The 124,070-nt window shown below is 39.4% G+C and overlaps 1 protein-coding gene across 3 annotated transcripts; it reads right to left on the bottom strand.

Annotated features, from left to right (window-relative positions):
• Window positions 1–2,554: 2,554 nt before the first annotated feature.
• Window positions 2,555–109,757, bottom strand: SFMBT1 (Scm like with four mbt domains 1). 3 transcript variants are annotated; one of them, XM_067463599.1, is made up of 21 exons: window positions 109,415–109,757; window positions 50,772–50,956; window positions 44,384–44,478; window positions 39,009–39,249; window positions 37,808–37,896; window positions 33,966–34,212; window positions 31,863–31,960; window positions 29,328–29,429; window positions 25,315–25,465; window positions 24,556–24,638; window positions 23,317–23,443; window positions 22,890–23,003; window positions 21,558–21,600; window positions 18,900–18,964; window positions 16,086–16,225; window positions 13,919–14,028; window positions 11,302–11,477; window positions 9,126–9,304; window positions 8,132–8,365; window positions 7,660–7,788; window positions 2,555–7,411 (listed from the first exon to the last, which is right to left on the bottom strand). In XM_067463599.1, exons 2-21 carry the CDS (start codon window positions 50,830–50,832, stop codon window positions 7,271–7,273), a joined length of 2,625 nt encoding a protein of 874 aa, XP_067319700.1. In that variant the 5' UTR covers window positions 50,833–50,956; window positions 109,415–109,757; the 3' UTR covers window positions 2,555–7,270. The 3 variants fall into 3 exon arrangements, with proteins under 3 accessions (XP_067319700.1, XP_067319699.1, XP_060621871.2); XM_067463598.1 differs by lacking the exon at window positions 109,415–109,757 and adding an exon at window positions 108,978–109,094; XM_060765888.2 differs by lacking the exon at window positions 109,415–109,757 and adding an exon at window positions 108,978–109,094 and having other exon boundaries at window positions 50,805–50,956.
• Window positions 109,758–124,070: the final 14,313 nt, after the last annotated feature.

Below are 124,070 nucleotides of genomic sequence, written 5' to 3'. Positions count from 1 at the left end.
ATGATGAAGCGCCTACTGTGTTGAGGCATAAAGTGAAGGCATATCAATACATGAGAACCAATATTTATCATGTTATGTAGTGGATGATAAAATTCTGCCAGGTCATTTCTGAATTAGTAAACTGGAAATCAACTTTCTGTCTGAATTATAAATGGCGGGTCTCTCTGTGCAAACATACCAACCAAGGAAATAAAGAGCCATGACATATTTCAAAGTTTTATGGAAATAATTTAAATATATAGCCACTACAGTTAGTGTTATTTGTTTGAGGAGTGGAACCTGGACCTTGAAACTGCTTATATTACACTGAGATACTATTTACATCTGAAAAATGCTTTCATGGTTGCAGTAATAATATACATAGATGTATTATTTTTGTTACTGCCTACTGTTTATCACCGAAACATTGCAAAAATATTAAAATATGCAGAAAGTAGGTTCTAGTTCATTTGAGTGTCAAATAGCAAATTTAGATAGTAATCGTAAGTATTGGCCACATAGGAAACAACTGAGGTTTCTGTATAGAGCAGTGGTTCTCAATCTTTGGTTTTTTTTGAACTTCAGCTCCCAGATGAACTATTGACCACACTGACAGGTTTCTGGGAGCTGAAGTCCAAACACCTACTGGACCAAAGGATGATTTTTTTTAAATCTGAGTATGTAACAGCAATCCCTGAGTTACAAACATCTGATTTACAAGTAGCTCATACTAAAGAATGGGAGTGAGGCAACAGCAAGTGAGAGAAATCTATGCCTCGGAAGGGAAATTCACTCCTGTTGAGAATTATCATGAACAAAAGGTGTCTCCACTGAAGAGAACCACTGTGAGAACTGTACCCTTCATTGGAATAAAGTAGGAATACTGATTAACAGATTAGTTAGATACTGCAAAAACATTTACTCGTTTTTACTGGTGTATAAGACAACCCTCAACTTTTCCAGTTAAAATATAGCGTTTGGAATATACTCACCATATAAGACTACCCTTCTTCCAACGCACATCAAATAAACATTTAAAAAACATCAGATTTGATTTCAATATGGTAATTTTCCTATTGCCATACCTCCTACTCTGCCTCTCATATCTTGCACATGCATACCTGCACCACGTCACTGCAGTCCCCAGGAGCAGAGATCTGAGAGGCAGAGGAGGAGGTACGTTAACAGGATACAAGGGCGGGCCAGACGAGTGAATGAGGTGTGTTTTTCTGGGCACAGCGTCGCTCTATCTCTTTTTTCCATACACCAGGCATCCCGGATGCCTGCAGCTTGCTCCACCCTTCACTTACACCTTTCCGGTGAGGTGCCCACTCACCTCATTATTGGGACCATGCCAAGTCACTTCTTTCCATGAATCCTGGTGAGTGGATTTTCTTCTAACGTACTTGTACAGCACCACCCTTGCTGCTTTCATACAATTGCCACATACAATGGGGATGTGGCTGCAGCCGTTTTTGAGGTCCCCCTACCATATGTGGCGACCACAGATTTTCCAAGTTTCAGCACCCATCCTATAAGACGGCACCCAGTGTATAAAACGACCCCGAATTCTGAGAAGATTTTCCTGGGTTAAAAAGTAGTCTTATACACCAGAAAAATACAGTACATAATTTTTCATTTTTTTGCAGTACATACATGTTTGGTTGAGATGCAGGGCAATCGTTTGACTCTGTTGGGAGGGAGCCTTAGAAAGTAAAGCAGAAATAAAACAGTGTAATCATTAACAAAACAAGAGTTGTTATCCTAAATTGTATTATCCAGGCAGTTTTCAGCATGCACTGCTAGAGTGAGATATGGTCATTAGCTCTAGTTATTTCTAAGTGTTTAAACATTAATGAAATAAAATCATTTTCTGTTTACCTGTAACATTAGTTACAAAGCCATTAGGTTTAGCAAGATTCAGAATATCTTGAAACACAAGCCTGAGTATTTGCACAGAATTAAGCCCTTTTATGTTCAATTGAGCTAACTCCCACAAATAGGTGTGCATAAGATTGCAGGCTTTGTTTGAGTAGCAGTGCAGAATGGACTCACTGTATGGTAGCTGCCCCACTTCATTTTGACTCAGATATTATTCTACCTTTACAACTTCATTCAGTTGATGTTTCATTTGTGTATGTTTTCCCCAATTACCAAAACCACCATTATTTGCATTTCTAAGCTAAGCTTTAATTATTTACATAGTCCAAACAGAATTCTGAGCTCACTAAAAAGAGTGAAAAATAGCTGATCCCCAAACCATGCAAAAGTTGAGAACATTTCCTAGGAAAAACTGGTTTAAAAAGCTATTCTGAAGAGTGCTTTTGCATAAAACCTCACTGAGCTCGAAGATGGTGGGAGACACGATGGCTGTAAACATCTTTCCTTGTCAAGGAGACGGAGGTGATAACAGGCCTTTTCAGTTATAATTGTTAACTACTTTGATATTCTGCTTTCCAAATATGGGTCCTCAGATATTTCTTATGTATTAGTATTCCAGCCCACACTTTCTCCAATGTCATAACAAGTCTTAAGCACGCAGCCACATCCAACTTCTCGATAAAGGAAACCAGCACCAATTTAAGTATTTTTAATTTTCTTACAACCACATAAAACCCCCATGAAGTACCACAAAATTATGTACAATCATTTACAGTGGAAAAAAATCCAAGCAAAATAATCCATCTAAAATATTTCCAAACCCTTTAACTGATGCAACTATCCCGCAAAGTAGGAGCTCCAAGAGGCAATTACCATGTGCATATTTTGCCACCTTTGAATTTTATCCTCAGTTTACACGTATACAGTATATATATATAAATATTAATTAAAATCAAAGAAAAATAATACAGCAAGAGGGAGAAACAACATAATATACATCTTATTTTCTTTTTAAAGAAGAAAGCAGGGAAAGTGCATGTTCAATGAGCGATTACAACAAACAGATCTACATATATGCTGGCAGTACCTGCCATAGGAGGCTCTTTCAAGAATTTTTTGATTGTCTATAAACATTAACAGAACTGGTTCAGAGGAGGATAACTAAATGTGTGCCTACGCCTAGTAAAGATCAGAACTGGGTAGCAGCTGGAGAAGCTGACGAGTAAAAAGCCTCAAACATACACAGGAAGTATTGAAGGCTACTTAAGAGTTATGATTATAGGAACTGTTTCTGTACAAAAACCATCTCCTTAAATCACCTCTGTCTTGTACAGTCGACTTCCACGTTTTTGAGTTTGACTTTTTCTTGATGATGATTCTGATTTGAGTAAAATGTTGACAAATTCTCTAGGAATTTCTAGGTCTTCCAGTACGAAGTTGGAGAATCTAGAGATCCCCAGAGGAGTGCTTTCTCAGGTAAAAAAGAAGCCTTCTTTTTAAAATATGCGGCTTTCCTGCTTTTGTTGGGTTCCTGATCCTCAAACCGCAAGCCAATGTGGAGGGCTGACTGTACTTTCACAAGGTTTAGGTGGCTAGTGTTTCCAATTGCTATGCAGCCCAACATCATCATAAGAGACCTAAGGAAGCAACTTGCAGCGTTCAAGATCTGGTCACTTACTGCTGATGTCTGTGTTCTTTTGAGCAATTTTAATCTTTTGGGCAGCAGTCTAAGGATTAAATCTAATGTCTGGCAAGTAATTGACGAATATAGAATAACCACTGACCAAGCAATCTCTCTCCAATTTTGACAGCTTTCAAATAGTTATAAAAAGCAATTCACATTAGTGGTATTTGCTATACAACCCATTTGCTGCAAATCCAGCCACCATAGGGTTAGATTAGTGCACATGTAGCAAAATACCACTGCATTATATAATGAGGTTTATGTTTATTATTGTGCACTCAAAATCCATTCTGGCCTTGAGTCATAAGTCTTCCTTCAAAAACAAAGAACATACATATGATTTGGGGGTTAATACCAACATGAGCTTGTAGTATGCGGTCAAGCTTACTCTCACCAAGTTTTCAGCCAAACTCACTCCCTTTGTGCTTAGATGATTTTGGGTACCTTGAAAACGTTCACAGTAGGCAACAATCTTAGGCAAACTGAACACTGCATCAAGAAAGCTTAATTTAAAACACTGAATCTTGTTCCTGGGTAAAATTTGGCAACACATTTTGTGTTAATTTTATAAAGCTTCACAATGTGTACAGAAGAAAAGAAAGTGGTTGAGGCAAGCCTGCTTTGTCTATCCTAGTTTTCAACTTCACAATTTGGCATATTTGCACATTCTTCTACTAAGGTACTGAGCTCTTTAGAGCTGATAAAAGCCTTTGGCTATTAAGACATAAAAAGGTCTGCTCACATGAAAAAATGTACTGTACTGCATGGCTATAAATTTTGTAAGTGGCTAATTCTACCTTTTTGCAAAACATTCATGGGACCAGCTTCCATTATCTTAAATGAGAATTTAAAGTTGCATGGCAGCCAAAGCAACTGCAAACTTTAGTCTTTTTCTCCTTTTCCAAAACCTGCCTTCTTCAGAAGTCTCATATCAGTACTGAGTCAGAGAAGACTCTAATTGACCCCATTTGACCCATAAATGGGAAGAGATGAAGGGTTTGTTGATGAAGTCTCTATGTCACTGTTTTTCTGCTTTCTTTCTCACAAATATCTAGCATTATCAACATGGCAAATACATTGAATAAAACTAGACCAGGGCTGTTTTTCATTTCATTTGATATTACATCAAGATAGTGCAACTCTAGACTTGTTAGCATTGATAAGTAATTTTTTTTGTTTCTCCTAACTATATAAAACCCTTAAAAATGGGCAGGAGGACTTTTGTTACCAGTCCCTCCTTTATCTTCGTGTAGACGTTGTATAGCAACCCGCCCCTCCCCCCAAATTATGTCTATTGTCCTCTGCTCTTTGGAGAAAGTATGAGGTGCATACATTTTTCCTAACTAGAATGTCATTGGCATAGTAAAAATATACAATGTTATCTAACTTTGCAGACTTGCCCGATCCCCAACTGCACTACAATAACTCAAAAGCCTTTGAATGTCATATCAGTACTGAGTCAGAGAAGACTCTAATTGACCCCATTTGACTCATAAATGGGAAGAGATGAAGGGTTTGTTGATGAAGTTATATTTTACTGAAGCCAGAGAATATTTAGGAAGCGAATGGCTTGTACATTGCACCCAACCCTTTAAATCCAAGCCCTATGGACATTGATTCAAGAAATGAAGTACACAAGTACCCGTGTGTTGCATAGAAATGACTCACTCAAAGTAACCAACAGTTGAAAGCATCTTTCTTCTTTGAAACTTCCTAAAAGAATCCCACTGGGACCAAACTGCTAAATTACAACAGAAATCAGCCTATAAACATATCCCAGGAACCTACCATCTATCAGTGCATCAGACACAATTTACAACAATATGGGGAGTTAGATTTATACATATGAAGTTCTTAATATTCCCGTTTAGATTATTTTTTTCCAGAAGGTATACCAAAGGTGCATGCCTGATAAAAAAAAATAAAAATAACACTGAGTTCTAATAATGAAAAAAAATGGTTTCCTTTCCAGTGCTAAGACAGAGGCATTCATACCCACACATACACACAAATATATTTTCTCATAAATAAATGAATCAGCTGAACCATACTAGTTTCAACATACAAGTCTAGTTGCACTTTGGCCCACAGGTTCCTTACATAGCATTTTGCATACTAAACTTGCGTTGGTTGAAATCTGACAATCCTTCCTTCTATCTATACTTAGAGGAGTCTTAAATAACTAGGAAGGTTAATGAGGAATGTCTTTCAAGACATCCCAATCCTCTTTTTTAAACAGCTTCTTGTATACTGTTGCACATTTTTCAGGAGGAAAAAAACCTGTTTCAATCTAAAAAAAAATCTATAGCTTAAAGAGACCAGGTGATATTTCCAATTCAACATTCACAAAAAAACATGAATAGAAAGAGGGGTGCTCATTTCATAATTTGGGCCTGTTTTACAGGAATAAAAACTTATCAGTTTTTCAATAGTATGCCTCAACAATTGCCTGCTCTAAAGATAACCATTGGTCAGCACATTATATTTAGCATACATGAGGTTTTCTCTATATTATGCAACAAAGACATTGCAAAAGCCATGGATTGGCTCATCTCCTAATGGGCACATACCAACAATAGATGCCACATGAACTGTTCCATAAAAGAACATTAATAATGTTCTATTATATACTTAGCTAGAAGAGGAAAGACAACATTTTCACCCATGCTTTTACCGAACAACTACAATTAGCAGAAGTTCTTAGTATCTAAGAATTGATAGGAGCTCTATTCATCCTTACTCTACAAATGCAATGTTAACTTTCCCAAAAACAAGAACAAGAGAAGAAACGTTAATACCCATCATGGCATTTTCCCTAGAAAAATGTAACATGCAATATTTTACTAACATCTTTTCAAAAAGAAAAAGGATATTAAAGTGTCTTTTTCTGTGCACTTTTCCATAAAAAATTAGATTGTAGGATCTGTAAAACAGAGCCACATACTAACATTTAAACCTCTACTCCGCAATTCCCCCACCTCGCTTTTTCACCAGCTTTGTGACAGAAAGAAATGCAAGCACAACATTTACTGTCATGAGCTCCTAATGACAATGAGTTTTTACTTTTTGAATCTGTGGCTTTCAGGTAGTTGTTAAAGGCAAAGAGTTTGTTATGAGAAAACCTGTTGGTATCCCTCCATATTCTGGCTGCAGAAAACATTTGTTGCATAACCATATGTGGCCTTCCCTCAAAAGATTTTCTACTGGTGTAGAGGTAGAGGTAAAAACTACAAGGAGATCTGGCTGCCCATTAGTTTTCAGGCTTTTCTCTGCATCACATATCTTGGCAATCAGCTCGTTTTGTTTTTTTAAATAATTGTTAAGACACAGTAAATGGGAGTAGTTCTACAAATGGTAAGGGGATTTCCATCAATTTGCATCTTCTTCCACATGCCAACAGTTTGTCCTTATTTGGACTAAAACTTGAGGAAAACATTCTCCCCTTAGAGGAGAGATTGCAACCACCTTTATTCATAAAAAAGAATCTTGATGGAGAGAACGGGCATGTACTAACTACATTGCTAAATCTGCAGACTGCTGTGACAACAGCTAGGACTGTATTACAATTTTGCACCGCATATTCTCTCGTCTCCTCAAAAGTGCAAGGCCGCAAATGCCAGCTTATATGCAGTATCCATTTGACCTCTTCTTGGCTCCCCTTATTGAAGGAATAGCAAAATGCTGCAGTTGTGCTTCAACGCTTCCATTTCAACTTAACTGCCCACTTCAGTTAGCAAACTGCTGGTAGAAGGCAAACTTGACTCTTTCAATATGATGGCAAAGTTTAATGGCTGGGCCAAGTTTCAAGTCCATGCATTCTTGAACAGTGGGAAGGGTGAGCAGGAGAAGGGCTTGTCCATCTATTTCCTGTCAATAGAGAAAATAATGAAAAATGAAGTCAAGATGCATTGAATAGTGCTAGATGTGCAGTGTAACCGAAAGCTGATAGATCAAATGAGAAAATATCCCAAGGTAAGTAAAAAATGTAGAAATAAAAACCGCCAAAACAGCTGGCATTACAGAAAATTATGAGCACAGGAACTATTACACTTCTTTACAGCAAGCACACTGGCAATGCGGGATCGGGAACTGCCAATAAGAAAACAATACATTACCTGATCTAAAAATATTCTTGCTAATGGGGCACAGTCTGTAGATTTAAGGAACCGCACTACATCAGCCACACTCCATCCCAGGGGGTTGCTGTCCAGCTGCAGCTTTTCACCAACCTCTATCTTCATTTCCTATTCCGCAAAGCCATAAACAAAAAAGTAAGAATATTAGATTTATTCTACTCAAATATGTGTACTTTTAAAAATATATTCCCAGTAAAGGAGCTCCATGTGCATTGAAAAACAAACTACTGTATAAACTCATGAATCAGTCAACCTCATGTATAAATCAGAGGAAGTTGCTGAGGCCAAAATTATGAATCTGTGGATAAATCAATGAGAAGGGAAAGTGTCAACAATATTTTTGGTGCACGAGCCAATGTCAACATGATCACATTATAAATAAGATCCACTTTTCTGGAAAGTTAGATGTTTGCTCTTAAGGCACGATTTGATGTTCAGACTAAGGATGTACCTTTGGTGACGGTGGTTTATTTTCATCATCCGAGAAGGAAAAGGTACGTAGTTTCCTTTTCTGTCTGTCCCGGTCCTGAGCCCCAAAATGAGATCGTTCACTCTGGGTTGGGGAAGATGAAAGAGATTTCTTCTCTGATGCTTCAGATTCATCCTGATGCTCTGACGTACTGTCTTCTGAAAGAGATTCTTCATCCACCTCATCCTGGTCATCGTCCTCTTCCCCACCACTGCCCTGAAATGATACAGAAAGGAGAAAGGAAAGGTGGGATGGATTAGTGAAGCTGGCGAGTCAGAGCTTATTCTATTGGCATACCGAGAACATACAACCCCTCTGCTATGCCAGCTTCACTGGCTGCCAGTCTGCTTCCAAGCACAATTCAAAGCCCTGGTTTTAATCTTTAAAGCCCTGAACAGTTCTGGCCCAGATTATCTGTCTGAACATATCTCCTGTTACGAACCACCACGAAGTTTAAGATCAGCTGGAGGGGCCCTGCTCTCGGTCCCACCACGATCGCAAACGCGGCTGGTGGGGACGAGAGACAGGGCCTTCTCAGTGGTGGCTCCCCGCCTGTGGAACTCCCTTTCCAGTGACATCAGACTGCCCCCCTCCCTTCTGTCTTTTAGAAAGAAAGAAACATAAAACCTGGTTATGGAACCAAGTGTTTGAGAAATAAAAGCAGCAACTGTCATGATTCAATGTGATATGAAGGACAACGGACTGACCCAAACACTGATTTTAAACCAGTGTGATTTTAAACAAATATTTTTATTAATACAAGGTATTTTAAAATAAATTAACTATTTATTCTAACTATTAGAACTAAAATGAGTGCTTGTTGTGAAGTTGTCCTGAGTGTCGTCCCCCCCCCCCCCCCCCCGGGTGGTGGTGAGAAGGACAGGGTACAAATGTACAAAATAAATAAATAAATACTGATGTTTTATCCAGCAATCCAGCATGCACTGTATGAAAGGTATGTCTCATGATAGCATACTTGAGGTGAGCCTGCTGGTGAGTTATCCACGGAGGTAGAAGATCGTTTCTTCTTGTGAACAAAGAGGTTTTTCCGCTTCTTTCTCTTCCTGCTTGCTTTTTTCATGCTTGCTTCTATGCTGCTATGGATACTGGGTGGTCGACCAATCTTTTTGGTTTTCCGTTTCCCGTAGTAGTGGGCTATGAGGAATGGAAATAACAGGATTCTTACTGTGAAACATCAAATGAACTTATCATTTGATAGTTTCTAAAGCAAGGCAATAGGAGATTTTAAATGACACATCTGAGACATGTATGGCCTTTTTTGACAATCTATACAACCCTTACTTGCCCTTTTATTCCCACATGCTATCTTGCAGTTGTGTAAATAGGACATATGTGTGCATGTGCGTCTTCAAGTTGCCTATCTATTTACGGCCATTACGAATTCCACAAGGTTTTTTTACACAAAGAATCCTCTGATGGTTTTGCCAAATCCACTTGGTATTCACTGATGGTCTATTATCCAAGTAGTAACTACAGTTGACATTGCTTAGCTCTGAAGATCAAAGAATGAAGGATAACAACATACTGTGAGATCTACTGTATGCAGTATTTCAAAAACATCCTGGCAGGCATGTAGCCGGGGAAGGGGGGGGGGGTGCTTAAGGGGCTTCAGCCCCCACCCCCCGAAATTCTCATGGTGGTTCGCGAAAAGGCCTTACTGGTGCATTATTTAAACTATTATGTTTATTCATATCATGATCTGATCACCATACTCAATATATCCCATATGCATGGGGATATTGGGGTAATGATACAAAAGGTTTGCTAGGCTAGACCCTCTTTCACTCAGACTCAGCCCCCCCCCCCCGAAACTCCCCCTGAAAAACATTTAGCCCCCCCCCCCCCCGAAACGAAATCCTGGCTACGGGCCTGCATTCTGGCAATTTATGTCTTTTAATATATGTGTTATAATGGTTTTATATTTTATCTATGTATTTTAACAACAACAACTACTACTACTACTACTAATAATAACAACAACAACAACAACAGGAAGTATCCTATGTGTGATCCAATACAAAAGACAGCATAGTGATCTTGTTTGCTGTGTACTAATTTTGTTGTATATGAAATAACAATAACATTATTCTTATTGTTATGACTACCATTAATATCAGTGTGAAATTGCTACGTAACTATTAAATCTCAGGCTGCTTCTTATGTGAATGATGACCTGACTGCAAGCAGTCAGACAGAGAAGGAGGGCTAAGGCCAGAATGAAAATTCTCAAGTAAAAGCAATTCTGCTAGAGGGCCCTTCCAGACAAGCCTATATCCCAGGATCTGATCTCAGGTTTTCTGTTTATCCCAGATTATTTGGCAGTGGGCACTCATATAATCTAGTTTAAGGCAGAAAACCTGGGATCAGATCCTGGGATATAGGGCCTGTCTGGCAGGACCCCAAGAGACAGCTGTGGAAAGTCACCATTTGTAAGTCATAGAAAGTTCATGGGTTGTAGCTTCATTGTAGCTCTGCCTCAAGAGCCATAGAAATCCCTATGAAAATTACTCAAAGTTATAACTTGCTATGTTTTTCCAAGAGGGCCTCCTTTAAATCTCTCTACTGTTGCAGGCATATTTGGAGATGACACAGGAGAAAGCCTTCTCAGTGGCTGATAAACATTGTGAAACTGCCTCCCACAGAAGAGTTGGCTGGCCTCTTTTTTGTTCTTTTTGCTGGCCTGTAGCACTAAATGTGTTGTGAGAGAAGGAGATTTTAGTGGGCTGAGCTGTGTTTTTAAGTTTTTATTATGTCATAAATGTCTTTTCAACTGTTTAAACTTTGTAAACCATTTTGAGTTCTGTGCTGGGAGAAAATGCTGAATATAAGTGAAATGAAATAAAACAAAACAAAGCCTTGTAGCGCTTTGCTTTTGTTGGCCTACAAATATCGGACTACACCTCCCATAATCATTCACTATTAACCATACTGTCTAGGGGTGATGACAGATCAATCCAACCAATATCTGAAGAATCACAAGTTGCTTTTACATTCAGAGCAAGATGGACTGTTGATAACGTGATGATGAAATAGTGGCTGCTTTAAAAATAATTTTGTGTTTCCAGTTACACCCTGTCTTTATTGTGAGCAAGAAAATCAACTTTTGAAAGCAAAATAACAAAACTGCTTACTATATTTGGTTTTTGTCAGAACAGAACAGTTTTCTGAACACTTGTCTAGCACCATTTGGGGGCCAAAGAGATTTGGACAGCATTCCAGCTTGATGCAGGTCTGCCTGCAAAACTCTGTCACCCGATCCGCTGTTCTCACAACTTCTACTGTGGCACGGTAGCTCTTCCCTTTATACCTGCATTCAGAAAAACAAATATGTGAGTTGGACGATATGCAAGCCATACATGTTGAAGTACTTTATGTACCATCATACCACCTGAGAGAGCCAGCATGGTGAAGTGGTTTGTGTGCTGAACTACGACTTGGGAGATTAGGATTTGATTCCCCACTTGGCTATGGTAACCCACTGAGTGACATTGGGCGAATCACACACTCAGTCCCAGAATACCCCATGATTGGTTCCCCATTAGTCAGAAACAACTAAAAGGCACAACAACAATAAATACCACCCTGAACACAGACAATCTCATTTGATTTCAGAAGTTAAGTAGGAATGGGTCTTATACTTTGCTGGAGACCACCAGAAAATATCAGGGATTCTTAAGGAAGGGCTAGGAAAGAATCTTGCTTGAAAACCAAGAGAGCTACTAAAAGTCAAAGCTGACAACATTGGGCTTGAAGGACCAATACTCTGGACTCAGTGAAAGACAGCCTTCAACAAACAGAATGTTTTTACCTCTGTGAAATATACATCATCACCCTCCTCCCATACATTCCTTGCTAAAAAAAATCTTGCTAAACATCTTGCTTAAAAGGTAAACATACAGAGACAGTATGACTAGTAGCAATTTCACCAATGTGTCCTTGGTTCAGAATAAAAACTGTGTCAACTTTTAATGATCATATTCAGCACAATGCGACCATTACAATTTCAAGCTCCACTTCAGTAGAAGTTAAAAACTGAAGTGGTGGAGAATTGTCCCCTTTCTTCTTGCTCCCATGCATGCTCTGCAGTAGATCTGGAGCAAAGGATGCTATAGCAGCATATTAAACAATGAAGAATACTGGAAAATGTCTCTCTGGGAAATAACTGTACTAGCATTTATTCTGAGCACAAGGGAGAAAGGAGGTTCTTTCCCCAAACGGAAGGAGCAGCAGTACTGCTTCTAGAGTCACTACTACAAATAAAAGTGTGGGGTAGCAATGTAGCATTCACCCTCCCCCAACTTTTTCCAATAATGATCATAATTACAGCTGTCAGTTCAAATGGTAGTTAGAACCTATTACTAAAGAAAGAGTTTTTCTGTTTCCAGACATATAACTTGTTGCTATGCTGATTTCTCAAAATACATGCCTTAATATTGTTCCACACTAGATTTCAAAGCAAAAGCAAGTCAAGAACCTATAATTATCCTGGGCCTTTTGTTCACTTTCAGCCTGAGTCAATCTCTTAACCTTTTACTGAATATATAAATCAGCAGCCCAAGTGAACTCAGGATAGTTACTAAGCTGTTGTTCACAGTTGCAAAGTCAATTCTGAAATGTCTCAAATAATTCATTCCATGTTCAGCATGGGACACAGGCACAAGTACCTCTAGTCAATTACCTTATACTAATTTGTGTGCCATAATTAGTACTCCTAATGATTCACAGTTAGTCAAGCTAGAAGACTGCAGCATTAGACTTGTTGTCCAACACCCGACCGCAAAAATACAATTATGCTTCTATCTGTTTTCAAGGGAAAACAGAAGATAATATTGTTCTTTTATTACCTACTATGCTATTTTCATTTACACAAAATGTATATTTGGTAAAATTGGGGGGAAACGGGAGACAAGGCATGAGTCATCAATGTCTGATGTGGATTTATTTAACTTACTAGTCTATAATATAGGAAAAGATCAATGAGTTAAGGGAGAAATGCTCAAGTCTTTCAGTAATCAACCATTTTCAACAAGTTGACTCCCAAATGAAAGGGAAACTCAGGTACTGCTTTCAAATATAGTATAAGGTGATTTCTGGTCAATCAAAGAAAGCTGCTAGGGATATGTGCAAGAAAAAATTAATGAAGAGGGAAATGATTTAATAAGACCTTCTGCCTGTCAGCATGGCTGTTTAAATGTGTATCAACCCTGAGATGGTGCAATGGGTTAAACCCTTTTGCCAGCTGAACTGCTGACCTAAAGGTTGGCAGTTCGAATCTGCGAGATGGGGTGAGCTCCCATCTATCAGCCCCAGCTTGCCATGCAGGGACATGAGAGAAGCCTCCCACAGGATGGTAACACATCCTGGCATCCCATGGGCAACATCTCTGTAGACAGTCTATTCTCTCACACTAGAAGCGACTTGCAGTATGTTCTCAATTTCCTTCTGACATGATTTTTAAAAAACCCACCGAGGTTGTGTAAATTCAAGTTATTTTTTATTTTTAGTGATCTTAAGATGAATATTGGCAATATTTATTCAGAGGCGGCTTGCCACAGCCTTCCTTTAAGACCAGGAGAGAGTGACTTGCTCAAGTTCAACCAATGGGATTTCTTGGCCAAGCAGAAATTCAAACTTCAGTCTCCCAGTGTTTTGACATTTGAACCAATACGCCTGACTGGATCTCCACATTAACATTGCAATTGGTAGAAATGGCTCCTTTCTAACATCTCATTTAGTCCAAAGATTTACTTTGCTTTCAGGGTCTCTCCATATCCATGCCATGCCGTCTCCTCTTCCAGTTGTATTTCTCTAAGAACGCGGCTAGGTTTGTAAGCAGCATTGATCAGCAAAGAGAGGACCTTAAAATGGAAGGAGGGGAGGGGAAAAACTTAAGTTACTGACACAATAAAATTTAATGCTTACTAGTCAATATGGTTTAGTAAATGAGTCCTGTTTATCTGAATGCATTGCAATGAAAATTATCAACATACAAGTATAGTAAAAGTACCAAGAATGACAATAATAACAAATCAAAAGAAGCAGCCAAGCGAGGACATGCCAAGAATGTATTATTCATCAGCCACGGGTTTCCAATTATATTAGCCCCAAATCACATTTCCCTCAACTTTGCTAACCTGAAGAGAGTGACAGAATGGGAGACAGAGGGTTGATTGAACACACTTGAATGACTTCTACATATATATCATGGATTGCATTAAAGAGAAATAAATGGATCTCGGCACAAATCAGGCTTGAACTCTCTCTAGAAGCCAAGATGAGTAAACACAGGCTGCCGTACTTTGGACATATCATGAAAAGAAATGACTCACTAGGAAAGACAATAATGCTTGGTAACGTTGAAGGCAGTGGAAAAAGAGGGGGACATAATTCCGGATGAATAGACTCCAATAAGAGAAGTAATGACCTTGAGTTTGCAAGACCTGAGTAGGGCCATAAGGATCTCTTGGAGGTCTCTAATTCACAGGGCGACTATAAGTCGAGGTTGGCCTGAAGGCAGCAAACCGCAACAAAACTGCAAATCTCTGGCAATCTTGATACACTATTTACACACAGAGACAAAGCAATACTAGGGATCTGTCATCTTCCTGAGAAGGAATTCAATGCTTGTGAGGGACATCCATGATGTGTTACACTAAGAACTGGGGGGGGGGGGGGGAGCTGGTTATGCAATGGTGTGTTGAACATGGCATAAAACATTAATTTTATAGTGTCGGAAGTGACTTGAGAAACTGCAAGTCGCTTCTGGTGTGAGAGAACTGGCTACAGAGATGTTATGTTGCCCAGGGGACACCTGGATGTGTTACCATCCTGTGGGAGGCTTCTCCTATATCCCTGCATGGGAAGCTGGAGCTGACAGACTGGAGCTCATCCTATCTCGCAGATTTGAACCACCGACTTTCAGGTCAGCAGTTTAGCTGGCACAAGGGTTTAACCCATTGTGTCACCGCAGTGATGAAAGTACTTATGAATTAATTTTGTTTGGGACAAGATTTCAAGGGTGAAAGGTGCTGTAGCACTACAGACCTTAGCTAATGCTAATTTTAAGCAAAGCATTGGACCTTGTATCAAAATTATTATTATTATTATTATTATTATTTAAAACTTTTATATCCCGATCTTCTCAACTTCCGTAGGGGGACTCAGACCGGCTTATCTAAATATCTGGAAGAATGAAAGAGTGAAAATTGTTTTATGCAATTCATTCCAAGAAGTGAGACAGAAACACAAGAAAGAATACATCAACTTAATATGAAAATAATCCAGAATGATAAACCTTTTTAAGCAGTGCTATAGTCATGGATATTGGACAGTATCTGGCAAATACTGTCACTATGAGGCATAAGAAATGGCATATAATATGCAGCAGCAATCCCTAGAGGCAATTAGAATCAACTAGAATGCTCAGAAAAGATTACAGATTTGTCACAACAAATCCAATTATCAACTCATCAATTCTTATATTCTGCCTTAAGATGTTTCTGCTACTCTACATTGGCCCGTCTATATCAGAATGGTCTAATTACTACAGAAGTCTACTTTTATCCAAAACATTTCATTTCTTTATTGCAGCAGTTCTCATTTCCACTTCAAAAATAAGAGCTCAATGTGACTAAAAGAATAAATTAAATCAATGCAATAGTTTACACAGAATAAAGAAAACAGCTAACCAGAGAACCCTTACTTATGAAGGGACTCATTTAAAAATACTATCTTAGACAAATTAATAGGTACAGGTAGGCTAGAATATTATTTTATACACCATTACACATTTTTATTATTCCCTCGAGGTTACATGAATGTATTTCTAGTTGTTACACTGATAGGGGAACTGATGCAAGAGGAAGATAGCAAATGTTGCCGCAAACGTTTAGCTCTGTTTTCCACTCTCCCTTACCTCTTTAAGGACAAGGACACAGTTCCCAGGCCCCACAGACTGAGGCAGTTCTGCAATTCTACCTTTGTTAAGGTATGGCCCTGAGAAGCAGCGGTGGTTGAAGTAGATCTTTGGACAGTAGTATTTACCATTCGTTACAACTGGGGAAGTAGAACAATTTCAGAAAATCAAAGTAAGCACTTTTAATACTTGTAGAAAGTCATTTAACTACAGAAGTGAAAAAATGTGTGTCTATATACACACACAATTGCCCCTCCATAACCATGGAATTCTGCACTGCAGATTCAACCACCCATGGCTTGAAAATACTATCCCCCTCCTCCAAAATGCCAAAAAGCAAACCTTGATTTTGCCATTTTACTATGCAGATTATGGTATCCACAGGGGATCCTGAAAGCAAGGGCTCACTGTATGTGTGTGTATATATACAAACTCAAACTGAGGAAGGGGTATTCCAAGGGGAAAGTGGACCTCTTTCAATTTGCTTACACTTGTTATTGTTGAAGGCGCACAGCAACAACAAATAAATATTTCCATCTCACTCATTACCATGAAACCTCAAGATAACAAGCAAAAAAATTCCAATTTTCCCAACACAACTCCTTGTGACTTTTACTTTCCTTGACCAACAATGTCTATGCTGTATTTTAAATATATATATCTAAGGAGAGCCAAAAAAGTAGAATGAAGATACCTTTGAATCTAAGTAAATTGAGGGAATTACATATCATCACGTAGACAGATTCAACTACAAAACCATGTTGAAGTGGAGGCAATATATTCTGCTTCAACTCTAAATGGATAAACTTTTGTTGCTTTGTTTCCTGCCACCTCCGTCTTGTAAATTGTCCAGCACAGACCCATGGATTTGAGTCATATCACCAGAACCATTTGAAAAAGTCATTCCATCCCAGTTTACATCTGTCTAACCCAACTATACAGTGGTGGAAGTTTCCATTAAAACAAAATCTTGATTTTGTAGCATTCCCATGAATTTGATGGTTTTACATTAATCCACATGACCCGCATTGAAAAGTGGCAAGATAAAATTTGTAAATACCCATAAATACACACAAACACACACGCATATCTCCAAACTGAACACAACCCCTTTGGCAAACAAACTGGCCCAATCAGAAGCTTGATCTTGATTTTAATGACAATTAGGGATAATAAAAACAGGCCAAGGGACATTTGACAATCAAGGGCATGATGCATGACTAATAAAGTGTGTTTGGCTTGGTCATTCACAAACTGTGCAACCCTGCTTAAAAATATCTTTGCCTTGAAAACACAAATTGGCAGTGTTATGTATGTTCATGCTGAAGCAATGCTTATATTCAACTACTATTATTTAGGTCTGCAATGTAAGTCACCATCTCCTGTGATGCAGGATAGTTAATGATACCAGCACACTAACAGCTGCTTCATTCTAGCTCAGCTTGGACCAAGAGTCACTTTCTTTTTAAAGGCCTAATTCCATGGAGGTTTATAATTGGCAAACCTAGTGGAGATCAGATTATATTGACTTAACACCTCTCCATTTAAAAACCAATTAAATCTCAGAATGAGCAGCCTCCATTTCTGCAAAGCTTCCATTAGGTAGCATTTCAAAGATGCATTTTGCTGTACTGCAAGTCTTGAAACAAGATTTTGGAAAGTAGATTTGTTTAGTTTTTTCAGCAGCAGATGTACATATTCAGCACTCATTCATTCAACTGTTTTGCAAATGATTTAGATTTTGCCATCTGGCACATATGGAACTTCATTTTCAAACAACCCTTTGTTTACAGAATTGCCAGCAATCTGCAAAGCACAACCTAGTGTACCACAGTGGAAATGAAGTAATTTAAAATACAAGCAAGCCAATGATTATTAGGAAGAGTCTAAACTGAACAGGGTAGCACTGGACAGAAATCCATCAATTTAAGTTCTGTGTGTGTTTTGCCTGGAATTGTGTCCCCTACTGCTTTTGGCATTATGTTGTTGCTGCGTGCTTTCAAGCTGTTTCTAACTTATAGAGACCCTCAGGTGTATGTATCAATGGCAAGATTTGCTCAGAAGAGATTTGCCTTTCTCTTCCTCTGAAGCTGAGAGAGCATGATTTGCCCAATCTCACCCAGTGGGTTTCCATGGCTGAGTGGAGAGCTGAATCCTGGTCTTCGGGATGATGTGTGATACTCAAACCACCACACAGTTTGGCATTGTACCTTCTTTTACATTGCACACTTTCAACATGCTAAATTAGGCATAGTTGGGTTGCTATGAGCTTTCCAGGCTATATGGCCATGTTCCAGAAGCATTCTCTCATGATGTTTCATCTGCATCTATAGCAGGCACCCTCAGAGGTTGTGAGGTCTGTTGGAAACTAGGAAGTGGGGTTTATATATCTGTGGAATGTCCTGGGTGGGTGAAAGAGCTCTTGTCACCTCCTAACAAAGGATTCCCCCAGGCAGGAAGCAGCCAGACCTTGAAACTTCAAGGATATTAAACGCTAATCCAGGTGTCCAACTGCAACATTCACACCTACCTCAAACAGACAAGAGTTCTTTCTCCCACCTTGGACATTCCACAGATATATAAACCCCACTTTCCTAGTTTCCAACAGACCTCACAACCTCTGAGGATGAGGATGCCTGCCATAGATGCAGGCAATACTTCTGGAACATGGCCATACAGCCCGGAAAACTCACAGCAACCCAGTGATTCTGGCCATGATAGTCTTCAACAATACATTAGACATAGTTTTCAATAAGATTCTAGCGCTACCCTCTCCCTCATATTACACACATGAAACACATTATCTTTTCTTACCAGTGTCAGGTGAGTTGAGTTCCTGGGTCTTTAGCCCCTCATGGACAGCCCTTGAAGACAATACCCTGACAAATAAACAGATAGTAAGCCAAACAAACAAATAAGCAAGCAAAAGCCTCACTTGTTCTGGCAGTTTGTTTTATGAATTTTTAGTCCTATGCATTGTTGATGAAGCAAAAATGATTGTTTTTGGTGCCAACTAGCATGTATACTTCGCAAATGGCACTTTATTCTTTAATAGCAATTGCTATCAATATATAAAACTATTGAGGTGGCCATAGAGACAGCTGATTCCAAAGAATAGTCATGTCAGCTGGAAAACACAGGTGGCCAAGGGGTAATGTTGTCATAATCTTTCATGGGCCGAGAGAGAAAACAAACTTAAAGGCTTGCAATTGTTCCCAGGAACTAGAGGTAATAGTTTACTCAGAAATTTTGCTATAGCATTAATACAAATACTTAGTCACAAATATTGCATGAAAGAAATAGACACAGACACAACTCCCTTGCCCAGCACATATCCTTTCAAATGTGCATAGAACGCAACCAGTGTTTTTCATACTATGAAATTCCATACAGGCAGTCCCCAAGTTATGAACAAGACAGGTACTGTGGGTTTGTTAAGTTAAATTTATATGTAAGTCAGAACAAACATATCTCTTAATGTTAACTCTAGCAAAAAAAAAATTTTTTTTAAGTTTTGGATCGCACAGCAAAGAGCTAACACTTTTGTTTTGCTGTCTCTGTTCAGAAGATTCACTTCACTTTCTGTCCCTGTGAAAATTGGATTTTGAAAATTTTGGCTTGTTGTGGAAACAAGGACTGGAAAGAAAGCTACAGTGAAGACACTGTTTCCCTATGATAACTCTTTCAGGAGCAAATTTCCCTTTTGAGTGGAAGATTTCTCTCACTTCCTGTTGTCTCACCCCTGTTCTTAACTATGAATGACATGTAAGTCAGATGCTTGTAACTTGGGGACTGCCTGTACTTGCCTGTCATCCATCATTAAATCAATTCCACTGAACAGCAAGTTAAGTTCACTTTCCTCACAAATGCAAGGTCTCAGTTGATGGAATGACCTTTCCCCTGAATTAGTTGAATTCTCATCTATGCCTACTTTTCTGAATTCATCTTCTGATACCCATCATGTGTAGATTCATGTGTTGCTATCAGGCCCAAAGAGTTAGGTTGTGAAACATCCTGTGAGTTTTAGAAGCATTTACAAAACGAGAGAGGGTTCACATTTGACATAAATGACTCAGTTCAGCCATGGTTTCACACTTCTTTTATTGTGTCCATAAAAGAGATTTTTTCTAGTTTTAAATGAACTAAAGATCCCAATGATATCTGAATATGACAACATGTGATTTGTTTCAACTATAGCAGTGGTTCTCAACCTTTTTCTGATCAGGGGCCACTTGGACCAGGGACCACTCTCCAACATTTGTACCAAAAGGGTTACAAATCGGTTTTTGGTCATCTTTAGATTCGGTTTGGTTATTTGTGGTGCTGATTCAGAAAACTGCATTGGATAGACCACATCAGCTCTAATTCCTGATACAGAACATATGCCATCCAGTAGTCTCCATTTCTTGCCCACAGAAAACTGTATTTAATAATCTAGAGCTGATGTGGTCTATCCAATGCATTTTTCTGAATCAGCACCCCAAATAATTCCAGGAACAGGCCTAAAAAAAGATATGAAAAAAGTTTTTTTTTGTTGGGCTGTGTTATTATCCATGAATTTTGTTAATGCTTGTGTTAAAAAAAGGGGGGGGGGGGCTGAGGTTGAAAAAAAAAATACAAAAAGCAGAGCGTTGAGACTCAAGAAATTGTCCCTAACTGTTTTCTCTTGTCTCTTCGCCATGGACGCATAGCCACAAGGAAGGGTAGTTGGTTCGGTGTGGCATTGCAATGGTGCCGTCACAGTAAGGCTGCAGACCATATTTAGTTCTTGTGCACCACTGGTGGTCCACAGACCACAGGTTGGGAATCACTGAACTATAGTCTGAGAACAAGCCAGAACCTAAAAACACACTTTGATGCTGACCTTTTCTCATTAACTGAAGTATGAACAAACCATAGTTTAAGTATAGATGTTACGAGGAATTGTAAATAGTGTAAAAGAAATGGATGTTTTCATTACCTGCTTTGTGAGTGTGAAAGAGAAAGGGTGTCACTCAAATGATGTTAACTACAACTTACTTCTTCTTATAGGATACTAAGATTTTATATGATGTGAACTCATCCAGAGAGCTTGCAGACTCTACTCTTAATAACTGGGCAACTGACTGTGACTGGTGCTGTTGATATTCATAGCAACTGAATGCCAGTCGAACAATGATACATAGGGACAGGGTTCTGAAATACGAAGGCTTGGTGTCTGTAGGACGTTGGGTTACTTTGTGTTTTATTTTTCTAACTTTCAGTCCTGTACACATTTTTAGTGTCTCAATGACAGCACAAATATAGGCAAATAGAATGGGAAAGTGATCCATACAGTGTCCTAATCTCCCCACCAAAGGGAGAAAGATATCCTCACTATTTAATCATTAAGTGATTTGTTGTTAATTTCAACATCAAAATGACCATGGACCACAGTAATCAAGACTTGTAAAAACAAGCCATTTTAGTGAGAGCAATAAGTATAATACTTACTGTTTCTCTGGCTGCACTACTGCAATTTTCTTTTCCTTGTTCACTGTCAACCAAAATAAAACACACTGAAAAAAACAATCTCTTTAAAACTGTCCTGAGAGAAAACACGATTTGTAAACTTTATGAGTAGCTGAACAGAGAACAAGGCCTAAGTGAATGAAAGTTTCCTCCTTTCCAAACGAATTTCTCCAGTTTAGTTCCCAAAATGTACAATAGGTCGAACATTTTATTTTGGATTTTTTTGGAGGGGGAATTTTTTTAAATATTTGCATATACATAAGAAGATATATTGGAGATGAAACCCAAACTTAAAACACATAGATGTAAAATAATTATATACACAATATTTTTAACAATTTTATGTATGAAACAAAAGCTTTTGTACACTGACCTATCAGAAACCAAAGGTGTCAATATCTCAGGCTGGATCTACACGGTCACATAATCTAGTATCTGATCCCAGATTATCTGTTTTGAACTGGATTATATCAATCTACACTGCCATATAATCCAGTTCAAAGCAGACAATCTGGAATCAGAAATTGGAATATATGGTAGTGTAGATGGTGCCTCAGTCACCAAAGTAGGCAATTTTGGAGTATTTCAGATTTCCAGATAAAGAAAACTCAACCTGTATAATCTTAGTCCCTAAATACAGATGCTTACTAGCATGTGCAATCCATGGTTCTAAATGGTTCTAAAGTACTTACAAAACTAAAGTTCTGGTTGTTAAAACTAGGGGGCGCTGGTGCTTTGCTTCTACAGTGTTGCTAAAGTTCTGGTGGTGAAAATTTCAGAACTCAACAAAACTTTCAAAAATTCATGATTATTTCATTATTGGTGTTTTTTATGATAGAACCTATTAGGAATTGCCATTTATAATGAAATTTTGAAAGTGTTACGAGTTCTGAAAGTTTCACCACCAGAACTTTAGCAACACTGTAGAAGCAAAGCACCAGCGCCCCCTAGTTTTCACCACCAGAACTTTAGTTTTGTAAGTACTTTAGAACCATTTAGAACCATGGATTGCATACGCCTAATGCTTACATGTTGTCCACTTAACGTTACCCAAGTATGCATGTAGCCCTATAATTTAAGCTACTATTAGGGAGCTCTGGACTAGGAAATAAAACTTTCCATCCATTTAAGAATTCTTTTTTTCCTTTCCACACCTCTTTTTCCCCTCGGAACTTGCTTATATGTTTCTTCCCCATACAGAAATGCACCTTTTATTGTGTGTGGCAAATGCAAATAAAATATTCTGAATTCCCACAACCTGTTCAGTTCTACAGAATATTCCATCTTTCATAAGCGTAAACATATTATTCATACCTACTGCTCTACGAGGAGGTCTGAGCTGGTATCCATTAGTTTCACACCAACCAACGGGAAATATATTCATGGAATCCACACTTACTATGCAATCAGGGATGGGCAATTTAGAGCCTGTTAAAATAAAAGGCAAAGTCTTATTGGGAATACCTCCAATTCTACTGTTGATTGCTGACAAGACACAATCCACTACATATATTATTATTATTGCAGGATACAATCCTTTAATTGTGTTTTATATTGGTCTAAGCAGGAGTGACAACCGGAAATACAGCCCATGTACAGGTATTCCCTCATATTTTATTTCATAGCTATTTTTAACTCACTGAAGATGGTTTACGACACACAGTAAAAGCAATGGAATTAACATGACAACTGGAGAAAGCAAGCCAAATGCAAAACATCTGTCTTCCAAATCCCAAATTACCTTCCAGCTGTAGCCAGAGGTAGGAATCCTTCACCTTTGTAACAGCAGCAACACAAATTTCTTCTGGATCTTCTGGATTTACAGCCTCAAGTTTCATGATTTCCTTAAAACCATGGTCAGAATTTAGCTTTAAAAAAGGAAATAAAGAAGCACAATTTTAAGAGGATTAGACTGCAATGCCAGTGGGAAAATTACTTGGAACACGCTTAGTATACTAGTGCTAAAGGGGGTGCTTAGGAAAATCTAGCAAGGAATCAAATGCTCAGTTCAAAACATCATGCCATCAGCAAATGAAGCCTCTTTTAGGTGATTGTTAAGAATTTTAATTCACTGGTCACACAAGTATCAGAAACATCTGGATTCATTTGCAGTAGAATATGTGAGGTATTCTTCTTCAGTCCCAAATACTTGCAATATTTCAAATACATATTTTAAATATTGCAAATTAAATAAATATTTAAAATAAATCAATAGGTTCCTTCTTTAGCTTTTATGACTACTACGACAATAGCAGGAGAGGAAAAGTGAATCAAGCTCATTCCTCAAACTCTGCTGAAATACTACTTTGTTCCCCTCCCTTTTTGGTTGGTCTTCCTCCATTATATGTTTATGGACAGGAATTGTCATATTTATACTGCTTCAGGGTTTAAATAAATGCAATCTGCTTCAGGGTTTAAATAAATAAAGCAGAAAAAGTCACTGTCACTGCTGAAGTTCTTTCAGTTCTGCTGGGATGTGAAGGGAGCACATAGTTTAGTTACTAGTAGACTGCACTTTCAAAAGGCTGGTGGCAACATATTTCTAATGGGAATACAAACTGCTTGAATTCTTTTGCTGGGAAACCCTAATTCTAGAATCACTGGGATTTCTGTGGCAGCAGTAGGTGGCACAATGGGTTAAACCCTTGTGCTGGCCTGCTGACCAAAAGATCGGCGATTACAATCCAGGCAATGGGATGAGCTTCCATCTGTCAGCTCCAGCTTCTCATGTGGGGATATGAGAGAAGCCTCCCACAAGATGGTTAAACGTCTGGGCGTCCCCTGGCAACTTCCTGGCAGACAGCCAATTCTCTCAAACCAGAAGCCACTTGCAGTTTCACAAGTTATTCCTACCTATTATTATTATTATTATTATTATTATTATTATTACTACTACTACTACTACTATGTGCTGTTGCTAACACATTTCATCAATAAAATATATGGCAATCAATGTACACAGTGAATTGTGAATGCTCACTGAGGGAAAACAGCTCTGGGGAGCAGCTTCAGCTCCACACTGCTTGAGATAGTCTGCCCAGTCAAAGTCTTGTCCGGGATAGCCTATGAACAAGAAAAGAGAATCTTGTTAACTACTGCATTTTAAATCATGCTCTTTCTTAAAAAAAATTAGGCTCCCCTGATTTGGGCTATTTAACATTTTTAACAAAACAAACAAACAGACAGACAGACAAAACACAAAGTTTGCAAGCTACTACCATTTGGGCTGAGGTGGGTTAACAGGTATTTTGGCCTACAACTCCCAGAAATCCCAGCCACTTTACTAGCTGTTAGGATTTCTGGGAGTTGAAGACCAAAACATCTGGGGACCCACAGGTTGAGAACCACTGGGTTAACAGAATGCATTTTATATATCAATCAATGAGATTCACAGCTTTTTGTGATTTTAGTCAAGGTCTCTTCCAATCTTCCAAGATCTGGTCCAATCTCCTACTAACCAACACTGGCTCCTTTAATTAACCTGCTGTATATTGCATGAATTGTTCCTAAAGACACCATAATGCATTCAATATCAAAAGTTTTCAGAATGTTTGAAAGATATTCTATAGTTTATGGTTACATGCAAAGAATGGCTTCTTATACTATTGTTCCAATGAACTGTCTAAACTTCAGGAATGTATCTCAAAAATATGCAGTTTTAGTCGGTGCAACACAGTATTTTCAGGTATTAAAAGATAAATATATCGAGTTGACTGTTGGTAGAAGAACAGATACAAACCAGGTGGTGGGCTGAGATGCAAACCATTCTTTAAACTCCACTGCACAGGGAAAACACCAGGACTGTTAAAATGGCAGATATAAGACCGGGAAGTGGTATGTTCTGGTCGCAAATCATCTATTTCAATCATAAAATATTTATCATCAAACACCTGGAAGGTAACAAGGAAAATTAATTAGATAATTGGATATTATCAGGAAGACTGTCATTTTCCCCCCAAATAGTTGAGTTATGGCTGCCAATATTTATTTATTTAATTATAAATTAAAAAGTACTGCATTAAGCGAACCCAAGGAGTAAGGGATACTCAGTTAAGGCTTTTAACTTTTTTTTTTTGATGCGTTCACTTCTATGGCACAATCATAAACTCGGTTTGGAAAGTTTTCACTTTCAAATGAAAGTAAAGTGATTTAACTCTCAGGTAAAAAGGCGAAAGATTTATACGATCTGAAGAGAAACCAGAGAGACTCGGGTCATGTAGAAACAATAGAACATGTGCTCCTCCAGTGCCCGTTCTACAGGGATATCCGTGCCAGGCTTATCTTACCTCTGTTATACAAGTACTCAGGCCATTCAGGACAATTTTATACCTCCATGCTACTTGCAGATATTAATTCAGCTACAACCTACAATGTTGCAAAGTTCTGTGCAGCAGCATACACAATCCGTCAGGGAATGACTAGTCCCAAAAGTTAACTGTGTGTCCAGTAATCTTCTTCTCTGAATCTAGGATTTGGTGATGGATCTGAGCATTGTATGTTTTTACCCTGTTTCCCCTTCCCTTCTGCTCCCTCACCCATATTGTGCTTCAGTCGTTATATTTATATTTATATTTTTAATGTACCAAACATACCAAGTTTGTATGAAAATGTGACTATTTTCTGTACTGGTCAATGACCGAAATAAATGATTTGATTTGAACTCTCAGATATCTTTTGTAAAGCCCTTAATATATACTTAGGTTTTCAAAGCCAAACAAGAATGGAAGTAGCCCAAATAGTCATATACTTACAAGAAAACATAGGGGACAGGAAAGGGGCTTTAAAAGTTCAACTAAACCTTAAAAGAAAAACATAGAGATTTCTTGAGAAATGTGAGATGAAGAAGAGTAGTTGAGTGTTCCAGGGGATCATCTTTGGTACAGAAATAAAAAGGTAAATGAGATCTATGACTTTTCAAAAGAAACAAAAGAGTTTTATCTGGATCAGTGACAACAGGTAGGGAAAGACAAGCCATCAGGGAACTTTAGAGGTAAAAGTTGAGAGCAAGCCCAAAGTGCAATAATTAAGTAAGACACGAGAGGAGAATAACACTTTTGTGATATTAATAGAACAAGAACAATGACCTAAATACAGACTGATGGAAGCAATTGCGATTGAGGAAATTAATTCTCTTCTCTGGCCAGGCAACAAAATAAAGAACATAAAAAATAGAGCCAAAGAGCCAAATGGGTCTCTACATGACACAGTAATTATACCTATGTCAACAACTGCATGCAATAAGATGATTATAACTAGCAGAAAAGGGACTGTATTATATTTGTAGCTAATCAGAAGATAGAGAAAAAATGGAGGAAGGCGGGGGAGGACATTGAGCAGTCAGTTCAAGAGATGTGTCAAACCGATAAGTTGTATTATGTCAAAATCACAGAGAGGCATCTTGAAAAGGATAAGATACAGAAAGGTGAGACAGATGAAAGAAATGTTGGCTAGGCAAAAGAAAAAAGGGTTGGCACTGTGGAGATAGAACTGTCATGACGACATTCTGCTGAGAAAGTGACACAAGGATTATTCATCTATTCCAGACACGGTTATAATGACATATACACAAAAAGTGAAAGTTCTGAAGTGGGTGGAAATTGTTTTTATAACAAAGAGAGACAAGGATGTTTGGCGGGCTTGCAAGTACAATTTTCATTTACAGTTAAAAGATATTTGTTTTTGTCTCTGAAGGTTGTTCATTATACCGAAAGTGTATCATATTCAAAGTATTCTTGACTTGTATGCCCCAAGCTGAATGCTGCGGGACTTGATCAGTCTTGAATTTCCAGGGACTTCAGAGTGTGCACAAAATTAAGTGATGCCAAAGGATCCAAAAGTAATCCAGTGCTAAGCTGATGCTACAGAAGTCTTCCATGGCCATCATTTTAAAATGGCCCCATAAATCCTGAACATTTGTGATTGAGATTCTTTATAATCATTGTTATTCCTTTAATGTACATAAATATTAAGGAACACAGCAACATTATTTATAGGTAGCATTTAGCTCCTCATCTGCTACAGACCTGTAAAAAGTGAGCAAAAATAGCTGGGAATGTTATCAACCTAGTAGTAGTAGTAGTATAAAGCATTTATATCTTAACCGAGATGCAAAGCTAAAATTCATTTTATTCACAAGTGTTGAAATGCATATAAAATCCTACTCTTCCAGAAAAATATAATTGAACCTCCAAGAAGTGGTTCTCAACCTGTGGGTCCCCAGATGCTTTGGCCTTCAACTCCCAGAAATCCTAACCGCTGGTAAACTGCCTAGGATTTCTGGGAGTTGTAACCCAAAACATCTGGGAATCAACAGGTTGAGAACCACTGATCTAGACAAGAGGTCAATGGAATCCCAAATGTCATCAGCTTAAACCACAGGTCAAGAAGTCAGAGATGATGGGAAATTCTAGCACCCAGAGGTTTCTCACACCTGACATGTTTTCCATTGTGACTAGCAAAGATTTAAAATGAGAGCACTCCCATCACTTAATCTACTGAGGATGGTGAAATTAGACTGTACAAGAGCACAAAACATAAAAGATTGCATTTGACTATTGCAAAATGATCCTGAAAGTTATAAACAAACTATTGTTGTGTGTCCAGCAATATGTTTGTGCTATTTAGTTCACTGCAACTTGTGTTTTAGAATTGAAGAAAAATGGTAAATCAAAACAAATTAAATGCATATTGTCAAAATGTATAGAGTTGCAATTCAGATCACACTAGCTGTTACTTTCAGGCTCAGTTAGTCTGAAAAGAGTTGGCATAGACAACATATTTTTATTTAAACCCTGCATTTCCCCCAGCACTTACAGCTGCTTCAACATATTTGTAGCTACTACTTTACAGTTCTATGGGTATCGTGGCTGCGAAAAAGACAAACATATTGGTCCTAGAGCAAATCAAACCTCACTGCCAAGATGACTAAACTGAGACTCGCATACTTTGGCCACATAATCAGAAATCATGCCTGATTAGAAAAGAGAGTAATGCTTGGTAAAGTGGTAGAAAAAGAGGAAGGCTACACTGCAGTTGGACACACTCTGTCAAGGAAGACACAACTATGACTGCAAGACCGGAGCAAGATTTTGATGATATGGTAACTTTGATTACTTGCATTCATAGCATTGTCATAAGTCAAAGTTGATGATGGTCGTTAACAAAAACAGTTATCGTTACTAAATAAAAAGGAAAAGAAGTTCTACAGCATCTCAGAGTTAGTATTGCTACAAATGTCTTAGAGCTAAGTGATGGAAATGAAAGGTTTGGAAACTTAACTGGGGTTACAGTGAACATGTAACTCCACTGCTGCAAAAGTTTCACAAGCTGCTAGTTTATTTCTGGGCAGAATTCAAAATGTTGGCTATGACCTATTAAAGCCCTAAATGTCTTAGGTCTGTCAATATTAGCCCTGCCAAAGTTTTAAATCTTTCATTTGGTCCCACCACCAGACTTTGGAATTTCCGCCCATAAAAGTCTTGGCTAACCCATCAACAAGCAAAAACCCCTTTATTCACATATCCAAATTGTCTCTGTCTGAAGGACTATTTAATGATGGGCACATTATCTTTATATTCTTTACTGTGTCTTTAATTTATTCCTAATTGTTTCATTTTAAAACTATCTTGGGTCTATCCTAGGAGAAAGCTGGGATCAAATTAAATAAATACAAATTTCATTTCAGTCGCATATCTGGGGGGGGGGGGGTTTACAACTGGCAGATGGTACACCTAAAAATATATATTCTGATACCTTTGTAACTGTCGCAGGTGAGATGATAAAAGGAGCCTTTGGATCAATAGCCTCCAATTTCATGTTCGTGGAGAATGAGTGGGTTCCAACAATAGGCTTGTCCTAAAAATGACAACATGAAAACGTTAATTACCGTTGAGACTCTTGGCTCAGAAAATCACCGAGACAGAAAACTGTTCATACTAGAATGTGGGAAGTATAGAATATTTTCTGCTCCCACACACAAAAAAGACATGTTATCCTTTAATAGTTCAATAAGAGTTTCACCAGTGCAGTTTGGCATTTCAAAGTTATCAAGCTGAAAGGACTTCTTGTTACTCATAGGTGATTGGAATGGAAAAGCAGAAAATAATGTAGAATCAAAGACTGTCGGAAAATTTGGCACTATTAAGTCTAATTGACTCTGCTAAAGTGCTCAAAACCACAACTCTGCCAGATACTGATCACAGAATTGTGTTGGAGGACCTAGAGATATCTACAGAAGTGTTCTCTTAGGTTTTAAAAAAGGATTGATTAGTTTTTCATTTATATAAAAAGATAGTAATCTGCGAATAATCAAGTCTTCAAAAGTTAAACCTGCAAATACAGAGAGTTGATTGTAATCAGATCTCCTGCTCATAGTAGAGAAATTAGCACATTTCCAGAGGGAATGATATGACTGAGATTTCCCCAACCCCTGCTGCCAATCAGAACCCACAGAAGAGTGCATGTTCCCAATCTCTCCAGTGTTGGAAGTTGTAGGGAAGAGTCTCCTTGGGGAGATAGAGTGGGCTACAAATAAAATATTATTATTACCACCACTACTATTCCTAGGAATAGGGGCCAAGGAATCCACAGCTTTCTTGACTTCCCAATATGCCCCCACCAGTAAATAATCTACTTCTGCCTTAGAGTTTGTTGTGTGACTTAAATTTGTTTTCAGCTTAAGGCAAAGCTAGAGTGAGCTTATCACAGAGGTCTTTTAAGGAGCAAGATTTGTTCCGGGTTTGTGTATTTGCCACTACCTTCCTCTGACACTGAAAACCAAGAGTGCTCAGCTTTTCGTAACCAAGTAGGGATTCAAACCCTGGCCTCCTTCAGTTCTAGCTCAACAGTCAAAACACTGTGTCATACTTGTGTGCACTGATTAATCCATTCCTGCCTATTTTAATGAGAGGAAGTTGGTTTAGTAATGATATTTTTAAGAGGGAGCATTGAGAGATGGTGCTTCCCTCCTCACTTCTGTCCTTTTGATACGATTCTGGCAGAGCTCTGGATATCTTGAAGACTCCAGTGAGAGAGAGGGCCTTCTCAGTAGCTGCCCTGGCCCTTTGGAACTCCCTCCCTAGAGATTAAAACTGCCCCTTCTCAGTTATCTTTCAAGAACCAGCTGAAGCCCTATATTATTTAACTGATGAGTCTCCATTATAATTGTAATTGGTTTAAAAAATTAATTCTTAATACTTATTTATATATTATTTCTGGACGTTATCATGCTTTGTGTAGGAGCCCCTGGTGGCGCAGTGGGTTAAACTGCTGAACTGCTGAACTTGCAGTTGGTGGTTTGAATCCAGGGAGAGTTCCTGCTATTAGACCCAGTTTCTGCCAACCTAGCAGTTTGAAAACATGCAAATGTGAGTAGATAAATAGGTACTGCTTTTGCAGGAAGGTAACGGAGATCCATGCAGTCATGCTGGCCATATGACCTTGGAGACATCTACGGACAATGCCAGATCTTCGGCTTAGAAATGGGAGATGAGCACCACCCCCAAGAGTTGGACACAACTAGATTTAATGTCAAGGGGAAAGCTTTACCTTTACCTTTTATGCTTTGTGTGATTTTCATCTTTTATTTTATGTTAAATGTGCTTTGATCTGTATTGTATTGGGTCCCATTATGGAGAAAAGCAGCATATAAAGATTTCTTATTATTGTTATTATTATTGTTATTACTACTACTACTACTACTACTACTCTACTATTCGAGCTCTGCTAGATCGCAGGCATAATCTAGTCCACTGCATTTTCTGGTTCAGGCTTGACAGGGTCTTTAGTTATTCTGATCCTGAGATCCCACACCTCAGGGGCAGGGAATCTGTGATTGGAAAGCCACCTTTGCTCTACATTTCCCTTTAGAGAGGAGGGGGACAAAGTGTTTAAAGAGCCAGCCAATTTGAAACTCATAGCCCCCCAAAGTGCTAATCATGTATTGCTGCTCTTCCATTTCCTTCTCATGTATGGATTTGGGACATCTATTAATTACACAAAGGAAGAATCTCCTGGCTCTCAATACTCTGCAAAGCAAAATATTGGGAAATGTTTCAAAACTCTTCATTGCATACCCGCAGGTGTGATGGGCCTACACTACATCTGTTGTACTGCCTCTACACATTATCTTAAGCGTATTTCAAACAGTCACTCACCTGGAGTATACGAGATCCAATGAGCAAAGAAAATTAATTAACACAGCCTCATGTGGCTGGCTGTCAGCAATTAATTTTTGTACCTGTTATATTTAACCATACAATTTGTTAAACAAAATCCCAGCTGTTATACCTTAAATAGATCAGTGGGCACCAATGATTCTTCTTCCTCTTCTTTTATTTTTGCTAGGATTTCCTGCCATTCTACCTCAGTCTTCAAATGGCTGATAGCTTCAATAAAAGAATGGAAGCATGTTATCACTTTAGGAGTGACACAAACTGCAACTTAAAGCGTAATATTTCTTCTACACCATGGACAGATATTTTAAAAAGCCACAAGTTATCTTACTGATGAAGAGACTACGATGCACATTTCTCATCAGAACTTTTTCTCAGCCACATATAGAGTGATTTTTAAAACCGCCCTCAAGGCATACATCAAGATTTTCTGCTTAGATTCCCTTTTACCAACTGCTATGCAAAATCATAATTGCTTCTTTTCATTGAGGAGAATAAAAGGCAGTTTGGTGATTTGACTGGGGGCAAGGAGGTGGATGCTGATAAAGAATAATTTAAGATGATCTTCAGTGTGTTGCAGATATGTACCTTAAGGTGGCAACCAAAAGAACATTTCTACATCCACCATCTACTCATATAATTTGAAATGCTCTAAGTTCATTCACCGACAATAAAAGAAGCAACAAACTCTATGGAATCAAGACTGATTTTCCTCTGTTGTCATGGAAGTTGTTTAAATATGCAGCTTGAATAAACCTTAGAAGAAAATAAAACTTCAGAGTTCTGACCATGACATTCATTTGGTGTTTGTATAACACCCCAATGCAATTCAGTATCACAGATTATATTAGGGATTCACATAAACACTGCAATTCCTCTAGTACAGAATTGTTAAACTCTTTTTCATTGAGGGCCACCTCAGCCTTTCAAAGAGCTGTTGAATCAATGGATGGAAACTCTGTGGATACAGAGGGCGTTCACACATACATCAATGCTCTTTAGTTTGGGTCCCCAATTTGGGTCCCCAGATGTTACTGAACGACAACTCTCATCACTTTTGATTACCCACCATGTGGACTGGGAATAATGAGCATTGCAATCCAACAGAACTTGTGGCTCTGAGGCTGGGGAAAGGCTAAAGGATATTTTAATGCCATACATCATCATATCCACAAACTTTGAATCTGAATTCAAACTCCACTATCCTGACTAAACAGAACAAACAGCAGCGTTCCAGATGTTACTGTATCACAACCATCAGCTCTAGTCATGATGTCGAATGATAAGAAATACAGGAGTTGTAGTCCAGCATCTGGAAGGCCACATTAAATGACATGCCAGGCCAGATTTGGCCCATGATCCTTGAATTGTCGAAGGCTTTCATGGCCGGAATCACTGGGTTGTTGTAGGTTTTTTCGGGCTATATGGCCATGTTCTAGAGGCATTGCCTCTAGAACATGGCCATATAGCCTGAAAAAACCTACAACAACCCATGGTCCTTGAGTATGACACATGTGCTCCAGTATATTAGATTTTTTTTTTTGTCGTGTCAGGAGCGACTTGAGAAACTGCAAGTCTCCTCTTGTGTGAGAGAATTGGCCGACTGCAAGGACATTGCCCAGGGGACGCCCAGATGTTTTTGATGTTTTACCATCCTTGTGGAAGGCTTCTCTCCTGTCCCCACATGGGGAACTGGAGCTGACAGAGGTAGCTCATCCGCACTCTCCCCGGATTCGAACCTGCAACCTGTGGGTCTTCAGTCCTGCCGGCACAGGGGATTAACCCACTGCGCCCCTATATGTACCTATATTATACTTTACTGACAAAGCTCCTGCACCACCTTTCTCATACGACAGTGCGGTGTATTTCAGCACACTGGAAAATATCAAATCCTCCAAATTATCTGTTTGCACTTTGAATATTCCTCAAAGGTATGTGTGTCATTAAAGGGGGAAAGAGAGAAGAAACGAATATATGGCTGTGGATGTGAATGATGGATAAGAGTTAGGGGAGATAACAACCCTGAGTTCTGGTCTTATACCCACTGTTGGTCTGAGATACTCATAGATTTCTGGAGTGGCCATCTAGCCAGTAGTCTTGAAAAAAAGGTCTCTAGCTTGCTAAGAAGACTCGGGAAAAACAACATTTTGAAAAGAATAAAAGACTCTTTCATTAAAGTTTTCAGTCTGAAACTGTTAATAAAAATACAGCTTTGTACCTAGAGGGGGTTCAAGAGCATATCCATGCTGAGTTGCCCAGCCCATTGGATGGAGAAAGGGATCCAAGTAGAACATCCATAAGTCATACTGTTCTAAATTTTCAAGTCCTTCATAACGAAGCTTGAGCCTTCCGCCAATATTTTCTAGAACATTAACTATCCAAGCACCCAGGGTATCTTGCATGTGCTGACACTCTAATCTCGAACCAGGTGCAATGAGATCCAAAGGATTCTTCCCTCGATGGAGCTACAGAGCAATACAGAGAAAAAAGGATTAATGGAAACTCCTGGTTCACTTAACTTGGAAAGACAAATCATTAATCTCTGTTGCTCTTGCTGGATTCTATGAGGACAACTACAATTTTTACTGTTTCCTCAGTACAAACAGAGCAGGTATCCAGGCAAGATGGGACAGTCTCGTCCTATTTCCAATGCATACCATAGCAGCTTCCACTTTATATATATTTGACAGATACAGAGCCAAGATCATTATAATCTGCAATTCATATAGCAAGCCAAAACCACAATTTGTCTCCATGTTGTCCTGCCAAGACATTTTCCCTTTCGACTCAAGGCTGGAAAAATGACCTACAACATCCTTGTAAAATTCTTATCATTTCTGATGGAATGCTAGCAAGTACTTTTGCTAAATCCTTTTAAGAGCCTTCACTTTTAGACAGTTCATCTTCCACATCTGCTCAGAAAAACAAAACAAAACAAAACAGTACATTGGGCCATTGGTATATGCTGGGGTTTGGTTCTAAGAACCTTCCCATGGATACCAAAAACTGTGGATACTCAATTTTATATGTGGAGCTGGTTTCCAAAAGGTACCAAATGCATCTGAACAAGGTTTACAGGAATAGAAAAAAATGTGCTGAGGATAGGCATTCCTTTGCTATAAAACACAATTCTCTAAGGCCTGAGCCAAAGTGATCTGATACATTTTGATAGTTTAGAACCGTAGATAATATTGTACTCCTAGCCAATAACATGCTGTCATCTTTAACTCATTTTTCATTTTTTTAATTTGATACTTTTTGGTGTGGCAAAATGATGTTAATAATAATAATAATAATAATAATAATAATAATTTATTTATATACTGCTCAATCTCCCCGAGGGGACTCAGAGCAGTTCCCAAGTGGTATCACAAAACATACAGAGTAAAAACAACATAACCATAAAATTAACAAACAAAATATAAACATAAAAATGGTCACCATAACACACATATATTAAAAATAATCCTGCCTGTTCAAGGCAATTAAAAATTAAAAAGGCCGGGCCAAGATTTGTGCAAGCCCAAAAATTCTAGGGGGCCCGGGAATTAAGTGCAATGCCATGGCAGGCAACAATAATATTAGGTCTGTGGTTGTCCATTCCAGGGCCGATTAGAGGAAAGAATCTGGGTAACTGGTAGGAAGAAGAAGGCCGTATTAGACAATGTGTGGAGCTGAGTTAGAACTGGTCATTTTCAAAGGCTTGTTGAAACCACCAGGTCTTCAAGCTCTTACTAAAGGAGGGGAGGGATGGGGCCTGTTTTATTTCCTTTGTTTCTTATATAAAATAACAAAATCAAGGTTAGATTTTTGGAATTTTTAAAAGTATTTCAAGCAGTGGGCAGATGAATTCAATCATAATATAAAAACAACAATAATAATTTTATTTTTATACCCCGCCACCATCTCCCCTAGGGGACTCGCAGCAGCTTACAGAGAGTCAAGCCGTAAAATTACAGCTAAAGTAGAGACAACAGTTAAAATTAATCAAATAAAAATAATAAAATATAACACAGTCATAAACAGTATCACAAAAACAATATGGCTGAGATAAAGGTCATAGCTGAGTTCAGGTTCAATGAGTACAAATATTTCCTAAAAGGAGCCAATGGAAAGTGCGGAAATTGAGTGAACATGGGCTAGGGAATACCGTTGGCGAAAGTGTCGAGGTAGGGCCAACTGTATCTTGTAATCAGCCCAAGCACATCCCTATCTGTACTAGTTATACAAAGGTGCTTCCATATCACACACCTACTTAAGAAAAGGGGTAAGGGGGTTTGTGTTTAAATACATTATGTTACAATACTTGTTTTCTTTCTTGAGATGTTTATACCAGGATGTTCATGAAATAATCCGCATGCCAAAACAACAGATAGAACTATAAAAGAACCTAGTGATGGAATTAGCATTAGCAAATTAGATAATGCAACAAGACCTTCCCTGCACTGACTAGATTTGGTCGTGTGGGGAAAATTCTTCCCAGTTCTATGGGACTCAGCCATTTTATTTTACACAAGGCAAATAAAGAAGGAGAAAGCAAAAACAGGTCATCCCCATAAAAGAACTTTCTCTGGCATAAGCGGCTGTATGAAAAGTGCAGAAAAATAATTTCTTAGTGGGCACTATCTTACTAAAGCAAATGCAAGCAAACCTTTGATCATTCTTCAAAACTGTAACCACTCAATCTGTTGTATGAGAGATAAATAGTTTAGGATAGAAGGAGGAGTCAATAAGGAAGAGGCTTTGGAATCTTCACAAGGAATTTGAGAATAAGCATTCAAAGAAGAAGTGGCTCCAGAAAACTGGCATTAAAAATATGGAAAAGATGGCAACCTAAATGGATGCCAGGAACATCAAAATGGACCCCTCTTGAGTCTTTATGGGAAGGGGTTTGATTCTAGCTTGCAGAGAAAAATGAAAGACAAATGATAGTATAGGATGAAAGATTTATATGATATGAATGGCCACCTTATTCCCATAAACAGAATAACAGACAAGATGGGAAACAAAAATTGGATTAAAGTACTATGGCTATATAATAAATTGAAACAACAAAAATGTGGGAAATGTATAGGTAGGGAGAGCATGATGGAAGACATAATTAGAAAAGCACGAAGTTCAGAGAAAGGGCTGATTGGAGTAATATACAAAGGGATGATCAAAGAGGAGGACTATATCATAAGAACATTACAAAATAAATTGCAAAAAGAGGGAGCTGTTTACAAGACAAACAATAGAGGGCTTAAAAAAGAGAGGCTAGGAAAATCGAGAAGTATTGAAAGTAAATTTATTTTTAAATGGTGCTGAACCCCACCACAACTATCAATTATTATAAATAATAATAATAATAATAATAGTAATAAAACTTTAATTTTACCTGCCCTATCTTGCCAAGAGGACTCAGGGTGGCTTACTACAACAGCAACAACAACAATAAACACAGTGGCTAACATTCAATGCCTAAACCAGGAACCGTATATAACAAATCAATAAAATTAATTTAACAAAATAACTAAACATTATCACTAAAAGTTCAACAGAACAGAGATGAGAAATACTGAAAATGAAGTTAAAGTTCTAATAGAAATTGTGGTATGTGTTTGGGGTGGTGGGGGGAGGGAAGAAAAAAAAGAGCAAACAGAACTAAGATATATTACATAAATTTATTTATTTATCATGTCATCAGCAACTATAATGAGGGGATAATATATAATGGAGGAAGCGTGAGAAATAGGAAAAGGGCGGAGAAATGGGGTTATAGATAAATGACAGGTGTGGATTAAATGTACAAAATCTACTTGTATAACAAATATAATATTAATTTTAAAAAAATTAAAATATAGCCCATGCCAGAACAGACCTACTGAATCAATCAGTTTTACTTAAGTGATGATTTATCATTCAAACAGCAGACCTGGTAGATTTACTGTGATTGGGAGTAGCGATTGGATTTAGGTTATGTCGAAGCTGTCATTAAACTGCAACTCCCAGCATTCCTCACCAGTGACTATGCTAATAAAGGACAGAGGCCTTTTATTGCCGCAATCTATGCAAACATACCCCTTCAAGAAGCCTAGCAGGGGCACTTGTTGCTCCTTTCAAAGTCTGCTGAAGAAATTCCTCCTGGTTTGAAATTTTATCCTTGATACCTAAAAAAAGACAAAATCATTAGAGAACATTTACTTTTGCTATTTGATAATGCAGTCAGCATTCCAGATTCACTTGCATTAAGAGAATAGGACCTCTGTGAAAGTGTAAAAAGGACAAATCAAAAGCTGCTATCGTTTTTACCTAAGAAAATATATCTCTAGAAATCTCTAGATCCTCCAGGATGAGGTCAAACAGAGATTGACCACAGAGTTGCACTGGAGGAACACAAGAGTCCTTGAGAGACCACATGAATCAAATCCACAAAAGTTAAAACCCACAAACACGGAGAGCCAAATGTAGTAAAGTGACAGAATAAAATTTATCCTGAAAATGCCAAAGGAAGTTTCAAATGTTCAGAAACAGAAATTATGATTAATAACAATTCTGAGAATTTAATACCTATTACTTGGAGTCCAAGGCTAGAAGTCACTCCAAGGATGGGGAATGCAAGATGAATTATCATCAGATTTCCATTACTTATAGTAATGGGTCCAACACACGGAAAATTTATTAAAATAATATTTATTTATTTACTATATTTATACCCCATCCTTATCACCCTGAAGGAGCCCCTGATGGTGCAGTGGATTAAACCCTTGCCGGCAAGACTGAAGACCAACAGGTCGCAGGTTCAAATCCGGGGAGAGTGCGGATGAACTCCCTCTGTCAGCTCCAGCTCCCCATGCAGGGACATGAGAGAAGCCTCCCAACAAGGATGGTAAAAACATCAAAACATCCTGACATTCCCTGGGCAACATCCTTGCAGACGGCCAATTCTCTCACACCAGAAGTAACTTGCAATTTCTCCAGTCGCTCCTGGCGCACACACACACACACACAAAAACAATCATTCCGAAGGGGGTTCAGGGCACCTTATAAACTACGGCAAAAATTCAATGCCGCATCGTGCACATAACAATAAACATACCATGTAAAATTATGGGGGGAAAAGATTCATGTACAGCTGCCATACATATTCCAGAAAACTAACAACAGTGCACACAAGAGAGGCTCATATTTTATAGGAAACTGAGCATGAACAGCTACACAGGCAGACTGAATGGGAATCTGCCCCCCCCCCCCCCCAAAAAAAAACCTATGGTAAGAGTACCTTCGGGAACTTTCAGTGTGTTCTTGTTCTGCTCACACCAGCCAACCGGGTGCAAGTCAGCGGTCATGATATCACACCAGAAGTCTGCTTTCCGGTCCTCTCCGTAACCATCGTATCGTAGTAGTAGCAACTGCCCACAGGTTGTAATGATTGTGGCAATCCAATAAGTGTCAGGGCCAGGTTTAACAGCAACTTCCAGTTTCATGCCTGGAGCAAAGCCATTTTGTAGGCTAGTGTCCACCTTAATAAAATTAATGAAGGTACAGGTTATTACATGGCAATTAAAAGGAATTACTAAAAATTGCAAATGCTATTTAAGGCAACAAACATGTAAAATTATTATGAATATCCACCAAAAATTAACCATAAAATTGCCCTTGGGGACAAAGAGATTCCTAGAGAAGTGTTCTCTTTAGGAATTTCTATGTCTTTCTGAAGAGTTGCTCTGAATAACCTAGGATTTTGGGGGGGGGGGGGGGGGATGGGGGGAGAGAAACAGATAATAGGAACTTAAAAAGAGAGCCCCCCTTCCTTTTAAGGGCAGACAGTAAGGTTCAGAAATTAGATTGGAAGGTTGAAAGGAAAGGAATGCAACAAAAAGTTAGGCTGCTCATCAATTGGCTTAGATGAGCAAATGATGCTATAGGAATATTGTAGGCAGGAACAAGACTAGCTTTGGGGGTTGGCTCCCCCCACTCAGAAGGTGGAGGGGTTTTTCCCCATAAATTCCTGCCTATAGGAGCAAATGGAAGGAGCAACCCAAACATATAGCATGTTGACCTCTCATTTCCTGGGAAATAGATTTATCAAATACACAGATAATCAAACCCAAAAAAGTTAAATCTCTGTATCAAGTTGATAGACACTGCCTTATTATATTTCTGCCAGATAAACAATGTATAAAATTCAAGGCAGCATTTCATGCACCAAGCACACCTATGTGTTTCCATAGACTTTTCTTCAAAAGCAATGGAAGTCAGAGCCAGGCAATGTAGACCACACCAAAAGTAGAGCAAGCTACAAGTTTGAATTAATAATTATCTGAAAAATAATATACTGCTTCAAAAAATATGCCTGAAATAATCTTATCATATTTATTGCCCCTGTTTAGCTGATACATAGTAAATGGTTTGTGCATAACCATATCTAATATTTTAATTCCATTTGTTTCTGGGGTAGAAGGATGGGCAGGAAATATGAAGGAATCTTTTCAGTGAATTTCAATGTCAAGCAGTTTTGCTTCTATATTTTCATTTAACACACATATAGCACTTATTACTAACTACCATATACTCGAGTATAAGACGGGGCGGATATAAGCCAAGGCAGCTAATTTTACCACAAAAACTAGGAAAATGTATTGACTCGAGTATAAGCCGAGGGTGGAAAATGCAGCAGCTACTGGTAAATTTTAAAATAAAAATAACTACCAATAAAATAACATTAATTGAGGCATCAGTAGGCTAAATATTTTTGAATATTTACATAAAACTGTAATTTAAGATAAGACTGCCAAATTCTGATTAAGCCATTATTCTAACCTTCTTCAATATAAATGTGCTTAAGTATCCTTCCAATAATAATAGAGTAAAATAATAAATGTAATAATAATAATAACAATAATAGAGTAAAATAATGGAAATGTAATAACGGTAATAACAGAGTATAATAATAAATGTAATAATAATAGAGTAAAATAATGTATGTGTAATAATAGTAAATAGAGTAAAACAACAACAACAACAGCAACAACAACAGAGTAAAATAATAAATAAGCTTGACTCAAGTATAAGCTGAGAGGGGGCTTTTTTAACCTAAAAAGAGCGGAAAAACTCAATTTATACTCAAGTATATACAGTATATTTATCTTAATTACTGTTCTGGTCTTCAGTGAATATAAATTTCTGGAAGTCTGAAGCTTTAACATAAATACTTTTAAAGTAGAAATTAGATCTTCCCAGCTCTACTGGACAAAATGGTTTGGAATCCTTCGTGTACCCTTCCCTCCTTGAATCATTACATCACAATACAATTATCTTTACCTGCAACCTGACCTGAAGATGTAAATTGCAACTAGACATAACCTCGATGTAGGAAAATCTAAATGAAATTAAGTAATTCTTACTGGGGAAGCAAATGCACTTAGCACTAGGAGTAAGACACATACATAGGCCAAAACAGAATCCCTTTCTGTTAGATTAGAAATGGCGCAGCTTTTCTGTCTGAAAACTAACTACAATTCTTCTTTGCAATTAGACTGAGGGTCTGACTTTTAATTATGAAGACTATATACCTACAATAAAATCAAGAATAGTTCGCTATTTCCCTATTTGAACCCTCAAATCCATCCAAATATTATTTTCATTTAACACCGCATTAAGGGAACACTAATCTATAGTTTTCCTTTGTTCTGCCAGCATATCCTGCAATATAAGGAAATGAACATACTGTTGTAACCTAAAATGTTCCCTGTACTAGTAAGCTACCTAACACAAGGCAGTCACAGAAATAAAAATAAAATACAGGGCATATGATTTATTCCTCACAAAGGAATGTAAACAAATAAAATACATAAACATGCAGAACAGAATACTAGTCCCACTTGGACACAGGTTCTAAAAAGGAGCAATTTTGGTATATCATGGTTGGAATATTTCTGGATTAGAATTAATATATGCACAACATTTTCCTCTTATGCTCAAACAGCACCCTCTTATGGTAGTCTAGTAAGGATGCAATACTACGGAACATTAAATGAATCTATCTACAATACCATCCTATACATGTCTATGCAAAAGTCCCACTGAGTAAATAGTATACAGTTACAATCTTATTGTTTTTTCTTCTGTTTTTAATTGAATGCTTATAATTGTTTTAACTGTGTTAATTGTAACTGTGTGTTTTAATGTATTGTTTTTTGGCATCTAATTACTGCCTGCTATAAGCCGTCCTGAGTCCCTCTTCGGAAGTGAGGATGGGATAGAAATGCCCAAAATAAATAAATAAATATGTTTAAAAGAGCACCCACTGTGAAATAGCAGATACATAAACAAATGCTGGTCACTGATCGAAATAAAATATTCATTCATTCATTCATACATAAACAAAAGTGAGCAGTGATCCAGCCACTTAAGAATCTGAGATATTTTTCCAAACTGCATTGCAACAATTCCACAAACTTAAAAACCATTAAGACAGGTTGATTAATTGGCCAATTTTATATCAGAAGATGGTTAATTATGCCCACATTTCCCAGTGGATTGTTTTCAATGAGCTAAAAACAACTGTAAGGAAACATTACTTGTTTATAGAGTATAGTTATAAAAAATTACACAACTGTCCCGATTTCATATTATCTTTCCAGGTTTAATATCTAGCATCCAGTAGAAGGTATGATTTAAGTAAATAAATAAGATATAAATTAATGTTTTTGAAATAAAGAAAACTTCAAAAGACAGTTTGTAATATTAATGGTCTGATAAATCTATAAAGATCAAGCCTTTCTCAAATTAAACTCATGGCAAGTGAAGTTTTCAGAAGTTAAGGAAAGGCACTGATTTAGGCATGCGTGGGGATTAGTTCTGCTCAGAAGAAAAAACAGAACAGCGCAAAAATCAATCCCGAATAATTTGCAGACATGCTAAAACAATATTCCAATTTGGCTTACATCCTGAAAACAGCATTCAGGGTTTAAATCTTTAAAACAGCATTACAAAGTAATATTTTATAATGAGCCTGTGTTTGTGCTGGACTAAAGAAAAAATTGATCAAGTTAGAAATTGGTTTAATGTGCTTCCTCTGTAAAGCTGTTTACCTATAATCAATAACAAAATAATGTTATTAACTATTTATGTAGCCAATAACAAATACGTGTAAAGCACCTATGATTGTAGCCTCGTAGGAGAAAGCTTGTCCAACTCCTTCCTTCTGCAGCTACTCCACTTATCTTATTGTGATGCTATTTTCTAGAAGGATGCGTAGCAATATTCATTTCCTAAAACAGTTAACACTTAATACTGATTCAGTAACAGCCACTTCCTTAATCAGAAGCCCTTTCACACTACTCAATAATATGTTTCCACTCTAACTGACGCCAACATCCTATGGAAGATATAAACACTACAGAAAAGTTTTCTCAGACAGGAATATTCTGTATGAACAATATTATATTGTTAACAACAAAAGGTACAAAAACCCAAAAACTCTAACTTACTATACACTTTATTATTATTAAAATTAATATATGCATTGTAACATACTTAACCAAGGTTTTTAACATTTAGTTGGGTATTTAGAATTCTCAGCCAGATAACTCTATAAAAAATTCTAGAAAATTCTGTACAAGGCAGACACTGCAGTTAAAGTGGAATCATACTGCTGGAATTGTATAATGAGGAAAGGTTCCTGATCTTCTCCTTAATAAGGACTAGTGCTAGTTCTGCCGTGTCCCACACTCACCTCCCAACTCATCTGTGCTGGCTACAGAAAAAAAGAACAACTTAAAAATGAAATATATTGTCTGAAGGGTACAGCCCAAAAAGGGCACTGGGGCTGTGAGATGTTGAGATCTTCCCTGAGCAGAAAATGCCTTTCTTAAGAGGCTCTACCAAGGTTATACACACAATCTGCATGGACTTCTGGAATCACGAGAGACCATGAAAAAAGGATGGATGAAAAGGTAGATGGAATACTAAGCTATACAAGAAAAAAGCAACAAGAAAAGTGAAAGAAATAAGACATTCATCAAGGGCCTATCCATAATGTAAACTCAATTAAGGACAAAAAAGAACTGAAGGAATAACTTTGTTTCAAAGCATAAGAGCTATGCAGGAAAGCACAGGGTTACCACCACAGTTACTTAGCTCTGGAACTTTATATGTCTGTCAGGGGTGCAAATCCAGTTCTCTGAGGCACAGAGAACCCGATGTTCCAAAAAACCCAGACATAGCAATTTTTGTTATCCAGACATTCTGATTTCTTCTGGCATGTTTAATAAATGACTGTCTATGAACTGAAGCTAATGTGGAAACTGAATTTTATGACATCATTAAAATCAAAACATTACTATAGAAAGTTTGAAGTTATACTATATGAAAAATATCAACACTACTTTTATTGAATTCAGAGGAATGTGAAGTTCTGCCTATAATTAGATATTATACAAACAAATATTAAAATATTCAAAATGTGAGTAGGAGATGTGGCTGGTGCAGGGCATGGTTGAAGCCCTACTTTGTGTGCAAGTCTTCATTCAAAATCTACAGTAACTAGGCTGTCCATCAGAAAAAACAAGAACCCCAAACCATATCAAGGCAATATCTTTATTGGGTCGATCCAAAATGATCAGAACCAGTGTGCTCTTGATTCTTACTTACATGCTTAAATGAGCCATGAGGTGCAGAGATTGCTCCTGTATCTTCCAAATACTCATCCCAATTGAATTCTGCTTCTTCCACACCAGAACTTGCATCTACAAGAAACACCAGAACAATTATAATGGTATCCTGTAGGGCACAAAAGGAAAATAGTTTACTAATTTAAATCCTTTGGTTGTGAAGAGGTAAGCTTTGCTTTGAAAATAAACTAAAACATGTTTTGAATCTGAATGCATTTAAAAAAGGCATAGAGATAAATACTGTACTTGTTAATACAGGTTGTTTGGGGAAGAAAACAATGGGAAAGATTACACTTTATAGTACACACAGAGTTAAAGAAACAATGTAGAGAAAACAATGACAAATCCCAGAGGAGTGTGGAAAGGGAGTCTTTAAGAAGACACCAACTAACATGGAGAATCTGACACTACAGATGCTGTTTATTCTGCCTGTGTTGTTCCTGCTAGTCAGCAACGTGAATTACTGAAGGTCCCTTGCTGATTCACAGTATCTAGCAAGGAGACACGCTGATATAAGAAAGACCATTTAAAGTGGTAATTTTATGAAAGATGGAAACTCTTTGCATTTTAAATTGGTTGTAAACTCAGCCAATAAAATAGGAAGGCGAAATAGGAATGTCCCAACAAAGGCACAGGTGGAGGTGGTCTTCATGTAACTTGCAGGTGCATGAAGAAAGGGTATAAACTCCTTCCAAAACACATTTGATTTGAGGCCTATGTCTGTAAGGAGAAAATATCAGATTTAATGCTTTACTAGATCCATTTTTAAACAGAACTAAAGCTCACTAGACCTGGCCATGTGCTATTTCTTCAAGAAGTGTGTTTTCATATGTGTCAAAGTCACCTATCAACTTATGGTAACCCCATCAATTTCAGGAAATGAAGACTCAGAGGTGGTCTTGCCAATTCCTTCTCAAGTACAAAAAACATTCATGGAATTAATGGAAGATCACTTGGACAGTTTCATAAAATCTCATCTGACTGATGATTTAGTTACTGGAACAACTTTTGGCTACCACTTCATTAAAAAACCAAAGAAACAAAAAATGTCCTTTCATAAACAACTAATTCCTCTACCTACCTTCCTACATGTAAACACCCCCCCCCCCACACACACACACACAATTTTATACAGCACACTGATGCCATGTTAAGGAGGACTGTTGATGATTTAAACTGTTTATTAGTTTTAAGACTGACAGGTAACTCAACAGAGGATTTAACCTTTGCATAACAAACAATATCAAAATACTTATTAAAATACATATTTTAAAGACAGCTGAAATTATCTTGTTTAAAATCACTCCTACTTATCCTTAGCTGTCACATAATTGACAATGTTATACCAATATTTTGGTGGACAAATGTGTTCGTTGTTGATATTCCATCAAAATGCTGAAAATGGTTTGATATATTTATAACGACGCGTACACACGCATGCACACACACATCTTTATTCTTAAGGTTATGTTAGGGCAAGATCCTATTCTATACCTCAGAATGCCAACTTTCATTTAAAAATACAGATGTTAGCTTATATTATTTAAGATAGACCTTAAAATGCAAATACTGAAAATTTGTAGAAAATCAAATTCTCTGTTTTTTCTCAATATACACCATTTTGGGGAGGGGTATCTTTCTTTTTTGGGGTACTCCTTCCATTGTGGTGCAAAAAACTTCTTCCCATGTAGTTTTTTCTATTCCTTTTGGGGGAACACAGGATAGTAACTGGAGATACATCATGGACTGCCTAGAGCATGTTGTTTGTTTACTACTCCAGCCATGTGTCTGGAAGTGATCGCTGGCCCATGTAGGGTTGGGGGATTCATAAGGTCCACATCAGAATAATTATGAGACTCAATCAGTCTTTGGGGACCAGATGCTTCCTTTGAATGCCAGCCTTCTTCACAGTAATACCTCCCTCAAACTGAATAGGATTCTGTGCATCCATTTTTCTGTCCCAACTGTAAGCTTCTGGGCCCAGCACAAATAGCTTGTTTTAATCTATAAAACCTTATGCAGAACAGAATCCAATATCTGACAGAGTTGGAGTTCTTTGGTCATAAACTGTCCACGTTCAGATGTCAACATGAAGCCTTGTGATATATGTGTGTGATATATGTCTCCCTTAACAATAAACCATATGGAATTTTGTGTATTTTAATACTGTTCTTTTTGCAAGAAGAAAATCTAATAAATGGATGGTAATAACAACAACAACAACAACAACAACAACACACAATAATTTGTGTGACTGGGGTACTGACAGTCTATGTATGAATAAATGCATGTGAAAGTGAAAGGAGGAGATACTCACAGTGACTATAACTACCCTGAGCAGTGGAACCACCCACTAAAATTAACCCCAGAAGGATGCAACCCAGCATGGCCAGCCTATCCAGTAAATTATTCCAGTTTGAGAAATCAAAGGCATGTTATTATTTTAAAGAATACGTGAGGACTAAACATTGGGTCGAGCTAGTTATTAAATAGAGAAGCGCTACCATGCACAGCACTGGATGTTCTCACATCCTGAGGGATAAACTCTTCTTTTAACAGGCAATGGAGTGGGTAGGAAGATAGCCAAGCTCCAATGTTAATGAAATATTCTAACACTTCATGTCTCTATTTATGGCAGATTGCATCACCCACATACTCTGCCATTACTTTCTCTGTCAGCATATTTATTCCTTGAAAGAGAAAGGGTATACATGCTCAAAATGTGTAATTGACACAATTTCAGGGCACAGAATCACCATTGGCACTAGCTGGGTTACCAGATTTTAAATGCATGTTGTGGTTTGTGATTATGAAACAGAGACACCACAAAATTCAAGCTCTTAAATAAAAGATGCTTAGCAGGCCACTTAAGGTCCATCTAAACAAGTTCTATGAAATGTAACAGGTGACATGTAGCCCTCATCCAAACAGATATTATTCCCCCAGAGTCATATTTTGTTATATACTTCATATGGAACTTGGTTTACAAAATAAGCATTTTACAACATGGGTTTCAACTATCTGCCATATACATTTTTTCCTGACAGACCAAATAACAAACAAACAAACAAAACAACCTAAAACACGTTCCCTAAAATCTATTGTGTTAGACTTCATTACATTTTTGGTAAACAAGAAAGGCTGATAGCTATTCATGCAATGATAGATCTTTTGGATCTAGGTGCATTTTAATATTCTATAATACACTACAACTCTGACTGTGGTAAAAAAGAAATATGCTCAGACAAAGACATTCTGTGTAACTCTTTTTTAATCTGCCCAATGAGAACAAAAATCAAATCCAGCAAATTAAAAGAAGTGTTTGCTTCAAATTCCGTACTTTAGGAACAAGAACTATGTCCCTAGAAACATACAAAGGCTGACATTAAAGTAGAATTTAACCATTCACAATATTAAAGCAATTCATATCATATACCGAAAAGAGATTAAAAAGCAGTTAAAACAGTTCTAATAAAAACAAAACAGCCACTCACTGAATTGCCTTTTTTAAAAAACAAAACAAAACAAAACAACAACATTGGAATAAAAAAAATGTCTGGTGAAATAAGAACAGCAAGGAGGAAGCAATTCTGGCCACCCTGGGAAAGGAGTTGCAGGGTGACCAGGAAGGCTCAATGTCATATGACGATGACATATGACATAGCTACCAAATTACCTGTCCGAACGCATCTCCCCCTATGAACCATCGCGGAGATTAAGATCCTCCGGAGAGGCCCTGCTTTCCATCCCGCCATTGTCACAGGCGCGATTGGTGGGGATGAGACAGGACCTTCTCAGTGATTGCTCCCCGGTTATGGAACTCCCTTCCTAGTGAGATCAGGTCGGCCCCCTCCCTCCTGTCCTTTAGAAGGATGGTAAAAACTTGGCTGTGGGACCAAGCTTTCGGGACAGGGCAATAAAGCGGCAATAGGAAAGATGACCAGGCCAATTAGATTTGACGTGGATGACTAGGACGGTTTTAAATGGTGCATTTTAATATTTTGATAAATGTTTATAATGTTTATGTATGTGTATGTGAATTTGTGTCCTGGCATTGAATGTTTGCCGTGTATATGCTGTGCTCCGCCCTGAGTCCCCTTCAGGGTGAGAAGGGCAGAATATAAATGTTTTAAATAAATAAATAAATAATGAGAAGGGACGACATCTCACGATCTCAGGCGCCAGGTGGGCTACACAAGGATTGTGGTTTCAGTGCTTGACTAGGGCTCTATGAGGCAATGTTCAAATCCCCATTGAGTCATGGGTGCCTACTGAGTGATGTCTGGTAAATCACACTGCAAGTTTCAAAGGACACATGCTCTGAATAAATCTTGACCAGGAAAACCTTAGGACAAGGGACACATGTACACTGATCACTTAGATAAGTTTTGATGAAAACAGTTTACCTATGCAGATTATTATATAGGAAATCCTAGAACTGGTTCGAGGCCTGGATAGTAATTACGCAAACCACAGAGGTTGGCATTTAACGTGTTCTAGGATCTGCAGTATCAGCAGCTTGACAGCTGGGGGGAATGCGTTTTTTTTAAAAATTCCCCACATCTGAATGTTTATGGGTGGATCAGCAGAGCACATCGAGTATCTGCACTGTAATTTGCATTCTGGGGTGTCAATTTCACTCTGCGATGTGGTTTACACTGGAGTGCACTGATGCATATTAAGGACTTTCTTTCGGACTTCCCCTGAGTTTGATTATGTCAGTTTAAAGTTCTTAAAACAGACAGCAGCATGTATTTGCTGTGTGCATTGTCCAGCCACCGCAGTTTGTAACGATTCGAAATACATTAAATGATCAGGGTAGATGAGACCATGGTTGACATAAGTCAAAGTCAAACTGATGGCTTGGGTTCATGCACTGCCCCCTCCTGCTCCAGCATAGCTTTTAAGTGGGTTTTGAAAACTTGTAACCAATATAAAATAAACTGAGCATTGTGTCAGAAGTCTAAACTGAGTTAATACAAGCCAACTTCATGAACCAAGGTTTAGAGGGCTGGGTTTTGTTTTTGTTTTTTTTTTAGCTAATTATACTTCTGTCAAACCATAGCTTATCTAGGTTCAGATAAAAGGCTCAATTGTGGTTAATCTAAATTTCTTAGATATGCAGATGATACCACTTTGATGGCTGAAAGCGAGGAGGAGCTGAGGAGCCTATAACCAAGGTGAAAGAAGAAAGTCCAAAAGCAGGGTTGCAGTTAAACATAAAAAAACCCCCAAGATTATGGCAGCCAGACTGATTGATAGAGGGAGAAAACATGGAGGCAGTGACAGACTTTGTATTTCTAGGCGTGAAGATTACTGCAGTTGCAGACTGCAGCCAGGAAATCAGAAGACGTTTACTTCTTGAGAGGAGAGCAATGACCAATCTCAATAAAATAGTGAAGCGTAGATACATCACACTGGCAACAAAGGTCCACATAGTTAAAACAATTATATTCCCTGTAGCAACCTATGGATGCCAGAACTGAGCCATAAGGAAGGCTGAGCAAAAGGAAGATAAGTGCTTTTGAACTGTGGTGTTGGAGGAAAATTCTGAGAGTGCCTTGGACCGCAAGAAGATCCAACCAGTCCATACTTCAGGAAATTATGCCCAATTGCTCACTTGAGGGAAGGATATTAGAGGCAAAGATGAAGTACTTTGGCCACATAATGAGAAGACAGGAAAGCTTGGAAAAGACAATGATGCTGGGGAATATGGAAGGAAGAAGGAAGAGGGGCCAACCAAGGGCAAGATGGATGGATGATTGGCTTGCCCTTGAAGAGGCTGGAGGTGGTGACGGCTGACAGGGAGCTCTAGCATGGGCTGGTCCATGAGGTCAACAAGATTCGGAGGAGACTGAACGAACAAACAAACAACAAAAACAAACAAAATTGGAAGCAGTCAAAAAAGATAGGGGAGAAAGTGTATGATCTTTGAGCATGGCAAAGTTAGATTGGTTTGTTAACAATATACCATTGTTTAATGTTAATCTGAATAAGAGCCACATATTAACAGCAGGTAGGAGGATGGAATAATAAGACTCTGTGTGAGGTGGAAAATGATTTAGGGTGAAAAAGTAATTTGTGCAGTCAATATGTAATGTGACTGTACATATATATGACAGATGTACTGATGAGGAACTTTCTTAATTGCTCTATTTCTAGACTGCATTGTTTTAGAAAAGTTTTAGACATTGTTCTTGAATTAAACAATCCCATACATCCTACTGGATATAAATCCACTGATCTCAGTGAGACTGTTTTCAGTAGAAATTCATAGGATTGCGCTGTTAATCCACTATGCCACAAGGATGCAAAAACCTATGAACCAGGATTTTATGTCGAGAATTTGTTGCCAGCTGAGAAAATACCTGTTGTGACTCCAGGCTCCATAATTGCAGTACCTGTCTCATGCTGCTGTTCTCCATTCATCTCCACAGCAAGCTGGCAATAATCTCTGAGAGCAGGAAATAATGGAAGTCACCCCGTCAGTGTCTTGAACTCATCTGCTCTCTGCTGACTTTCTTTTCACAGATTTTTAGTATATTCCAGCAAGCTATAAAAGAAAAAATGAAAATGTATTTTTCTTTATACTCATAATCAAGAGCACTTTAATTCTTACTTCTTTCATTACTATAGGTTAGGAAAAATTCCAAGTGGTGTTAAAGTTCACATTATCAGTTCAACTCTCAGAAGTTCTACATTTTCCATGGTGGGGATATTTTCTCCATCTAATGACCTGACGAAGGGTTGGATTACAATTCTTCTAACCTACAACCAGCACATTTTATATCTCATCTTAAGCTGGATCTACACTTCTCTATATCCCAGGATCTGATCCCAGATTATCTGCTTTGAACAGGATTATGAGTCTACACTGCAAGATTATCCCACTATCACACTGCTACTACACTTTTGTCATCTGATTTCAGTGGCGTGGCAGCAATAGGAGAGAAAAGACACATTTTTTAAGAAGAGGACATGCTGAATTTGTAAGACCTGTTCTTCCAGGATAAAGCTTGTGATTCAAAACGGTACTATACTCAAAGTCATAGAACCTGGAGTTTTCAGGACAGAAACATTTATACCCAATAAGCACAAATATAGTGCTTACCAGTTGCCCATATCAGATAGTTTGAGAAACACTGTTTAAAACAACATACACATTTCCCACAAACCTTGTTGTTATGAAAATGCAGGTTAAGCATCCCTTATCCAAAATGCTTGGGGCTGGAAATGTTTTGTATTTTGTATTTTTTGATTTTTGGAATGCTTGAATACTTGAAGATGGGACCCATTGAAACATTTATGTTTCACATGTATCTTATACATATAGCCTGAAGGTAATTTTATACAATATTTTAATAATTTTGTGCATGACATGAAATTCGTCTACGCTGAACCACCAGAAAGCAAAGAAGTCACTATCTCAGCCACCCAGGTGAACACTTTTGTTTCAGCTGTACTTTCATTTCCGTGGGACCATATGCAGCATGCATGTTCCTTCCTCCACAACATGATAAAGCAAATTAATTTGGTCTGTTTCACTGTAATGTATATATGTTTTGTTTCACTGACATGTTAACATCTCTAGTCTGAATATGAAGAACTCCTTAAATCTGTTTTGGGTTTCCATGTACCACAACTACAGTTCCATCTATACGATCTATTTCAGACAACTCCTTTATTACATCTTTAGTATGTGATGTGATTTATATAAAAAAATTGAAAATAATTTTGCATTCTGTACATAGAGAACTGATCTCAATTTATTCTTTTAAAAAGCATGCATATTACTTGATATATGGGGTGTGTGCTCCTAATAAAAGAGACATTCCAGAAGATAATTTTCTGGTAGTCTTTTAGATGCTCTTTTGATGAGCCAATTCCCAAACCATACACAGGCCTGCAGTTGGAGATAAGCCAGATCTACTCTGCTAGCTCTTTTGGAGCTGATAAAAAAATATCTTTTAAGACAGTTGTAGAATTATGAATATATCATTTTTTTTAAAAAATGTTGCTTTCTACTTTGCATTAATTTTTCTCCTCTGTATTATGTTCTTTTTAAGTGGACTGCACAATACAAATTAACCAACAAAAATGAAACAGCTCGAGGAGTACAGGGGTGACAAACAACAGGCAGAACATTTTCAAAACCTAAACCTAAAAATCTCTGCATGTTGCAGACTATAACTGCCCACCTACTGCCTGCTACCCCACAATCCCACCCAATGTTGTGATCCCCATCACTGTTTTATTTCTTTTTGCCTATTACATGGTCAACCACTCCCTGGTACAATACAGGAAGTGCTGGTAGGAAATTGCTGATATGAGAAGCTGACTGGCAATGGGGGGAGGGGGCTTCCCAACCTGTTTTCCCAACCTCCAGATTTACTGGAGGTATCCCAACACCGGTAAAACCAAATTAATTAAACATTTGGTAAGATCTGGGTCTTATCAGACGTGGGCTCTGTCACGCGATTCCTGGGCCGAACATACACAGCCGTCTCAGTTTTTCAGGCTCCAGGAGTCCAAAAAACCAAGAGGGCACCCACACCCCTCCCCAAACTCCAAATTTTCCCATAAAAAGAAAACAAAAATGTACCTGGTCACCATAATGTTCCTCCTTGTGTCCTTCTGGCATGAGGAAATTGCACGCCAGGAGATCAGTGGGGGTGGGAGAGTCAAGGAGGGTCTTTATGGCAGCCAGGTAAGTTTTATTTACTTTTTAGTGGGGGATTTGAGGGGCCTCGTTGGGGGAGGGATGCATGCCATCCTGATTGTAATAGGGATGGCATGTAGCCATCCCCAGGGAAAGCCCAGGTTTTTTTGGGGGAAGTGGGAACAGAAATCCATGCCAAAGTGGGGTTTTAAAACCCGCTTTGGAGCAGATTTCTGGGCTGTCTGGAAGCATCCTGGATTACATTATACTGCAGGGGAAAGAAAGGCTGAAACTTTAAGAAACCAAAGACACAGATAATTCACAAATCAAAATTTGAGTTCAGACAGATCTTTTAAAGCCATAGAATCAAATACGTACAACGTTTTAATTATTACATTTTCCTAAAACGCAGATTAGGCAGATTATTCAGTGGTGGCTGTATTGACCATACAGAAAAATCAAAATAAACCCCATAAAAAGAGTGTAACCTTTATTGACCAAGCAAAATGCACAAAACACTTCCTGTAAGCTTTCAAAGCTTCACTGGCTTCATCAAGAAAAAGAAGTTAAAAAAAAACATATTGGAGAAGAAAAGAAAAGCACAATGTTAGGAGTATCTTTAGGAAATCCAATTTATCTCTCTCAAAAAAGTAAATGCAGCATTCTTTCAACAGGTCTGCGATTTTGCTGCAATTGGGTTTTCCTCACTACTCTTTGTAAAACCCGCTCTATTGTGTAAAAATATGTCCACTTGGTTTCATAATATTTTCTTACCACTCCCTGTTATGGGAGACAGAAGGGCAGCATAAAATTATGAAATAAATCCTTCCCAGTAGGACTTATATGCATAATTTGGGCTATACATCATTTATCCATCCAAGAAATAGAGTCTTTTGTAACCAAAAGCACAAAAGGTTCTGAGAGTGAAGATGAAAGAAAAGGAACAGGGAAGTAAGTGATTTTATTTTCATTCCAACAGACTCAAAAACAACAACAAAATGTTTCTGTATTAAGGAATCACCAATGTATGCTCTCTTCCTTTCTTACTCACATATATAAAGAAAACATTGTACCTAATTTGTTCTCTAAGGCTCAAGATGTGTAACCTAATCTTTTTTCTATCGACAAATTTAGATAGGAAAAATGATAATGAGCCACATGAATAATTGATGTACATCACTTCATATTAGTATTGGAAATCAGAATACAGGTCTCGATGTACTGCAGTGGCACAACATCACAGCCACATTCACTCAACAAGCATGGCCTCAGATATTAAACAGCTAAGCACACGATCCCTTACATGAAGCAAAGGAATGAGATGGAGGAAGTATGGCTCAAAAGAATTTGGTGAAAGTGGCAGGATATTACAAATCTCAGCTGTTTTAGCTGACACCTACTACATACAGGTATGCTACAAACAAGTCAGTAAAGAAAAAATGGGTGATGGCGCAGCAACACCTAAAAATATGAAACTGATACTAAAAATCCCAATTGTTTTTAGACTATAGCTGTTGTTTGCATCGCTACTGCTACCAACAGGGCTGGGATATCAGTTGTTTTATTTTTTCTTCCTACTGAAAGAAAGTCATCTATTAAGAGTCCTCTGTGTTAACAGAACTCACACCTCAGAACACTTGATCCAGAGATTCCTGTGTTAGGCGGATCAGAAGCTAAATATGCGAAATAGTTACAGTGACAAGAAAAAAATTAGCCTATACTCATTAAACAACTAATTACCAGAATCGACACTGAACTTAATAGTGAGAAGAAAGGGGAAAACAGATGTTTTATATTGCACACTAAAAGCATTACCTTGATACTTTTATGCACCTGTGAACATAGCAAATGAATGGAATAATAGTTTTCTTCATGACAGAGTATCATGGTTGGATCCAAGTGAGCAATTAATCCTAATTTTGACAACTGTATATGTTAATATGGTGTATGATGAAATATTCAGCATGCATATCAGTGTGAAGCTTTCTGTTCAGCAACAAGATCCATCACAATGAACTACAGAGTTAAAAACTTTAGATAAGATGAACTTAGAGAAGTGCATTTACTGTTTTCTAAACCCCAAAGTAGTTAAGTATACTAAATCTTCCAGTGGATTTCTTCTACCAGATAGGAAACTAAAATACTTATTCATTCATTTATTACTTATTTATTTAAAACATTTATATTCTGACCGTCTCACCCCGCAGGGGACTCACAACGTATATACGGACTCACAACGTATATACGGCAAACATTCAATGCCGGGACATAAAACCATAAATATATACAAACATTAATATATACTAATAGATATATCTGTAGATTCATCTCCCATTTCAGCAGATAATTTGTTTAAAGAAAGTCAACACATCCTGTGTTTTATATGTAATTTAGAGTATTAATATAACACATAAGCCACAAATTCCCACTACAATGCTTTGCTTATTCCAGCACATATAATTTTACTCCATATGCCTCCATATATAAATTGAGGGATGCTGAGATGATTTCTCATTGGAAAGTTGTAACACACTTCTCAAGGTTCCATAGAGAGGTGCAACTAGAGTTTACGTTAGCTTCAAAATGTGAAAGAAAGGCGAAATATGGACCTGGAAACATTGTATGTATATCTGTGGAAACAGTAACCTAGCATTTTGGTCTTCCATCACTCAGGGAAAAATGTTGGAAATATAAGTTAACACAGGACTAAAAATATGAGTTCATATGCTCTGTTCCCCATGATCTTCAATTCATTTGTCAATTCCCTCCTTGAGACATAACATTGTTTAGCAAAGTACTTTAGAAAAATAATACTGAATTTGTTTACATATGTGTTATTTTAAAATCAGACTATCATATTGGGAGCTCTAATGTCACACTAAATTGTTTACATAAATTGATTCCAAGGCAGAACACTGTAAAGAAATTAACCAGATTAGAGGGCTTTAACCTTCTGCTGCCATTCCCTCTCTCAGGCCCCTTCTACGCTGCCATATAAAATCCAGATTATCTGCTTTGAACTTGATTATATGGCAGTGTAGACTCAATTCTGCTTATCTCATGAGACTTGGGCCCCTTCTACACTGTCATATAATCCAGTCCAAAGTGGATAATCTGGATTTTATATGGAAGTGTAGAAGGGGCTATAATTTGAATTAGGCCTGCTTTGGTGACTGGTGGAGGGGGTCTTTATAACTATTGTACTGGCCTTTCATGGTTGTCCTTTTACCCAAAATAACACTGCAGAGTTGGGGCAGATTGGACCATGACAAGGAGAAAATGTTTGATATTTTTGCTCCTACTAAGGTCCTTGCCTGCCATTTGTAATAGGACCTAAGTAGGGGCAAAGATATCAAACATTTTCTCCTTGTCATGGTCCAATCTGCCCCAACTCTGCAGTGTTATTTTGGGTAAAAGGGCAACCATGAAAGGCCAGTACAAAAGTTATAGTGTAAATGTAACTATTTATTTACATTGTAGAATTAATGCAGTTCGACACCACTTTAACTGACATGGCTCAATGCCATGGAATCATGGGAATTGAAATTTGGGCCGGCACCAGCAGTTTTCGGTAGAAGGGCTAAAGACTCTGCAAAACTACAACCCTCATAATTCCATAGAGCTAAGCTACAGCAGTTGTAGTTTTGCTGAACTGCATTAATTCTAGACTGAGCAAGAAAACACTGGATTGGCTTGGGCAAGTCAGACTGACCAACTTTAAAAGGTTGGAACCTGGAAAGAAAGAAAGAATGTGTATAAGCCACTTTAAAGAAACTGGAAAAGGTAATACATAAATGAAAGGACCTTATCACATTGTGATATAATCCGTTTACATCAGTATGCATCCCATATATATATATTTAGGACTGGATGCATAATGTATTAGGATGGGAAGCATACTTTCCTCATCACATCTGATTATTACGATTCTTATGATTTGAAAATACTGCGCTTTGCCTCATCACACCACAAAAGGCTGGCTCCTCCCAATCCATTCAAAACACTTCCTACATCATCCTGTGACCTTTTAAAAAGTATTATTGCATACAAATTTCCCTATCACACACAAAAACAGTGCTTCAGCAATGGAAGAATTAATATTATTTCAAAAATCACAATTAGAATTCTGTCTGCAGATAATCAGTTTCTGCGACGCTTTACAGATGGATTCTGATGGAATACTGATGGTATGGGGAAAACATCATGTGATGGGACACATTTGAAATCATTCTCAAACAGTCTCAGAAATGGAGCATTTCCTCATGTGATAATGTCCCAACTTCCTGTTGTATGCCTTCACATTGTTTCTAACTGATGGCAAATCTAATGTGAACCTATACAAAGTTTTATTGGCAGGATTTATAGAGGAAGGGGTTGTTTTTATTTTCCCCTCATATTGAGAGAGTGTGACTTACCCATGGCTGAGTCGAGATTTGAATCCTAGGCTGGATCTACACTGCCCTATATCCCAGGATCTGATGTCAAATTATCTTTTTATCCCAGATTATCTGGCAGTGTAGACCCATACAATACGGTTCAAACCAGATTAGATCCTGGAATATAGGGCAGTGTAGATCCAGGTGTAGCCTCCAAAGTTGTAGTCCAGCGCTGAAGCCACTATATCACGCTGGTTCTCATACATGCATTAGTAATGGTCAGATCATGCCAATATTAACACATCTGTTTTGATCATACAAACATTTAAGTCAGATTATAGACAGGACCAACTTTTGAGCTGAACTATGCTTACTTGTCAACTAAAATGACTTCAGGCTTTGCTACACTCAATTTTCACCAGCGGATCCACATCTATTTCATGTTTTATAGCTATTCTTATAACAGAAGAGGCTCTTACACCAGGGTCAAATATGAGTAAGGATATAACACACAGAAGATGCTTATTATAAAGTGCTATACCTCATTCAGTTGTCTCACATCTACTGAACAATAAAAGGCAATAGAAAACCAGTGTGGTATAATAATTTGAGCCCAGGAGCTGGAGACCAGAGTTTGAATCCCTACTCAACCATGACTACCCACTAGGTAACTTTAGGAAAGTCTCAGAAGAAGGTAACTCCCCTTTCTCTGCAAACAAAACATGCCAAGAAAACCCAGCAATAAGCGTTTTCTTGGCAAATTTTGTTTGGGAGGAGTCACCGTAAGTCAGAAATGATTTGAAGGCACACAACAAGCAAAACACACAAGACAATGTTCTGAAGGGCAACAAGAATGTCCTAAGGAGATAATGAGAGACCTCCATGACATTTTGCTCAGAAAACAGGGAGCTATTCAGATGCAGGCTTGGGAGGTCCTATTTATGGACTCTTATCACTGTTCTAAGAAAGAATTATTGGTCTGAATATCCTTTTCTCAGTACAAAGCACACTAATAGCTATTAAGTAGCAGGGAAAGCAACAAGGACACCTTTATATTTTTGAAATATAAAAATAAAAATATTTGAGGGATGGTGTAGTGGTTTGAGCATTGGACTGTGGCTCTGGAGACCAGAGTTTAGATCCCCACTCAGCCATGGAAACTCACTAGGTGGCCCTGGGCAAGTTACACTGTCAGACTCCAGGAAAGGAAAGGCTGGACAAATCTTGCCAAGAAAATTCCATGATAAGGTCAACTTTAAGTTGTCGTAAGTAACTTGACAGAATACAACAACTATCAACAAACATGGATACCTACCATACCTCTGAGTAATCCTAAAGTGTTTCATACTACATTGTAGGAGTCAGAGGTGCAGGAGTAATGGCACTTTGCTCTTGGGGATTGGTGTTTTAATTGTGTTGTGTTGCCAGAGAAGTTGAAGGGTCCAGCCCCTCTACTTATCTCTTTAGGAAAACTAAGAACTCCAAATTCTTGTCAGAAACAAATGACAGTTCCTACACCACAATTACGTCTTCCTCCTTGGAAGCCAGCAAAGTGATCACTAACAATGGAGGCAAGTCAGATAGACCTAAGTGTGCCTTTTCTCAAGGGATGATAGAATTCTTCAGGAAAGAGGATCCACAGTGTTCTGTGGCAGTTGCAATGGGCCAGCAGCAGGGAAGGGCCATTGACATGTAATCTGGTGATCAGGAAAGCAAAAGGTCCTGGTATAAATAAACATACTCCCCCCCCCCATCTGTGAGGGATATGCTGCAAGAGCCCCAGTTGCTTCCCAAAACTGGAGCCAAATCTGAACTCTATACGTACTATGTTTCTGCCTTTTCAAAACCCCTATCATCTAATAATAATAGTAATAAATAATAGAACTTTATTTATATCCCGCCCCATCTCCCAATATGGGGCTAACAACAGCAAATATTCAATGCCAACAATTACAGACATAACTTAATAAAAAGCATTTTAAACCCAACCACATTCAATAATAATAAATCATAAAAAACAGTACAATAGTACAACACAACACCAGACTGTTAAAAGCCATATTCCTATTCTGTTCCACATTGCTAAGAAGCCTTAAAAGCCTTAGAACCTTAGCTTAATCATCTGCTTCTCAATATGCTCGGGAGCACAAAAAAGGTTTTGAAGGAGGGTAGTCGGGGAAGTTCCAGACGTGGGGGGCAACTGCACAGAAGGCCCTCACTCTCGTCCCCAACAACCAGGTTTGGGATGGAGGCAGGATTGAGAGGAGGGCCTCCCCAGATGATCGCAGTGTCCGATCAGGTTCGTATGAAGAGAGGCGGTTGGCCAAATAGTCTGGACTTGAACCGTTTAGGGCTTTAAAGTGACAAAGGCTGGATCCACACTTCCATATAAAATCAAGATTGCCTGATTTGAACTGGATTGTATGGCAGTATAGACTCATATAATCCGGTTCAAAATGTGGGGCTCTGCTACCCATGCCCTAAAACATGGAAGAAAGCAGGATAAAAGGGTGTGTGTGTGTGTGTGTGTGGCTAAATGATGTTTCATGAAAATGCACACTGATCTGGATTAACAGCTGAAAAACGTGTGTTTAAAAGGTGCGCTTCCAACCCAATTTCAGGTTTCGGGAGCATATTTGCATCACTGCAGTCAAGGAAAACACATTATTTTGTTTGTATACCCCTGGTGTGAACTGCTCCAGCGCATATGTGCACTGTAAAATCCCAAAGCAGCTACAGACTATTTTTTTTCACAGCATAAAAGTGCTGTTGGATCTTGGCAGAAAATATTCAAGAATTCCACCCTCTCATTTTCTGCTTTCTGGACCCTTCAACTTCTCTGGCAACACAACACAATTAAAACACCAATCCCCAAGAGCAAAGTGCCATTACTCCTGCACCTCTGACTCCTACAATGTAGTATGAAACACTTTAGGATTACTCAGAGGTGTTTCATATCAATGAGGTGGGGGGGGGGGGGAAGGAACAACATTGATTAACAAGTAAACAAAATTTGTGAAGTAAATGCAAACATTGTTTTTATTCATGAATCCACATATGGATTTTTTTTTCTTTACAGAGAATTGCCTCAGTTATTTCCTCTGCAGTGCAGTACTTGCGGCTTCTCTAGTTCGTGAACTGTGAGTTGGAGGAGGTGTAAGATCTTATCTGGCTATTCTCCATCTATATTTGTGTTTCTTCTAAGCCTAATATGATATGGTTTTGTATGTTTTTTGAAATTGCTTCTTTCATAATTTGCCTTGAACTTTTTTTGGAAAGACAAAATCTAAGTAGACAAAACAAATCAATGTATTTTATTAGACTACTGTACAAGCATTTCACTACCAGCTTTGGAGTCTGAGATTATCAAAGAGAGTGAATCTGAAGAGCCCATAGCAACAACAAATAGTTTCACTGTTGCGTCTAGATAAATTTTGAAAAGATCACCAAACTCAGATCGTCGGGAAAGCATTCCTTATCTATGATGCCACAACACAGAAAACTATTCCTCAGCTACCCAAGTAAAAGGGTTGTAAAGGGAAGCCAGAGACTGATCATAATACAATACATAGGTTTCCCCAGCTTGTATAGAGATGCATGAAGAGGGTTGATTGTTGTTGTTCATTCGTTCAGTCGTCTCCGACTCTTCGTGACCTCGTGGACCAGCCCACGCCAGAGCTCCCTGTCGGCCGTCACCACCCCCAGCTCCTTCAAGGTCAGTCCAGTCACTTCAAGGATGCCATCCATCCATCTTGCCCTTGGTCGGCCCCTCTTCCTTTTGCCTTCCACTTTCCCCAGCATAATTGTCTTCTCTAGGCTTTCCTGTCTCCTCATGATGTGACCAAAGTACTTCAACTTTGTCTCTAGTATCTTTCCCTCCAGTGAGCAGCCGGGCTTTATTTCCTGGAGGATGGACTGGTTGGATCTTCTCGCAGTCCAAGGCACTCTCAGCACTTTCCTCCAGCACCACAGCTCAAAAGCATCGATCTTCCTTCGCTCAGCCTTCCCTATGGTCCAGCTCTCACATCCGTATGTTACTACAGGGAATACCATGGCTTTGACTAGGCGGATCTTTGTTGCCAGTCTGATGTCTCTACTCTTTACTATTTTATCGAGACTGGACATTGCTCTCCTCCCAAGAAGTAAGCGTCTTCTGATTTCCTGGCCACAGTCTGCGTCTGCAGTAATCTTTGCACCTAGAAATACAAAGTCTGTCACGGCCTCCACATTTTCTCCCTCTATTTTCCAGTTGTCAATCATTCTTGTTGCCATAATCTTGGTTTTTTTGACGTTCAGCTGCAACCCGGCTTTTGCGCTTTCTTCTTTCACCTTGATTAGAAGGCTCCTCAGCTCCTCCTCGCTTTCGGCCATCAGAGTGGTGTCATCTGCATATCTGAGGTTGTTAATGTTTCTTCCAGCAATTTTCACCCCAGCTTTGCATTCATCAAGCCCCGCACATCGCATGATGTGTTCTGCATACAAGTTAAAAAGGTTGGGTGAGAGTATGCAGCCTTGCCGGACGCCTTTCCCAATCTTGAACCAGTCTGTTGTTCCGTGGTCAGTTCTGACTGTTGCTACTTGGTCCTTGTACAGATTCCTCAGGAGAGAAACAAGATGGCTTGGTATACCCATCCCACCAAGAACTTGCCACAATTTATTATGATCCACACAGTCAAAGGCTTTAGAGTAGTCAATGAAGCAGAAGTAGATGTTTTTCTGAAACTCCCTGCCTTTCTCCATTATCCAGCGGATATTGGCAATCTGGTCTCTCGTTCCTCTGCCTTTTCTAAACCCAGCTTGAACATCTGGCAACTCTCTCTCCATGTATTGCTGGAGTCTTCCTTGCAGGATCTTGATCATTACCTTACTGGCATGAGAAATAAGGGCCACTGTACGGAAGTTGGAGCAGTCTTTCGCATTTCCCTTTTTTGGTATGGGGATATAAGTTGATTTTTTCCAGTCTGATGGCCATTCTTGTGTTTTCCATATTTGCTGGCATATGGCATGCATCACCTTGACAGCATCATCTTTTAAGATTTTAAACAGTTCAGCTGGGATCCCGTCGTCTCCTGCTGCCTTGTTGTTAGCAATGCTTCTTAAGGCCCATTCAACCTCACTCCTCAGGATGTCTGGCTCTAATTCATTCACCACACCGTCAAAGCTATCCTCGATATTGTTATCCTTCCTATACAGATCTTCTGTATAATCTCGCCACCTTCTCTTGATCTCTTCAGCTTCTGTTAGGTCCCTGCCATCTTTGTTTCTTATCATACCAATTTTTGCCTGAAATTTACCTCCAATGTTTCTAATTTTCTGGAAGAGGTCTCTTGTCCTTCCTATCCTGTTGTCTTCTTCCACTTCCATGCATTGCTTGTTTAAAAATAGTTCCTTGTCTCTTCTGGCTAACCTCTGGAATTGCGCATTTAACTGGGTATATCTCCCCTTATCCCTGTTTCCTTTTGCTTTCCTCCTTTCTTGGGCTACTTCCAGTGTCTCAGCAGACAACCATTTTGCCTTCTTGGTTTTCTTTTTCTTTGGGACGTACTTTGTTGCCGCCTCCTGAACAATGTCGCGGACTTCTGTCCATAGTTCTTCTGGGACTCTGTTTACTAAATCTAGCCCTTCAAATCTGTTCTTCACTTCCACTGTATATTCGCTAGGAATGTTAGTGAGATCATATCTAACTGGTCTGTGTATTTTCCCTGATCTCTTTAGTTTTATTCTAAATTGAGCAATAAGAAGTTCGTGATCTGAGCTACAGTCAGCCCCAGGTCTTGTTTTCACCGACTGGATGGATGTCCGCCACCTTTGGCTGCAAAGGATGTAGTCAATCTGATTTCGGTGTTGACCATCTGGTGAAGTCCATGTATAAAGCCGTCTTTTAGGTTGTTGGAAGAGAGTGTTTGTTATACACAGCGAGTTTTCCTGGCAAAATTCTATCAGCCTGCGTCCCGCTTCATTTTGTTCTCCCAGACCATGCTTGCCTGTGATCCCAGTTGTCATTTGACTTCCCACCTTGGCATTCCAGTCTCCTGTAATGAAAATAATGTCTCTTTTTGGTGTATTATCCAGTAGGTCCTGCAGATCCTCATAGAACTGATCTACTTCTGCTTCTTCAGCAGCTGTGGTTGGGGCGTATATTTGGATCACTGTAATGTTGAAAGGCTTTCCTTGCACTCGAATTGAGATCATTCTGTCGTTTTTTGGGTTGTATCCAAGCACTGCTTTAGCAAATTTCTTATTAATTATGAAGGCTACTCCATTTCTTCGATGTTCCTCTTGTCCGCAGTAGTAGATCTGGTGGTCATCTGATGTGAAGTGGCCCATTCCAGTCCATTTCAGTTCGCTGACCCCCAGAATGTCTATCTTTAGTCTTGACACCTCACCAATAACAACATCCAATTTGCCCTGGCTCATAGATCTTACATTCCAGGTTCCTATGGTGTGTTGATCTTTAGAGCATCGGATTCGTCGTTCACCTCCAGTACCGTCGGCCGCTAGCCTTCCTTTCGGCTTTGAGCTAGCTGCGTCATCACATCTGGGGCTAGTTGAACTTATCCTCTGCTCCTCCCCAGTAGCATTTTGGCCATCTTCCGACCTGGGAGTCCCATCTTCCAATGGCATACCGACATATCTCTGGTTGTACTGGTCCATTTAGTTTTCTTGGCAAGGATACTGGGGTGGTTTGCCGTTGCCTTCCCCAGGGATCACGCTTGGTCTGACCTCTCTGCCACGACCGTCCCGTCTTGGGTGGCCCTTCACGGTTTCGCTCATGACATCATTGAGGTGCTCAAGCTCCAGCGCCACAACAAGGCGGTGACCCTTTGCTGGAGGAAGAGGGTTGATATGCTGTACATTTTCTGATTGGCACCAACTTGGGGAAAAGTGCATCACTGTAATATAATTGAGAGATTAGCTTGGTTGTCATCACCCACATCTCTATCTGGAATCAGTTGTAACTGGTGAAATGTGAACAGTTTAAAAGAGTGTAACGTTCCTCAAATAACAAAAGTACGTATTTTTTAGAGATAAAAGGTTAAATACAGCTGCAAACTTGATCTATCATAGGGCAGGTAAGATGTAAACCTTTTAAAAAAAGAGGTCTATATATCATGTCCTCAGACAAAACTCTGCCTTTGCCATATTTTCAGTTTATTGCCCCCATTTTGACAATTTCAGGCTTCAGATGCCAGTTCAGTGCTTTCTTAAGGGCCTTCCAGACAGTGCCCCTATTCCGGGCTCTGTTGGATTTTTACCTGAGATGTCCAAATGAAACCCTGTTTTTCCCCCTGGGGTGTGGGGACTTAAACCCACTTTGAGCAGGTTTAACTTATGTCTAGAAATGCCCTTAGCCTCATCTGGAATTGATGCACAACAGTGAAACTAAAATCTCTGGGTGACCTAAATAAATATTTTTATGGATATAGGCAGTCCCAAGTTAGACACTTCTGACTTATAAATGACTCACAGTTAAGAATGGGGTTGTGAGACAATAGGAAGACAAATCTACTCCTCGAAAGAGAAATTGACTCCTGAAAGAGTTATCATGGGTAAAAGGTGTCTCCAGTGAAGCTTTATCACAAATCCTTGTTTCTAAAACAACCCAAAACTTTCAAAATCCAATAATCAATGGGACATAAGGTAACTCTTCTGAACAGGAGCACAAAATAAACACCACGGGGTGTTCACCCTTTCCTATGCTAGCCAAAGCATGTGTATCCATTTTTGGTTGGGGCTGCACCTAAAAATGTACGTGTTCTGACTCACATACATATTCAACTTAAGAACAAATCTACAGAACCTATCTTGCTTGTAGCATGGGGACTGTCTATATGTTCAATGTATACATGTGGGAAAATTAGATGCTCTGAAAAACAATGGCGTAATGGCTATACGGCACAGCTACAGTACCCCAGAACCATCTTCTGAAAAAGAAATTGAAATAGGCTCATAACATTGTCCCTAAGCACAAACATCCAATCCATACCATGGCCAACTCAATTGGAGATAGAAAGGCCATATTTTCTTCTTCTTCTGGAAACAGTGAGCCACCAGGTCAACCACAGTGGTAAATAAATGTCATGGATGTAACTCAGAGCCACTTTGGTAACCATTTTATTTCCAAACACTTTTCTGAAGCTTCTCTCTCAATGCCTCAAATTTCTCATGTTGTTTTGAATTCCTCATTTCTTAAAACTCATCTGCCCATGCACCTGTTGTAATTCCTAAAATATCCACACGAGTGTGATGTTAATGAAAAAACATTTCAGGATTATCCTCATCCTTATTTCAGGCAGACTGAAAAGCTGCCTACCAATCATACCCCAAACACATTGGTACGTACAAGTGGCTTTAAGGACTGCAGAGAAATTTCACTTGGAGCAACTGAGCTGTTTGAAAATTGTACTCACTCACTTTTTTTAGGATTTAGCATGGGGGGGGGGGGGGCTGTAATTTTTCAGCCAACAAGTTCACCAAATTTCACATCAGTAATATAGCTGTTCAATGAAAAAGTATTAAAAGAAAGGAGGGAATTGCAAATTAAAGAGACTATTGAAAGAAAGGATGAAGAGGAAAGACTGAACCAGTTTCATAAACTTCACATGACATAGCTGGGAGGAATCTGGGCTCACCCTATGGATGAAAACCATTTCATTTGTTTAAATGTTATGCATTCCTAAGCATGACATTTGATTCCTTCATCCCCTTCTCTATATTCAGATGCCATCCAAAGCCAAAGTACTTGATGATTTTAACAATTTAAAATGAATGACAACGTTTTTGAAACTGCTGTAATTTCAAGTTACCGGTACTTAAACAGTTTTTGTGGAGTGCTGTACAACTGAGGTTTTGAGTGTTCGTTTAGATGCCTAAGTGCTGACTTCCATTTCAATACCAGGTTCCTATTTTCAAACATGTGTTCCTCAACACTGAAAAGGGGGGTGGGGGGTGGACTGAATAAATTTACTGTTCATTTCTGCAGTTTTAGTGTTTATTCCAAATTGATGTGCCTCAAAAGGAAATGTTCTCCAAATTATATCCTCTTCTTGTTCTGCTATTTATGCCTGCTAAGAAACCAGTCAGGCAAAACCCTGCTGCTATGAAAAACTGCAACTTTGAAAAAAAAAACTACAAGGAGGGGAAGAACACCAAAAAGGAACTCATTAGGCAAGCCGTTCCATTACTCACAGATAAAACTGAGTCAGGGAGAACAAATCAGAGATAAACACATCGCAACACAGGTGTCTAAGACATTCTTTGCAGCTTTAATGGAATGACAACTCTGAACAAACAATGGTGCCTGTATTTATTAGCAGACACATAAGAAGTTATATAAATGAGAGTTGCTAGTCAACACAATAATAAGAGCTGTAGACAGACATCTGAGCTGCAGAGATACAGTGATCACAGTCAATTTCATTGCAAGTAAACCATAATAGGGCAGAGAGTGTGGAAGGGAAGCAACTGTGGGATCCTGGGATTTGTAGTTTGAAAGGGCACCAGAATTCTGGCAAAGAAGACTAAAGAACTTGAGAAACGACAACTCCCATGACTTTGTAGCATTGAGCCATTACACTTAATGTACCAAACTGTGCTAATTCTACAATGAAGATGTATTCCTTCTTAAACAAAACAATGACAAAGTTCCAGAGAATCTGAACTCGGTTTTGCATCATTCAGCACTATCAGAGAACAATTAGTGGAACCAAAGATTAAATGATAAGCCTTACTTTTCCCCTGCAGCTGATGAAATTCTGTGTGCAACACATGCTTATTGCAAATATTCCAGGGTTCTCTTTGCCCCAGATTTTTCAGTTCAATATTATACAAATTTTTCTTGCATCTTATGGCTACAGCTAGGCCTTGGGCTACTGAGCCAGATTCCCTGAAGATAAGTTCAATTATATATGCAAATACTTGCTGAGGGGACTTGCAGAAAAGGGTTTTGAAACAGCCAAGTAGGTTTTAATTGATGCAACATTAGAGGCAAATAAATGGGAAGAGAAGAAACAGTTTCAGCAAAAAGATGTATAGTGCCCAAATTCCCAAATATAGTTTTAAAGTATGAAATCTAAAAAAGGGGCAGGCCATTTTTAATTAAATGGTCAATTTAATGAAAAATAAGACTGCAAAAGATGAGGATCTGACACTTTTGCGAGTCTGTCTTTTCATTTATGAAAGCTGGCAAGTCATGTAGAGCCTCTTCTATTCAAAATATAACATCAACATGTTTACAGGATGCAATGACGATACAACTTCAACATGAGAAAGAAGGCATACAAAAAAAGCAGGCTTATGAGCACTCGTAGAACTGATAGCGCTTTCAACTTCTTCAGTTTACCTAAAAACCCAAGGTATTAAACAAATCTGAGCTGGAACAAATACAGACAGTCCCCAAGCTACAAACACCTGACTTACAAACAACTTGTAGTTAAGAACAGGAAGTGAGAGAAATCTGCCCTTCAAAAGGGAAATTCATTCTAGAAAGAGTTCTCATGGGGAAAAAGTTATCTCCACAGAAATTTTATCATCAATCCTTGTTGGCACAACAAGCCAAATTTTTCAAAATCCAAGTGTCACAGGGACAGATAGTGAGGTGAAATCTTCTGAACATGGGTACAGACAGCAAAACAAACAAAGGGTTGCAACACTTCCCTATGCTATTTGGCTAGAGTTACACTTAAGAAATGTACCTGTTCCAACTTAAATACACATTCATATTAAAAACAAACCTACAGAAACTATCTTGTCCATAACTTGGGGCTTCCTGTATAGGGATTGGTATTCCACATTTACAGGCAGTGTAAACTAGCCCTGACTCTCATCTCAAATTGTTGTTGTTGTGTGCCTTCAAATGGTTTCCAACTTATGGATATTTGCAGTCTTCTTCACACATCGGCTTGAATTTAAATATACAACTAAACAAGAGCAACTGAATCAGTAGGATTTACCTACACATTTATTCACTACTAGCTGTACCCGGCCACGCATTGCTGTGGCCCATTGTGGAGAAATGGGAAAGAAAGAAAAGAGAAAGAGCTGGTTTCTAAGCTATCAATACACAACTGAAGTGGCAAAGTGTCAACCTAATATAGGCCCCTTTTCAGTCTCCTTGAGGCCAAAAGGTTATATGGATGTGTAGAAGGGCACTGGGTTACCTGAGTCCACACTGCCATATAAACCAGTTCAAAGATATTATGTAGGTATTATTATTATTATCGACATATAGATATTATTACAGGCATATAGATATTATTATTATTATTGACACAAATATTATTATTAAAGGTATATAGGTATTATTATAGATGTTATTTTTTATTTCTTATCAAAATTTTATTGTTATTATTACTTACAGTATTTATATACCGCCTTTCTCACCGCTGGGGAGACTCAAAGCATTGAATGAATTAGTATAAAACTGATAAAAAATAGAAGGAGCACAGGGCTAAACATCTTTCGAGCAAAAACGGGCAACAGATGTATGGATATTATTACAGACCTATAGTTATTATTATAGGCATATAGATATTATTATTATTATTATAGATATTATATAGCTATTATTATAAATGTATACATATTATTATATGTGCATATAGATATTATTATTCTTATTTTAGACATAGATATTATAGGCATATAGGTATCTTTTTTGAGTGAAGGACATAGATTGCTTTGGTTGGTGTCTTCTATCCAAATTTGGTGTCAATTCATCCAGTGGTTTCTGAGTTCTGTTAATCGCACAAACAAACATTACATTTTTATTTATATAGATTGAACAAGGGGTTCAAGTGGTATACTTTAGTTAGGATTAAGTAATAGGATTTAAGCTACAATTGTTATGCTGATAAATTTGACTGAAGTGATTTTACTATAGATGTTTCCTGCACTGCAGGAGGAGGAACTGTATGGTCTTCCAAAGGTTGTTGAGCTGCGATACCCAACATTCCTTTTTATTTGTTAGGACTGCTGAAAATTATAGCTCATCAACATCTGGAGGACTGTACAAATAACAGACACTGTTTGATAAGCACTCACACTACAGAAAACTCTGATCTTTGATGTTTTGCTTCAACATCTGGCTCCACAAAAAGACACATTCAAACTGGACTCATTCCCCATACAAAAGTGAAGGAAAAAAGTCACATCCTGGTGACTTGATTATATTAAGTAAAAAAAAGTGGATCATGGCTCAGATATTTTATATTTATTGGGAGACGCCAGGTGGTACAGAACACTTTCTTTTCTTTTTTCTTTTTCTAAGATCTATTATTTTCAAAGTGTTTCTGAAAATCACCAAATAGTCAGAGATTTTTCTCCTCTCTGCATGATCACTTTTGTCATTTGATTTACAGAGGTCTACTCTTTATTTATAGATTTGGTATTTACTCCATAACAACTGATTAGTAAAGACTATAAATGAGCATGACTATATATGCATACGAGACACACTGAAAAAGCAATATCAAAAGATTTAAATACCATTCAAATAAGGTAATCTAATCTGCACATCCTCCTTCCCTTATTCTTCACCTGAATTTTAATTCTGCAGCACTTGCAATTTCAGGCTTTATGTCAGTACAAGAGAAAGCCAATCCACAAAATCCTTGCAAGCATCCTTTCCCCTCAAATCAACTACACAAGCGTTAACAAACTAATGAGTGAAACAGGTGAAATAACAGCACTATCTTGTCACCAATTATCCTTTCGTCATCTGGGATAAAATGTGCCACACATCACTGTCAATTCTACATGAACTGCAAGTCCATAAGCATTCACTCATGCAGTTACTACAATGTTGCTGGCCAGCTGTACATCAGCCATGTGCTAATATGCAGCCAAGTCTCCAAAAACAATCTCAATGCAGAACACCATCACCACTGGAACTGCTGCCCTAATGCATGGGGGAAATGTCATGCCAGACCGTACCATCCCATATTGTACAAAATACTGTATATACTTGAGTATAAGCCGACCCGAATATAAGCCGAGGCACCTAATTTTACTACAAAAAAAACTGGGAAAACATACTGACTCGAGTATAAGCCGAGGGTGGGAAATGCAACAGCTACTGGTAAATATCAAAATACACACCAATAAAATTACATTAATTGAGGCATCAGTAGGTTAAATGTATTTGAATATTAATATAAAACTGTAATTTAAGATAAGACTCTCCAACTCTGATTAAACCATTATTCCAACCTTCTTGAATGTAAATGTGCTTACGGATCCTTCCAATAATAATAAAGAGAGTAAAATAATGCAACTGTAATAATAACAGTAATAATAAACTAAAATAATAAATGTATTAATAATGGACTAAAATAATAAATGTAATAAAAGAATAATATAGTAAAATAATGTAAATGTAATAATAGGATAAAATAATAAATGTAATAATAATAAACAGAGTAAAATAAATGTAATAATAACAATAATAAAAAGAGTAAAATAATAAATGTAATAATAATAAATTAATTAAAATAATAAATGTAATAATAATAATAAATAGAGTAAAATAATAAATGACTTTGACTTAAGTATAAGCCGAGGGGGGCTTTTTCAGTCTAAAAGAAGGGCTGAAAAACTCTGCTTATACTCAAGTATATATGGTAATACACTTCATTATATAGTTTCTTCTTGCAACAGTTCAATGATGTGCTGACAATGCACTACTTTACTTTGCATTTCTCTTGTTTTTCATCTCTATTCCCTGCTAGTTTATTTACTGGAGTTTTGCGCCCCACTCAATATATATTATATATGATACAATGTATATTGATAACAAGTTCTAACAAAATGACAATGTCAAAAACATGCAACAAGGACCGATAATTTATACTTCATACCCATGAGTAAAATTGCAAAATATTACATTACAGTTCATCTCCGCATCTCAGATCCAAAATACTTCTGACCCCAAGCATTTCAGCTAAGAGATGTTCAACCTTTTTTTTGTTTGCAAATGAGATTCCTTTAAACAAAGGCACTATCCCACTTTTCCAGTCAAGTTTCTTGTTTTTTGATGTTTCCTATACACTTTTGCCCAATGAACTTAATAAAGATCCATCCATCCTTTGTCTACCATGTGAAGAGCTTTCTAAAATATCATAAACACATTTGAAAAAGGCTCTTAGACTCATGTTACCAAATGGTATGAACAAACAGTTCTATGTTCTTCCTAAAACACATTACTGAGAATATCTGGAACAAATTTATTTTGACATCATGAAATGACAAATTTATTGTTGACAGCTGTAGCTTTATATTCCTCAAACACCACTGTTTCATTCTTCTAAGCTTTCCTTTATGTCCCTGAAAATCAAAAGTAAACAAATTGAATACCCCCTTCCCAACTATCAAAACAAATGATTTCCACATTGCACAACTTGCCATTACAAGTACTTTTCCTCATATAAAATGTTAACAGCGCCTGTAAAACACCATATTTTGGATGAAAATTATTTTTGTGGAGATACAGAATGGATATGTTTGTTAAAACAATACTAAATTTTTGCTGAAACCCTGCACAAAATTTGGTGTCACTCCTTTTGATAGTGTTGCTTCGGTGGGATTCACACACCCCTAGTGACACCACTGCCTATTTCACAGCCCGCTCTGAAGAATTTGCTCAGCATTTTGCAGATAAAATTGCCTGGATCCATTTTGAATTGAATAGTAAGATTGCTACAATCCAGTTTCTATAATACTAGCCCCTGCTTTTTAAGTGGTAGTGGATATGTTTTAAAAACAAATTTTATTCAAAGAAACAAACTTACCACCGTGTAAACAAACAATGACACGAGCAAAGAAACAAATTACACCAAACCAATCAACAATATCCTCCCCACAAAAACGAACATTTTTTCAAAAAACTTGCCTACAACTAACACAACTACTAAACAAATACACAAAATGTACATAGAAAAGAAAAAAAAAACAATCATAAAATCTAATCTAACAAACTCTCATTCTCTGATATTTTCTTTAGTTCTGACTAGTGTACTGCCTTTAAGAAATATTTTATCACACTTCTACTTTTAGTAACATATTACTAGCTCATAAAACCCACAATTACTTGTGGGATTTATAATGGATACTTTTCAGTTTGTACAGCCGAAGTATGTGGTTCAAGGTAATTCAAATAGTCTTACATCTGATTGGGATTGGTTATGGGTTGCATGGGACTCCCTAGTACCAGTTTCCCAGGCTAACAGTCAGTTTTCTGGGCAGAGTTCAAAGTGCTGGTTATAATACCTACATAATAATAATAACAACAATAACAACAGGACTTTATTTATATTCCGCCCTTCTCACCCTGAAGGGGGCTCAGGGCGGATCACAGTACACATACACCCCAAACATTCAATGCTGTTTTGTACAGACAATACACAGACATACTGAACAAAAAGGAGGCGTGTTGTTTTGACTCAGTGTCCAGCTTTTTTTTTTTTTTTTGTCGTGTCAGGAGCGACTTGAGAAATTGCAAGTCACTTCTGGTGTGAGAGAATTGGCCGTCTGCAAGGACGTTTCCCAGGGGACGCCCGGATGCTTTGATGTTTTTATCATCCTTGTGGGAGGCTTCACTCATGTCCCCGCATGAGGGAGCTCATCCCCCTCACCCCGGATTCGAACCTGCAGCCTGTCAGTATTCAGTCCTGCCGGCACAGGGGTTTAACCCACTGCACCACCGGGGGCTCTTGTCACCCTCAAAGTGTCCAGCTGTTTTGGTGTCATGGAAGACTGGGCTTGAGTCCAGCCACAGGGGGTGCTGTCGCTCCATCCCCTATGACGAAGAGCCATCAGGACTTCTTCGTTCTCTTTGGTCACCCAGCATTTTCTGATCTTCTTTCTTTATGGCGTCACAAAACACCTCCTCCGCTTTTAGCAGTACCTACTTTCTCTAATTACAGCACAAGCTGTTTTCAACTGCTTAGGTAAACAGTGAGCAGGGCTGACAGTCAGCAGCTCACGCCAACCCAGGGCTTCGAACTTGCAACCTTTTGGTTGGCAGATCTTATAGTTGCTGGTGATTTACACCAACTGTGCTAAACCTCCGACCCATGGCTCTGGTACATGGCTCAGATATAGGTTATCTGAAGGAGTGCAATCTTTTATGTAAGCCTACATGGGCTTTAAGATTTTTGGTGGAGATCCTGCTTGCTGTCCCGTCACCGTCAAAGACCCATCTGCTAGGAATGAAGCAGAAGAGATTCACAAGTTCTTGAATTCCCACTGCAGAAGCTAGACTGATGTACTCCTTGGCATTCTTCTGCTGGCAGGTCAATTTATTTCAGCAAGCCCCGGAGAACAGACTGTGTTTTAAGAAAAGGGTTTTTTAAAAGTATACTGTAGTGTTTTTATTTCTTGCTTTTTAATGGGTATGCTTTAAAGCTTTTATAGTTGTACTGATAGTTCATATTTAACTTTGTTTTTACTGATATAAAATGTTATGTGTCTCTTTTTAATTTTAGTAAGCTAATTTAATCTACCAGTAGAAACAGTACTAATATTGTCCATCAGGAGTTCCATTACTTAGTCTTGAAATTGTCACCGTGAAGGATGTCAGCAGCTAGACCGCAACATCTAGCTGACTACATGATACAGGTTGGGCACCCCTTATCTGAAATTCCTAAATCCAAACTACTGGCAGCCCCCAAGTTACAGACAAGATAGGTTATGTAGGTGTGTTCTTAAGTTGATTTTGTAAGAACGTTGGAACATTTTAAAAGTATAACTCCAACCAAAGTTTTTGGGGAAAAAATGAATAGCATACAGAAGGCTTAATACCCCTGTAACCCTTGTCTGTGCCCCTGTTCAGAAGATTTCACCTCACTTTCTGTCTCTGTGACAACTGGATTTTGAAAATTTTGGGTTGTCATGGAAACAAGGCTTGGTGATAAAGCACTTCTGTGATAAAGCTTCAGTGGAGACACCTTTTTACCACAACTCTTACAGGAATGAATTTTTCTTCCTAGGGATAGACAAAACACTTCTGGTCCCAAGCATTTTGGACAAGAGATGTTTCAATCAATTGTTTTAGTTGACTGTTCTTAATTAACTGTTTAAAACTAACTGTTTAATTAACTGTTTAATGTTTTTAATTGTATTGTTGAATGTTATAATTACGACATTGCCGGATGGTGCTTGCTGTGAGGCCGCCCTGAGTCCCCCCTCGGGGGATGAGAAAGTCGGGTTACAAATGCAGGAAATAAATAAATAATAAATATAAGAGGTGTTCAACCTGTACACGATGGTCCTCATACCCACATTCCCAGAATTTACATGGATATTCAAAATCACAGATAATAGTGAACTTTATTGAAATGAAGGATCTCCAACCCAAAAATATTATCTATTTGCCTTATTTATACCCCGCCTTTACCTATCCCGGGGGGGGGGGGGCACTCAAAATAATATAGTCATGCAGTTTCTCAAGTCGCTCCTGACACAAAAAGAAAAAACGTTGGAAAATGCCTAAAGTGAATATATATTTTGTTAGATGTGGATAAATGATCACATGGGTATCAGTCCTGTGTATTACAATATTAACAACCAGCTACTTTTTAAAGCTCTGGCTGGAGTAGAATCACTAAATCTACTTATCTATGCGTTGACTCACCATTTAACAGCTGATTTAATGAGTCAACTCTAATTGGCACTAATCGAAAGGATACCAGGCAATGTATTTTGCCAACATAAAAAAACCAACACTGACTACCAATTTGCTACTGTGCCATCAATGAAGCTCAACCCTTATAACTTAGGGCCTTATCATTTGAAATCACCTGAAGTACTGGCAGACTTGTAACGAAAACAATAGCACGCTGGACTTTAGGACTTCCCTCCCCGAAACAACAGGACCAGATCTTCTCAGTTTGGATGCCTTCCTTTTTATCACACCTGCTCCTTCAAGCTCCCTCCAAACTAACTTTCCCCAAAAGCCTGAAAACATTACTCTTCTCCGATGCTTTTAATATAATTTAATGTTGCAACTATATTTGCATTTCCATTGCTGGTACTTTGAATTTTTATGTTTTTAAAGTTCTACACTCAACATAGAGATTAAAATACAATAAATCCTGAAAGGAAATATGAACTGTAAAAGTAAACAAATACTAACAATAATATAAGCACTGAAAGAATATAGTTGTGACTATGCAGTCAAATAGACTACAGCTGTACAAGAGAGAAAAATACTATTCATGGAAATAAAATGTCTTTTATAACAGGCCAAGCTCACAGTAGGGGACATAAATTTATCACAATGCACTGTAAAATGAATGGCAAAAGAAAATTCTAGAAACTGCAATGCTTCTTATCCTATTCAAATGGGAATAATAGTGTTGTGTAGCATTAATCTTGAGACGGCAAAAAACCAACATACCACACTTCTACTTCCACCAGATGGTTTGACCAAGGATTGTGCCATCTGGATAGGAGAAGCTGAAATATGTTCTATGTATCTGTCCACAAGATTTTTTTAAAAAAATGATCATGTCTCATTTGCATGATTAGGTCTGCATCTACAGCAATTCCGTGTGCAGCTTATTACTTCAAAAACAGTATTTTATGTGTTAGCATTCTACATGCAGCCAAGAAAGGGTTGATAAAGAGAGTTAGCAGTACTCAATGCATTCATATATTAGGAAAAAGAAAGCCTGAAAATGACACACAGATAATTACAAAGACAGAAATTAATTTGTGTTCACATGAAAGGCTGCTTTTTAATGCTCTTCAGTGTGACTAACCAAGTCCAGATAAAGAGCAATTCCTTTAAAAAGAAACTACACGTTCTTCGATTGTCAATGTTTAGTAATATTAAAGAATAATGCATAATACGTGTTGGTGTTGAATAATGTTGTGTCTTCGTCACACACTGTGAGATAGGCCCTTCTGTCTTAAAAGGGAAAGGAGGTCAACATTTAATGTGTGGCACTTAGCACTTCACAATTATTATCACGCCAACACCTACTCACTCTCAAGGGTACATTTTCAGTCTTCAGTCCTCCAGAACTCTCTCCGTTGGTGACTAAAGACTGAAAAATAACTAGAAAGAAAAATATACTATCAGCTTTCTCAATGTTGTTCAGGAGGCAGTGGGATGGATGGGGAGGATAGACAGGAAAGGACTGTAGACAATTTTTCTTTCTCTTGAATATTTGGTGTTTGTGTTGCTTGTCAGTTGTCTACTTGCACATTGCTGGTGACGTTCTGGCCAGTCACTCTTACAAAAATAAATGTCAGACATAACCATTTCTACAAAATGACAGCTACTGTTATTTTCTGTTTTTAAAATAAACTTTGCCGTCTTTGTCACTACAGGTCCACACAGAAAATTATATTATCATGAACAATAGCAAAGGAAACTTGAAAACGCAAAGTCGCTGTGTCTTTAAAAAATGAAGACAAAGCTTTATGAATGGCTTTGTGCCTGGTATGTGTGTTAAGTCTGGAAAACATAATTGAAAAATGAAGTACTGCTTAAGCATTAAGGGGATTTTGAGTGACATACTGTGGTTTGTTTAAAGTTGTGACTGAAATAAGCCTTCTGATCTGAAAATGACAACTAACTGCTACAGAGCTACTTAAAAATTGGCATCTTTTAGATGTGCAAGAGCCAAGAAATAAAGCTGCAGCTCATGTCGACAAAGCTGGAGCATCTCACAATCATCCCAATTAATACACCAGAACATTTAAGGCCGAAGACAACCAAATATGTAACCTTTACTTTTTGTCCTTGACCAACAACCAACCATGGCCAAATATCCTTGAAATTTTATATCTCCTCTCTTATGCAATTTGGGGGAAACTGCCCTTTCAACAGATCCAACTAAAACCCGTACATGCTTATTGATCACCATGAAAAACAGTGAAGAATGTATTCAGCAGGAAGGATGAACCCATTCTTATACGCTGTCATATAATCAAAGAAAATAATCCAGATTATCTGATTTGAACTAGATTATATGAGTCTACACTTAAGGTAACTTGGATTTTATATGGCAATGTAGAAGGGGCCTGAGTCACATGGAAGATACACAATTGAAGTGCTAGGTTTTTGTGTGTGTTTGGTGTAGCACACTGGGAAAGAGGTAACTCAGGGTGAAAAAGTGATTTTTCTAGTTTCATACTTGGAAACAGAAAAAGGAACAGGTGGTTGTTGGGAGGTGTGGTGTGAGGAAAAGGGCAAGAATGTGTGCCTTGGATATGGTTATGGTGGCAAACCTTTTTTTTTTTTTTTGTTCCTCAGCAAGGCCATCAAAATGAGTGAGCCTGTCTTTGCAGTTTACAAAAGGATCCTCTTAATGCATCAGCGGAAGCCATTAAAAAGGGTAGTATGTCACTCCTGAAGTTGACATGTGGTTAATATTTTCACCTTTTCAGAAGGTGAAAATATTTTGCAAATATATGGAATAAGCAATATTATGACAGCCACCAACATTTTGCAAAAGCCAGGAACACTACAGTAATTTCTCGACCCCATCACTGATCATGCTTTTTCCATATTTTCAGGAGCATGATATAGCAAAGACATTGTTGTCTTAGCTTGCACTTTCATATAATATCATTGTTCACTATAATTCATGTGGAAACGAAAACAGAGTCTGGTACCGGAGGATTCATTTATTCACTTCCAACCCAATATGGCCTCTCGTGAGTATTTTCTAGGTCCTCCAGAATGATCCTATCATATTCTTGATCTAGAAAACCTTCATTTAATCAATTGGGTTCACTTTTATCCATGGTTTTGTATATCTCTGTGAAGTCCAGGAACATATTTCCCACAGATACAGAAGTTTGAATACTGTGTTCCCAGGGGGTAATTCACTGAAATATTTCTCACCCCACATTCCATTATACAAGGACACATCAATAGCCTTGGAATCCATAAAGCCCAATGACTGTTTTTTTATGCTCACAGTGCACTATATAATATTTTGTAATCCAAACAATAATATACCACAAGATATATAAAACCAGCAACCACAACTTAAAACCATTACAGTCCAATAACTCAACCACGTAACAACGCTCATTCGTCTGATGGAAAAAATACTCATATATCATGTTCATAGAAAACATGCTCCTTTAGGTGGCTATTAGAGAACACAGGAGGCTGTCTTATACTGAGTTAGATTATTGATCCATCTAGACCAGCCTTGCCTACTATGGCTGCTAGCAATAGCTCATCAGGCTTACAGACAAGATTTTTTCTAAAAGTACTTGGGAGAATTTCTACTAACCAAATTCAATTTTGTTTGGCTTCTAAAATCAGTCAGGACTGGTGTACATTCAAGATACTGTGGACCCAAGAAACATTAGTTGTTTTGGAAGCTTCCACATGTATAGATTATTGGGAATCATGCTGCCTTCCACATGAAAGGAGTCATACAAAATGTCCCAGCAATCCTACAAAATGTGAGGTGTACTGGGAGCTGCAGTCAAATAACATCTGGAGGGTTTCATGATTCCCATTCCTAATCCAATGACACAATGATAAGCAAAGCATCACTGCCCACAATTTGACACCAGATGTTTTGTAATATATTATGCATTTGAACTTTAATCATATCCAGCTACACTTGTGCTGACATCTGTTTCATATGCAATAAGATTATTTTTAATGTGGAGGTATATTTGCTATCAGTTATTTAATCCTCACATATATTGACCAAATTCTCAAAATCTGTATCCCAGAGATATTAATAAATTATATCAATTTATATTATGTATTATATATTATACTAGCTGTCCCCTGCCACGGGTTGATCTGGAAAATAAAGTAATGAGAAAATGGTGGTTTCTAATATATGTAATGTCTTTCTGCTTGTGGGTAAAGAGTATTTCTTGATGTTTCTTTGTCAGTGTTGATGTGGAGAGTGTCTGGTTTGCCCACCCTGGAACATGCAACATATCATTGTCCTTCTTTAAGGGTCCCTTTCAAATCTATGATACTATATCTCTCTCTGTGTGTGAATCCTATCTATCTATCTATCTATCTATCTATCTATCTATATCTATGGCTGGATAGCTCTTTGTCAGGACTTTGATTATGTTTTCTTGCCCTGATGAAGGGTGTTCGATTGGATGGCTTTAAGTATTTTCTGTTGGCCATGGGGATTCTGTGTGGGAAGTCTGCCTCGATTCTGTCTTTGTGGGGTTCAGAATGCTCTTTGATTGTATGTGAACTGCGAATCCCAGTGACTACAACTCCCATTGAGTGCTTGTGACAAGTTTGGTCCAGATCCATCACTGTTTGAGTCCACAGTGCTCTCTGGATGTAGGTGAAGTACAACTCCAAACTCAAGGTCAATGCCCACCAAACCCTTCCAATATTTGCTGTTGTTCATGGGAGTTCTGTGTGCCAAATTTGGTTCAATTCCATCGTTGATAGTTCAGAATGCTTTTTGATTGTAGGTGAACTATAAATCCCAGCAACTATAACTCCCAAATGACAAAAACATAATTTTTTGAGTGATGGTCACTCCTTGTGTTGTGAGACGTTTTGCTGCCAAATTTGGTGTGATTTCGTTCACTGGTTCTTTTGTTTTTAAGGCACTCATTATGCACAGAGAATTTATATATATATAGATAGATAGATATAGATATAGATTTGATTTAATTTATTATGTGAATCCACAGCAGTCTACATAGGTTACCTTTAGTCTGCTGCATTTAACCTCAGCATGTTCACAGAGTTCATACTTTTTCAGTCAAATAAGGAGATGTCATTGGATAATCATAAATTGCTTGGATATCTCTTTAAGCTTCAAGTCTTCCCATATTCATGGAGGTGCAACTGAAACAGCACCACATTCACCAAGGAAGAAGGTTTCACTGTACTCACGGTAATATTCAAAGCTTACAAACTCTTTAGGGGAAGTGGAATTGAGAGGAAAGCATACCCCAGGATTGTCATAATCGAGTAGGGGAGGGACTAAAACTGAATATCAGAAAGGGAGGAAGGAAGGGACAGAGCAATGAAAAGAGTTAAAACATCTAATTGTTTAAATAGAAACTTCCTAATAGCAATATGGTTCTGGGATTATATCAGTATCAAACATTCTCAGATAGGCCATCTGAGAAACATAGGTACATTAGCACAGAGAGGGATTCTACAAAGCTGACAGAAGTAGAAATAATCTTAAGGAAAATCAATTGTGCCCCCAAACAGACTATTCAAAATAGAGTATAGTGATATCAGAATGCTTAGCACCTTTAGATTGGACAGAGGAGGAATGGAGAAAGAGTATTTCTTGGGTAAATACTCTTTGGCAGAGAGATCTGAGTATCCTACAAGAGGGAAAGAGCGGCAGGACACATAAGCTATTGCTCTGTCCTGCTCTATCCCATTATTTCTCCAATGTTGTATCTTTAAGACAGAAGTTTTTGTTTTCATTGATCAGTAAACCTTATAATTCACCAAGAAACGTTCAAAGTCTTTTCTGATAAAATTCACATTTTCAGGTGCACTTTCATTAAAGCAACATGTAAGCAGATTTTATGTTGCAAGAGAAATAACTGACCCCTTTTCCCCTTTTCAACTATTAAATACTGTATTTGAGGCAGAGCACAATCTACTAGGCCACTGGTGGTGTGCCAACTGCATATGGAATACTTTACAAGTTTATTAGATGCCTGTTGGGCTTTTTATCTCCAGATAAACTTTATCTTAAGTATGCAGACCACAAAACAGAACTTGGGATCCTAGTTCACATTCTGCTTGCAAAATATCTTAGCCTAGAAATCCGTTTTTTCTAGCTTCTAAAAACATCTTGTTTCTCTTTCTCTTTAATTGTGTTTACAAGGAAATGATGAACATACTGCTAAAATTAGAGCGGAAGAAGGGATAAGGAAGAAATAAAGACTACCAAGTTCTATGTCTCCTTCCACACAGCTGTATAAAATCCACATTGAACTGGATTATATGACAGTGTGGACTCAGATAACCCAGCTCAAAACAGATATTGAAGATTATAAGCTGTAAACCACCTTGAGTCACATTTGAGTCACCTTCAGGTTGAGAAAGGTGGTATACAAATATGGCAAATAAATAAATAATCTGCCTTGATATTCTGAGTTATATGGCTGTGTGGAATGGCCCTTAGTCAGGCTTTCTCTATCCTTTTTCTACTGAGGAAGCCTTGAAATATTAGGGTTATTTTCCCTCCCAAGAACTGCATACTATTTTATCTTTACATCACAAAAAAGGTATTGCACCACTAGTAACTTCCCACAGAACCTTATGCTTTCAAGTAGCCTGTCAATTTAAGTCAATCCCATACATTCCATATGATTTTCTTAGGCGAGTACTCAGGAGGCTTTGCTGGTTCCTTCTTCTGAAATATAGCATAGAGAAATTGAGATTCAAGAAACCCTAGTTGAGAAACTCTGATCTCATCTGAGAAGGTTGATGACTGATGGCGATTCTAAGGCCCCTTCTACACTGCCATAGAATCCAGATGATCAAAGCAGATAATCCACGTTATCTGGTTTGAACTGGATTATATGAGTCTACACTGCTATATAATCCAGTTCAAGACAGATACTTTGGATTTTATATGGAAGTGTAGAAGGGGCCTAAAGATGAACCTGTGGCTCAAGAGTGTGTGATTCACCCAAGTCTGTCAATGGGTTTTTATGGTTGTTGAGATAATAAAATCCTAGTTTCCAAAGTCAACGTTCAACTTTGAAATCACTGTACCACTAGGGAAGGACATAATGGGAAAAAACCCTGAAACAAAACGGTTATTTTCCCTTTTGATGTCTCTGATCATTGAAAAGATGAACTTTTTAAAAATCCCTTTGTACTTTTCAGAAAATTAGTCTTCTATTTTTTTAATGTTCAAAAATATACTTGCATCTAAGGACAGATATCTAGAAAGTGTGTTGTCTGTACATCTGTTAAATGACGAGATTTTTATCATGCGTCTTTGTCTCATTTTCTCAACAGTACCAATTTATGAATGATTTTTCACAGCACATGTAAGTTACTGCTCTGTCCAAAGTCACATTCGCCAAAGGAGATAGAACTCCTCAAACATGATTCCAAGTCAAGTCTCATTCCTTCAGATTTGCCAAATTTAACCTGTTGTGTTATTTTATATAATTTTGAAGCTTGTCCTTTTGAATAACTTAAGACTATTCTTACATATAGTTTTAAATATAATTAGAGCTCTTGTTGGTCCTGTATTCTACTCAATTTAGTCTGAAAGACATTTATTTGCATTTACTGCAGTCATGATGGTTTTATTGGTTCCAATTTGATTTTGAGTTGGTCAGATTGTACAGGCTTACCAATGGAAAATAAATCAATTGTTCTGTTTACTCCTTTTTCTTTCAATCTCTCAAACTGATTATATTTATATTCCTGTTTAAATTAGGGGCATTATGGGAAGGGACAAAGGAGTACTGGTGCTTGCAACTTTTTATATCTGAATCAGGTATGGGCAAAATTTGGCCCTCCAGTTAATTTTGTTAGAGATTGTAAATGAAAATAAACAGAGGCTTTACCACAGTTTTTGAACTAAAATATACCCTGCAGTATAATAATGTGTCACTAAGATTTGTGTAACGAGTAACAGTAACTTTACTTCGGTTCAAAAGGTCAAACAGAGCAACAATATATACAACAGTCCCTCTAAATTCTTACAGAGAACAGAGGGGATAAACAGTCCTTTTAAAAAGTCTTTAAAATATGCCTTAGAAATGATCAGGCTTCAGAGAGTTGGCAGCCATTTCCTTCCTGGCTGTTTCCAGTCAGCACTCTCTTCACTCTCCAAGGTGAAAGTGTCAGTTAAAACCGTTTGTCTCAGCAGCAAACCAGAGACAGTAGCCAACCAGAATTCTGGCTCCTGGCATGCTCAACCAATCAGCTGCTGACACATATCTTTCCAGTCAACCCATTACATCATGGTGCCTTTTTACAAATCCCCACAAATTTGGACTTCAACTCCCACAATTCCTAATAGCCTACCAGCTGTTAGAAATTGTGGGAATTACTAGTCCAAAACAACTGGAGGACCAAAGTTTGTCCATGCCCGATCTAAATCCTATTATTACACATACGTTTGAACCCCTAATGAAATATAGTGCTATGGGTTTCATACAAAAGGGCTGTTGAATTCCTTTTCTAATGCCAGTGTTAGACTAGGACCCCAGTCACCAGATCTATGGCTGAAGCATGGGGCAGTTACTGTGTGACTGCCCCAGAATCCCTCTTGCTAGCTGGCTTGAAGATTGTGAGTTGTAGTCTCCTAGAGTTGTGGCTTCTTGGAGTTGCGTGTGAACATCTCCATGTGCTCCTCTTGCTATAGGGAGCGATAACAAATATTGGGAGTTCAGAGGCACATAGCATTTGGGAGAGTTAATCATTTATTAAAATAAGTCCCCCTATCCTCAAAAGCTCTGCTTAGGCCCTGAAGGGTTCAGGGCCATGGCTTCTTTGATTAATTCTATCCACCAGGAAAGCAGCTTCTTTTTTTCTACTTCCCTGGTATTATTCCTTTCATGTCTTCTCGTGATATGCCCAAAGTACCAGAGTCTCAGTTTAGTCATCTTTGTTTCTGGGGAGATTTCAGGCTTGATTTGCTCTAGGATCCTTTTATTAGTCTTTTTATCAGTCCATGGTATCTGCAAAATTCATCTCCAGCACCACATTTCAAATGAGTTGATATTCTTCCCATCTGCTTTTTTCACTGCCTGGCTTTCACAAACATACACATAAACGGGAAAAACAATGGCCTGGACAATCCCAACTTTAGTACCTAATGATGTTTGACACTTCAGAATCTTCTCTAGTAACCCCAGGCCATCCAATTGGCTTTATTAAACCTGTTGAAGTTAAGATAACCCTCCAACCAACTTAAGTTTTTTAAAATTATTCCCACATTAAGAACTGCGCTTCATCAAAGCAGTTATCTCGGCAGTTTCAGTTCCTGCAATGCTTACTGGGAACTGCTACCACGATGGCCAAAGTCTGAAACTGTGCCAAGGACTGTTCTTTGTAAGCAGCCACAGTGCAGAAGAAAGCAATGCAGCAGCACTTCTTCCTTTGTAATCAGATTCTGCAAAGGGCACAAGATGCAAGTTGGGAGATACCGTGCTCTCTTTCACAAGCTGTCTAGAGAAATGCAGCCACTAGTTAACTTACAAAGAAAGAAGAAAAGCCATTTTATATAAATGGTAAAATTCAAGAACCAATACACTTTTAAAGGAATTCCAAGAAAAGAATGAAACAGTAGCTGTTGTAGTTGGAGAGGTTTGTTTTACAACCGTGGTTCTCGACTTGTGAGTCCCCAGGTGTTTTGGCCTACAACTCTCAGAAATCACAGTCAGATTACCAGCTGTTAGGATTTCTGGGAGTTGAAGGCCAAAACATCTGGGGACCCACAGGTTGAGAACCACTATTTTAGAAGGACATTAGACAAATGTTGGATATATGGTTTGAAAGGACTTCTTGGCGATAATACTGATGTATGTAAAAACAGGATTGAAAAGATTCAGGGACAGAGTTTTGAATACTGACTATTTTTGTTTATATCTCCAAGAATCCCAAAAACAGCACAAGGAGCTCTGGGAGTTGCAATCTAATAAATACATAAATAATCCAAGCTCTGAATAAAAGCCATTGAAGTATACCCAATGAATTTTCTAACATTACAGTCAGTAGTGCAAGATCCAGAAAGCTCAATTCTTCCCCTCCCAGTTCCTAAAAACTCAGTTTACCATAATCTTCAATATAAAAAAAATAATTTAAAAAGAAATACACTTTTTGCTTTCTTACGTAAGCACTCAACTTAAACTTCCAGTCATTCTGTTGGACATAGAATAACAGAATCATACATAGTGTTGGAAGAGACCTTGTGGACCATCCAGTCCAACCCCCTGCCAAGAAGCAGGACAATCACATTCAAAGCACCCCTGACAGATGGCCATCCAGCCTCTGTTTAAAAGTCTCCATATTTGTTAGTTTTTCACTGATTCACTTATTCTTGTTTTCAGGTCATTTATCAGGTTGAGTAACAGATTTCCATAGCAATGATCAGGCGCATGTTTACATCTCACCCACAGCCTATAGAAAGTAGGAATCTGAGCCACTCTGCTAATTTATAGCAGAAAGGCCAAAACAAAAAAAAAATCACAATCTTCCTAGTCACTAACCAGTGGCTTTACAACTCTTGATGTAACAGAGAAACGCTGAAAAGAAGAGGAATGAGTAGAGTCCACAGTCAATGAGAATTTCCTTCCTGCTTTCAATTTTATTTACTGCCAACAGATCATAAAAGCTTGTTCATGCAAACATATTTAGTGGTAGTAAAGCCTTGAAACAAACAGTAATTGGGCCAAAGACATGCAGTCCTTGCAAATAGGGGGGAAAAAAGACAGCTTCCAATTTTTTAAATGGAAACACTTTCTCACTGGATAGCAGCCTATTAGGTCTAATGGACTCTTAAAGCTCTCAAAATAGATCCTTTTTAGGACAGTTCCAACAAGTCACCAGGCTTTCTTTGTGTGGCATGTTGTTTATTTATTATTTATTTACTATGCTTCTATACAGCCATTCTCAGCCCGAGGGCGACTCATGGCGGTTTACAAAACAACACAATTAATCAATTTGTTGTTGTTGTTGTATACCTTCAGGTCATTTCTGACTTATGGTGCTCTAAGGAAAACTTATCCTTGGGCTTTCTTAGCAAAATCTGTTCAGGGAGGGTTTGCCTTTGCTTTCCTTTGAGGTAGATAGTGTGTGACTTGTGCAAGGTCAGCTCTTAGGGCTCCATGACTGACCAAGATTTTAAACCCTTGTCTTCTGAGTTGAAATCCAACACCCAAACCACTGGATCTATTGCATGATACTTACACAATACTTACACTTATTGTGCACACAGCACAATAAGTCTTTTCATTAGTTATTTTCCTATCAACAAACATCCTCTGGACAGCATCCCTGCAGACAGCCAATTCTCTCACACCAGAAGCGACTTGCAGTTTCTCAAGTCGCTCCTGACACGAAAAAAAATCCTATTGATCATATGCACAGGTTGCTATCACTTTTATTTTACAGGGAACAGATAAAAGACTGAGAGGAAGGACGTCATCCAGAATCAAACAGGGAACTGAACAGGATTTGACATGTTTCCCAAATCCGCAGTTCTCCCCCCTTCCCTTCTCCTTTTGCAAAGCTTCACCCCGGCAGCTGCTAGAAGTGGCTATAAATCTGATTACTGCCTGCCCTAAATGCTCAGCAAGAAGTGATAAAATACTTCTACTTCCCCAAACCGTTCATACACCCCAGAGAAGGAGGTGTGAGGTGGAATGCACTTTTATGAAAGTTAGAGAAATACTTCCTTTATTGCCAATTCTTCTGCCACATACAAAGAAGCTATTTTTCACTTCTATAGGATTTTGGAAATTGTCCATAGAAGAAATGAAACTTAGCACAGACAGGAAAGGTACTCTGGATATATATTCCTTGGGAATATTTGCTTAAAAAATTACTTTAATTAAATGTGTCCACATGCTTACAGCCCGCAATACATCTTCGGTCACTAAGTGGCAGACTACTGGTACTTTGTCACCAGTAGAGGGAGTTTGAAACCCTTTTGTGGAGCAATAGGCCATCACTATGGATATCATGTGTGTTGCTAGAATTTCAATGAGAGGGTGTTTTCTATTCTCTTCTCTTTTCACCACCAGGCAATGCCATAGCTCTTTTCCCAATGTTTGCATTTTTAATTATATTTTATTACACTATCTCATTGTTTAGTCCATTGACTGTATGAATTGAGAACTTTTCATGGTTACTCTTGTGCATTCCTGTCAACTTGGCTTCAGTTTCTCATGGCTTTATGAATGCGAGACCTCCAAGCCCCCCTGTTGTGGCTCAGACTTGTGTTTTCTCGTCTTTCTCTTTTCTTTATCTTGCCAAGCAACATTGTCTTTTCTAATGTTTCACATCTTTTCATAGTATATCCGTACAGATATCTTAATTTAGTCATTTTGGCTTCTAGGAAGACCTATTTGCTCTAGGACCTATTTAGTTGGGTTTTTTTTAAAAGCAGGCCATCATATCTGCAGAACTTCCTTCAGTAACACATCCCAAATGAGTTGATTGTTTTCCTATCTGCCTTCTTCATTGTATAGCATGATCAGCATGCAGAGCAAGGGCAATGAAGTAGGTCTTCAAGCACTGCCCATTTTTATTTGGGCTGGATATGATATATTTCAAGAAATTTTAATGCTTCTACAATGTTAAAGTTGTGAAATTGTTATTTTTTTAAAAAAACTTATGCTCTTTACCACTTTTGCTTCTTTTAGCAAGGTGTGGTATGATTTTTTTTAAAGACATTTTTTTTTTAAATGGGAAACAGTTGCTAAATTGAGAGTCAGATGTAATTCTAGCTGGATTAATGATGTACTCTTGCTCTCTGATTATTTTTTTAATGTGTTATTTCCTGGAGCTTGGCTGAAAATGAAAGAATTTTATTTCAGAGGTTTCCTTTTTCCTGCCTGGAGCAACAGGTATTAAACTGTGTTGCTACCCACAGAAGATGAGAATCTGATCATGCACCTGTGCTGTGTAACTGTGGTGTTGACCCTAAAATCACCTCAATTTGCACCTACAATTTTTATATGGCAGATCAACAAAAATATGACTCTTTCCCTGTCATTTCCAGAGGGAGACAGCTTCTCACCTCAAATTGATTGATTGTGCTTTTCCTGCATGGCAGGGGGTTGGACTAGATGGCCCACAAGGCCTCTTCCAACTCTAATATTCTATGATTTGCCATTTTCTCCATAATCAAAAGTCAAAACTGAGTTGATTTTCTTTTCATGCTGTTCCACAAAAAATATTTTGTGGAACAGCAATGAGAATCATATGGGGAAAGTGGTCCATTTGTAATCACCTATTTAGTTCTACCTGGCTTATTCATTTTGTTTGATTAAATTATGCCACACCATTAAATCATTGCTTTTACGATGATTTAGTTAATAACCAAGGGAAGTGTGACTAAACTTTTTAAGACTGTGCTAACATTGTGAGCATATACTGTGCCCTCTGACAGCCAATCACAGATGCTTTGATATCTAATGCTGCATGGCAAAGGCATCAGAACTCTCAATGTGAACAAAGTTCAGGAAGTGCACAGATAAGAAAATGACATCATTCCTTGGAAGTCATCATTTAGGCATCAAATTTAAAGAACAGCTTAGAATCATTATTTTCGGGTAATTTCCAGTATCCCCTGGCCAGGATGCCCACTTGCTATGCTGCCTCAGGGAATCTGGAGTAGCACTTAAAAAAAGTTTTACAAGTTCTCTATTGTAAGCAAAACAGCAGTTTCATCCATGTTTATGTTATCAACAGCTTAAATTCTTATGGCACTTACTGCAAGACAGTCCTATTATGGGTCTGTTCACATGTGTGCTGTAGTAAAAATTGCTCACTGGAATATGTTATACACCGTAGGTTTACTTACTTTCTATTTCATTGGTAGTACAAAAGAACTCATAAATGCATTTGCCAGACTATCTATAAATTTTATGGTAATGAGATATGTGGATTTGCAGACTAAATCTAAGCCCCTTTTACTTTCTTATGAAAAGACCTATAATTCTGCAATACATAAAAAATGAACGGAAACAAAGAAATTCCTCTGTAAAAGTGATCCAGTGTATGACAGAGATTATTGAAAAATTTTGTTCCATTAACATAGTTGGTTCTAAAATATTTTCCTTTCAGGACACCCAGGGGCTTTAGTGGCAGAGACATAAAGAAATAAGATGACCATATAAAAATTAGGCAGCTATAAAGAATGCTTTCCTGGATAGACTTTTTTTAAAGACCCAGGGAACAAGGAACTCCTACATTCACCCTTCTCATTAGAGGCCAAATCAATTTCTGTGACACAGAGTATCTTTCAGAAATTGATCCATCAGCAACAACGTATCCTGGAAAGATACAGGCTGACCAAAGTAATACACAATTCCAAGACTTCCAAGACAGAATAAAGTTATTTTACACTTGTCTGGTTTTTAATATTACATTCAAAGACATAGCCATTTGATTTACTGATGACACAGACCTAGTTTATAAAAGCTTATGCTACAAGCGACATTTTCTCAGTTCATCTCAAATGCGCTACAAAATCCTTTTGAACACATCAGTTACTTCATAATATAGATAATACATGATCCAAGTGGTACCTAAAATAATACAATTTAGTCATTTTGATAAAGTAAAGGTTTCCCCTTGACATTTAAGTCTAGTCATGTCCGACTCTGGGAGGTGGTGCTCATCTCCATTTCTAAGCTAAAGAGCCAGGATTGTCCGTAGATGCCTCCAAGGTCATGTGGCCAGCATGACTGCATGGAGTGCTGTTATTTTCCCACCGGAGCGGTACCTATTGATCTATTCACATTTGCATGTTTTCGAACTGCTAGGTTTGCAGAAGCTGGGGCTAACAGTGGGAGCTCACACACTCCCTGAATTTGAACCGCCGACTTTTGGTCAGCAAGTTCAGAAGCTCAACGGTTTAACTGGCTGAACCACCGGGGGCTTTATGCTTTAGTCATTTTAGAATAATTCAAAATGCTCAGTGGATAAAGTGTAGTTCTCCAGATGCTGTTGGACTACAGCTCCCAGGATTTCTCATCAATGGTTATGTTGAAATTTGGAGGACCACATTTTCCTCTTCCATACTTTAAAACCAGGCTAATTTGCATCCTGAAAAGAAAGATCTATTTGGATCTTTCGGGAAGTTCTGGAAGCAATAGGACAGAAATTTATATGGACTGTAAATAAATGTACACCTACAGAAATGTGGCAGCAACAAGTCACATAAGGTTGTTCCAGCAGAAAGGCAAAGACAGTGGCACAAGTGCTTAGGCTGAAACTATCATTTATATCAAGATTCAAGAAGCGATCAGTGTAATAACCCATTTGAGCTGCTCAGATAAGTGTATTCAGATAGTTAATTCGGGAAATAATACATCTCTGCTTGAGTGGCAATAAAAGGACTTGTGAATAACAACTGGGTTGAGTTTGCCAATTTTACTGGCTTCCTGTAGCCATTTAAACATTTAACATATTACTCAACACTGCAAGTCAGGCCAGACTACCTGTGTGTGCTGAATTCTGAATTTCATAGCCAACCCTGCAACCACCTCATCTATTCTCGAGTCAAGGAACATGGGGTGTGGATAGACGAAAACTTCAGTGCTCTTGTCCTAGCACAATATTGACAGCTAGAACCAATAAATCAGGCTTCCATTTCACCCCACTTGAGCCTTACAATAGGTCTTCCTTCCTCCATACTGAAGATACATGAGCATCTTTCATCACTGTGTGTCCATAGTATTCACATCACAAAGAAATACAAAAGTCACTAGTAAAGGATCTATTCTTTCCCTTGCTCCCAGCTCATATACATGCATGACACTCGCCCATTACAAGGATATGAGAAGCAAGTATGGGATCACAGTATCCCTATTCAGCTCTCCCTCTTCCAACTCAATTTGTTGTACGAGATCAAACCATTTATCAAAATTATATTAAATTATAGGTATCTAACACCATAAAACTGAAATACAGGACAATGTATCCAATACCTTAAGAAAAGCATTGTTAAGTACGTCCAGATGTCTTCAATTTTATGTATTGTTGCCAAATGTAATGGATTTTCAATTTTAATATCAACCATATAGGCAGAGTATTTCTTTTTCATCTAAAAGTAACACAGAGCTTCTCTGCAAGTATTATCTCTGTTTCTATAATGTTCTAAATAATTAGGCCAGGATGTACTTAAAAGTTCAATCCTATATATGAATAAAGGGGAGTCTCACTGAATTAAATTCTATTTCCTCCAAGATAAGTACAATGGAAAACTTCCACTGAATAAAATTTGCCAAGAAAAAGAAACATACGTTGTTTTTCATGTTGTTATGTGCCTTCAAGTTGTTTCCAACTGACAGTGATCCTAAGGGATCTCATTTGGTTTACTTGGAAAGACCCCATTTATACTGCCCTATAATCCAGTTTCTGAGGCCACTTCTACACTGCCATATGACACAGATTATCAAAGCAGATAATCCAGATTATCTGCTTTGAACTGGAATATCTGAGTCTACACTACCATATAATTCAATTCAAAGCAGATAATCTGGATTTTATATGGTAATGTAATTGGGACCTGAGTGCAGACTCATATAATTCAGTTCAAATCAGATAATCTGGATTCAGAAACTGGATTATAGGGCAGTGTAGACTCAACCACAGAGGAGGTTTGTCACTGTCTTCCTTTGAGACTGAAAGAGCGTAACATAGTCAAGGTTTCTCAAAGGATTTCCATGACAAAGCAGGGATTTGAACCCTGGTCCCTTGGAGTTATAATCTAATGCTCAAACCACAGTGGTTTGCATTAGGGTTGTCATAAATGAAAACAACTTGAAGACACATAACAACAAGAAGTGGGGCTGCAGTTGAAATCCAGCCTATATGCAACTATGACTGGATCTACACTGCTATATATCCCAGGATCAGATCCCAGATTATCTGCCTTGAAATGGATTATATGAGTCTCCACTGCCAAATAATCTGGGATATAGGGCAGTATAGATCAAGGCTATGAGTGCCCAAAGTAGACCCATTAAATTAATGGGAAGTTAGTATGTCAGTAATTATGTTAAACATCACTTGTTTGGCAAGTTCACTCTAACTGAGATTAACAAGCAGATTAGGGCTCAAACAAGAGACTTAAATTCATTCAGGGAACTTTTCTTCTTTGAACTACATGATAAATTACAACCTGCTTTTAAAACTCTGCTTCAGGAATGAAGTATAATGTGACATGTAAGCTGCTGTTACAAAAGCATATCCAAAGTACCCACAGGTTCAAACAGCTAGCTTCATGAGTCTTTGGATCTAGTTTTATAACTTTAAATAAACTGCACTGTGATGTGGGAACTTGGAGAGACTTTTAAAATAATCATAGAGCTATAAAATTCTGAAAGGCACAACAAATGTGGGCTGTATAGAAATGGGTTTGGGACTATGCTCTTTAGTAGCATGAAAACTTATGTAATTACAAGCAAGCCCCTGTCCCCATTTTGTGTAGGCTTCTCTTTGAAATGTTATGTCAGGATGGAAGCAAAATGGATCAATCAACTTCCAGGCAGGTAGAAGCAAGACTCTAGAGCTGCAGACCTCACTGAGAATTTTCCTTCACTGATGCCCTTCTGGTTTCTAAATACAGTAGAGTCTCGGTTATCCATCATAAACCAGCCGGCAGAACGTTGGACAGGCGAAAATGTTGGATAATAAGGAGAGATTAAGGAAAAGCCTATTATACGTCAAATTACATTATGATTTTACAAATTAAGCATCAAAACATCATGTTTTACAACAAATTGACAGAAAAAGAAGTTCAATATATGATAACGTTATGTAGTAATTAGTGTATTTACAAATTTAGCACCAAAACATCGCAATGTATTGAAACAGCTGTGGATCTGGGCGGATGGCAGACTACGTTGGATAATACAGAACGTTGGATGAACGAAGGTTAGATAAGCGAGACTCTACTGTAAATCAGTCTGTTTTTAGTAAGCCCTGCCTTGAATGGTGGACTATTAGTAAAAAAACCAAGAACTCAGTATTTAACAAAAACCCTCCGAACTTTAAGCAAGAGGAATGCAAAAAAAAGGAATTATTTACGGTCTGTAGATTAAAAAGTTGGAGATATTACCACACAATCTTTTAATTTAGATGGAGGGATTTGCCAACAGAAGGTCCAAATAAGAAATAAATCCCTGCAACTCAGCAACAAGCAGATGAAATGCTAACATTATACCATCAACCCTCAATATTTGCTGGAGTTAGGGGCATAGGTCCATACTTCAGGAAATAAAGCCCGACAGCTCATTGGAGGGGATAGTAGAGGCAAAGATGAAGTACTTTGGCCACATCATGAGAAGAAAGGAAAGCTTAGAGAAGACAATGATGCTGGGGAAAATGGAAGGAAAAAGGAAGAGGGGCCGACCAAGGGCAAGATGGATGGATGTCATCCTTGAAATGACAGGATTGACCTTGAAGGAGCTGGGGCTGGTGATGGCCGACAAGGAGCTCTGGTGTGGACTGGTCCATGAGATCATGAAGAGTTGGAAACGACTGAACGAATGAACAACAAAAAGGGGCATAGGACCCACATTCAAGTGAAAAAACGTGACGTGGGTTCTGCCAGGGTACATGGATATCAAGGACTGACACAAGTTTAGCAAACTACGTTTTTGGACTGTAATAAACTTTTTTAAAACCACAAATGTGGAGGGACATGTGTACTCAGTTGATAGTACTCGCTCATAATATTGGGCCTGTACAATGGTGGACCAGAGATTTTTGTTAGTTCCATTCATATTGTTCTAGCATTTGAGCTGGGAAGGCATTGGTCAGTATGACAGCAATCCAACAGTTGGATTCCTGCCCTATACAATGGCCCCATCTACATTGCCACACAATGCAGTTTCACAATACAGTTTCACTGCATTATATGACAGTGTAAACTCATATAATGAAGTTAAACTGCATTATGAAGCTGCATTATATGGCTGTGTACTTGAGGCCCATGACAAAATCTAAGCTGCAACTAATCAATCTTGCTGCCGTTTTACCCCACTTGACAACAGTTCTTTCTCCTTTCAGTAGCTGCCCCATTTCATATACACAGGAAACTTTCATCACTATATGTACAAACTACTCTCATGATAAAGAAATACAAAAGACATCCTGTACAGGACCGATTCCTTCCGTGGTTGCTCCCAAGTTCTGTGCTTTCAGGGATACCAGCTCATTAGAAGGGAACAAGAAGCAGGTACAGGTCACAAGTATTCCTATTCAGCTCTCTCTTCTTCCAACTCAATGCCGACTATTTGTTATACAAGATAAAACATAATAAAAAAACCATTTAGAACGAGTCATTTTCCAAGCAGACAGTGAAATGCCAAGCAAGAAATTATTTATCCACTACTATTTAGTTTGATTATTTGCTAGGCAATTATCTTTAACCTTTTTGGCAATTTCTTTATTATAGACCCAACTCTGAAGGAAGGAAGGAATGCTCCTATGAGGATTCCCGCCTCCCGCTCCCCTGAGATTTATGTAACATTATAATGGCCAAACAGCTGAAACCAAGCTAAGCAAACTATAGTAAAATATTTCACTGTCACTTATTTTTCATATATGGTATATTTTCCGGATTATGGAAGTGCTTATATTTTATAGTATGCAGCCATGCAATGTAACACATTTTAATGAAAATTTATTGAAATACAGTATTTTGTAAATATTTCGCTTTAAAAATACTATTAACTGCAAGGCCACTCATTTCTTTCCGCTAACACCACAAGCAATCTACACACAGAAGTAGCAATTCAAAGTTATTCTAATGTGAAAGATTATTTGGATTACAACTCACGAAATCCCCACCACTTAAGCTGGCTGGAAAATTTTTGGGAGTTTTTTCCTCCCAAAATTGAGTATTTCCAAACTTTGACATTAAGATTATATAGTTTAGATGCAAACATAAGGAAAGATGCTTTCAGGCAAAGTCAGCACCTCCAAGCTCCTTGGGACTTTTCAGTCTAAAACTGGTAAATTATTCTGAGCTTGTGGCAAAACACATAATTTATGTTTTGAAAGAACCTGGTTGCAGTTCCAACTATGAGATATATCAGAATGACACAAATGTTAGTATTGCTCTTTTGCGGGTTAAGGATTGTTTTATTTTGTTGTATATACCCCTATAAATATAAGTTAAGGTAAAGGTTTCCCCTTGACATTAAATCTAGTTGTGTCCAACTTGGAGGGTGGTGCTCATCTCCATTTCTAAGCCAAAGAGCCGGCGTTGTCCATAGATGCCTCCAACGTCATGCAGATAGCATGACTGCATGGGGCACCGTTACCTTCTCGCAGAAGCAGTACTAATTGATCTACTCATATTTGCATGTTTTTAAACTGTTAGGTTGGCAGAAGCTGGGGGTAACAATGGGAACTCACCCTGCTCCCTGGATTCAAACCACCGACCTTTTGGTCAGCAAGTTCAGCAGCTGATCAGTTTAACCTACTGCGCCACCGGGGGCTCTACATTAGTTTATTAGCATGCATCACTTCTGGGTCATCTGTTTTATTCTCAAGTAGCCACAATAAAGGACGAGAATCATCTGAATGAAGATAGTCCCTCCTTCCCGATGGTATTTTTCCAATGAAAAACATCCTCTGACACCCCCTTTCCCAAGCTGCTAATGCACTGAACTAAAGTTTTGCTAAGGATTGGGTTGTTGTAGGTTTTTTCGGATTGTTTTCCTCACAGTTGGCAATGCCTCCAAAGAACACACCTACTACTAATCACACTAAATGACACATTATAAGCTGGGGTGGACAACATGTTGTTGCTGGACTGCAACTCCACCCAAGCCAGGACAGCCCATGATGAGGAATGCTGGAAGTTCCAGTCCCACAACATAGAGAACATTGCACTTTGTTCATTGTTGTTACAGGTTGAATAGCCCTTATTCAAAATGCTTAGAACCAGAAATTTCCATTCCCCCTAGATTTTGGAACACTTGTATCTGCACAGTGCTTACATGATGAGATATCATAGAGATGAGAACCAAGTTTAAATACAAAACTCATTTATTTTTCATATATAAAGGTAAAGGTAAAAGTTTCCCCTGACATTAAGTCTAGCTGTGTCTGACTCTGGCGGGTGGTACTCATCTCCATTTCTAAGCTGAAGAGCTGGCATTGTCCATAGACACCTCAAAGGTCATGTGGCCAGCATGACAGCATGGAGCTCCATCATATACTGTATACCTTACACATATACCTGAATGTTGTTTTGTACACAATATTTTTAAATAGTTTTGTGCATGACACAAAGCTTGTGTACACTGAACCATAAAAAAACAAGGTATTATCTCAGTTATTGACTGAAAGGACACAGGTTTGAATCCGGGGAGTGGTGTGAGCTCCTGCTTTCATCCCCAGCTTCTGCCAACCTAGCAGTTCGAAAACATGCAAATGTGAGTAGATTAATAGGTACTGCTCCGGCAGGAAGGTAACAGTATTCCATGCAGTCATGCAGGCCACATGACCTTGGAGGTGTCTGTGGGCAACGCCAATTCTTCAGCTTAGAAATGGAGATGAGCACCAACCCCCAGAGTCGGACATGACTGGACTTAATGTCAGGGGAAAACCTTTACCTTTAACCTATACCTACTTGGACAATATTGATGTATTTCAGAATTCTGCATAAGGGATGCTCAACAGGTGTTCATCTTGCAACTCTAATGTCTATGTGAGGAATCTTGTTTCAGTCCAAGGGGAAAAAGCTGTATCCAAACTACACAATTATCACAGTGTGATATGATTTCAAATGCAATGGCTCTGTCCCACAGAATCCCTGTGTTTAGAATTCCCCGTTACAGAAATCCAGGGCTATAATTCAGGAAAATGGATTAGTTCACTGTAGCAGAAAATTCTAGGTACTTCACTAAATTACAGATCCTAGGATTTTAACAGCTGCGGCAGTTAGTGAGGTATCAGGTTGCTGTAACTGAGAGGTATGGATACACCCAGAGAAAACATTCATTACGTAATCAAACTTAGATAACTCAGAAATGGCTGTATTCCTTTATTTCATCCTGAAAGATCAATCCTTGAAGACTCCCAGCACCTACATCTGAAACTGTCTGAAGCACTCGTTAAGGCTTGCCCAGCTCCGCACGGTGTTTCATTAGAACTTCAAGAATCCATCTCCTCTATCTTTCATCACCCAAGCACAAAGAGAATATCAAAGCATTTTAATAGCCAGATCGTTTTGAGATATCATCAGTCTCAGCTATTTGCTGTAATAGAAATTCCTTATAAGTGATTTTGCTAATGAAAAATGGTTTGTTCAGTGCCATAAAGGAAAGAGGGCGTCCTAAAGAATAAACAAGCAAATAAATGAGAACGGATTAAGCGACCAAGGACAAACTATTCATCTCATGGACCAGCAAGATGTTGTCAAGGCTGGCAAAGGAACAACAATGATCCACTGCACCAAGCTAACAAGATTAGTCCAGTCCTCCAGTGCCAACCATTAATAATTAAGGAATCAATCCACCAGCTATTGTGCTTCATTCAGCTCAACAGGGTTAAGGGCTTGTAAAGTTCGCAGAAGTTGAGTACCCATTTGTATCTTGGACACTGTAAGAAACATTTCACAAATCTATGAAATGCCAAAACTTCCATAAATGTAAGTGCCTGCAGAGTTTTTAACCTGGTAATGAGAATAAACTGTCAACTTCAGAGGGCTTACTTGCACTGAGAGTTGCCAGTTAACAAATCCCTCTACTGATGGGAGGAGGAGAAATCTGATACAGTCGGCCTTCCACATTTGTGGGTTTAACTTTTCTGGATCTGACTATGTACAAATTTATACATAGCTATCAAGTCTTCTCTTCTGCAGGCTAAACATGCCCAGCTCTTTAAGCCACTCTTCATAGGGTTTGATCTCAAGAGCCTTGATTATTTTAGTCGCCCTCCTCTGGACACATTCCAGCTTATAAACATCTCACTTCAATTGTGGTGCCCATAATTGGACACAGTGTGATCACATGTGTGGTTTGACTAAGGCAGAATAGAGGGTTAGCATGACTTCCCGGGATCTAGTCCAGGCACCCTCAAACTGCGGCCCTCCAGCAGTTTGGGCCTTCAACTCCCAGAATTCCTGACAACTGAACAAGCTCGTTAGTGCTTCTGGGAGTTGGAGGCCCAAACAGCTGGAAGGTCGCAGTTTGAGAAGGCCTGATCTAGACACTATACTCCCATTTATGCAGGCCAAAATCCCATTGGTTTTTTAGCCACCACATGACATTGTCCACGAGGACCCCAAGATCTTTTTCACACATACTGCTGTCGAGCCACACGTCCCCCATACTCTATCGTTGCATTTCATTTTTTCTGCCTAAGTGGAGTATCTTGCATTTGTTCCTGTTTAACTTCATTTTGTTAGTTTTGGCCCATCTCTCTAATCTATTAAGATCATGTTACGTTTCATGTTGCGTTTCCAAGCACAAAAACAATGATTTTATTTGAGCTGAGATTATTCCTGACTCTACAGCATGAAAATCCTTAGAGTTTGGAAATGCTACATTTTTGACCCATACCTCCTGGGATACTTAGGATTATCCACCACAAAAGTAACTTTCCAAGCTCTGGACGTCCTTGTTCCTCAATCCTAGATCAATAAGGCTCAATGCTTTTGGTCCCAAGAGGAAACACATATTGCAACGTTAATTATTTATATTCTTACAAACATGTGAACATTTTATATTAAGAAATTTAAAATGAAGGAAGCCATATCTTGGAATGATTTGAATCTATCAACTACCTACAAGTTTATTTTAGTTGATGGCTTTCTTTTCTGATCTAAACTACTTTACACATTTTTCATTTGCGCAAAATTTGTACACCTCTCTATGTTTTTGGTGCTGAGGCAATATATTTTCTTTAATTGTTAACATAATTTAATTTCACGGAAGACAACACTGAACTTCCCCCACAATTTATCATCCCTAAAGGAAGATTAGTCTTCTCATAAACTGCAAGTCAGAAATTTGGAATGTACATGACTCAAAAGCTACCCTCTATTCTGGCCACTGACCCTTGCAAAATCTTTTCAGATATGAAATACTGAAACAGAAATATATTCCTAAACAAATGCAAAAGCCTGGTCTTCTAATACTCCATGATACTGAAAACAATATACACAGATGTTACAAAAGCATTATTGCCTCCAGTTCCTAGGCTAGCAGATTCAGCCCCTGCGTGAATCTGGCCTCTATTCATGTCAAAGATGTGACTAGCACTAATTTGACAGGTGCTGCAATCTTCAATTCCTTCTCAAGTTAGCAATGGAGATCCTAAAACCAATAGTACCAGCTGAATGACAAACTCAGCAAATCAGTATGGGCAACGTTACTATTTTACCTGCCTTTGCATAGGTCAGTGGTTCTCAACCTTCCTAATGGTGCAACTCCTTTTGTGGTGACCCCCAACCATAAAATTATTTTTGTTACAACTTCATAACTGTAATTTTACTACTGTTACAAATTGTAATGTAAATATCTGATATGCAGGATGCATTTTCATTCACTGCCATTTTGGAGTTGTAGTTGCTGGGATTTATAGTTCGCCTACAATCAAAGAGCATTCTGAACAACACCAATGATGGAATTGAACCAATCTTGGCACACAAAACTCCCACAACCAACAGAAAATACTGGAAGGGTTTGGTGGGCATGGACCTTGAGTTTTGGAGTTGTAATTCACCTACATCCAGAGAGCACTATAGATTCAAACAATGATGGATCTGGGCCAAACTTGGCACAAATACTCAATATGCCCAAATGTAAACACTGGTGAAGTTTGGGGAAAATAGACCTTGACATTTAGGAGTTGTCGTTGCTAGGATTTATAGTTCACCTATAATCAAAGAGCATTCTGAACCCCATCAATGGTAGAATTGGGCCAACCTCCCACACAGAACCCCCATGACCAACAGAAAATACTGTGTTTTCTGGTGGTCTTTGGCGACACCCTCCCCCCAGGATCCCGACCCCCAGGTAGAGAAGCACTGACATAGGTGGATTTAGTAAAGGTAAAGGTTTTCCCTTGACATTAAGTCCAGTTGTGTTAAACTCAGGGGGTTGATGCTCACCTCCATTTCTAAGCCGAAGAGCTGGCATTATCCGTAGACACCTCCAAGGTCATGTGGCCAGCATGACTGCATAGAACACAATAGGTGGACTTTGAATCATAGAATAATAGAGTTGGAAGAGACTACATTGGCCATCTAGTCCAACCCCCTGCCATGCAGGAAAAGCACAAAGTACTCCCAACAGATGGCCATCCAGCCTCTCTTAAAAGTCTCCAAAGAAGGAGCTTCTCACTACAAGTACAGAGTTGCCTGAAGGCAGATGAAGAAGGAAAAGACCTCAGGCAAAGAAACAGTTACATCAAAACAAGGGATTTTGTGCTAGTGTAATTGCCTGCAGGACCCCAGGGAGCACAAAGATGCTGTAGTAAACATTATTTAAGGACCCTGTAGACTTTTATATTATCACAATATACCCTCAACATTTCTGACTGGAAAACAGAATTAGTAAGGTAGTTTCAACTTTTTCCATAGAAGTATGCTTGTACAACTTGGAGGATCGCATAGGCAATATGTAAGGATTAGGAAAACAGCACTCTGATTCAAACAGGAAAACTGTATTTGATCTATGCGAACTAATCTGTTTCAAAATCATAGAATGTTTCCTTATCCTTCAATGTTAAGGTTAAATTGAAGCACAGTTTCAAAAAAATATTTTCCTGGTGTGCCTTATCACCTGCCTTGAACTGGATTATATGAGTCCACACTGTCAGATCTGGGATCAGATCTTGGGATATAGGGCAGTGTGACTACCTTAGAGTAGACTGCTATAGTCAGAGGCATTTGGAAACAAAACCTCATCGCACTAGCAACTTAGAAAAGCAAAGTCTTAATTCTGTTCAATGCTTTGGCTAATACCAGGGTTGTAATCATGATTTTATCTGAATTGTCACAGACCTCATCTAGAGGCCATGGGACCAAGCTTTCGGGACAGGGCAATGAAACGGCAATGGGAAAGATGACAGAGCCAATTGGATTTGATGCAGATGGCTAGGACGGTTTTAAATGGTGTTATTTTAAATGGTGTATATTAGTATTTCAATAAATGTTTTTAATGTTTATGTATTGTATTCAGGCATTGAATGTTTGCCATGTATATGCTGTGCTCCGCTCTGAGTCCCCTTCGGGGTGAGAAGGGCGGAATATAAATGTTTTAAACAAACAAATAAATAAATAAAACCACTGAGCTGCTGAACTTACTGACCGACAGCTCGGCAGTTCAAATCTGGGGAGCAGGGTGAGCTCCCTCTGTTAGGCCTAGCTTCTGCCAACCTAGCAGTTTGAAAACATGCAAATGTGAGTAGATCAATAAGTACGCCAGCTCTTCGACTTAGAAATGGAGATGAGTACCACCCCCCAGACTTAATGCCAAGGGGAAACCTTTACCTTTATTAGACCTCATCTTCTGCACTGAACTTCATTATATGAGTCTACACTGAGTGTACAATGCATTACAGCAGTGGTTCTCAACCTGGGGTCCCCAGATGTTTTTGGCCTACAACTCCCAGAAATCCTAACAGCTGGTAAACTAGCTGGGATTTCTGGGAGTTGTAGGCCAAAAACATCTGGGAACCCCAGGTTGAGAACCACTGCATTACAGGGTAGTGTAGATGTGGGTATACTTACTAAGGACCTGCTACAAAATTCATAGCAGTAACCCTACATCTGTGACAACTATGATTGTCTACTTATTACAGTCAGAAAGCTTGACATATCTAACTCAACAAACTATAAAAATAGGGCAAACACAATAAGCACACAAGCAACAGTTTAGCAAGCATTTCTCTACAACCTCATTTTCCCCTTTATCTTATTCATGCGGAGAAACTATTCAAACATGAGTATGCCAAAGAATAAAAAAAGAAACAGAGATAATTCAACAGTAGGTCTCCAATGGATTACAAAAGAGAAGAATGTGTGATGGATCAATTATGAAGTTAGTTACTCTTATTCAGTTCATCACTCTTAAGTCCTTTTTTCCCCTGTGGAGAAATCTAGAGTGTCAACTTCAGAGCCCTTCTAACTCCTGCCGTTGTTATGTCAAATAAAAATAACATCACCCAACAGGCAAGTAAACAAAATCAATGAGAATGAATTCAGTTCTTTTCCACCTTTTTATTTCGAAGTACTCTAATTAATCTACCAGGAGTGTGTGGAATTGACATGAACTGCACTCAGCTTCACTTCCACTGGAGCAGAAGGTGCTTTTGTGTCTCACTGAAGAACATCTTCCTGTTGCTTGTGCAATAATAGAAGTGCTGGGAAGGACACTAACATGCCTACTGCTCAGCCTGAATTATAAGAAATAATGCAAGGAAAAATGCAACTAGAGTGATAGAGAGAGAACATAACAAGGATGAATTCACAGGACAAACTGAGTGTGAACTATACTCTCCTTATGCTACTCTATGACCGTAATAATGAAAGATTTGATTTGAGTGTGAACCATTATTTCTATATATCCATCTAGCCTACAAAAACAACTTCCTGGGGAAAAAACATAGTGAACCAATTCCTTTGAAATTGGAACAAAGCATTAACATTAAACCTGCTTACATTGCAGTAAATGACGGTTCAAATGAACAGAAACTACACAGGGTACAACCTTCCTGTAGCAAAGAGGACTGACAGCTTTCTGGCAATCTCAAACACTGCCTTACAGTCCAGTTCTAACTCAAAAGAGGTTTTGGTTGTAGGGGATTATGAATAGACGGCAGCTTCATGTGCCAAACGAACAGCCCGTACACTTGTGTAACCTTGTCCTGCTGGATGAACTCGGAGCTGCTAACAAACGGCTCTGCTGGCTGAGATCCCTCAGAAGATGAGCAACAAAATGGGTGGCACAAAGGAGGGGCCAAAGGACCTTCCACACAGCCATATAACCCAGAATATCAAGGCAGATAATCCACAATATCTGCTTTGAACTGGTTTATCTGAGCCCATACTGCCATATAATCCAGTTCAATGTGAATTTTTCACAGCTTTGTGAAAGGGCCCCAAGTTAGGCCAGATCCAGACTTCGCCCAACCCAGGAACACAGTCCATGCATCGGCACAAAGTCAGGCCAAGGTCCTCCTAAATAATTCCCAAAGTATTTATGACTGGAAGGGTTTGGAATAAATAACACAACTTTAGTTGGCTCAGGGTCTGCTCAACTGGACCACAGACACCTGTGAGTTAGGACTGAGGTCAGGATGGAATTCTTGTAGTGCTAACAACTCAGTTCTAGAATAACTCATATGGCTTCCTATAAACATGTGGAGATGCTGTATCATTCTAAGAAGGAGGGATGAACCATCACATTTTGTTTAGTATGCAACTCATTTTCGAGATACTGAATACAAGCCCTTAAGGGAGAAAACAGAGCTTCAATTTCTTCCCTTCAACATAGAAAGCTTACATAGAAAAGGGTTTTGTTTCTTTTCGGAGTGAAGGGTAGACAACTTGAAGGGAGTGCTGAAACACATAAATCCTCCACCTCCAACCTGTTGTACAATTCAAGAAGAGATGCACCGTGTTTGAGTCTGAATATACAGTTCTATGGAGTATTACTGTATAAGTCAGTAGTTCTCAACCTGTGGGTCCCCAGATGTTTTGCCTTCAATTCCCAGAAGGCATCTGCCTTCAATTCCCAGAAATCCTAACAGCTGGTAAACTGGCTGGGATTTCTGGGAGTTGTAGGCAAAACATTTGAGGACCCACAGGTTGAAAACCACTGGTATAAGGTAATAGGATCATGAAGAAAACCAACTCAGTAACAGTTTCTCATAGCTTCTGGTAAAGGTAAAGGTTTCCCCTTGAATTAATTCTAGTTGAATCTGACTCTGGGAAATGGTGCTTATCTCTATTTCTAAGCCAAAGAGCCGTTGTTGTCCGTAGACATCTGTCAGAATTTTTTTGGAGTTGAAGGCATGATTGCATGGAGCGTCGTTACCTTCCCACCAGAGCAGTACCTATTGATCTACTCACATTTGCATGTTTTCAAACTGACTGGCAGAAGCGGGGGCTAACAGCAGGAGCTCACCCCATCCCACAGATTCAAATCACCAGCCTTCTCGTCAGCAAGTTCTACAGCTTAGCAGTTTAACCTACTGCGCTATCGTGGCCCCAGCCAGAAAAGTAGGCACAGCCAAATGGTGTATGTGTATACACATCTGCCTTTAAGTTGCCTATATTGAGCCTCTATGAATTTCATAGGGTTTTCTTAGGCTAAGAATACTCAGAGTTGATTTTGTCAGTTCCTTCCTCTAAAATATAGCCTACAATAGCTGGTATTTTTAGTGGTTTCCCATCCAAGTACTACTCAGGGCTGACCCTGATGGACCATGGTGCCTTTAAGAAAGGGTCCTCAACCTGTGGGTTCCCAGATGTTTTGCCCTTCAACTCCCACAAATCCTAACAGCTGGTAAACTTTCTGGGATTTCTGGGAGTTGCAGGGCAAAACACATGGGGACACACAGGTTGAGATCCACTGCTTTAAGATATGTAGGATGTTACAGCCACAGTACAGTTGGTGTTCTAAATACCTGATTAGTATGTGGATGGGATGCCACCTGTGAGTATCAAGCATTTTAGGTAATGTTTCAGAGGAAAGCAACATAATTATTTGCTGAAGGAAACCTATGAAATGCATAAGTTTGCATAAGTCGACAGGTGGCCTCAAGCCAAATGCTAGTCTTGTTGGAAACACAATCTCAGCTGTGACCGGCCCTGAAAATATGTTCCCTATATAGGCCGGGAATAAATCACAACTCCTCCAAAATTTAAGAACCATATTAACCTATCAGTCTCTAAACAAATGGGAAAATTTCCTTTAAAACACTTGGCCAATGGGGTTAGAGCAGGCATTGGCAAACTTCAGCCTTCCAGGTGTTTTGGACTTCAACTCCCACAATTCCTAACAGCCTACTGGCTGAATTGTGGGAGCTGAAGTCCAAAACACCTGGAGGGCCGAAGTTTGCCCATGCCTGGGTTAGAGGTGTTGAGTGTTGAGTCCTCTTTATATATCACACACAACTACAGGTACACAACACACACCTATATAGGCTCTGAACATCCTGGACTCCTATAGTTTTTGAAGCTGATAAATAGTCAAATGAAGACATGGAATGAATTGAGGTGAAACACTGCAGATTGTCAGCAAGTTATGATAAAATGCTTAAAGCCATTTAAATAATCTCTGGATCTATCCAAAATTCTCTTATTTTAAATTATTATACCAGCTTTGTTTTTATATGTTTTTTTTTAAACCTATTGTTTTAATCAGGCCCACATCCATCATATGCAACAACCCATAGCTGAACATATTTAGAAAAGTGTTCCTCCTCATCAAGTGGTTTGCTTAGGATTAAGTTTTCCCTACATAATTATGAGAAAACTCACATTGATCTCTCACTGACATATCCACTATGTACTCATCATACAACTCAATGCTTTATTGTAATTCACTAGAGAGAAAAATAACAATTTCCCCAAATGAATGTTGCGAGTTGTGCTCACTGCATTCTATATGAGTAACATGTTTGCTATGGTAACTGGCAGCAGTGAGCCCTGAGAACCAAGTCAGAGCAAAAACAATACCTATGCAGAACCGCACACTTCCTAGTGAAGAATTTCATTATCAGGATTCGACTTTTCAGCAGAAGCAAAGTTATCAGCTCCACCTACTGAATACTTTTAAGCTTTTCTTATGATGACCACAAATTTTCTTCGAATAAGATATAATCATTCTGTAAACAGTCACATGGGAAATATTGAAGGCACCACTCTGGACTAGGAGAGGCCTAGCAAACAGAATGGATACATACACAGCAGGCATGGGCCAACTTGGGCCCACTCTCCAGGTGTTTTGGACTTCAACTCCCATCATTCCTCACAGCCTAAGGCCCCTTCCTTTTCCCACTCAGCCAATTAAGAATGTTAGAATGTTGAGCTTGGCCAATCAGAAACCACATGCAAATTAGCAGGTCAAGGTAGCTCATGTATGGGCCAACTTGGGCCCTCCGGGTTGTTTTGGACTGCAACTCCCACCATTCCTCACAGCCTCAGGTCCCTTCCTTTTCCCCCTCAGCCGCTTAAGCTATTCAGAGGGCCCAAGTTGACTATCCAGAGGGCCCAAGTTGGCCCATGTGTTTCTCTTGACTTCAAGTTGATCCATGTGTTTCTTCTCCCCCCCCCCCCCCCGCAGGGGCCCAAGGCTGTTAGGAATGGTGGGAGTTGAAGTCCAAAAAAATCTGGAGGGCCCAAGCTTGTCCATGCCTGCCTGATATACTGTACAGCCATTCCCCGAATTAAGAACAAGACAGGTTCTGTAGGTTTGTTCTTAAGTTGAATTTGCATGTAAGTCAGAACAGGTACATTTTAAAGTGCAACCCCAGCCAAATATATACCTTTGGATAGCAAAGGGAAGGGTTAACACTCCTGTGAAGTTTATTTTGCCGTTTGTATCCTTATCACCTCACTTTCTGTCACTGTGATCATTGGATTTTGGGAGGGGAAAGGCTTGTTGTAAAAGCAAAGATTGGTGGAGAAACCTTTTTTTCAATAATAATAACTCTTTCTGGAGTGAATTTTCCCTTCTTAGGGGTAGATTTCTCTCACTTCCTGTTGTCTCAGGACACTAGACAGTGGATCCAATTTAAATCCAGTTTCTGCCTCCTGTAGGATTCTGGGGCATGTAGTTTAGGGAGAGGCCTTTAAATTGCTCAGCTAGGCCTCACTGAACTACAAGCCCCATAATTATGCAGAAGGCAGAAACCGGATTTAAAGTGGATCCATGCTCTGGTGTGATGAGGCTCTTGAGTCACATTCTTAACTATAAGTTGTTTGTAAATTGGGTGTTTGTAACTCGGGGGACTCCCAAGTGCAGCACCAATGACTTCAGGTGCATTCTGTGCAACCAACCAAGCAAAGGATCTGACTATTCAAAGCCAACTTTCCTTGGAGGCAGCAGGGAAGGAGAGGAGGCTGGAAAGTGAAAAAGGCCTGCCAAGCAGAGGGGAGCAGGGTTGTGTTCCAAGAGAGTCCCGGAGGAGGAGGAGGAGGAGGAGGAGGAGGAGGAGGAGGAGGAGGAAGAAGAGGCATCAGAAGCCATGGGGTATGAAGGGACCCAACCATTTGGAAGCTGTTACCAAACTTTCCAGATCAACAGAGGGCGGAAAGCCAGGCTGATAGTTTCTCCACCAGCCTCAGAGGTGGCAACGTGCATGGTGCTCTTGATAGGAATTTAAAGATCACCTACCCCCGCCATTTCGAGGGGTGTGGGAAGGAAAAGCCTGTGTGTGTGTGTCTTTAAAGATTCTTCAAGTTATTAAGGGGGTAACGACCTGTCAACGGGGCGGGGCAGGGCAAGAGCGCACTGCTCCAGAAAGAAGTTTCCCCTTCCCCCGAAGTTACCTTCTCCCTCCCTCGCGAATTAGAAAGAGAAAGCGCCTCAGAAGTGGATTGGAGGGAGTGAAGGAAGGAAGGAAGGAAAGAGACAGAAAGAGAAAGAGGGAGAAGAGTGGGAGGCAAGGAAAGGAAGGAAGGAAGGAGAGAGAGAAGAGTGGGAGGAGAGGAAAGAATAGAAGGAAGGAAGGACAGAGAGAGGGAGAAGTGAGAGGCTAAGAAAGGAAGGAAGGAAGAAAATAAGGCAGGAAGGAGAGAGAGAGAGAAGGGTGGGAGGCGAGGAAAGGAAGTAAGGAAGGAAGGAAGGCAGGAAGGAAAGAGAAAAGGGTGGGAGGCGAGGAAAGGAAGGAGAAAAAGAGAGAAGAGTGGGAGGCGAGGAAAGGAAAGAAGGAAGTTGAGAGAGAGAGAGAGGAATGGGAGGCTAGGAAAGGAAGGAAGGAGAGAGAGAAGAATGGGAGGAGAGTAAAGGATAGAAGGAAGGAAGGCAGGACAGAGAGCAGGAGGAGAGGTTAGGAAAGGAAGGAAGGAAGGAAATAAGGCAGGAAGGGGAGAGAGATAAGGGTGGGAGGCGAGGAAAGGAAGGAAAGAAAGAATGCAGGAAGGAAAGAGAGATGGGTGGGAAGCGAGGAAAGGAAGGAGAGAGAGAAAGAAGAGTGGGAAGCAAGGAAAGAAGGAAGGAGATAGAGAGAAGGGTGGGAGGTGAGCAAAGGAAAGAAGGAAGGAGAGAGAGAGGACTGGGGGGCTAGGAAAAGAAGGAAGGAAAGAAGGAAGAAAGGAGAGAGAGAAGGTTGGGAGGCGAGGAAAGGAAGGAAAGAGAGAGAAGTGTGGGAGGCAAAGGAAGGAAAGAAAGGAGGAAGGAAGGAGAGAGAAGGGTTGGAGGCGAAGGAAAGAGAGAGAGAAAGGTGGGAGGCGAGGAAAGAGGAGGCGCAGCCCAGAGGGAAAGGGACCCCCACGAAGGCAGCGCCTCGCAACTTTGCGCGTTGAGAAACAGCGCCCCCTGCCGGCGGCGGCGGGCAGCCCCTCCCTTTCTCTCTTCTCGCTCTCCCTCTCTGCGCCTTCCTTCCTTCCTTCCCGTCCGCGGGAACTTGCGCGCAGTTGGCGCTTGCACTGCGACTGCGGCGGCAAAGGCAATGGCAGGGGCTCCTTCTCCGAGAAGCGCTCCCTCCCTCGCCTTCCTTCGGCGCCCCTCCCTTCCCTGCCTGCCTGCCTCCCGCCTGGCTTCGGCTGCTGCTCTGGCTGCTGCTGCTCCCGCCCTCCTCCTCCTCCTCCGCCGCCGCCTCCCGCATCAAACTTCAGGAACCGAAAAAAAACCCTTTCCGGCGCGGCAAAAGGCGCGCGGCTGCTGCCCTCCCCGCCAGGCCCCGCTTTGCCCCTCCGCCTCACCTCCGGGGAGTTTTCCCTGCCGTCCGCCTCCTCCTCCGCCACTGCCGGGGCTCAAGGCAAAGCTGGCCGGCGCTCCGCTCGCCGCCTCATTCCAATATGGCACGGCCGGGGCCCCAGCGCATGCGCCCGCCGCCTCCCTCCCTCTCTCCCTCCCAGGCCCCCTCCCTCTCTCTCCCTTCCCTTCCCTTTCCCTTCGCTCCTGGCGGCTTTTGGGGCGCAGCGTGGAAGCCAAAGCAGGGGGAGGAAGAGGGAAGAGAGAAGAGAGCGGCGCCTTGCTTGGCTTGGCTTTGCCTTGCCCACCCGCCCTTTCGCTGTGGCAGGGAACCCCGGCCCGGCCAAACTTGCTCCTCCGCCGCCTCTCCCTCTCTCAATCTCTCTTCTCTTTGGGGCGCGCCGTCTCTTCTCCCCCCCCCCTCCCTTCCCCGCGAGGCGCGCACCTGCCTCAAGTTCCTCCCGCGCGCCGCTCAAGGCGCGTGGCAGCCGGGCGGGCGCGCGTGCGTCTGTCTCGCGCTCGCTCTCTCTCTCTCTCTCTGTCTGTCTGGCTTCGGTGCAGGAGGCGCTCCGAAAAAAGCAAAGCAGCAGCAAACAGCAAGCAGCGCGCGCGACCTTCTCTTCTCCCCCAACGTCTTGGCATCAAGAAAAGGGGGCAAATGGTGGAGAATGTAGTCCCAACCTTCCAATAAGGTTGGGACTACATTCCCCAACATTCCAACCCCGATAATGAAACTCTGAACAGACCTTGGCCAAAAAAAAAGCTACGACCTGAAGTCAATTTGCATCTACAACAGACCTTGGGCCCTCGGGGTGTTTTGGACTGCAACTCCCACCATTCCTCACAGCCTCAGACCCTTTCCTTTTCCCCCTCACCCGCTTAGGTTGAGGGGAAAGGAAAGGGCCTGAGGCTGTGAGGAATGGTGAGAGTTGCAGTCCAAAACACCCCGAGGGCCCAAGTTGGCCCATGCACGAGCTAGCTTGACCTACTCATTTGCATGTCGTTTCTGATTGGTCAGCTTCAACATTCTAACACTCTTAAGCGGCTATTAAGGGGCCTGAGGCTGTGAGGAATGGTGGGAGTTGCAGTCCAAAACACATGGAGGGAAGGCCTAGGCCTGATGGACACTCAGGAATGAGGCTTTGACTTGTTCTTCTACTGGAAACCCGATTTAAAAGGGGAGAGGAAAACAACAACTTCGGTTTGCAAAGCCCTCTTTTTCTCCCTAAGGAAGGCTTTGCAAAACCTCCGCGCCCCGGGGTGGAGAGGATCCGACGGAGAACTCCGAAGCCCTCCTTTTCCTCTCCCTCCTTCGCGGAGATCCCGAAATGGATGCGGGGGGAGCGCGTGCGCCTCGCGCGACGGAAGGGAAGCAAGAAGGGATGGCGGCAAAAGGGAGGAGGAGGAGGAGGAGAAGCAAGAGGAGGCGGCGTGGAAGGGATTTCTCGCCTTTTAAAAAGCGGGGGGGGGGGGGAAGGAAAAGACACCCCACCCAGGCGGGTTATTCTGATTGGTATGAGAATGCGCATCTCTCTTGGTGGGGCGAGCGAGCGAGCGAGCGAGCAAGCAAGCAAGCAAGAGAGGCGGGCGCGGGATTGTGCAACCCGGGAACCTCCTGACCAAAGCAGGCGCCTCCTTGCTTGCTTGCTTGCTTTGCAACCGGAGTCCTCCTAAAAGCCAGGCGAGCGAGTTTGCACGCCTCCTTTCTTTCCTTCCTTCCTTCTTTCCTCGGAGCCCAGCGCTAGTTACTTGCCCGAGCGGCATTTTGGGGAAACTACCCGCCACCTCTTCCTCGGGAGACCAGGACGAGAAAGAGGGGAGATGCACCCACCCGGGTCTCGGTATCCGCGTGTCCTTAGCTATCCGCGGCTTGAAAACATTCCAAAGGATTCCGCAACACTGGCTTGCTGTGAGTTTTCCAGGCTGCGTGGAATCCAGAAGCATTCTCTCCTGACGTTTCGCCCACATCCATGGCAGGCATGGCATCCTCAGAGGTTGGGAGGTCTGTTGGAAACTAGGCAAGTGAGGTTTCTATGTCTGTGGAAAGTCCAGGGTGGGAGAAAGAACTCTTGCCTGCAATGTTTCAATTGGCCAGCTTGGTTAGTATTGAATGGCCTCGCAGCTTCAAAGCCTGGCTGATTGTTGCCTGGGGGTATCCTTTGTTGGGAGGTGTTATCTGGCCCTATTTGGTTCACGTCCAGGGAGGGAGAAAGAGCTCTTGCCTGCTTGAAACAAGTGTGAATGTTGCAATGGCCATCTTAATTAGCATTGAATGGCTGCGCAGTTTCAAAGCCTGGCTGATTGCTGCCTGGGGAATCCTTTGTTGGGAGGTGTTAGCCAGACCTGGTTGATTCACGTCCAAGGAGAGAGAAAGAACTCTTGCCTGCAATGTTTCAATTGGCCACCTTGATTAACACTGAATAGCCTCGCAGTTTCAAAGCCTGGCTGATTGCTGCCTAGGGGTATCCTTTTTTGGGAGGTGTTAGCCGGCCCTGGTTGATTCACGTCTGGAATTCCCCTGCTTTTGGAGTGTTGCAACAGTTTGTCGTTTTTCTATCATGGGACTTGAGCATCCGCGGATTTTGGCCTCCTGGAAACAAGCCCCAGCGGATACCGGGAGAGGCACAGCATCTTCCCAACATCGCCGCCCACCCAGGAAAAGAGGCGGAGAAGGATAAACCCGACCACAATTGGAGCCGTCTTTGCAGAGAGGCGTAGGGTGGAAATGATAATGTGGCAAATCTAACTGATGAGAAAAAAACAAGGAAGGAGTTTGAAGCTTCACCAGCAACGACCAACATACATCTCTGGCAGGATTTGGAGAGAGTTCTGTAGTGCTTGGATTACAAATCAGGCATTAAAATGTCTTCAGTTTGTAAAAGGACAACGTGACGGTGCTTCTGCTTGGGGTGGTCAACGTCATTGTGCTTTGCCCCCAAATTCAGTTGCCTTGGGACCTCATCACACTAGAGAATGAACCCACTTTAAATCCGGTTTCTGCCTCCTGCAGAATTCTGGGGCTTGTAGTTTAGGGAGGAGCCTTTAAAGGCTCCTCCCTAAACTACAAACCCCAGAATTCTGCAGGAGGCAGAAACCGGATTTAAAGTGGGTTCATTAGCTAGTGTGATGGGATCCTTGGAAGAATTGTGTGCCTTCCCTTCCTTGCTTCCTTCCTTCTCCTTGAGATGAAAAGCAGCCCAACGCCAACTGCCGCCTCCATGCAAATGACATTCTCTCTGTGTGTAAAAGAAGACAAAACAAGAGAGCAACTTTACTCATAGTCAAATGCCATGTCAGGCCACTAGAGGGTGGTCCCTGCCTGTACTTTGCACTGCAGGGAGGACTGAGCAAGGAAGAAGCATCCTGGACTTGGAGCAGGGAAAGCTGCCCACGCTGCCTTGGGGGAAACAACAGTCCCTCTGATCTTATCATACTAGAGAATGAAGCCACCTTAAATCCGGTTAATGCCTCCTGCAGATTTCAGGGGTTTGTAGTCTAGGGAGGAGCCTTTAACAGCCTCACGAAACTACAAATCCCAGAATTCTGCAGGAAGTAAAAACCAGATTTAAAGTGGGTTCATTCTCTACTGCAGGGGTCCTCAAACTAAGGCCCGGGGGCCAGATGTGGCCCTCCAAGGTCATTTATCCGGCCCTCGCTCAGGGTCAACCTAAATCTGAAACGACTTGAAAGCACACAACAACAACAACAATCCTATCTCATCAGCCAAATGCAGGCCCACACTTCCCATTGAAATACTAAGTTTATATTTGTGAAAATTGTTCTTCATTTTAATTATTGTAGTTTTAAGTGGGTTTTTTTTTTTTACACTAAAGATATGTGCAGTGTGCATAGGAATTCGTGGGTTTTTTTTCCAAATTATAATCTGGCCATCCAACAGTTTGAGGGACTGTGACCTGGCCCTCTGTTTAAAAAGTTTGTGGACCCCTGCTCTAGTGTGATGAGCTTCCAAGAGGGAATGTGAAAGACTCCAGCTGCAATCTCTCTCTCTCTTTGCAATGCTTTTCACCCATTCTTCAGTCTGGTATTATTAAAAAAAAAAAAAAAGGATGTTCTGGTATGTACAGGCAGCCCCCAAGTTACGAACAAGATAGGTCCTGTGAGTTTGTTCTTAAATTGCATTTATATGTACGTGGGAACAGATAGACTTTTTAAAGTGCAACTCCAGCCCCCCCCCCCCATATATACACGCAATTGCTTTCTTTTTGAAGTGTAACTAGTCTCTCTCTCTCTCTCTCTCTCTCTATATATATATATATACAGTAGAGTTTAGCTTATTTAACATAAACGATGCAGCAGAACGTTGGATAGGTGAAAATGTTGGATAATAAGGAGGGATTAAGGAAAAACCTATGAAACGTAAAATTATGTTACGATTTTACAAATTAAGCACCAAAACATCATGTTTTACAACAAATTGACAGAAAAAAGTTCAATGCACAGTAGTGTTATGTAGTAATTACTGTATTTATGAATTTAGCATCAAGACATCACAATGTACTGAAACAGGTGTGGATCCGGGCGGAAGGCAGAGTGTGTTGGAAAGTACAAAATGTTGGATGTGCAAAGGTTAGGTAAGCGAGACTTTACTGTATATATGTACAAACAGACTTTGGATAGCATTGGGAAGGGTTAACACTGCTGTGGTGTTTTTGTTGGGGAGTCTGATCTTTAGGCTCAAAAATAACCCTCAGTTGGGGTGATTCCATTATAAATATACCAAAGTACCAGAAGTATACTTCATAACCAGCAGGAACTTAACAGTGTGGTGAAACTTGGGATAAGCTTTCCCTTCATAGGATGGCACAGGATTGCAGAGTCAGGACTTCAGGTTCAAAAGTATTTACTGAAGTAAAAGAAATGCATTCTTGATAGAAAAGGTCTTGGAGCTAACTAGCTTACTAAATCTCATCTTCTAAGGAGGTAAAAGGGTCAAAGTATCAAAAGGTTCATTTAGCTACTTTTTACCTAGAGAGAGAGGCAAAATGCATCCTTAACTAGAAAGAGGAAAAAAAGGCAGAGAGTTGGAAAATGGCGAAAGGCCACATGGCTTGGCCCAGGGCAATAAAAATACTCTTTAAATGGAAGTTCCCTCTCAGTCATTCCATTGCTACATCAACAAAGTGGGGAGGAGAGTGGATAGCAGGAGGAGTAAAGACAAAGCCCTTTTGGTAAACATTCATAGGAATGTAGGAGTGGAGGAATCCCACTTTAATCCTATCTCTAGCTACTCATTGAGGTCTGGAGACTTGATGGCACAAGATACTTGTGCCAAAACCTGAGTCCAAAAACCTGAGTTGACTTATCTATGGATCAATGTAAGTACTGTACCTTAACTCCTATCCAAATAGGAGCCATCTCTGAGTAAAGTGGCAAACAGAGAGAACCTAAAAGAAACACCAAATACCTCTACTTTCTCTACCATGCTGTTAATTTTGGAGTCGTGGTGGCGCAGTAGACTAAACCCTTGTGCTGCTGAACTGTTGACTTGAAGGTTGGCAGTACAAATCCGCGGGATGGGGTGAGCACCAGCTGTTAGCCCTAGCTCTTGCCAACCTAGCAGTTCGAAAACATGCAAATGTGAGTAGATCAGTAGGTACCGCTTCAGCAGAAAAAGGCAAAAAGACACTCCAAGAAGTCCTGCCAGCCACACAAACAGGAGGTGCCTATAGACGCAGGCTTGGAAATGGAGAAAGAGCACCTCCACAAGAGCTGGAGATGAAAGAAGCCTTTGCCTTTGTATGTTTGAGTCTCATTGTATGTTATTGTAATAAAGCACTGAATGTTTGCCTGTGTCTGCTTATATACTGTAATCTGCTTTCAGTCCCCTCAGGGAGAAGGGCGGAATATAAATAAAGGTTGTTGTTGTTGTTATTATTATTTTGAATGCAAAGGCTGAGCCCTGGAGAAGGCATTGGTGATTTCCCATCTCTGCAGATTGACGTTTGACTTATCCATAGGTCATATCAAAATCCACAATTTTGGTTCTAAAACCTGCCTTCAATTTAACATGAGGTTGACTTATATATGAGTCTGTTGACTGCGAGTTGAGGTCCAAAATGCCTAGAGGCCAAAGTTTGCCCATGCCTGGCATATACAGTATTTTTTTCCAGCAATATAAGTATCATACAATTTGCAAGTCGGTAATTTTCCAGGACAGCATTTTAACCCTCAATATACCCATTCAAATTTAGTTTCCCTTATCCACTCCCACCTAAACACAATAAGCATAACATTAAAAAAAATAACATGGTCTTCCCACTTTGTAGAAATATTATCTTGCTAGCTTCTAATCTTACGCAACTTCTTTATTCTACTTTTATATGTCAAAATATTACTTAATTATGAAAACCCGCAAGCATTTTTCCCTTTTTTCCCTTTATAAATGATACAAATGGTTCCTGTTCTTTTGAAAAAATGCCAATTGACTGCTCCTTTATCAAACAAGATAACTGGTCCATTTGTGCAATTTCTAGAACTTTTAGAATCCAAGGGGGTTTGGTTTTTGTTTTTTGGCCATGTTGGAGCATATAAAAAGCATTTTGAAAGCCCACCGAAACCCAGTACACTTAACAAATTCACAAATGGATTCTCCCCTGATCTACATAAATGAAAGTTGAATCTTGTAGCCTTCTTCTGATTGCCAGTTTCATTACCTTTGCTTTAAAATACATTCGTTTAAGGCAGGAGAGTGTTTCAAATCAGCCCCGTAGCCAAGTTAATGCAAGCCATATGGTTTTACAGCAAACCATGGGAAATGTGCAGCCAATAATGAACAAGCATCACTCTTTCTACCTGATATGCTTGTCATCCCTATGTTGGTCTTTAATTTATTTCATGTTGCCCTAACTGAATTCATATCAATTTTTTCTCAAGTTAAGGAGATACTCCTATGCTCACTTATAGCAAAATTATAGTTATGAAGTTGCAACAAAAATATTTTTGTGGTCGGCGGTCATCACAACATGAGGAACGGTATTAAGGGGTTGCGGCATTAGAAAGGTTGAGAAACACTGGTCTAGAAGTACAGAGAAAATAAAATAAAATAAAATATATGTCCTTTCTTTTGGGCATACTGCCTCCATGTAAAAGTTCCCAATGCTTTCATACTGAAGATGCTCAATTCAGATTTGCATTACATCTTCCCTTCATTAATGATAACAAGTTCTGGCCTCTCCAATAAAATAGAACAAAAAAAGACTGGTCTGGAAGGCCACCAATGTCCTTTTTCAGGGCTGTGAAGAGCATAGTTAGCAGAATCTGATTAGCTGGGCTAATTATTATAAGTGACTAGAAAGTGTCTCATTTCTCTTAATTCTGCAGGCCTTAAGTACATTAGATAACAGAACACCCGCAGAAACCTTGGTCTTTCACTTATATTAATGAGGCCTTTATTTTTTAAAGAAGATGCGGTGTTTCTCCCTCTTTCCCCCACACCTCCATCAAAAATGCATGGTCAGTATTTTAGATTGTTGAGCTAAATTGGCTCTTTAGTATTCTTCCAGCAGGTTCTCCCTGATCTTACTTTCAAATAGGCCTCTGTAATAATGTTTATTACAGGCAGTCTTGTAAAAAAAAAACTTGATAACTCTCAATACTATGATAGTGTGGCAGTCTCTCAGCCTACACTGAAGAAATAATATGATTCTTCCTTGTACCACTGTTGACTCCTGAAAATCTGGATTAATTCTGAGTGAAGATCGGCAGTTGAGATCATGCTGCATAGTTTTGTGCTTCTCTGTTTTCCTGGCTCTGAAGGAAGGAGCACGGTTGCTAAAACTCCCGCACCAATGCAGCAATTTTGCACCCTGCTTGAATAGCGATTGTGTATGTATTTTCAGGTTGTTGTCCATTTATGGCAACCATATTGATTTCATAGTGTTTTCTTAGCCATAATTAGGGTTTTTGCTTTTGCAGATTTGATTATTTACATATTTGATTCATGTCCTCTCTCTCGGAATCTCCAGGTCCTCCAGAACAATTATGTGATCAACTTCTGCTGGAGACTGAATGTAGAGATGCACGGAGGATCTACAGATTCCTAAGTAAAAGTATCATCTAGGCATTTGTAGGTCCTCCAGAATTATTTTATAGTCAGCCTCCAGTAGAAGTTGGCCATAGAGACATGGTGAAGGAACTAGAGATTCCTAATGTGGTGTGCTCTCAGAAAAATATTTTTTTATTTGCTTCCCCCACTCCCCGAACCCCAGGGAATGTGGAAGGGTGACTGTTTTGTTAATAGAGTGATCCGTTTATCACTTTTGATTTTATAATAGCCAACCCAATCATCAAATGATTCCCCCCCCCCCCAACACATGGCTTAAGAGCCAGTGCCAAATTGTGATGGCATGCCTGAGCCTTTGGGAAAACTATATTGTCTGGCTTTACTTGGGGACTATCTGCATACCTTCTGTTAAGATTAAAACCCTTCGCAGACAGAGGCACTTTCGGCAAGGGGAAAGGATAACCAAATGAGTTTATTGAAACGAGATGAATAAAAGTATAACTCCATCTGGGACTATCATGAGGTAACTTAAAACAATACAGTGTTCCCTTATTGCGGACTCACTGTTTCGCAGATCTGCAATAATTAGGGGGGGGGGAGCTGTAGGGGGGAGGAGGAAGAGGAGGAGGGGAGGGGGAGCCAGGCACTAGGCCTTACCCTGGGCTTATCACCACTCACTTGGCAGCGGCCTCGTGCTCTTCGCCGAGTCTGCTGCTTGCTGCCTCGGAGCCCATCCACTTGCTCAAGGGGCCTCAGCCCAGCGTGGCAGTGCTGTCAACAGAGCCCAAGGGGCCTCTGAGGCAGTGAGCAGCAGACTCGGCAAAGAGGACGAGGCCGCTGCCGAGTGGACGGAGCATCCTTATTTCACAGATTTTCACTTATCACGGGTGGGCCTGGAATGGATCACCTGCAATAGGAGAGGGAATATTGTACATTACAAAGGGAGGTTGTGCTGGTTGCAGTCATCCTTCTGGAACCTTTGAAAGTCTTTTGGCTCTGGTGTAAAGTGACGGTTTTTAAGTTATTGCTTGCAAACTGTCTTAATCTTCTTTCCTTTGAAGCCTAGGCTGGCCAAAAGCTTCTGTTGTCCTTTGAACTGTTGGTATAATAATACTGCTAAATGCAGTAGCAGAAGCAGTTGCTAAGAATGCCTGTTTCAGATTGCTAGCCCTAGGATTCCAGACAGTATCCAAGCCTCTATAGCTCTAATATAGAAAAGAAGGAGGAGTCCAGCAAAGAGCTCTGTGCAGGGAAAAGGAATAAGACTGGCCTCTGAGGGGTGTTTTTATGCTCCACCCAAAAACTAATAGAGGAAGGTAACTACACTATTGGGAAAGCCTATGAACAGGGGGAATTGAAGCAGAGGAGAGGAGAAGGCAGAACTAAGACTTCACACAAATCCTAACAGCCAAACTGAAAATCCACTACCATCTTGTTCAGGAGGCTTGTGACTGAGTGACCCCTCTATCAGAGAAGCACCTGTTGCTTCCTCTTCCTCACCTAAAGTCACAAAAGCCTCCACTTCCAATCTCCTGCCTTTATTTGGTTACACAGGTGGGGACAGCTGGTCAGCTAATGTAGAACCCAACAGGGCTGGCAGATGTTGGGAGAATGGATGCCATCTCAGGAATATAATCAGCATAATTAAAACTAGTGTTGCCAGTTCAAAACTATTTCAGGACTTGGGTTTTCAAGATCTAAATCTGAGCTTTAAGAAAGACTCCTTGTGATGTTGTAGAATTCAGGCTTTGGGAATATTGTAAACGACAGATCTGAGGGGTGCCCTTAAGCACACTCCATTAAGCTCCAAATGAGCCCTACAGTTGAAACACAAAATCTGCCAGGTATGGAACACACATCACCCTGAAGACTGGACACAGAGGCCAGGCTCTGAGATTGGCATCCTGAATTGAGGCTGTAAATTCAATTCCCGTGTGTGCAACAGGGCTAGAGAATGTGCAGCCTATGGGATGCATTTGGCTCTTTGGGGACCCTTATAGATCCCTCCCCAAACTATTGCAGATCTTAACAGCTACCATCTGGATTGGAGGTACAGTGGGAAATACTGAAACAGGTGTACTATTTATGGCGGTTTCTACAGTCATAATTCCAAGGGGAGCCCCCAAATCCATTCCTCTTGGAGTGTGCATGTGTTATATATCTATGTACACACAGAGAGAGATTGCTCACAATAATATTCTGGTGCTAGGAAAACCTGTTCATAGAATCATAGAATCAAAGAGTTGGAAGGGACCTCATGGGCCATCCAGTCTAACCCCCTGCCAAGAAGCAGGAATATTGCATTCAAATCACCCCTGACAGATGGCCATCCAACCTCTGTTTAAAAGTTTCCAAAGAACGAGCCTCCACCACACTCTGGGGCAGAGAGTTCCACTCCTGAACGACTCTCACAGGAAGTTCTTCCTCAAGTTCAGATGGAATCTCCTCTCTTGAAGTTTGAAGCCATTGTTCCACGTCCTAGTCTCCAAGGAAGCAGAAAACAAGCTTGCTCCCTCCTCCCTGTGGCTTCCTCTCACATATTTATACATGGCTATCATATCTCCTCTCAGCCTTCTCTTCTTCAGGCTAAACATGCCCATTTCCTTAAGCCGCTCCTCATAGGGCTTATTCTCTAGACCCTTGATTATTTTAGTCGCCCTCCTCTGGACACATTCCAGCTTGACAAAATCTCTCTTGAATTGTGGTACCCAGAATTGGAGACAATATTCCAGGTGTCGTCTAACCAAAGCGGAATAGAGGGGTAGCATTACTTCCCTAGATCTAGATCTATGCTCCTATTGATGCAGGCCAAAATCCCATTGGCTTTTTTTGCCGCCACATCACATTGTTGGCTCATGTTTAACTTGTTGTCTACGAGGACTCCAAGATCTTTTTCACACATACTACTGTTTTCCCTCCATTAGTCATATTACAAGTTTTACAGCAAAAGACAGAGGGAACAAGGGGGCCTAGAAGAAAGGGCAGATGATGACCTCTCTCCTACCTGTTGTCATTTTGTCCTTCTCTCCACATTTTTTTCTCAGTCTAGAATTCAAGGTAGCTAACAAATTCTTCACATGCATATACCTAATAAACACATTTAAAGTACAAATCTAGTTGGCCTTCCTTATCCATAAATTCTGTATCCATTGATTCAACAATCCACTGCTTGAAAATACCCCCCTCCCCCAATTTTAAAATAACAGACCTTGATTCTGCTATTATATATGAAGGTCACCATTTAACCACTTCATCCACAGATTTTGTTATCCATGGGGGTCTTGGAACCAAACCACAGTGCCTTTACATACTGTAATACATAGATGCAAATAATTAAAATGGAATTTAAACCCATCAAAAACATAGCCTATAAAAAGGAAAGCAACAAAATGTAAACAATACAGCACATTGTAAAATACTGTTTTCCCTTTGAGCAATCAGCCGCCAAATGTCTACTGAAATGTCTTCGCCTGCCAATAGAAGACCAGTAGGACAGCCAGAGTTTGGGAGCATAATTTTTTTTGTCCACAAACTATGTAGAATTGGTTGAGACTCAATGAGATATTCATTGAAAAACTATAGCAAAATGTGCAGGATGATGATGATGATAATAAGAATAAGAATAATAACGACAACATTTCATTTATATTCCACCCTTCTCATCCCAAAGGGGACTCAGGGTGGATCACAAGTACACATACACAGCAAACATTCAATGCCGTTTGTATAGACAGTACACAGACAGAACAGAAGGAGGTGTTGTTTCGATGCCCTGGATGGTTGGGATCGAGACCTCAGGGGGTGCTGTCACTCCATCCTCTATGACGAAGAGCCGTCAGGATTTCCACATTCCAGCATTTTCTGATCTTCCTTTTCTTTATGGTGTTGAAAAACACCTCCCCCGCTTTAGCGGTACCTAATTTCTCTAATTACAGCTAAAGCTGTTTTCAAACTGCTTAAGTAAACAGTGAGCAGGGCTGATGGTTGGCCGCTCACACTGACCCGGGGGTTTGAACTTCCAACTTTTCGGTTGATAGACCTTATAGTTGCTGATGATTTACCAGCTGTGCTAAACCTCCCACAAAACCAATGTTTTTGCAGTTTAATAAACTTTCCCCATGTTTTTATGATCGAGCCAATTAGGAAATGACATTTATAACCCAGGAACAAAAACTGTGTTACATAATGTTATGAACTCATGATACTGGATCCCATGGGTAACATGATATATCAGAAACACAACTTTAAGATTAGAAAATAGATGTTTTTCTATTGGAAAATAGATGTTTTTCTATCAGATGTCCTCTGATAGCAGTGAGCCAAGTGGCATGATGACTATTAGAAATATTTCTGTGCTTTGACCCTGTCAGCCCTGAATCGATGTCAATCCAAATCTGAAGATGTGCGTGCAAGGGGTGATATCCAATAGTGGAGTGTATGAGAAGCTACACTGAGAAACATCTCTGTCTCCAAGAGAGAAAAGGAAGGAAGTTGTGAATCTAAGACTATCATTAAATAGAAACCACTACTCTGTGACATTTTTACAACATGGGACAGTGACTATGTTATGGTATTGGGATGTGAGATATTACACAGCTACTGATGCCACACAACTGCGATGCTTTAGCATTGTGAAGCCAGTCCTCTGGATGGGTGGCATAACTTCATTTACGCTGTGCCACTTTCTCCCCTTCTTTTTTACTTTATTAAAATTTAAAGAAATATGGGGGGAGGAGAAAGGATGCCACCACAGACGTCCTTGGGCCTAATTGCACAAGGTAAGTCCAGAATCGTGGTACAATGAGAGGCTATTGGCATCTTCATTTTGTGGAGGTGGGGGCAAGCAACAGGTTTCCATTTCCATGTGACAAAGTCCCAGGAGAGCTTCACCATGCAGCATCCTTGAGAATGCTGCTATGAACAAAATCAACCCAGTTCAGCCTCATCATGTGCTATTTTGTCTTCCAGAAAAAGCTGGGTCTTGCTTCCAAGGCTACATATACTTTCACTATTCTGGTAGATGCATGGCCCAAATTGTGTTTTCAATGCACATAGAGTTGTGAGGACTCAGCTGGATTTCTGCTGATGCAAGCTCTTGGGGAACTGAGCTGATCCTCCCAGGAGTGAGAAAGTCTATGCAGATGAGTCCTGTCTGCCCAGAAATCCTTCAGTTCTCTTATTTTACGAAAGGGTGAGATTGCATAAAATAGCATAAAGCTAATCATGCACAAACAATTGTGCAGAATATCTCATAGGCTCATGTTCAATATGTTACTATGAAAAGTCTAATGCATCATTTAAATGGATTTATTCAATACATCCTTTCATAAGAAAGCTCTTGCTAAGGATTTTAATACACAGTTTCCCTCTGTCATTTCACAGCTTTTGATTGAAAATCCAGATCTCTTTTCATTTCTTGAAGAACTATTGTTAGACATTGCTTAAATCATCAGCTTATTTGATGTTAGCAGATAAGTGTGTCTTCTCGCCTAGTTGAATGCTAATCTCATCTCCCCAAAATAATAAAAAAATGAAAGTAGTGGAGTAACTTTTTCATCTAGCTTACTACTGTTGTTCCCCTGACTTGAAGGTATTTTTCACTTTTTGTTTTCAGCCTAGGCATGTTGGTTTAAGGAGAACCACCCAATGTACTAGACGGATGCTTCCGATTTGTTTCCCAAGAAGATGGCCTTCAGTTGCCAATAGAACTGCCAATAGAAATCACCCAGCCCCATTGTTTCTGTGGAGTTTGGTTTTAACCAATTCTAGCAGCCTTGTGGCCATGTCCCTAGGCCAGAGCTTTCCAAACGGTGTATCACATTAGCAACACATTAGTGTGTCAGCAGCAGTGTGTAGGTGTGCTGCATGAAAGTCTCTAAGTCTATGTGAAATAAGCAGTTTTATTGAAATATGGAAGCTTTAGAATGTTTAATAACAAAATACAAGCATCTAATATCCCACCAGATATTCAAAAGCTGTGTTCATCCCATTAATAAAAAATGTAGTTATTTTATTAGTGCTATATTTTTTTAAAAAAATTCTTGCACATATTTACATATTGTTATTTATATAAATCAGTGGTTCTTAACCTATGGGCCACAGACCACCAGTGGGTCACGAGGATGAATATTTGGTCTGCAAGCCTACCTCCTCTTTATTTTATTTTATTTCTACTCCTTTTGCACCATCTGCCACTCCTTCCCTGTTGCTGACCAGCCCTGCCTCCTTGGATAGACCACATCAGCTCTAGATTATTAAATATGGTTTTCTGTGGGTGAGCAGATGGTGACTACTGGATGGCTTGCGTTCTGTATCAAAAACTAGAGCTGATGTGGTCTATCCAATGCAATTTTCTGAATCAGCATCCCAAATCACCAAACCAAATCTAAAAAAACTGATTTGTAACTCTTTTTGGTACTAATGTTGGAGAGTGGTCCCTGGTAAAGAAAAAAAAAGGTTAATTCAGGTATCATTAGTGTTCAGGCTTTAAAGTTCTGTAGCACTCTTAACCTGAATAGATGAAGCATTCTGGTGTACTTGAAACTTTATTTTGACTTTTTGGTTCGTCTAAGAAAAACATTGCCTGTAATACTGGATTTTACAAAATAAAAAAGTTATTCTTACTCCTGGACAGGGTCACACATTGAGATTTGTATTCAAAAACATAACAGTGGTACAGGAAAGTTAACCAGAAAATTAGGCTAAGCTGGAATTGGCATGTATCTCTGCTTGTCACAAGTCACAGCCTCTGGCTTTCAGATGGTGCTTCAGGCCTTTTCTTTTTTATGATACCCCAAATCCTAGCTTTCAACCTGAAAAGGGACATTTTTTTCCTTTTAAAATTGCTATCCATTGTTGAAAGCGAGAAAATACAGTTAGCAAACAGCGTTCACAAAAAGCTTCAGAGAAAAGGAAAAAAGGAAGGGTGGAGCTCTCCAGTAGTCAAAAAACAGGATGTTTAGCTTTGTAAAGTGAACTTTCTGTTTCTCTCTCTCTTTTCCCCTACCCTGTAACCCAGCCTGTCTCTGTCTTCATGCTTGCAAGGGTACAAATCGTCTTATGTACACAACACTTTCCA

The sequence above is a fragment of the Anolis sagrei genome, chromosome 2, assembly GCF_037176765.1.
Source record: "Anolis sagrei isolate rAnoSag1 chromosome 2, rAnoSag1.mat, whole genome shotgun sequence".
Classification (NCBI taxonomy): Eukaryota; Metazoa; Chordata; class Lepidosauria; order Squamata; family Dactyloidae; genus Anolis; species Anolis sagrei.
Note: the sequence above shows the minus strand (reverse complement) of the source record. Positions and strands in the feature narration are given on the sequence as shown.

Bases quoted from the DNA above. Each gene is read 5' to 3' on its own strand.
- SFMBT1 (XM_067463599.1), bottom strand. From the start codon at position 50,832: ATGAATGGAGAACAGCAGCATGAGACAGGTACTGCAATTATGGAGCCT. The intron at 16,226-18,899 runs GTAAGAAAAGAT...CTACTTCCCCAG, and splicing joins ACTCAACTCACCTGACACTG to TTGTAACGAATGGTAAATAC. The intron at 7,412-7,659 runs GTAATGTATTGT...CTCTATTGACAG, and splicing joins CAAGAATATTTTTAGATCAG to GAAATAGATGGACAAGCCCT.